This window comes from Colias eurytheme, chromosome 16, assembly GCF_061535395.1.
Source record: "Colias eurytheme isolate Ceu_HAF_F1 chromosome 16, ilColEury1 Martin Lab GWU primary, whole genome shotgun sequence".
Taxonomy (NCBI): Eukaryota; Metazoa; Arthropoda; class Insecta; order Lepidoptera; family Pieridae; genus Colias; species Colias eurytheme.
In genome coordinates this window covers 4,320,387-4,459,330 of record NC_142995.1, presented here as the reverse complement: position 1 = coordinate 4,459,330, position 138,944 = coordinate 4,320,387, and the positions used below count along the sequence as shown (strand labels likewise).

At 33.0% G+C, this 138,944-nt stretch overlaps 9 protein-coding genes and 2 long non-coding RNA genes across 16 annotated transcripts; 6 read left to right on the top strand and 5 right to left on the bottom strand.

The window, feature by feature from the left end:
* Nucleotides 1–2,069: 2,069 nt before the first annotated feature.
* Grip75 (gamma-tubulin complex component 4) lies at nucleotides 2,070–9,716 on the bottom strand. The gene is made up of 12 exons (XM_090110776.1): nucleotides 9,530–9,716; nucleotides 9,307–9,439; nucleotides 8,894–9,188; nucleotides 8,028–8,208; nucleotides 7,064–7,272; nucleotides 6,717–6,843; nucleotides 5,673–5,829; nucleotides 4,777–4,917; nucleotides 4,100–4,274; nucleotides 3,476–3,674; nucleotides 2,867–3,030; nucleotides 2,070–2,389 (listed from the first exon to the last, which is right to left on the bottom strand). Exons 1-12 carry the CDS (start codon nucleotides 9,587–9,589, stop codon nucleotides 2,227–2,229), a joined length of 2,004 nt encoding a protein of 667 aa, XP_089966902.1. The 5' UTR covers nucleotides 9,590–9,716; the 3' UTR covers nucleotides 2,070–2,226.
* Nucleotides 9,717–12,114: 2,398 nt separating this feature from the next.
* On the bottom strand, nucleotides 12,115–14,681 carry Art8 (Arginine methyltransferase 8). Its single transcript, XM_090111114.1, has 6 exons — nucleotides 14,278–14,681; nucleotides 13,883–14,119; nucleotides 13,506–13,699; nucleotides 12,982–13,193; nucleotides 12,580–12,802; nucleotides 12,115–12,327 (listed from the first exon to the last, which is right to left on the bottom strand). The coding sequence occupies exons 1-6, from the start codon at nucleotides 14,332–14,334 to the stop codon at nucleotides 12,138–12,140; spliced, it is 1,113 nt and encodes a 370-aa protein (XP_089967240.1). The 5' UTR covers nucleotides 14,335–14,681; the 3' UTR covers nucleotides 12,115–12,137.
* A 504-nt stretch (nucleotides 14,682–15,185) lies between these two features.
* On the top strand, nucleotides 15,186–18,798 carry LOC149901732 (uncharacterized). Its single transcript, XR_016457602.1, has 4 exons — nucleotides 15,186–15,977; nucleotides 16,249–16,426; nucleotides 18,005–18,109; nucleotides 18,273–18,798. It is a non-coding gene; the product is annotated as an uncharacterized LOC149901732 (long non-coding RNA).
* Nucleotides 18,799–19,735: 937 nt separating this feature from the next.
* LOC149901731 (angiogenic factor with G patch and FHA domains 1) lies at nucleotides 19,736–46,669 on the top strand. 3 transcript variants are annotated; one of them, XM_090110980.1, is made up of 11 exons: nucleotides 19,736–20,118; nucleotides 20,200–20,511; nucleotides 20,922–21,068; nucleotides 21,311–21,358; nucleotides 21,442–21,646; nucleotides 22,214–22,380; nucleotides 22,743–22,871; nucleotides 23,334–23,439; nucleotides 23,956–24,160; nucleotides 25,005–25,104; nucleotides 46,431–46,669. In XM_090110980.1, the coding sequence occupies exons 1-11, from the start codon at nucleotides 19,936–19,938 to the stop codon at nucleotides 46,596–46,598; spliced, it is 1,770 nt and encodes a 589-aa protein (XP_089967106.1). In that variant the 5' UTR covers nucleotides 19,736–19,935; the 3' UTR covers nucleotides 46,599–46,669. The 3 variants fall into 3 exon arrangements, with proteins under 3 accessions (XP_089967106.1, XP_089967107.1, XP_089967108.1); XM_090110981.1 differs by lacking the exon at nucleotides 21,311–21,358; XM_090110982.1 differs by lacking the exon at nucleotides 21,442–21,646 and having other exon boundaries at nucleotides 21,311–21,386.
* A 17,254-nt stretch (nucleotides 46,670–63,923) lies between these two features.
* Nucleotides 63,924–98,384, top strand: Fs (Follistatin). 3 transcript variants are annotated; one of them, XM_090110908.1, is made up of 6 exons: nucleotides 63,924–64,049; nucleotides 86,199–86,390; nucleotides 88,708–88,917; nucleotides 96,914–97,129; nucleotides 97,419–97,646; nucleotides 98,136–98,384. In XM_090110908.1, exons 2-6 carry the CDS (start codon nucleotides 86,219–86,221, stop codon nucleotides 98,210–98,212), a joined length of 903 nt encoding a protein of 300 aa, XP_089967034.1. In that variant the 5' UTR covers nucleotides 63,924–64,049; nucleotides 86,199–86,218; the 3' UTR covers nucleotides 98,213–98,384. The 3 variants fall into 3 exon arrangements, with proteins under 3 accessions (XP_089967034.1, XP_089967035.1, XP_089967033.1); XM_090110909.1 differs by lacking the exon at nucleotides 63,924–64,049 and adding an exon at nucleotides 72,606–72,754; XM_090110907.1 differs by lacking the exon at nucleotides 63,924–64,049 and adding an exon at nucleotides 72,769–72,969.
* Nucleotides 98,385–101,214: 2,830 nt separating this feature from the next.
* On the bottom strand, nucleotides 101,215–112,416 carry Mad1 (Mitotic arrest-deficient 1). Its single transcript, XM_090110816.1, has 14 exons — nucleotides 112,154–112,416; nucleotides 111,910–112,070; nucleotides 111,647–111,835; nucleotides 110,919–111,077; nucleotides 110,155–110,349; nucleotides 109,419–109,601; nucleotides 107,248–107,421; nucleotides 106,833–106,975; nucleotides 106,381–106,544; nucleotides 104,355–104,488; nucleotides 103,666–103,743; nucleotides 103,283–103,383; nucleotides 103,010–103,108; nucleotides 101,215–102,679 (listed from the first exon to the last, which is right to left on the bottom strand). Exons 1-14 carry the CDS (start codon nucleotides 112,296–112,298, stop codon nucleotides 102,475–102,477), a joined length of 2,130 nt encoding a protein of 709 aa, XP_089966942.1. The 5' UTR covers nucleotides 112,299–112,416; the 3' UTR covers nucleotides 101,215–102,474.
* Nucleotides 112,417–112,977: 561 nt separating this feature from the next.
* Nucleotides 112,978–119,119, top strand: LOC149901728 (uncharacterized). Its single transcript, XM_090111030.1, has 7 exons — nucleotides 112,978–113,250; nucleotides 113,348–113,531; nucleotides 113,709–113,896; nucleotides 114,856–115,059; nucleotides 115,458–115,748; nucleotides 115,826–116,027; nucleotides 116,188–119,119. The coding sequence occupies exons 1-7, from the start codon at nucleotides 113,118–113,120 to the stop codon at nucleotides 118,304–118,306; spliced, it is 3,321 nt and encodes a 1,106-aa protein (XP_089967156.1). The 5' UTR covers nucleotides 112,978–113,117; the 3' UTR covers nucleotides 118,307–119,119.
* A 787-nt stretch (nucleotides 119,120–119,906) lies between these two features.
* Nucleotides 119,907–121,895, bottom strand: LOC149901727 (uncharacterized). The gene has a single exon (XM_090110799.1). The coding sequence runs from the start codon at nucleotides 121,723–121,725 to the stop codon at nucleotides 120,307–120,309; it is 1,419 nt and encodes a 472-aa protein (XP_089966925.1). The 5' UTR covers nucleotides 121,726–121,895; the 3' UTR covers nucleotides 119,907–120,306.
* A 12-nt stretch (nucleotides 121,896–121,907) lies between these two features.
* LOC149901726 (uncharacterized) lies at nucleotides 121,908–122,964 on the top strand. The gene is made up of 2 exons (XR_016457596.1): nucleotides 121,908–122,266; nucleotides 122,667–122,964. It is a non-coding gene; the product is annotated as an uncharacterized LOC149901726 (long non-coding RNA).
* Nucleotides 122,965–127,135: 4,171 nt separating this feature from the next.
* Secp43 (tRNA Selenocysteine associated protein) lies at nucleotides 127,136–129,575 on the top strand. 2 transcript variants are annotated; one of them, XM_090110833.1, is made up of 6 exons: nucleotides 127,136–127,311; nucleotides 127,390–127,521; nucleotides 127,759–127,987; nucleotides 128,129–128,346; nucleotides 128,778–128,871; nucleotides 129,405–129,575. In XM_090110833.1, exons 1-6 carry the CDS (start codon nucleotides 127,285–127,287, stop codon nucleotides 129,524–129,526), a joined length of 822 nt encoding a protein of 273 aa, XP_089966959.1. In that variant the 5' UTR covers nucleotides 127,136–127,284; the 3' UTR covers nucleotides 129,527–129,575. The 2 variants fall into 2 exon arrangements, with proteins under 2 accessions (XP_089966959.1, XP_089966958.1); XM_090110832.1 differs by having other exon boundaries at nucleotides 127,137–127,311; nucleotides 128,706–128,871.
* Nucleotides 129,576–130,184: 609 nt separating this feature from the next.
* Bdp1 (transcription factor TFIIIB component B'' homolog Bdp1) lies at nucleotides 130,185–138,511 on the bottom strand. Its single transcript, XM_090110930.1, has 9 exons — nucleotides 137,733–138,511; nucleotides 137,272–137,504; nucleotides 135,211–135,341; nucleotides 134,702–134,800; nucleotides 134,320–134,442; nucleotides 133,882–134,053; nucleotides 133,379–133,594; nucleotides 132,057–132,267; nucleotides 130,185–131,827 (listed from the first exon to the last, which is right to left on the bottom strand). Exons 1-9 carry the CDS (start codon nucleotides 138,289–138,291, stop codon nucleotides 131,208–131,210), a joined length of 2,364 nt encoding a protein of 787 aa, XP_089967056.1. The 5' UTR covers nucleotides 138,292–138,511; the 3' UTR covers nucleotides 130,185–131,207.
* Between the last annotated feature and the right edge of the window lie 433 nt (nucleotides 138,512–138,944).

The following is a 138,944-nucleotide window of genomic DNA, read 5'->3' as shown; positions in this document are numbered from 1 at the left end:
CATTAACATTTTTTTCAATGTTTGTACCTTCATCCATACTTATATTTATTTTTTTAACACAATTTGAATTAACTTTGATTATTTCGAAAAAACTACAATGAAACGAAAGCTTTATTTTTTTCCAACAACTAATAATTACTAACGATAAATCGATTGCACGCATCAATTCACGCGCATTACTTTTTCTAGTGCTCGATTGTGCGAAGCGTTGCTGTAGTTGGAACATTCAACCTTATGCATTATGCCGCACAATGCGCTCTAGTGCTGTAATTGGAAAACGGGGTCAGTTTCTGAGACAGCTATTTGTTTGGTATTTGACAATGTATTTGAGGTTAGGTTAGGTTTAATTAGTCAAATCCCATGATTTTAGGATAATAGGGGAAATCGCTAGTAGACTTTCAAAGTTCCAATTATTGCCTTCCCCCCTCTGTGGGCTGGCACTCGCTACGCTGCGCTTCGTTCGAAACTAATGTGTGAAACTAATGTGTTGGGAGAAGAAGAAATTGATGATGATGATGATTAAATAAAACATTTGTTTTGTTATATTGTTGTTTTATTTGTTACTTGAACATTAAAAAAAAAACATTTTTAACATATACAATTGCAATTTACACTTTTTAATAAAGTTAAAGCCAACGACGTCATAACCTAATTGACACCTATGTCTTATTTTTTACGAAGATACGTTTCAGACAACATCCAGGGTGCGGGGTGCGGGGGAGCGGTAATTAGCGCATGCGGATCAAGAAGATGATATCTAATACACTGGAGATTTCAGTATGAACATTAACTTGTAACAAGAAAATATGACCTTGAATGACGCCTGTATGTTTTTTTATCCCTTTCACACCCACTTGCCAAGTTAGGTTAAGTTATTTTAAGTTGTACTCATTATTCAAAAGTATTGTATAAACGTGTTCGCCTTATATACGATGTCGATTAGGTTATGACGTCGGTGGTTAAAGTATTCATAATAGAAGTATAACATAAATTAACAAAAAAATATTTGCATTTCATATGTTTGCAACAAGGGCTTATTTAATTGATTGTGCAATTATGAGAAGTTCAAATCTGTTTACATGAAAGTATGTTATCGGTCAAAGCTCTACATTTCGAGTTATCAAGTACATTTTGAGAACTGTCTTGCAGAATGCAAAAATTAGTGCTGACTCTCTGATCTCTTCCATTACTTGAACGTACTTTAGTAATAGTAGTCAGTAGTAAAGCAATTAAGACATATTATAGACTCTTTATGCGGTTATTACTTATTATCATCCGGTGATGCGACAGCTCAGTTGTCTCCTCTTATATAAAAAAAAGTCAGCACCGCTCAGCCGCTCGCGCACTGGCGCCAGTAGCTTGCATGTACACAGTGTAACCACGCGCAGTATGTACACGTGTGACGTCACGTCAGTAGCGCAGTATGTACACGTGTGACGTCACGTCAGTAGCGCAGTATGTACACGTGTGACGTCACGTCAGTAGCGCAGTATGTACACGTGTGACGTCACGTCAGTAGCGCAGTATGTACACGTGTGACGTCACGTCAGTAGCGCAGTATGTACACGTGTGACGTCACGTCAGTAGCGCAGCATGTACACGTGTGACGTCACGTCAGTAGCGCAGCATGTACACGTGTGACGTCACGTCAGTAGCGCAGCATGTACACGTGTGACGTCACGTCAGTAGCGCAGCATGTACACGTGTGACGTCACGTCAGTAGCGCAGCATGTACACGTGTGACGTCACGTCAGTAGCGCAGCATGTACACGTGTGACGTCACGTCAGTAGCGCAGCATGTACACGTGTGACGTCACGTCAGTAGCGCAGCATGTACACGTGTGACGTCACGTCAGTAGCGCAGTATGTACACGTGTGACGTCACGTCAGTAGCGCAGCATGTACACGTGTGACGTCACGTCAGTAGCGCAGCATGTACACGTGTGACGTCACGTCAGTAGCGCAGCATGTACACGTGTGACGTCACGTCAGTAGCGCAGCATGTACACGTGTGACGTCACGTCAGTAGCGCAGCATGTACACGTGTGACGTCACGTCAGTAGCGCAGTATGTACACGTGTGACGTCACGTCAGTAGCGCAGCATGTACACGTGTGACGTCACGTCAGTAGCGCAGCATGTACACGTGTGACGTCACGTCAGTAGCGCAGCATGTACACGTGTGACGTCACGTCAGTAGCGCAGCATGTACACGTGTGACGTCACGTCAGTAGCGCAGCATGTCGGTGACGGAGCGCGACAGGTGCGCGTGTGCGCTGAGCCAGCGGTTGTAGTCCAGGCGCATGAGCAGCCGCGCGAGGTGTACTCCACTTGGCCGCTCGCGCACTGACGCCAGCAACTGCATAAGCTGAGTTACTAGCTTGTTGAACCTTTAAAATAAATATGAAAATTCAAATGTGCTAATGATACTAGTTTTGTATATAAAAAATCTATACTAATATTATAAAGCTGAGTTTGTTTGTTTGAACGCGCTAATCTCGGGAGCTACTGGTCCGATTTTAAAAATTCTCTCGGTGTTAGATAGCCCATTTATCGAGGAAGGTTATAGGTTATATTATAACATCACGCTACGACCTACAGGAGTGGAGCCACGGGGGTGAAACCGCGCGGAGCAGCTAGTTACTGATAATTGGGTTTATATTTTTAATATGCAGTAAATGATAGTCATTTATATGTGCGTCAACTACGTTACCAGCCTCTTTAACATGCCAATAAATAAATAATTTAGAAAAATGACTGATAAGAATACAATAAAAATTTTCAGGTTGGGAAAACACTGTAAACTGTTAATTATAAAATTACTCTTAAAAATAAATGTATTTAATTCATACACCGTTCTTTATTACCTTTCAGAATATCCCCGTATGTAATAATCTTCTTTAGTAGGATCGGATGCGAACTCACTGTGACTGCAGAAGGAATGGCACAAACGCAATAACTCCACTATATTACTTAGAACCGGGTTGTTGAGGCAATCCAATGTGTTACTCGATGTGTCACCATCTTCCGACTGAAAAATACATTTTGATTTTTAGATAATAAAGAAAGATTAGATAATTCTAATGACATATCTGTAATGTATAAATATAATTGTACAAATTAAAAAATCAAATGGAGAAATAAAATTGATTGAAAATTTTAAAAAATCCTTTCGAAAGAACCTAAAAAAAATAATTAATGAAATTGAAAATATTATTCATTTCGGTTCACCTAAAAAACCAAGATAACGAAATTTCATGAACACATTTCTTAACTTCACCTTAAGTCAAATTCTACCCAGAATACATTCTGGCCAGAATACAGTCAGCCCAAAATACATTCTGCGCAGAATAAATTCTGCCCAGAATACATTCTGCCCAGAATACATTCCGCCCAGAATACATTCCGCCCAGAATACATTCTGGATAGAATTTGACAATAATAAACAACAAGTACACAAAAATTTTCCCACATACCGTTACAGTCAAAAACGACTGGCTCAGTACATCAGCCAGAAAGTTAGCATGGGCCCTTTTTAATTTTTCAAAGTCATTAGTGCTTTCCACCTCAGCCATAAGACGAGAGAAGTTGGTCTCTAGAACATCCGCTTGTAAATAGTGTTGTAGATTGTCCATTAGGAACATTAGCTTGTTGTGCAGTTGGCATGTACTAAAACTGTGAGTGGAGAAATTATTTAAAGATAATTGTGGTTTAAAAGTGAGCTCTTATCTACACTAACATTATTAAGAAGTAAGATTTGATTGTTTGTTTGAATTGAATAGGCTCCAAAACCACTGGACCGATTTGAAAATGTCTTAAACATTCATTAAGAGAAGAAATAGCTCACAACGCGTCGTGGCCACATTACAAGATCCATATTGTAAATTTTGCTATCTTGAAATATGTATTTACTTTAATCTAATCAAAAAAATAAAGCTGTTTTACATACGGTTTGGTTCTAAAATCAAGTGCTTAACTACACCTTTTCAATTAGGAGTCTTAATTATTTTTAAGGTCCCACTACAAAATGTATGTATGTATATAAATGCTGAACTAGTAAAAAGAAAGAATGTTCGAAAGGCAAATTTAAAATATCTTACCGTGTAGAATGTTTATACGTCTTCCATAGCTTATGCAAGTCATGTTGCGTCTTCTTAATGCGCAAGAGCAGTCGGAACATATCGTTGTATCTCGCCAACACTTCTGGCGCGAAAAGCAAGTGTAGCGGCCATTTGAAGTCGTACTTGAGAATAATTGTTGACCAACCATCTGCCACTAGCGCAAGGAAAAAATCTTATTTTTATAATGAACTGAGACCCGCCCAGGGCTTCGCCCGCGCAGTCAAAAAAAAACCCGCATAGTTCCCGTTCCCGTGGGATTTCCGGGATTGCGTCATTTTCCGGGGATAAAAAGTAGCCTTTCCTTTCTCGGGTATCAAAATATCTCCATACCAAATTTCATGAAAATTGGTTCAGTAGTTTAGGCGTAGGTATAATATTATTATATTATATTATAGTATGGATTCATTATGTGAAGCTGGGTTTTTACCCAAATATTTATTTTGCTCAATATTTTTTATTGTATTTGATTGATACATTAATAAAATGTAATAATATCGTGATGAGATACTAACATCAAAATCTTATTACTCTACTACATCTCCATAGCCTTTATTTTTTAATTACACTTTCTTACGTTGAAAAGGAGACTTTTTTTGTGAAGATCATATTCAATTCATATTTTCACAGTTGAAATTCAAAATAATAGGAATCCATACCTGTACTACTGCTGTCATCAAGAGAAGAATTAGCAGATATATTTGGTTTAACATATGGCAATTCAAAACTGAATTTCTCGATATCAGCACTGCTACCCAATAACACAGCTCGAGCCGCTAGTTGAAATGCTTGATTCATATCTATAACAATAAATATTAAATAAGGTATAGCAAAGTGATTTCCCCTTTTAATGGCATCATGCTTCAGACTACACACTTCAATGTGTATTTTTAATACCATATAAGTTTTCATAATGTACTTGTGAGGCTATGTGCCATTAAATAAACGTTTTCTTTCTTTCAAAGAGGGTATTCTTAGTAATTACAACTGTTGATTGTCATTGAACTTTTCCTAAGGTTTCAAACATTAGTAATATATTATTTAAAGCACTGCTTTGTCTAAGAATTCAGTAGATATAGTAAGTATGTCATGTATTCAGTATTTGTAACAATAATCTATACTAATGTAAAAGCTGAAGAGTTTATTTATTTGATCGCGCTTATCTCAAGAACTACTGGTCCGATTTGAAAAATTCTCTCGGTGTTAGATAGCCCATTTATCGAGGAAGGCTGTAGGCTATATATCATCACGATAAGACCAACAGGAGCGGAGCACAGCTAGTATGCAATATATGAAGAAGCCTTTTACACACAAAGGCCATTCTCCCATTACGATACGCACAGGCGATTCAAGTATCCTGCAAGTCTCGGAGACTAGTCGCCGCGGAGTATCTCACATACATTTGTATGTAGGCTCGCACACTACGCTACCGGTACAATGTATGTGAGATATTCCGCGGCGACTAGTCTCCGAGACTTGCAGGATACTTGAATCCGCGCCTCTGCGTATCGTAATGGGAGAATGGCCTTAATGTTGTAGTTATGTTTATTGTTACCTCTAGTAGAAGTCCGTGTAGTGGGTTTGTCGAGAATATGAGAAGTAAGTCTTAATAGTTCGAGAAACAGCTCTCCTCTACCCAAGAGATAAAAGTCCTTCATTAAACGGAGCTCATGTAAGAGTTGCGCTTCTTCTACTGCTACAGTCCAGAGATGCTGCAATTATATCAATAAAATATAAAAAAAAATATTTTTAAAAATTAAAAAAAAATACATAAGTACTAACTTTCAATATTAAATGAAAATGAAAAATGAGGATTCAAATTTTGTATTCTTAAAAAAAATTCTTCACTGTGCTCTATGTCTTTTCAATAAATACTCAAACATTTATTTATTCAAATAGACTTCTTTTAGAAGCACTTTCGAATCGTCATTACATATTTTTAACATTTACCACCGATTTGGAAAGCAGTAGGTATCCATGGAGAAGAACCGGCTAGAACCATAGTTGCTCATTTAAAATCCATACTAATAATATTATAAATAAATAAATAAAATAAATAAATAAATATTATAGGACATTATTACACAAATCGACCTAGTCCCACAGTAAGCTCAATTAAGGCTTGTGTTGTGGGTACTAGGCGACGATAAATATAATATTTAATAAATACATATATATAGATAATAACACCCAGACCCAAGAACAAATATTTGAGTTCATCACACAAATATTTGCCCTGACCGGGGATCGAACCCGGGACCGTCGGCTCAGTAGGCAGTTACTTTACCACTGCGCCAACCGCGTCGTCGAAAAATGCGAAAGTAACTCTGTCTGTCTGTCTGTTACTCAATCACGCCTAAACTACTGAACCAATTTTCATGAAATTTGGTATGGAGATATTTTGATACCCGAGAAAGGATAGGCTACTTTTTATCCCGGGAAAATGACGCAATCCCGGAAATCCCACGGGAACTATGCGGGATTTTCTTTGACTACGCGGGCGAAGCCGCGGGCGGAAACCTAGTCATGTATATTTTTGTAATATGTAAATCCACCTCAGCCATTCACAAAGAAAATATGTAACAATGTAATCACAAACCTTTGTAACACACTCCTTGATATCTCTAACCACATTTTTCAAGTTACAAACTTCAAACTCATCGGGATTTTTCAGTTTTTGCAACTTTTCATGAAACTCGGCTTCTTTTTCTTCCCAAATTGTAAACCTATTATGTAAATAAGTAAGTATGAATGAATTAGAAAATATGTATTGTCGTTAAATGAGATTATTTTATGAACAGATTAAAAAAATTATGCATCTGACTTTAATAAATGACTAGAACAAATTTTTATGGGAAATGAGATATAAAAAAAATATATACCGGCCGAATTGATAACCTCCTCCTTTTTTGAAGTCGGTTAAAAATCAAGAATTCTCTTGCTTACCTCCTAGATTCAATATTTATTTTCTGCAAAGGCATAACAGCTCTATTCATACTGAAATTATTATTCTTCTTCACTTTCTTAGGATCAAATCCAAACAATATAACAGTTTTTCCAACAAATAGTATTTCTTGTGCCAAAGACAATGGTATAAAGTATGGTATCATAGTGGGATTCAAATTATAGCCACAATCCAGGGGAGTTTGTTGCAACTGAAAATAAACTATTTTATTGATGAAAATGGTTTCAAATATATATTTTTTATTATTTTTATTATTCTAGATAGATTATTCTAGATAGGAAAGTGCTTGACCACAATCTCGCCTGATGTAAAGCTGAGATGTGGTCTAAGATGGTACGCCCTTCCCTAGTTACCTAGGTACCGGTTCATTCTTTGCTTGAAGACCCCCATTAATTATACATATACATTTAAACTACTACTATCAGAGAACTATGTACAAAATGAAATATAATTAGAATTAGAATTTAATAAAAAATATGCCACAGACAAAGACTATCTATGATTTAGGATAACAAAAATGATTTAGTCTATTTCATTGCTTAATCTATATCTTCTTATATATACAAATGAATCGCAAAATGTGTTGGTAAGCGCATAACTCGAGAACGGCTGAACCGATTTCGATAATTCTTTTTTTATTATATTCCTTGAAATACGAGGATGGTTCTTATGTAGAGAAAACGTAAGCATGTACCACGGGCGAAGCCGGGGCAGACCGCTAGTATTATATAAAAATGAAACCAGTTTTCCTTGGTCATGGCATCACGCGTGAACGGGTGGACCGATTTCGATAATCCTTTTTTTATTATATTCCTTGAAGTACGAGGATGGTTCTTATGTAGAGAAAACGTAAACATGTACCACGGGCGAAGCCGGGGCGGACCGCTAGTATAAACTTTAATTATAAAGACATTAAATTAAGTTCAAGATCTTTGAAACACTCACAGTGGATACCAGAGACTTGTCTCCAGTGTTAGTTGTGGATGGGCAGGACAAAAATGTATCGTTTGAATCATCTTTCTTCACACCATATACAAAGAATTCTTCATAGGGATCCTTTAGTTCTCCATACAGCAGCCAAGTGCAGAGTTGGTTTATAAATACTGCATTTATACAAGAAAAAATTCTGAAAAAAAGCTTGAAAATTGTATAATATCTTCTATCATATTTTATCTATATTGCTAAGTGAAATACATAATTTCCACAACCTCTATAATGCAGTAATTTGTGCTCATATGCATGATTATGCAGTTTTAATAGAGTCAAATCAGGCATTGCATAAAAAAGATAACAAAGGATTCAAAATAATTTGGAAAATCCAAAAGTGCACGCCTCATAATTTTTTTTTAATAAATATTTATTAATTATTATTTTTGTTTATTTAATAACAATTAAACCACATCGAATCAGACCCTGAAAAATGAAAGGGTTCTATTCCTGAGCATACTCAAGCATAAGAGAAAAAAAAAGACTCGATTAGTAAAGTATTTCGGTCGCTATCGTGTTAACAAGAAAAAGGATCCGCACATACAGACACACGGACATCCAAGACAGAACTTTTTTAAACTGTTTTTTAACTAATTAGTTAAAATAACAAAAATGACAGCAAAAATATCATGAATGTTAAAAATAGTGTTTTTTCTTAATATGTGTGTGTATGTATTATCTTACAAGTGCAATGTATGATACATAAAGACATTTTAAGTTTGAAAAATCAGATGTTTTGCGCGAAGTGACAGTAGTACCCACCTCAACGCTTCGCTTATGAGACGTGCAATTAGCAGATCTCAATACAATTATTTAATACTTACTTGACAATTGCCTCATGCACCATTTCATTGCCGCTCAAAATATATTGATGCAGGAGGCTTAATATTTGACAACCAACCAATCTTCTTTCTTTGATAGTTGTTATAATTCTATTCAATGTGTTAAACAGGCCCTGAAACTTCTCAACATAGCTATATACAAATGAAAGTGTATAATTTTTGTTGGCTATGACTAATTCTTCAACATCTTTAAGGGTTTTCTTATAAGTTTGTAACACTTCTGTAATTCCTTCACTAAGAGCCTGGCCGTATAAGCCAAAAGTCCTGTGTCCTGATGCTATAAAATAAAAAGTACTTATGGTTATTTTAAAATAATAAATTCGTTCAATTTGACTGTTTAATAAATTTATTATATAATATCAAAAATGTAACATAATAGTTATATTGTAAATTACCTGAATGTTCCCTCCTTGATTGGAAACTAGTTGCAATCACAAAGTTTTGAATCTTGCGGTGACCCTTTGCGATTCCGCAAATTCTTTTAAAAATAGCCGCATCACCCTCATGACCGTAAGTTACTGGCTCTTGCTAGGTAGTAAATACATTAATTATTTAAATAATTCTGAAGTTATTTTTACAAAAAAAAATGTATTAGCCCGCCCGCCTTTAAATACTTGCCTGTAGCCCTTCTGCTACTTGTGAACAATCCCAAAGTATTAATAACGCATCGTGAATCATTTTGCGCCAGTTTACAGTTCGGTATCCAATTATTTCAAGTGTTAAATGTTACATACATTGCTATTAGAATGATATTTTAGATTTTTCAAAATAAACAGCTCGCTGCTCGACCCTTGTTCAAATTTCAAAGTCAATAAAAAAAGTCAACTGTCATATTTTGTCACTTCTGACTTCTGAGCGCTGGCCGCTGTATTGCCCCTAAGGTGCGCTTACACGAGGATAATAATAAATTTGCTATTGCTTTTAAAAATTGTTGCAAAACTTATCAGTAGTCACCACTGTATTTTTAAATTTTGTGAATGTGAGATGCCATGTACGTCTTTAAAATCTTATCACTTTAATATTAAAAATGGCTGCTATTCTATTTCCTAGTGATTGCCCGGGCTAAACTGTACAAAGCAAATGTTATCCCAAAATTTGAAACTTAACGATTTTCTGAGAAAACTTCATATTTGGAGTGTAATTCTACACTCTACAGTTTCAAGTATAGCATATAGGTACCTAGTACCAAACCGTACAAAGTTTCTTAGTTATGAATTATGATTAATCTGAAACGCTTAGTAGACTGGGGTAGAAGCCTTTAAAAATAATGAAAAGATAAAAAAAATCGCAGTCGGATGAAACCCATTAGAAAAGGAGGGGAACATGATGAAAATAAAAGGAAAAATAAATTACGGTCAATCCGAGTTCGGGAAGTGGGAGGGGGGAGCTTTTAAGAGAAAAAAATGGTTTCTCTCAATTTCCAACAAAACTACAAGTCCTACAGAAAAAAGTTCAATGGCAAAGTTGTAGGTAATTAAAAGTTCTACAACTTTTGTATTCACAATTTTTTCACATAACCTCAAAATTTAGGTGAAAAATTCAAAAAACCAAGTTTTTGGTTTTTTATTTTTATCTACTTCAAAATTTATTGTTTTTCTACGAAATTTGGTGAAAACTTACTTTATTATGTTCCAAATACACTGTAGGTAATTTATTTGATTGAAAATATTTATTTTTTCGCCTTATTTTGAATTAATACCAAAAAAACAACCTAATTTTCAATCGAAAAGTCACCCGTCAAAATATCAGCTTTTTTCAAAAACTTGGGGTGCCTTTTATTCATCGAAATCTCTACTTTCATACGTTGGTGAAATGTTCATACTGAAATCTCCAGTTTATTAGTTATAAGCTTCTTGGCTGAAACGTATCTTCGTAAAAAATAAACATTATGATCTAAGATCCGGGATTAGAAAAATATATCTTCATCTGTTATTTAGATGAAACAATTTTTTACAAGCTGATTTCAATATCATGAACATAAAAAAACATTAAACAACCTCTGCTATCAGCCTGCTGCAATCTGGATGCAATATTTTAATTTATTTAATTTTTTTTTATGCTGACATAGGGGATTATGTCTCAACTCTCATCTAAATAACAGAGGATGGTATCCTACTATGTATTATTATAAATGCGAAAGTTTGTGAGGATGTGAACAGTGAATGTGTGTTTGTTACTCTTTCACGCAAATACTACTGAACCGATTATAATGAAATTTAGCACACATATAGAGGGTAACATGGATTAACACATAGGATAGGTTTTATCCCGGAAATCCCACGGGAACGGGAACTATGCGGGCTTTTCTTTGATAAGCTAGTATTTTTCAAATCCCGGATCTACTGACACTATTATGTGTCAACTATGTTATGACGTCGTTGACTTTAACTTTATTATATTAAGGGCCGATTTTTCAATGCCCAGATAAACAGCTAGATAGACTTTATTCTTCAGTTAACAAAATATTCAATTTTTCAACAGACGAATAGGACGTATCTATCGAATAACTACGTTATTTGAGGAATAAATCTATTTGCCGCTCCAACGGCCAGATAGCGCGCTATTCGACGGTTAGTCGTTTGAGTTGACAACTGACGCGTCAAATTTGGGATATTTTCGTATGTCATAACATAGAACGTAGAATTATTAACAATTAAACCTCTTTCTATATAATTATTATCAATTAAAATCATATTGAAATTGATGTTTTTGATAGTTCTGATGACCATGCCATTGAAAATTTGCCGAACGCTGCCTTTAAGTATGTCGTTTCCATCGTAAAATATATAAATTGAAACACAAATTTAACCAAACTCTTTACTCGAATCAAAACAACAATCAACAATCATAGAAGACAAGAGCAATACAAGACGTGAGTCATAATGACGGTTGTTGACAAATTGCAAGAGTTGACTCTATCCCGCTCTAACCTGACTAATTTAATATGTTTGTTTCGCCACTCCGAGAGCAGAGCTGCCAATATGGAAATATTTGGTCAGATAATGGTCAGATAGTTGTTCATCAAATAAATCACGATTGAAAAATAGGCGAGCCGTTATGAGTTAGATAAATAATTGAATAAATCTATTCGAGGGGTAGATATTAGACTGTTTATCTCGGGATTGAAAAATCGGCCCTTAACATTGTAAATTGTGTATATTTAAAAATGTTTTTTTTGGCCAAATAACAAATAAACCAAAACATAACAAAACAAAATATGTTTCATTTAATCATCATCATCATCAATTTCTTCTTCTTCCAACACATTAGTTGTTTCTACATTTCCTTGTTTCAACGCATGCTGTGTTTGCTGTTCCATCACAGCATTAATTAGGATACACTTGGTCATGTGGCAGGAACAGGGCATGGGATGATCTATGTCTTCTGGGTCTAGTAGAGTTAGTTGGAGATTATACCTTGAATAAAAATAATATATGAAAAAAAATTCCAACTAATTGAGAACCTCCTCCTTTTTTTTGAAGTTTGTTAAAAAAGGATAGTAGAAATACTGCTACATCTGGCTTGAACAAGAATTAACAGTATTTTATGTGTTAATTAGTAACCAGTTTGATAACTAATCTTGTGAATAATTTCATTAAAACAAATAAGTACTGTAATTTTACACATTATGTTAATTACTTGTAAATATTAGACACAAAAAATAATACCTTCTTGAGTTCACATCATCTCTTTTCATATCCAACTTAAATGCAATTGGTTCTTTTTCTTCCACTGTCTGTTCATCAGGTAACAGAATAACAGTTTGTTTCCAATGTGTTGGTTCGTGGAATGGTCCTGTGTTGAGCACTATCCTATTTTCACCTGTTAGTTCTGGAAAGTTGCATTCAAACCACACACAAATCCCATGATAGCGACCATTCTTCTTAGCACCTGAAATTATTTTAATAAAAATAAAATTGAGGCCTAATTTCACTTCGCTTTAAGTTCTGTAGTTAGTACGCAATAAACTTATAAATCCATTGGTTTCACTGATTGGTTTTTAAAAGTGATTCTGCTGGAGTAATTATAGCTTTAAACTGCATTTTTACATGCATTAATTGTTTACGTACCTACAACATGTTGCACACTGTAAGAGTCCAAGTCTTGTACAGTATCTTCCCTTAAATTAATCCAATTCAATGCTATTTCTTCACCTAATAAATCTTCAGGTTTAATCTGCATAATCTCAGGTTTTTCACTTTTATCTGATCTCAGGTGTTTTGCAAATGATGATAATGACACTCCATGGAAATTTTCCCATTTTTCATATAATGACGAGACACTAGAATAATAGGACATTAGAAATACAACAATTCAGTTTTTTTAATGTGATATTCACATGCCAAAAAAAAAATGAGTGACATTTTTATTTATTTATTTATAAATGTAACTATTTCCATGTCTATACTTAGCATAAATAAATTTAAAAAAAATGCTTCAAATCATAGCTTGTATAATTTTTATATAGACATTTGTATTATCAATTTTACAGCAAACTACATTATGTACAAATAATATAAGAACAATTAACTTTATTAAACCATCTATATTATATTATCCATTACATGCAACTACTAAATATTATGTATCTCACCTACATGGAGCTACATAAATAACTGCACTCTCTGGAAACATCTCGCCGCCTTCCTTCAGGAACTTGTCTCTGGCCAGTAGCACAGAGTCTAACATGCCTTCATGGAGTAGATAGAAGCCCATCCATTCAGAAACTATGGCATCTACTTTTATATTATCTGGTAAAACAACATCTTCAACTTTACTGTGAATTACCTGTAATTTTCAATATTTAAAATAATGTAAATTATGTTTACAAATTTGAGATAACTCTGAATAAATCTTGAACTTGATAGTTATCACATAATGTATCAGAATAAAAAAAAAAATATGTATTTCAGTATTAGAGTAGTACTGTATCAAACCCAAATACCTATAATTATTTAAAAATGCACTTACTTCTATAACATTTTCAAAGTTATTCTCTTTAACAACTTCTTTAGCTAATCCAGCTATATTACTAGCTTCAACCGCAAACACTTTCTTAGCACCAGCTTGAGCACAAAATATAGATAATATTCCTGTACCGCACCCCACATCCATGACAACTTTATCTTTAAAATATTCTTTATTTTCCAATATTGCTTTTCGGTATGATATTGTTCTTTGGTGATCTTCTAACATTAATTTGTGTACCTGAAATATTGTTATAAGTAGAAGTATTATTTTCAAATTACACAACAAAATTTAAATCAAAACAACTTTCCTATTAGAAAATTATCTCATAGGAATCTTATATTATTTAGCAAGAGGAGAGAATTTGAAGTGTAAGTAAAATATTATGAAAACCTTACCTCTAAATCCTCGTAACTAGAGAAATAGTTACTATTTTGTATGAGGTTGGACTCCATAATTGCATGTAATTGTTAATATACTTAAAAATAAACTAATATTTTTGTGTTAAAATTGGAAAACGTAAAAAAAGAAAACGTTTAGAATAACAATAACTAAAGTTTGTTTTAGGTTTTTGAGGTTATTTCAAAACATGTCAATCTTTGAATTTGAGTGTTGACATCGGTTGACATCGATGGACGTTGACATAAAAGGCAAAAGAATGTGGCTGTTTTCCAATTACAAAGCATAATGCGACTCAGTGCCGCACAATGCCGAATTATGCTGATGCTTAATTGGAACATGAAACGCACCAGCAGGTTGCGCTAAGTTCAGTGTTGAAAAAAAAAATATTCATAGAGTTAGCAATAACCCACAGCAATAACCTCATTAATGTGTAAATAAAGTGGTATACATAATAATTTTGAAAAATATTTACGGTTATTTTAAGTAATTTGGATTTTGATTATTTCATTAACATTTTTTTCAATGTTTGTACCTTCATCCATACTTATATTTATTTTTTTAACACAATTTGAATTAACTTTGATTATTTCGAAAAAACTATAATGAAACGAAAGCTTTAAAATTTTTTCCGACAATTAATAATTACTAACGATAAATCGATTGCACGCATCAATTCACGCGCATTACTTTTTCTAGTGCTCGATTGTGCGAAGCGTTGCTGTAGTTGGAACATTCAACCTTAAGCATTATGCCGCACAATGCGCTCTAGTGCTGTAATTGGAAAACGGGGTGTGTTGCGATAAACTTGAATTATTATTAATTTTCCATTGTACATATTCCAGTTCTTTGCCAAGCCAAATATATTTCATATAATATTAAAGTACGTTTACTATAGTCTGTCCACTATAAGAATTGCTTTTTGACAGCTCGACGGGTGATACCAGAAGTGATGTTCAAAAGATTATCGATTGTGATACCATTTCAATTATAAATTTAAAATATTATCATAAATCGAATCAGGTACGTAAATAATAATTACAACGTAAACGTACTAATAAGATATGTAATAATAAGACCACATATCTATGCATTGTATGTTAAAACTAAACTAAACTAATATTTTATTATTTATTGGTTTCTATCTTACAATTTGGTTGTCTTTACGTTTAAATTATATAACATAATAGAAGAGTTATTCTGCATCGGATATATTTTACAGAGTATTTCTATCGATTATTATAATCTATCGACCCATCATTGAATAATTCTGTGTAGACATCACTAAGTGGGCGGGACCTGTCCATGAAGAACGATAATTATTTGTATGACATTTTCTCAGAACAAAGAATCCTATGGAACTGCCGTAATTGTTCAATTTGACGCGGAAATAATAATGATATACCCATCTCTTTCTCACAACAGTGGTTTTACCTTAGAAAAAGCATCTACACTCTTTTTATTAGCGCTCTCTTCATTGGCATCGATGTACCTTTGCTGCGCGGACGCCATCTTAGTATACGGTTTTGTTTACATGTGAGAAGATGTAATTGTGAAATTTTTATGATTTTCCAGTGTTTTTCGACCATAATCGAGTGTAATAAGTATAATTGAAAATAATAATAGGTACCATGAAGTGTTCTATAGTAGGTTGTGGCCTATGCCAAAGCAAAAACAGGCCGAATCTAACCTTTCAACGGTAAGTGGCTAACATTTTGTTAAATTGTTGCTTATATTAAAGTGTATTTATTATCAAGTGTATAGAAATCTTTTAATCATTTTACATTTAATCGTCTTAGTTATTATGAGCTGTAGAAACCCGCAATATTCTCCTTATTTCATTTGCATCGAAAACATAAACATGAGTGCTAGTGTCGAACATCATCGCATAAACACCTTATCGATAAATTATTAATTTGTTTATTAATTACGTGCGAAGTTATATATTGTTGTATATTTTCTCGTTTTAGTTTACCAAGTAACGAATCCCGGCGAAAGGCATGGTTGGAAAAGATTGGCATAGAAAATATCCGGCCAGGAACTAAAAACATTAATGTGTGCTCATTGCACTTTGAAGAGAGCGCATTTAATAAGACTTTAAACATTGTTTGATTGAGAGATGATGCTATCCCAACAGTATTTGCAAAGGTAAATAATTCATCAATCTTTTTATTAAACAACTAGCTGCTCCGCGCGGTTTCACCCCCGTGGCTCTAATACTGTTGGTCGAAGCGTGGTGATATATATTATATACCCTATAGCCTTCCTCGATGAATGAGCTATCTAACACTGAAAGAATTTTTCAAATCGGACCAGTAGTTCCCTAGACTAGCGCGTTCAAACAAACAAACAAACTCTTCAGCTTTATAATATTATAGTATAGATTTTATTTAGCTCATCCTGTTTGTTTTTTTTAGGTACAAGGTAGTAATTGAAATTGTACCCCCTTACTGTTGACCTTAGATCATTAAGTAATGGATAACACTCGCAGGCGTTTCCCCTTTTGCTGAGGTATACGATTATTCGAATCGAAAAATCTTATGCTTTCATAAAAACTACTTGCGTAATCGATTACAAACACTCTGCGTATTCGTAAAACATCGAAAGGACGTCTGCGAGTGCTCCGCTAAAAATGCCGTTTTGCACTGTCAAGTCTTGCAGAAGCAATTCAAACATGTCGAATATTAAAAAAGATGGAATAACCTTTAATTTGTGTATATTTTTTTATTTTTTAACGTACATTTCTAATTAAATGCAATTTCTAATAATCGTCGATGTATTGTTTAGCGATATGATCAAGACAAATAATCGAGTCATGTTTCGAGAGAGAAAGAGACGAGACTATCATGGAAAGAAAATATACAAATTTAATCTTTATCTACTAAGAGAGAAAGTTGAATTTAAAACGCGATAATGAACCGCATTCCTTACGAGACTATCTTTTAAAGAAATACAAATTTAATCTTTATGATCTAAGTTATAAAGTTGAATTTAGAACGCGATATTGAACCACACTCCCCACGAGACAACTTGGAATGAAATACAAATTTAATCTTTATGAACTTAGGGATAGAGTTGAATTTAAAAACTCATCGCTTAAAAGGTCGTAAATTTTTACGACTTTCGTGACACAAATTATTTTTGTGAATGTGTGATTGTGTTTCAATAGTGTGAGTTACCCTCCCCGCACCAAAATCAGCAGAAAGTTTAGTTAGAACATTTGCCAGCGTACTCCATCCATTATTTAATGATCTAAGCTGTTGACCGATTAATCTAATTGCTATATGCTTCACAATATCTTTTTTGACATAATGCTCTAGAGACCTAGACTGTCATGAGACAAGTGGTGTGATGACTGGTACTTAAAACCTACTGAGTTATTTTTTAGTTTTTAAGATATTACCTACATTATTAAAATCTTTTAAAGTGAAACTTTTATTACATCGTCTCAAACTTTTTCTATACTTAATATTGTAAAAAGGAAAGATTTGATTGTGTATGCACAAAAAGACCTCAAAACTACTGGTCCAATTTTTTTAATTCTTTCGTTGTTGGAAAGCTACACTTTCCATAAGTAAATACACTATGTTTGTTCAATAAATTATTTTAATAAAAAAAAAATACTAAAAGTTTTACAATTTACCAAACATTGAGTCCATGTTTCTGTAGCAATCTATTTATTATTACTTGGGACCATATCTAATGTAACATTTTTATCTCTTTCAGGCAGACCATCCATCTCAATTTGCTTTAATTGACATATCAAATACTACTGATCAACCATCATGCTCAGGTTATTCACATCCACAAGATGCCAAGGATCTTGAATTGGTAAGAGCAGTTCTTGAATAGAAAACCTATATGAAATAATTCTTGTTTAAAAAAAGGGAACTTCAATACGTAACTTTTTCATAGTCTTAGTCATACATGCTGAGATTCATGTGTATAATTATGAGAACTGTTATCAATAATTAAAATTTATTTAATGTTTTAGGCTTCAGCACTCGAAGAATGAAAAAAATAGAAGAAAAAGTGGAGAAACAGAGAAAGAAAATTAAATGTTTAAATGAAGTGGTCCGTCAACAAATTTCCACACTGTATATGGCCAAGCTCATTTGCCGCATCTGTGACTACTGTCGCATGTACCTAAACATATATAGTAACCACTATAACTTAAATAAATTATTTTATGAAAAAATTGTGTTTGTTATTTAACTATACTTGCCCTTGAACATCTGCTTGAGTCACTCACATGTATTTTAGCCAGCGGCTCTGCTCTTTTTTATTTTCGTACATGCGAACGAAGTCGCGGGTAAAGAATGCTCTTATGATCGAATGGGTTGCTTGGAAGAAATTGCTTGGAGCAATAAAGCCGCCTTTTGACTAAATATGTCCTATTAAGTAAAATTTGTATTTTCTGTTTGTGTGCAATAAAGCTTATAAATAAATAAATAAAGTACCCTATGGATGGCTCCGGTCAAATAAAACCCGATGTTAAATTTCATCAAAATTGGCTTGTCCGTTTTAGCGTGAAAACGGAATATACATACATACACACTTTCGCATTTATAATATTATAAAACCTATCTTATGTGTTAATTCAAGTTACCCTCAATATGTGTGCTAAATTTCATTGTGATCGGTTCAGTAGTATTTGCGTGAAAGAGTAACAAACTTACACATCCATCTTCACAAACTTTCGCATTTATAATATTAGTAGGAAGTGATAGGATAGGATTAGTGAGGATACATAGGTATATAAAGAAAACCCTGTCAATCGCGAAAAAAATCAGCTGTTTCATATAAAACTGCAGAACGAAAATATCAAAATGTATTGATTACACACTACAGCCACAGTATTACAATATTATTTCCTATAGGAAATATGGTAATACTGTGCTACAGCTATCCCTAGTAGGTAGGTACAATTGCAAAATGGTTAATACGAATCACGAATTACCGAGTAACGATTGCCCGATAGAAGTAGTTATCTTTTTTATTTTGTTGAAAGAAGTACCTCTTACTAGGTAAGCACCTACTGCATACTTATCATTCAAAAAGACAAAATTCTTATTACCTGAATTACCCATTCTTAACTCTATCATCAATCGATACAATATTATCGACTAGACGAACAAGTGAACGTCCCTAGCCCGCCATGTTTGTACCCCGATTTGTTTACTTAGGTATGCAGGAAAAGTACATGCATATGGCAGTTCCATATGATCGTTGTTCAGAGGACATTTTAACATAGACAATACAATCCTTCATAGGCGTGAAGCTGTCAAAAAGCAAATAATCTAATGGACAGAGTATAACTTGTACAGTTTACGGCTTTTTCTTCATTTTCATTTCTTGTTTTTCTACTTTTTCTTTTCTGGCAATACCTTTACTTGCCACAATGACATATTATAATGTCAATTGTCATTTGTCAAAATAAATGAATTTATTTTGCAGTGATGTCCAATTATTTAAAATTTTAGAATTACCAATTTTTCATTTAATTAAGTGATATAATACAATTTTTAAAAGCTCTTTAAAATTTAATTTTAATTCACACGTGTACTTTATTTATAAAAATATAATTTACTATATTTTTTATTAACTTTATCCGGCAAACAAAATAAAGAAAATTTGAAGAAGTGTAAGTACTGAGAATGGAAATTCAGAAACAAAAGCATGAAAACGCGAAGCCTCAGAGATGTGTATATAGCGAAAGGAAACTTCGGCGCTCATTAAAATACAGGCCCGATATACACAAACTAATTTTAAAACTTAAACTATGCTTGTCAAAGAAAAATATACTCATAAAAAAGCTCAAAAAACAGCTCCTACAAACGGTAAGTTAATACATACATAAATTTAATCTTGAAATTGTTACTTAGTGGCCTTTGAAAAAAATTGTTTGTAAAATATTTCAGACCAATGAGAAACCAAAACACACATTGAAAACCTGTGAAGTATCTACTCAAACAGATAAACATGAAGAAAAAGGACAGCAAAATAATATTTCTACTGACAATACTAAGTCGAATTCCAATGGAGCAATTGTAACTGATAAAGAAAGTCAGACGAAAGATTCAGGTTGGGAGTTAAATGAAGCTGATGGCCAGAAAAGTATAGCAGATCAAGTCAAAGAAGTTGCTCAATCTGCTATGCAAGAATCAGGGATGGTGTATGTAGAATCCGCTGGAATGTACTATGATTATAAGACTGGATATTACTACAATCCAGTAAGTACTAACAAATTACTATTTATAAAATATTATCCTAATGCTTTGATTCCAATGCTAAAGCGCGACTGAATGGTCACCGATCAACTGTTTAGTCGATTATATGCACACTTCAATATGTTGCAATACACAATGCGCGTGCGATCAATACCTGTTCAACTTTTTAATCAAAAGCGAATTGATACAGCTTTTTGCCTTTTTTATCAATCAACTATCGAGTTGACAGTATGAGCGCGTTCATATATTGCTATATTCTTATGAGACTTGATAAAATAGTTGTTCAACTTAAAGTTGTATGTATGCGCTAGCCCTTGTTATATGGCATCATTCAACAACTGTCTTGAATGATAATCATCCTGGTATTTCTGAAAGCATGAGTCATTTCTGATTATGAGTCTATTTTTTTTCAGGAACTTGGACTTTATTATCACACAGACACTAGCTGCTATTATTATTATTCAGAAGAAAAGAAGTCATTTGTATTTCACTCCTATCCAGATAGAAGTGCTGAAGTTCCTGTCCAGAAAGAACACAAGAAATCTAAGAAAAATAAAAGGGTATACTTTATTTTTATATTTGAAATAGGATTACTGTTTACTTATTATAATAGGATTTATTTTTATTTCAAAACTTCACACATGTTGTATAAACTATGTTTACAATTTACCTAGATGAAATAGATAGGTATAATATGAAATGGTTCCAAAGGATCATTTTGATTTGCAATATATTATCTCATTTATATTCTCTTAAGTCAGCAAAATACATTAATTTAAAACATAATTGTTTTTGTTTTCAGGTCAGCAAATCCGATGATATAGAAAACCTGACGAAAAATCTCTCTCAGGTTTCACTCCGAGGCTTCACAGCCTTAGGTAAATAGAATAGTAAAAGTTTCTCCGAAATACCAACATTGCCATTGTATTACAGGATGAGGAACCTAAACCGAAACGGAGGAAAAAAGATCGAAAAAAGGAAGAAATTGTTGAAAATAGTGATTCGAAATCTGATAAAGGTGTTAATGAAAATGATGAAGTTGTTGAAAAAATTGAGTTAGAAGACGGGGAGTGCAGCGAGTCAAGTGAATCGGAGAGTGATGACGATGGCAATAGTACAGCTACAGCGTCTGATGATGGTAAATTAAATTGGGAATGGGTGCTTGTTTTTATATATATAAGTGACAAAATGATTAGACTGTGCAGATTGTGTGAAAGTGTATTGTCGTGTTTAAAAATTGTATCGTTATTACATAGATTAGTGAAAATATCCTCACTTTAGAGGTTGCAGAAACCATATTAAGGGCAGTTATTAGTTAATCCATAGGATGCTCATTATTAATTTCAATTGCTTAGGAAGTAATCTAGCTAAATGTATCAAAAGGGGGGGATATGCATAAATGTTGTAAATATACGAAAATGATTAGTTTACAGTTATTAAAAAAATAAACTTGTGTATTCTTTTTAAATAGATTTAGATAAAAATCTTGTACAGCATGTCAAATCTAAAGCCTTCTCAACCGATAGAAAATGTCCCAAAAACACGCTTCACGTTATTATAGAATCTCTCTATTATATATATTATATGCCTGAATTGAACAATCAAAATTGGAACATGATAAACCCTGATTTGACTAATTTGCCTAAAAAAATCCTGTCACAAACAAAGATAATTGACTTCGATTCACTAATAATTTCGTTCTCAGAATCGGTCGCAAAACATCACCCGCCGTGCATGCGAATCATAGTGCGAGAGACGACGTTACCGAAGCTAAAAGTCGGTAGTTTGTTCCTAATCACTAAAGATGGCGGCACTATAGGCAGGGAGGGCGACCATCATGCTGTTGTGTTGCGGGACCAAAATGTATCGAGGGTAAGTTTTTTTATGATTAATTGATCGATTTTAAGTTAATTTTTGTTTAATTTAGAGACATTTATTTTCAAAGAATTTTTTTGGAGTTTTATACTGGAGAATCAAATATGTTTGTTTAAAAAATAAGCACTTCTAACACGCTTATTCCCATGTATGTTCGTGTGTAAACTCCTTTACAGTCGATTTTTGATCCATTTTAAACAGACAGACCTAATTTAATACTTTGTGCACTTATCAAATTTATGAGCTTTAATTATTATTATTAGAGCGTGATTTTTAGTTCTTTTTAAAGTCTTTTGCATTATTTTATCTTAAACTATAGTTCACTAAAATACAAAATAACACTAAACATTGTATAACAGAATCACTTGGACATCAAATACGACATGAACAAGCAAATATATGCGGCTGTGGACCTCGGATCGAAGAATGGATCAGTTTTGAACGGAGTTAGAATGTCGCAAAGTCAAGAAACCAGTGAACCGATGGAGGTAAATATTATAGAGATTGAATATTGGCGTCATGTTCATTTCTGTTGAAGCACGTTAAATTATAATTTTATTTTGTTTTGCTATTCCGTATTCAGTATTATTATTGCTATTTAAAAAAAAATCACTACCTATTATTTATTCAAAATTAATTATTATTTTAATGTTAAGGTACCTACGATTCTAATGACAATTGAATACTTACCTACTTGATTTGTTAACATCACAAATAATATTCTGTCATTAGAAAGTGAGAAATATATGGTCTTACTACAAAACAATTTAAACACAGTCTAACTTTCGAAACCAGATTAAAGAGAACCCGCGCTTAAAGTTAAACTCTGTCTTGAGTTTTTTGTGGCAAGACAGATAATAATATTTTGCCTCATACTCTTTACGAGAACTAGTCAAATATTTTGTTTTAAGTTTTATAACATTTCTGTAAATAATATCTATTTTTCACAGATAGTACATGGCAGTACACTACAGTTGGGGGAAACCAAACTGCTCTGTCACATACACCCTGGCACAGATACATGTGGTCACTGTGAGCCTGGACTTATTATGGAAAGTGAGTATTTTTATACACTATGAAATACCTATATTTTCAACCAACTTCAAAATAAATAAATTTATAAAATATTCTATTTCTAAAACAATTAAGACTAATAGACTAATCTGAAAAGATTAGTCTATTAGTCTTTTCAGAAATTCATAAAAAATCTATTTTATTGACCTAATTTTACTAGACTAAACTAAAAATAAAATTTCTGAATGTATTTAGTATTTACTAAATAATGTTTCAGATAAAGTAACTAAATATTATCTTCTGTTCTATGTCATACGATATAAAAAAAGATTTAGAAATTCATATAAAAAATCACATTTTCCTAAATTAAAATTTTAAATTAATCTATTTTATTTATTTATTTATTTATTTATAACTCTTTATTGCACAAACTAAAATATGACAAAAATATTTTACAGTATCCCCCAATGTAAATTTAAATCCAAAAAGATGTTCTCAATCATATTTTTTTACTATTAAAATCAATAGAAATTCTTTATAATATTTATCCACCAACAGCCCAAGAGAAAGAGAAAATAGCGTACACACGAACGTGCAGCGTCAAAAAGCAACACGAGCTCGAATTGGCGCGACTCAAGAACAAATACGCGCCAAAATTACTGGAAATTGATGAAATTTCATATAAGGATAGAGCTCAAGCGAGAAGGGATAAAGTGGGATCTTCCCATCACGCTGAGAAGACGCAGAGCAGTGATATTAATACGTGAGTCAATTTTTTAAACAATGGAAAATTTCAATTATAAGTTATTATTAATAATTTAGTTATAAGTGGAGTAACTAACACGACTTTCTTTTATATATATAGATATAGATATTGAGTTATTTTTCTAAAGAATATAAAAATTAGATCAGGCGCTCGCTTTGCCTTTTTAGTTAAATGACGCGGGTTCAATCCCCGTCTCTTAATAGATTTTTTTCTATTAAAAAAAAATATATATATTTTTAAAGCATTCAAATGCTTTTAGCATTCAGATGCTAAATATCCGAATATTGAGTTTCAATTTATTTTTGCCAATTTTATCCAAATTCAACCAGCTGTTAATTAACGAGAAATTTAAAAATAGCAGTCTGAATCTTATTTTTATAGGTTCCATCATCCATTAAAACATCGTTTAGGGTTTATAATGTGTATTAGCATAATGATTTTTTTATAATTATCAGTTTTTCATCCCAAGAATATCATCTCACTTGCACATTGTATGCTGTCTCACTCACACTTATGATACAATCCACGTCAAAAATGTAATCGTCGTCGTTAAAATGTAGAAGCCCTTCTGGCTAACATTGAGAGACACCACACAAAAAAAACACGTGTGGCACTCGGGGACTGCCGCGGTAAAGCTATTGCATGCTATGCCTTCAAGCCACACCTCCGAGTCCGTCGGAGTGGGGAGCGTGAGGTTTTTTCGTTACGGAATTTCTCGATTCGGTCCCCGCGCTCAAGGCCCGCGATAGAAGCTATGCAATAGCTTAAAAACTTATGATATAGCATCCAAATCCTACTTTCACGATTTGTCTTCTATTTATCATGTACACTTTTATAACAGGTTCATAACACCAGAAAACAAGGGTTTCAAGCTATTGGAGAAGATGGGCTGGAATAAAGGCGAAGGTCTAGGAAAGGACAACCAAGGGGAAAGGGAACCGGTATGTTTAGATATAAAATATATAAAAAAAAAAACTGTTTGAAGATATTTCATTGAATAACGTTTAACTGTCATTAGAAAAATTAGTCGCGATAAACTTTCTTATTAATAATTGAAATCCGTCTATGTCGAGTTATCATTTCTTTTCTATATATTGTATTTAATTATACACTCAAGCAAAATTAATGCAGAGGCAAGAGAACTGATGGTCTGCCATATAATTTAGACATTCAAACAACTCTATTGTTACTTAGGTACAATCTCAATTCATTTTCGCTCACTTAATAAAATAAGGGAACCGTATAAAAAGATAATTAATAGAACCTCCGAAAGACGGACACAGATACATACTAAACATACGAAACTACAAAAAACAATGCAATGAAGTCCTCCATCAAAACACGACAGTCGTGTAAAGCCAACGATGTGAATTATTATTTCTCCATTACCGTTTGACGTGACTAATTAGTCCGTCCGAGGGATATATTTAAGGTGCCCGCAAAAAATGGCAACAAAAAGACAAAAGGTAATCTTGATTCGGAGCCGCTTAATTTGGGTGCAATAATTTGCATCTCCTACTGTCTTGAGCGTTAAGGCGACATCGCTTCGTGTCGCACGATGTTAAGGAACAGTGTGCTTCTAGAATGTTCTAGATGTGGGAATGTTCTATTCGTTTTACGAATTATGTTCGTCCGTTTCAGTGTTACTTTCAGAGTTGAGGCGTTTTTTCTTCCGTGATTTAATTAGGTACAAATTGGCGTGCTTTAGCAGAATGTGGTATTTTAATGACTTGATAAATCATATTTATCTTGGTATATTGAATAAAATATCATAGGTTATCTAAATAAACATAAATATTACGATATACCCAAGTTCTAACTTCTTAGCGATACAACCATGATCGAATTTTTTCTCAAGCTCTTTAGCCGTTGCGGGCGCGCTGATGTGACGCCTTAAGCCCATTTAATTACGTCTAATCTCAGTCACTTCGACCACGTATCGGATCGTTTATGCGCGCCATTAAATATTTTACATTCATTAACGCGAAATCATTTTTCAATGATTGTTTTATAAGTACAACGATTATTTTATCTTTAACGGCGAGACCCTAAAAGGGGTTTTTTATTCATTTTCGGTAATAACAGGCAGTCTGTAGGTCAAGCGGGCGTGGGCCTACCTGGTCATTTAAAACAATTTGCTTACTTTTTTTGTCCGCGATTCGTATTAGGCTCGGGCGAATGACGGCTCGCCATTAACTTGCGGCCAGACGGTGACGTTCGGGACTCGCTGACTATATAATTATTGCGAGAGCTATAGAGCTATGCTATAGGTTGTACGGCTGCGGGAATTACAAGCCATCAGGCGAAGCATGACCAAAATACAATACTTCGGCTACCAATGTATAGCCGCTCTTGACGGGTCGGAATTGACAAGCGAACTTTCAAGGTCAAATGAAGAAGTATGGAGGCACGTGAAATGTATTAATGCACTCAAAGTTTGTCTGGAAAATAAATAGATTCACGTATAGCTATCTGGTGGTAGTATTACTGTCGGTCATAGAGACAGGGAACGTTACGCTTTTCTCATTACCGATATTACTACATTAAATAAAAAGTTTCATCAAACTGTTCATAGATTATGATTGTATTGGTTCGTATGCATTGTATATCGATACTTTTCGAAGCAGGAAACATGCCTAATCGCCGAATTATAACATTATGTAACGTTATAAATCAAACTCCAAAATAATAATTTACTCTGTCTCGCCTGTAACATACGCAAACCAGTATTTCATATAAAACAATTATACCTAAAATATACGGCGAAGACAACGATAATAATCAGTCATTTGTCCCAGTATATTAATGTGTTTCAAAAGTAAACTTTGGGTGGGTTCGGCTCGCGCAGAAATACATTTTCTCACCGTGTGTTTGCATTGTCTGTCATCAATCATCCTATAAGGATTTTGGATAATGAAATACTTTGCGTAGAGCACGGCAAGCAATACTGGGCTGGGTATTTATGGATGTGTTTGTTTTGACGAGATCGGAATTGCCTTCGTTTTAACTTGACTGCCCAAATTATGGGCTTGGGAGTTTCTTCAGCCCACTGTTACTTTATAATTAGTGTGGAAATGATTTATATTCTGTGACTATACATAAATTATTGTGTAGATTTGCATAAGGCACTATTCTCTTTGCTGATATACTTTTCGATTTGTATAAAGATTCAAAACTATTAATATGTACAACAATTGTCAGTATAAGTCGCGGCTCACGACATATTTTTTCTTCTATGAAACCGTTGCGAAGCGTAGGCGGTGGTAGGTGGTATAGTTAATGTTCAAAATGGCAACGGCTCATAAAATATGGAACAATTAGTTCTTATTATTCCCATTTCTTATTACGTAAAGTTTTATATACGTTTAAATGTTATAAAAAAGAGTGTTTTATTTTAATATGCGCAGACGCAACCTGATCCTTTGTCATTTATATCGCTCAACATATCATCCCTTAATGTCCTTGACAGCAGATGAATGCAAATTGCTTTTATAATGTTCCCTTAAATTATATTTAATGCTAATTTTTATGTTTGCAACAAAAAATATTAATGTTATGACTCCTATGGTTAATTTCATATACTGTGTTGTGCGAACACAATTAATTCTTTGATTTTATGATTGTTTATGCATTTATTACTTGATTTATGGTGGCCGTTTGTGGTTTTATATTCCGAATTGTGTTCGTTTTTCCTTTTATGTATTAGCATTTAGCATTTTTTGTTTGATTACGACCAGCATATATATTTCTAAAAACACTATCTTGCGCAGCTTTTTTGCGAAATGACGCCTTTCACATTGCTAACCAATTTTGACATACTAAATGTGAAATAGAAAATGATTAAAATTCCCAAATAAACTATCAATAATAGAAATTCCTCAAGAGTCAAGGCATGTAATTAGTAAGAATAAATTGGATAATAATAGCCATAGAGTAAATAAAGCCCCGGCTCCGGACCGTTATATTTACCGAAGCGATTTAGTCATTTGTCGTGTGTCAGGCAACATTGTAGCCGATCACGTTTTGCACTTCATATTTCATCGTCCGACCAGATAATACTACGCTTGTCAAACTTTACAACACCTCACGCACCGATGGAGTATTTGTGAAAAAATGTACGTACAAAAAGCGGTCGGTGTTTGTAAATGCATTCCCCGTTAGTAACGATGTAAACGGCGCTTATTTTTATGGTGAATTTTTTGCTGGCAATTACTCGAAATCGCTGTTTTAGTGGTAGTTTTTAGTCTAGTTTCTAAGGATCGCAGTCATTATAGTCTCGGCTTATGAGTGATATAAGAATGCATCCATGTCTAATTAAGAACGTAAAAAGTATTCTTTTTTATCTATTTCAATTGTATAACATGAGAATATATTTTTCATGTGAATAATTCAGAAAGCGTATTTTCTACAATTATAATAAATATATGTACCTCTATGAAAAACACATAATCATATTTCTTCATTTCATCATGGTTTTATGTATGGTATGTATGGTATGTCCAGCAGTATATTAAACTGGAAATCAATTAAAGCAAATTTTCACTTCCTATAGACCTTCCAGTTCAAGGAATTCCAACTGTTTTCCTGTATACGTTTTCCTTTGAACTCATTCAATACCGAGTAGTTTTTACTTCAATCTTCGCAAGGTTATAAGAAATCGAACTCACATCTATGCATGTTGAGAATCGCCGGACCAGACGTCCGCGATAAAACCATAATATGCATTAAGTTACTTGTGCACAATATAAGTAAATTATTCTAGAGATTAGATGACGGAGGTATAACCCGAGACACGTGTTTTAGCGCTTGCGGTTGCATCAGACATTCTTTGTGAGATCGAATTAAGATAAAAACTCGCATATAGTAATATATTACTTTTATTAGACTTCGGGCCTTATGCGGATCCGTTTATCTAAAAGTATTACACGTCGCCATTTATGCTGTATAGATAAAACATTTAAGTACTTGCATGAAATGAATGTCAAAATAATGGTTAAATGTAACTAACTGCAGTTATTCTTTGCAATGGAAATGCAAATTTCTGCGTTTTAGAAAGGATTCCAGTCATAAATATTCGGTTCCTTTGTTAGAGAATGATTCTACGTAAAAAAAATCTCGAGAAGGTTATCATTAACTTCATATTTCAATTAAAAAAATTAATTTTTCTATCCTCACGTATAAAGTAAGTACGTTAGGGTTTATAATTTTGATGACAGCATTCTCTTTTTTCGTTGTAAAAATTTTCAACACATCTTTTAAAGGACCTATTTCATTACGGTGGTGAATGTGTATAAATGTCGCTTCAAGTTAGGAGATTCAAAAGCCCTTGCCCACTCATAAAAAGTCCAAATTACCTACTTCAAACTATTGAGGCCAAGTCCCATGCACATTTGACGAGTTTCTTTACAAGTGACGACTCGAAATCTCGATATGCGCTGGCCCTTAACCCGTCTGCATGTTACTTGTCATGCACTTTTGCATGTCGCGATGAGTTTGCACACTCGGCGTTATATAATTGACACGATGCGACACCGACACGACAGCTCCGATATTGGATTTTGTAGGAGATAGTTGTGCGATAGATCGGTATATTTTGGTGGATAGGGTTTGGCTATATGTATAGAGATAGGTAATGTGGTAACTGTCTGGATTAGAGTATGACTTGGATTGGAATAAGTATGATGATATTATTGTTTAGTAGATGCATAAATTTTTGTATCGTGTTGTATAGTGCTAAATTGAAATGTCTTAGAATGAAAACCTATCACTAAGTTCTACACATAAAAATTGTATAGAATAGTGACTTCTAAGTGAGTTCTACATATTTTCTAACATCAATAACGTATGCAAATTCAGTGTATTAAGGTACTACAATTATTTATTTTTCTTTTTTTAAAGCAAATACGCAAATGCAATATACCAAGGATGCCATCGTTCGTACATACATTCATACCACATGAAACGATTTATTAAAGACTACATTTATCCTATAACTTGCTTCCATCGCAATTTACGATGATGACGTATTATGTGGCTTTTCTAAAGTCTAAATTATATTATGCATCCGCACGACCGCTCTTATCGTAAACTTTATGTACGAATATATTATATGCGACTGTGTAATGAATCTAAAAGTATCTAGTATCCTTTGATTGCGGCTCTGATAAATAAAGTTTCTTACTTTCTCACTAGAATTTTCCGTCTTTATTGTATCGTTATTTATCATTTTATCCTACTATAAACTGGGCTGGGCATCACAGAATTCTCACAATGTTAAATATCTAGTTACTATCTAACCTAACCTAAACCAGTGCTGGTAAAGCAAATTAGCTTTATATTGTTTTCATTTTTTTGTATTCTTTCGCAAAAGAATTCCCTCACAAGTCGTGTCCTCTTAAGGGTTGTGCAGTCTGTCGCCTCGGTCGCGCAAACAACTGCAAGTGTTGTGTCAACAGCACGGACACTCGCTTGGCGTTAATGTGTTTGGAGTCAGTACTCTGGCTAAATTATATATCACCTGTATGTGAATGGGGGAATGATTTTTATATGGGCTAGCTGTAATTATTATGATGTACCTGCTTTTGAATAATTTAAATGTTTAATTGATGATTTGGAAGCAACTAGGCACACACAGAGTTTCATGCTGTCTCTTCTGTGTGGATCCTTTGATTCAAAAGTGCTTCTTTAAAAATAAATCAAGAGTCAAGTATATGCAATACATATAAATTTTTTATTTAAATGTAGAGCAACTAGACACTATTAATTATTATTTATAAAAACCGTTTATTGAAATTTATAAATTTTATGTTAGGTATGGTAAGGATACGTGGAAAATTTTAATTCATAGCATAGTGAACTATAATTTTCCATATACATAGTATAATTGGCTCGATTAATAACTAATTGACTTATTGACTCGCACAATCGATAAATAACAGGTAGGAACTGTGATGTTATAGGAAGTAATCATAGTTACAATGGAAACGCAATCCAACATTAATTTAGCTTTGTCATAGATGTACAGTATTAAATAATACATATCTGGTAATAACCATCAACGGAATAATTACAAAAATATTTTTAAAGCAGTCCACCATCATCATAACTAGCTTTCCCGCCCACGGTTTCGCCGGCGTTGTCAAACGAAAACCCGCATGACCCGTACCCGTTGGATTTCGGGGATAAAACATATCCAAAGTCCTTTATCAGGTTTTTAACTATATTCGTACCAATATTATATAAGTAGAGATTTATAAATGTTTATCCTTAATAATAAAACTAAATAACTCAAACTTTATTATAACGTGGTATGTGAGTAAGAGTCTTTTCCACGAAATCCTAGAGGAAGTTAGAACAAATACCGACAAACACACGTGTCACCATATTCAGTTCCTTTATTACCTCTTTGATATTATATGTTATATACTAGTTTATATACGTGTTTATTTGATGACTAAAAATTAAACCTTATAACCGTCTCCATCTACATATATTAATTTCATCGAGACAAAGATTGAAAATGAAAAACTCATTGCACGTAGGATTCATTGTTTTCAGTATAAACATTTGCAATCATATTTAGAAAAATAAAATACAGTTTAAAATACACACTGAGTTCATTGTTTATTTAAAACTGTAAAATAATTGTAGATACGTATGTAATTTCTCATATAGGTACTCGTAACACAATGAATTTTGTAAAAACAAAATGCTGAAAGCCACCCACCTCTATGTTCCGTCGTATACTTCGAATACCTATAAATTGTGAATGTTCTCCTGTATCCATACAGTAAAGAATTCCAAACGATATTTTTTACTATGCAATAATTATAGGCACAAAGTACAGGTCGGCGAGTCTCAGATTTTGCATGTCCCATTTAATTACTCACGACACATACTACAGGATATATAATTCCGCCAGGCCGTGTAATGTTTCGCCTGTTATGTTCTATTAGATGTGTACCATTAAGTAATGAGTTCATGATCGTGAGATGAAATTTCATACACGGTGCGTTCGTACGCACCTTGCATGGAGTTTTTTTTTCTCGGCTGACCAACGCAACGGCGTCATGTGGTGTGTTACATTGTAACGTAAATTATTAAAATATTTCGTTATAGAATAATCTAGAGATGAGTGTGAGATGAACTAAGTTGTTTAATGTTCAGATCTAAATGAAACAATTGACAAATTGTAGATCATAATCTTACCTACATTTTGTCTGGTTTTGATAATAATTGAATTTCGATAAAATTTAGTAGAGCTCATTTAATTAAAAAATTAATTAATTTTGTAAAAATTTAAATGAAAGTGGTAAAACAGGGGATACACTTTATTACGGGGACCTCTACAACACCAAGAGCACAAACTCTAGGGCGGAAAATTAATAAGTATTATAAAATCCTCTAATCGACCCGATTTAAATTCATAAAATAGTTTAAATTAAGATAGCAAAATATAAAAATTAAAATTAAAATGTATCCATACTAATATTATAAATGCGAAAGTAACTCTGTCTGTCTATCTGTTACTCAATCACGCCTGAACTACTGAACCAATTTGCATGAAATTTGGTATAGATATATTTTGATACCCGAGAAAGGACATAGGATAGGTTTTATCCCGGAAATCCTACGGGAACGGGTTTTTCTCTGAAAACGCGGGCGAAGCCGCGGGCGGAAAGCTAGTAATATTATAAAATAATGGTTATGAAATCGCTGTCATTTCAGAATCAAGCAAGCATACCTTCATTTTATGGACACATACCTAGATTTTAACAAGCACTTAACCCCTTTACTGTGTGTTGTTCAAACCACGTTTATGATGTGTACTTGCGTAAAAAATCTTTTCACAAAATGTTTAGTTAAATATTAAAATTATACCCATGTATGATAAAATTCTATTTAGATATGGAAAGTTCCAGTGTAGTCCTGACTCTGAATTACCTTAAAAACTTTTTAAAATGTGCTTGAATTTTGTTCACTGTACTGAAAGTACTACTAGGATAAAACATTTATGAATATCACATATTCGTTTATAATATCATCAATACATCCGTCTATCTACTAGTAATTAGTATACTAATAAAACATTATATGAGCCTAATTTTATCTACTATGATCTATCTCAATACGTGACGTGCGAACCCTAACCTACCACCACTATACGATTGCGTATATAATATACATAATATCTACGTGGTAACTTTATACAGGGTGTCCCACTGTTGGTATACTAAGCTCAATTTAGGTTATAGTTTTGCATACGCTGAGTACGTAAAAAATACTTAAAAAATTCCAGACGCATTTTTTTTCAAATAGATGAAATCTTAAAACTCTATGTGTAAACCCATAGCAAGCAACCCGCCCATTTTTGCCACTAGCACGTGAGCTATCGTTTAATATTATGTTTTCATAGACAAAATGCTCACATTAGTAAAGCGGTATATGCCATCTGCGCGAAGCTAGAGAAGAAAACATGGTTTTTCAGAAAATAAAATAACAAAATTTTTTTGATGTAATTTTGTTGTTTAAGTATTTTTTACGTGATCAGTGTATGCAAAACTACAAGTCCCTTCGCGCTTAGTATACCAATAGTGGGACACCCTGTATATTAGTATTCTATATTTCTAATTTCTTCATAAACTTGCATTATGAAGGAAATAGTAGAAGGTAGGTTACTGTTGAAGCCAAAAAACATAATTTTGAGCATTCTTTCACCAGCAGAGTTAAGTTATTTCTGAGTTGAATCTGAATGCTATCTATAGGTACGGATATTTTCGATTATGTTGTAGATAACCTGGGTCAACCTGGTAAAGCCTGGGCAGAAAACATGAGAATTACGTAGTCCCTAATCCAAATTAAACTTACACGCTAGATATATGATATGTTCACAAACAGCACAATGATGCCGACTTGCCGCATCTCGCATACGTCACGTTTCGTCGGTTAGGAATAATAACAATGCTTAGATAAAATCTGGCTCTCGACAATTGTCGACATAAAGTAAGTATTAGTTGAGTGCAGTCGTATGCAAGCTCTTCAGTTAATGAACTTATGTGAATAGTATGGCAAATGTGTTTGTTACATTATAGAGGGTATGTCGCGACTTGAGATCTGTTTAAGTGTACTGTCTAGGACGGTTTGGAATATGTTAAGGTCTGCGAATGCGTTTGTTTGTCTGTTCGGATGGGAGTAAATTTATAATGTAGTGATATTTGTTAACAAAATTGAATGTAGAGACTATTTGAATCATACTTTTAGTTGTCTTAGGGTGCTTTTCTACTAATAATGTGCGAAGATGTGATTGTAAGTAACCAATAGGTAGTATCGCTTCAAACGCTATAAAATACGTTTCAAACGTACTTTAAACTAAATGAAGCGACATGATTGGTTATTTACAAACACATTCCTCTACACATCCTCGCACATTATTGGTGGAAAAAGCACCCTTAAGTTTGTTAAAAATATTGTGTCCTGTTTATCTAAAGTGGATTTTAAAATTCCTTTAGCATTTTTATTCTCGACTCGATAAAACTCCCCCATACATAAAGAAAAAAAAATTAGTTTGATACCAAAGTACGATTTAAAAATCTTCATCATTAGAGTTTTTTAATCATTTACTTATAAGCTTTTTAACATTTTCATCAAAAGGATAAAATTTTATTGCCAACACTTATTTTAAAAAAGGAAAGAATAGCTTGTTTGTAAGTACGTTTTAAGACAACCAGTCAAAATATCAAGGATTTGAAAATAATTTTGCGAAAAAATTAACATTATTCCTGAGAGATGAGCAACGAAGGCTGAGTCTGGCAAACAGTAATTATTTAATATTGATATAACTGATATCATGGCTATCATAAAAAGTTAACAATTTGTTCAAAGTAGGTAACACTTTTCAAATGGTGACATGACCGCAAACATATGTTGTAATATGCTAAATGATGCCTAGCGACGCTAAATAGCCAACGACTGTACCTACGTGGTCTCCGCTGCCCCATACAAATTACACGTGCCAAAATTCACATAAACCCGATACAACATTGTGCTAAAAAATATACAATGTTGCCGAATGGGCAGATAGCTGGACCTTTATATATGAAAAGCGGACGCGCTGTCTTTTATTTTTTTATAATAAAAGCGAGTCCCATCCCACGCCCGCTGACAATAAACTTTATTTTGGGACTTCAAAATGCAAGTCTTAAAATTTTGCGCATTTTTTCCTTTTACTGAAACTGCACAACCGGTTCAGAGAGAATAAAATGAAAAGGTAAATCTTGAACAAATGCTTTCATCAATCCAGCTTTGACTTCATTTCGGTTTGATGTTATTAAGACGTGTATTATAAATGTGGTATACATTAATATTGCTTATATCTGATATTGTGATGTTTTATAAGGCTGCCTTTATATTGCTTTGGGTAATAAATGAAAATATTTTTTATAATTTTGCATATCACCTTGAATTAATTAAGGGATTTAAACGTTCATATTTTTCGGCGAAATGCGGTTTTAAAACATTTTTGTAGTTATTGATAAAAATTCGTATTTCTGTCCATGGATCAACTGCCTTAATGTTAATGGTCAAACATTTTAAAAACACATAAAAAATTGAGAGCAACGATTTAATGGTTTTTAATTATCTTTTATTAATCACCAATGTATTGATTAGTTGCTAATTACGGCGACCTTTTGCGATACATAAATTATAGTATTTTATTATAAGTGCTTCATTCGAATTAAAAGCAGTTATGATGTGCACAAATGTGACCTATCTTAAGATGAGGAATTTACGTAGCAGTAATTATATGTATCTACAAAGTAGCCGATGGATATTTGTAAATATCAAATAAAACGTGATCGTTCGATTAATAATATTCAATAGATAGGTACGGAAATTTATTTTTTTATAGTGTTGTGCAGGTGGAAATCTGCCCAGAGGCAAAGCAATGTACGTAGCCGATACACTTCTCATTGTAATTACATAGCATGCCTACATAATGCTAACCTGCATTTATAAATAACATTTTTATTTCAAGTAATATTTGAGCGCAATTTAGTTCAATTATGCAGACTTTAGCAACATATGTCCACATTTTTAATTCTACTCCAATTAATAAAATGTCAATTTTAATCAATATTAAAAACGTATTTAAAACAAAACGAGTTAACAAACCACTTCAATATAGAACTCGACTATTCGTAACTACCAGATCACGATGTTTAAATTCGTAAAATTTTATTTGCTCGTTCAATAAAAATATTCCTCTGGCAGTTAAATAATAACAAAAGGCTTATAAAAGCGCGAACGCAGACGGACATTTAAAAATTCATGTATTTTCAAGTTCACCTTGGCTCGTATTGCAGATAAAGAGCCCGCTACAGCATTAACGACCTTTTCAGTGTAATCTCATACAGATATTTTCTATAAACCCGCCCGCGCAACTCATTTTACATTTAATTTATGAATGAATAGTATAAAAACATTGTCATATTACACATTTTACATTACATTACATTTCACGTTTTTGTCGTGAACTTTACGTGTTTTAGCGCGTTATCTGCGCTTTAAACGTGCAAAATATTGTCACGATGTACTCGAATTGAATTTTTACGATTGGTTTTTATCGATATTACATTCGTATGGATAAACACGGGACACGATGCGTAACCGATTCAAAAAGAGCGGTCTCGTATCATCGACTTATCTATTCCTTAAACGACTGTTATTTATGCGAATAAAATACCAATTTTATTGCGAATGAGTGGATACAATATCAGTATTATATGAATTTAATAAGGTTGCTCATTTTGTTTTGATTTTAATTTTGAGAAATATGTTTTAGAATAATTGGAGATCAAAGAAACAATACACAGTTTTCATTTGGTCTGTTAGCCATCGTCATCTACCATTTTCAGTCCAAAACGGCTCGGAAGGTTTTGCATTTACAATATAAGTAGGGCAGGTTTTTCCCCTACAATGCTTTTGTATCTTGTAAGATTACAATGACTGCAAGCGTAGATTAAGCTTATTTTTTTTTCAAGTATAAAACGTTAATGACTTTTTAAATTTCTTAAATATTTATATGTCAACCATTCATAGCTTCTCATTATGTCATAATTTATCAACCGTACGCAGCTAAAACGCGTTTATATTTTCACCTAGAACGTTCAAGTAGACTGTAGTCGTTTGTATTCCATATAACGCAATACATTTATAGTATCTAATTATGTGTGCTAGCTATACGTCAAGTCTGGTTACATAAAAAAGGAAAATCAATTTTACTACAAGCGTCGCGTCGGTGCAATCAAGGCGAGCTTTGCATGTCGGTCATACGAATGTTACAGGTATACAGAGAAATCATGAATTTTAGAATTTGGTCCAAGTTATGAAACAGTTTATGGAATATTGAAGTTTTGTAAAAATACTGAACCTTTTTGGATTGTAGGTGGAATCGATAAGTGGAGGAATATATTCTTAATTAATAAAGTTGATTTTTTGATTTGTTAACATGCATTTTGTCTTTTTAGACAGGCATTTCCCGTATAATTTTAGACGTTATTTATTTGACCTCTTCGTTTTTATAACAAAAATAACGTTTATAAAATTTATATCATAAATATCATTATTCCTTATATAAATTAATCATTAAAATGATAAAGTATATTATTGAAGTGAAGATATTATCGAATTTGAAGCAGCGCAGCTACTTTTCCGAAAGCTCCGGGAGGAATATGTTTGCAAACATGTTTGTTTTAGCTTTTTCAAAATTCATTGTTACATTAGTCTTTTATACTTTTTAACATTGTTTAGAATTTTTCGAAAACATCAGTTTTAGCTCATTCACTGCAACTTTACAGTTTGCATTAAATCGTGGCTACCGCTCGTAAGGCGCCGGGCAAAAGATTAACAATTTGTATGCAGATGCATATACGCCACGCGATTCTAACTTTACTGTCACCTTCTTGCTGAATAGATTTGATTTTATTCACAAGTACGGACGTTTTACGCGTAGATCATAAGTATTATAAAAATAACTTACGCATATAAATTAATTTTTCATGTAATGTAATGCGTAGATTTTATGATACTCTCATTAAGGACCGAAAATTATTGCTATAAATATATTGAGTAGCATAATCATGTTTTTTGTATTATTAATAATATGTCCCCGAAGTTGAAAATAGAGTCATAAAAAGGAGAGGTAATCATAATACATATTTATGCATAATACTCTACTATAAGACCGCTAGAGCAAGGCACGCTTGGAAAGATTATTCCGAAAATGAGCTTTTAAATTGGTTTCGAATAGGTACAAATTATTATGAAGATTTTATTTCTATTTTCTAATGTTGCGATTAAATATTGTTTTGAGTTAAAATCATACATGGCAATTCTACTGCTTATTATTTTAATGAATATGCTAATTTAATATAAAATAAACTTAAAAGTTACGTTACCACTTACCACTTTCATAAATAAGTGGTTTTATTGAAATAACTACGTGTACAGTATGGAAAGGAGAGGATAATTTCTTCAAATAAATATGCTAATATGACAAGCAATAACTAGTTATAATGAGTAGTTATCATTTAATACCTGTTTCAATTCTTGTTTGTAATATAAAACTTATAATATTATTTTCACTCATAAAGGACTTAGGGAGTCTTGCCATATTTTACCGAATGTACCACGGGGAGTGCGCCGAGGAACTTTTTGACCTTATTCCGGCAGCTCAATTCCACCATCGCACATCCCGCCACAAAAACCTATTCCATCCTCACCACCTGGATGGTTGGCGCAGCACAACAGTACGTTTCAACCGTAGCTTTCTTCCACGGACATGTAAGCTTTGGAACAATCTATCATCAGCTGTGTTCCCGAGGAACTATGACTTGGGGACTTTTAAGAAAAGAACATATCAGTTTCTCAAAGGCCGAAAGCAAGCCGCCTCTTAATTCACGGACAGCTCCTCCCATCTCTTTGTTCCGTTTTTATCCCATCCCATTCCCCTCTTTGGTAGGCAACACTCACAACTTACGTTGTGGACGTCTATGGGCGACGCACTTCGCTATTAACATCAGGCATTGCGTCTGCTCGTTTGCCCTCCAATAATATAAAAAAAAAAAAAAAATAAAAAAAATAAAGATTTATTTTCAGGTACTAATTTTATGAACAGCATTAAATAATAATATTGATTTGCGAAAGTTATGATAAGTTTTCCAAATACATTTCAAAATTTATCAATATAAATAACCATCGGGTGCGATTGACTTGCTTTGAAAGCTAAGTATATATACGGTATTTCGAATAAAAACCGACATTTAATAAAACTACGTTATAACCCCCATGATGTTTTTTTTTTAATTTTTAATTTAACATTTAACGAAAAGCATCCGCTTTTGTTAATTGTAGAATATTTAAATATGTATATCAAAAATTCAAAAATTTTTGATAATTTATAATATTTAAAATAAAAACTCAGTCATTTATATGTAAATCACGAACAAAAATCGCCGCGGATGTTGTTTAAAATAAATAGTAAACGTTATTCATACTGAGAAACGATTATTTCGAAGGCGATCGTACATGGGACAGGCCATTTTTGAAATCTTATTAGTCATGAATTCCTATGACTCGGTCACGAAACCGCCGCATGGTAATTTGTCGCAATTATATTTGTATTTCTGAGTATTTACGGAAACTGTGTCCAATTCATTAAAAAGATAATTGTTGGAAAGCCTCCGAAGTATTCCACAGTCCACTAAAAGGTAGTTAAATGTCTAGACTTCACCGGTTGAGCGCGGAGGCCTCTTAGCAGACGTTTTAATCGTTCATGAAAGCTATATGAGGGATTGCTTTATTACCATAATAATAAATGTGGATATAATAATAATTAATACATTTAATGAGTACTTGATTTATTATGTTTAAATGAAAGGATTATGGATATGAACGTTTAATATTTTCTCAAATATTAAACGTTCAACAATACAAGCAGTGCTTTAAGTTTGATAATTATTATGACTTACATTTTAATTATGTTTTTCAATGAAAATATTCAGTGGAATAAAGACCCGCCTGCTCTCACATTTTTAGAAGTCGGTTAATAGATAAATGAAATGCTTTTCTTTCTGTTTGAAAAAATCCTACTTGATTATAAAAGCCAGTACCGCTATTCTTTAAAGCTCTTCATAAAATAGTTTTACGCTTATGAAATTGTGTTTCCTTGCGTCCTGCGGTATATAGTATAGTCTATGGACTATAGGTGCATCAGCTTATTATGACGGTTTTTGTCGCAAACGATGCATCAGCTATCTAAACTGCATCGCGCCTTACGTAGCGCCTGCGCAGCCATTCGCACACCACGCAAAAAATACCCATAATGCCAAAACAATAAACGCAGTAAAATGTTTGCTTTATAGTCCCTTTTTGTTGTAATGTGAACGCAAAATGAAGCGATAACTTTAAGCACCATTAAACATTACTTGTACGTAGATAGGTCGATGGTAAGAAATTCACTGTATTTTTAAAGGAGTGTGTTTAAGTTTTTTGCTAACAAATCAATACATATAATAAAATTCTAGAAAAGTGGTGTCTGTACAATGAAAATATGTAAAAAAAAATTAGCAGGGGTTATTACTAAATCGATCCCAAACCCAAAACTGTCGTTAAAAAAATTTTTGTCTGTTTGTCTGTTTGTCTGTTTGTCTGTTTGTCTGTTTGTCTGTATGTTTGAACACGCTAATCTCAGAAACGGCTTATCCGATTTAAATGCGGTTTTCACTAATATATTGTGGTAAGCTTCATTTAACATTTAGTGTTTATTTCATGTCAATCGGTTCATAAATAAAAAAGTTATGACCATTTAAGTAATCACAGCGAACATTTGCTAAGGCATTCTATACATGAATTACTTTATTACGTAAATTATACGCTAAAGTTATTCCTTGACATGTCCAGATGATCATATCGAAAGTTCCCAAGCGTGGGGGGGGTGGTTATGCTGAGGGGGTAGTAGGGGGGGGTCAAAGGAACTTTATTTAGATTTTTGCTCATAAGTCTAAAACCTGCACGAATAGCATTATGGTTACTTCTAGGTAAATTTTCTATATAAAAGGTCTTTGAAATTATGTCGTAGGTATTATATTTTTAACCCCCGACGCAAAAAGAGGGGTGTTATGTCCGCTATGTGTGTATTGCGTGTCTGTCTGTGCCACCGTAGCTCGCTAACGGGTAAGTAATACGAATTAGATGCGTTTTTTTGTTACATTAGTTGTTTATTATATTATTTAGGGGTAAGTGGGAATGAAAAAAACGAATGTTAGTTGTTAATGTAGGTTGTAGGTTATACCCAAGTGATATATCAAATGAAAATAGACGACATGTCAGAAACAATTAGTCAATTTTTATCAAAATCGGTTCATCCATTTATTTGATATAGGGGTAAAAGTGGGAATAAATAAATGAATTTTATCAAATATACTCAAGTGACGTATCTAATAAAAGACATGACGTGTAAAGTACAATAAGACATATTTTATCAAAATTGGTTCATCCATTTATTGGATAAAAGTGGCAATAAAAGTTGTCAAATATACCTAAGTGGCATATCAAATGAAAGGGCATGACCTGACGTGAGAAGTATAATGAGGCATAGGTATTTAATCAAAATCGGTTCATCCATTTATTTGTATAGTAGAGGGGTAGAAGTGGGAATGAAAAAAACGAATGTTGTCTGTTATACCCAAGTGATATATCAAATGAAAAAAGACGACCTGTCAGTAACAACAAGTTAAATTATATCAAAATCGGTTCATCAATTTATTTGATATAGGGGTTATAGTGGGAATAAATAAATAAATTTTATCAAATATACTCAAGTGACGTATCTAATGAAAGACATGACGTGTAAAGTACAATAAGACATAATATTTTATCAAAATTGGTTCATCCATTTATTGGATATAATATGTAGGTATAAAAGTGGGAATAAAAGTTGTCGAATATACCCAAGTGGCATATCAAATGAAAGGGCATGACCTGACGTGAGAAGTATAATGAGGCATATTTAATCAAAATCGGTTCATCCAATAATTATATGTAGGGCAAAAGTGGGAATGAGAAAAACGAATGCTGTCTGTTATACCCAAGTGATATATCAAATGAAAAAGACGACCTGTCAGAAACAATTAAGTAGTCCAATGTTATCAAAATCGGTTCATCCATTTATTTGATATAGGGGTAAAAGTGGTAATAAATAAATAAATATCAAATAAACTCAAGTGACTTAAGTATCTAATGAAAGACATGACGTGTAAAGTACAATAAGACATATTTTATCAAAATTGGTTCATCCATTTATTGGATATAGGTATAAAAGTGGGAATAAAAGTTGTCAAATAATATACCCAAGTGGCATATCAAATGAAAGGGCATGACCTGACGTGAGAAGTATGATGAGGCATATTCAATCAAAATCGGTTCATCCATTTATTGATTTATAGCGGTAAAAGTGGGAATGAATAATCGAATGTGGTCAAAGTAATCAAGCGGCATATCAAATGACGTGTGAATTACAATTAGTCATGTTTTATCAAAATTGGTTAATCTGTTTATTACATATAGGGCACCTTGGGGTGATAGTGGGGATACTGTATAATCCAAATGGAGTACCAAACGAAAGGATATGACATGTACATAATATATAGGTATGATTAGACATGGTTTAGAATTTAGATCAAAATCGGTTCTGCCATTTACTAGGGGTGAAAGGGAAAAGTTGAAAGTCTGTGAAAGTAGAAGGAATATGGGAGCGGGAGAATAACCACATCCTGGAAATTTTGAACTCTTCTGTACCTAAGTTTTATAGCTCAGTTTAGTAATAAATTTTACTAACAGTTCTTTTGTGTTATTATTTATTTTATTTCTTAACTTTATAATAATGTGTAAGTTCAACGCGGACGAAGTCGCGGGCACAGCTAGTATTTAATAAGCCTTTATTGCTATGCTCGTGGCATTTTCCTTTTGAAATTTAACGAAAGGAATAATTTATTTAATTAAACTGTTGACAAACTATACAGGAACTACACGCTTGTATGTATCCTTATAAATAAATTGGTAAATTGCTGAGCATTTCAAAACATCTCTAGCCGACTGATAAACAACGTACGATATGCTTCTATAGTTTAATAGCTGCTTATTTTCTTCGTGCATTTTATTATTAAATATAATAGTGTAATTTGTATGTATGGCAGTCTTGTATGCACATGCTGCATCTACGGCGAAATCGCTTCGAACGAGCTCCATCAGCGACCGTATTCGTAATTTGTATAGGAATGAACATCGTGTCGCGGTAATTTATCTTTACTGACCGAGCCAAGATCTCAATCATGTTACAATACACTCATATTGAGTTAATAACTGTGTACAGTCTGGTACGAGAGGGTTCTTAGGTTTTTTGTTTGGTGGATATGCTCGTAGAAGCAATTCGTCTCGAAAATATTCAGTAAAAGCAGATGATGTGGTGGGTTTATAGATTTTTATTATTGCAAAGGCCGATTACTAGGGGCCTTAGACAAAGTAACAATTAAAAAACGATAACGAAGTTAGAAAAGGCAAAAATGTATGGGATTGACATACGCCGCGTTAGATCACGTGGTCTATCTAATGTCAATCCCATACATTTTTCCTTTTCTAACTTTGTTATCGTTTTTTAATTGTTACTTTGTTTAAGGCCCATTTCACAGAAAGTTCTGCTGCCTCTGTTGTACGCTTTCCTCGAATTTATAAATTCATATAATTTCTGGGTGGAAAATGGAAAAAAGGAAGCTTTTTAATTGTCTTAAGTCTTAATGTCCAACGTCGGCATTCGTATAAACAAAATGTAGGTATAATTTTAAGGACTATCAAAATAAAGAGCACGGATGGTTCTCATTTATCCACCGTTCATGGTAATTTATTAAAAGTTGCAATTAAAAACATTTTTTATGACGTGTAGGTATGACGGTGCCACTGCTTTAGGGTGCCAATTTTGGAGATTTTTATTGCATTATTTTACGTATAAATTCAAGAAACTGGGTGTCGGGTTACAGAATATTATACATAGGTACTCATTTTAAGATTAATACCTGTAAATATGTACGTATATAGTCATTAGTGGTATTCAGAATGATACATGTTGTGTAGTTTTAAGTAGAGTCGGGTCAAAGATTTATTATATCGATAAAAATGTGTAAAAATGTATATTCAAGTTCAAAAATAAATATTTAACAAATTAATTTTTAAATATTTTTACAGAATTAGTACCTAGATAAGTAGCAAGTTGAGTTAGGAAGGCGTATGAACGAGACACCTGGTTTAGATATTCTTATTAAATATTTCAAGCAAGTTCGCAATAAATTAGAATTAAGTCATATACAAAATCTTCAAATTTTCAAATGTGCCACACATTAAACAAACTTATTATTCACATCAGCAAAATAAGCTATAAATTAGGATTAAATACTTCTAAAGTACTACACGTGTTGACGACGCGACGGAATGACTCGTGAGGCTAGGTGGCATTGGATGCGCCATACATGGTGTTGTTTTTATCTACTACATTGACCCCATGGATCACCATGCCGCGACGCGATTGGGACAGGAAATCTGGACTTCCGTCCGTCTAGAACGTTCGTAAAACCGACTAGACAATGAACTCCTAATAACAATGCGGCTGTCCGTCTGTCGTTGTATATAATTGATGCGTACGTACCGCTTATGGTCTAGTGCTTTCTGCAGTTTTTACTCGAGACATGATATGGCGAACATTTATAATGTGCTCGTCCCGTTTCGTGATTCATGCCTAGACACGTCTCGGGCATTAGGTGCCATTTTAAACACCCCGTATAATACAACTATGGTAACTTTTATATTGTGCGTTTATTGCCAAAGTCCAAAATTATGTATGCTAAAGTTCTTGAGATGACAACATTCACTCACAACAATGTATGTACTGAAATTGATTAATTAAATGTCAAGTAAGAATTTATTTCGTCACGTGGCGTAACGAACTTTAAATGTGAAACTTTTTTAATTAAAATTCCGTAATAAGCGTATTTAAATTAATATCTTTTGAGCTATTTTTGTAGCCTCTTTATGTTTTTATAACATAAGGTTTTAATAATTCAATGTTATTTTCATAATTGAAAATTAAAATCATAAAGTTCTGTATAATATTACTTATTAATAAACTAGTTGAGAAAAAGTTTGAATAACAATGTCTAAGCATCTTTTTCATTTGTTATTGGTTATTAGTTATTACCCTAACAACCTTATTTGGAATACTAGAAACTTTCTAATAAAAAACTGTCTAGCCATTCCTCAGTTTACCAAAACAAATATATCATTTTATAGTAATATTGATAGCATTGGAATATTTATACATTAAGTTGAACGCTCGTCTGTATATTAAACCAAATTAATGTTGGGTAGCACAAGCGACATGCTTTTAAAATAGGTTAATGATTTTTGATACTAAAGAATGACATTACAGGTTCAGCTAAAAGCCACTAGTCACGGCCCAACGAGCGTTATCCTTACATGAATGGTTTTTGCTCAAAATGGATAATTATTATACTGTTACTTTCTAGAGTTTGTGTTTGTAGAACAGGTTCAGTAGTCGTTAATTTTTCTGTTCGACTGTTGATGCGTGAAGTTCGATAATTTTATGCTAACGACGTATAAATTAAGTGAAATAATTATCCCATGAACTGTGTGGATCGAATTATAGGTAAGCTGCAGTTTATCCAGCTAGGATATGCGATATAAATTGTATACAATGGCTGTAGTGTCGGTTTTTACACGCTGTTTTGAACTTATAGTTTCGATGTAGGACTATGTATTTGCGAAGACCGTTCAACTATTTTTTGTGACCTTTTAGTAATGTACGTTTTTGTTGGTGATTTGTGAGTGAGTGGTATTTCGTAAATAATGTATTGTATTGTTAATATTCTGAAACCATTATAAAAAATCTCATAGCAGTACAAAAATACGTATAGGTACAATGTTGATATTAGTTTTTTTTTAATAATATTTTTTTAATAAAACAATACAGCTAAGTAAAGACATTGAAAAATTTTCCTTATGCATCAATGATAGAGCAAAACGTGTGGTATATATTTTTTATTCACAGAGGATGAATCAGTCGATTTCTTGTTTGTACCGCATCATACCCACTGACATAAATTTTAATACATTACACATTTAAATAAAATACTTTCTTCCACAGATACCGCTCGTGAGCAACGAAGGCAAGGCTGGTCTCGGTACGGTACCAGTGCCCGAAGCACCCATAGGCAACCTCGGATCAGCAACATTACGACTTGCAGCAAGAACCAAAATGTTGCAACCACCGGCTAAAGCGTTTCAAAACGAACCTGATGAAGATTCTGAATAATTATTATATAAATGTAAATAAATGTAAAATAGATTGCCGGTTTTGTTCAAAATTGATGTACCTACAGGTTGTTTTTGGGTCAATCAATTTTTAAAGGTCCCGATCATAATTTTCTCGTATTTTTTTTTTTAACTTAATTTTCAGCATTTTACTATTTCATTTAGAAGATAATTCTTCGTAGATTAAGATTATATAGGCAGCAGTGCTGTTGATTACATACATTTGTGGATTTAGCTTCACGAACTGATCTATTCACGGGAAATAATGTCCTTTGGACAACTTATACAATAGTACTTTTTTAAATGTTAAATTCCCTTCAGAATTAAAATAAATTCTTCTAATATTAAATAATAAATAATATATTGATATTTGTTCTATTTACACCCAAAATACGAAATATTTTTATTAAAATTGAAACGAATGATGTCTTTTGAACAACCAAACAATGTTTCATATATAAAAAAGTTTCAGTAAAGCGGAAATAGTGATATTTTTTACAAAAAAACTATTAAGGCGAGCTTGTTACGTATCGTATTATTGATTTTACTTAATTAAAATGAACTGAATCTCGATATAACTGAATGAATGAAGTATAATGTGATTTTCATATGGGGACATCTTAGTCGTCTTGATTTTTGAAATGTTAAAATTACAATTAAACTAGACATAAAATTGCGTAATAAAAATGTGTTCCCGAAACAGCCGAGTAATAAACAAAACATGAACTATTTAACTGTTAAAGTATAAGTTTTATATAATTATTGTCCTAGGGACAACCAAATTGTCCATGGTACAACCACTTTGGCTGGCCAAGTGACTGGTTGTCCGCGGGACATTTTTAAAATTTTGACCCGCCAAGCAAATACTATTGTTATTTTATATATTAATCTCAGCTCACACTAAATTATAGACGAAAGCGCATCTCGTGTAGTATAATTGATAACAATGCATCAAGTACTTATGTTTTAATCACAGTTGTCTGACGGACTGACAATAAAGCCACCCCACACTCACCAACGTTGCTCGGACGACTGTTGCCGTGATTTTATACAAATCAAAATGGCGTTTGAGCCCGACAGTTAATTATTGTGTTTAGCTTGTTGTTTAGGAATCTACCGCGCCATCTGTGTTTTGTTTTCATAACTAAATTACGGTTGTCTGTGAGACCTGTGCCATGTAGATGATTTATGGGGACAAAAGTAAAATGCCTGAAAATCGTATTATATCCAATAAAAAAAAAATTATTTGTATGTTTTTATGTCAATAATCATTAACTGAAACAAGAAGTGTATTTGGTATTTATGGTTGTGATAGTATGTGTTCGTGATGCGAAGTTTGTTAATGCATTGTAGCTTGGGGACAAATGTGACAGTACTGGAAAATTGCATTTAGTCTCTGGACAACCATGAAACTACGCACAAATTAAATAAAACAATTAAAATTTTGTTTACAATAATGTTAGAAAATATTTAAAAGAATATAATTAAAACCAATTTAACTCTTTATGATTTCATGTTTATTAATTATCGTTCAGGGACATGATGCGTGTACCGTCGGACCATTAAAAGTTGATCGACCCTTTTGTTAAATTTCTTTTTAGTTGATAGGAACTGCTCGGGAAATGGATAACGTCAAATAAATTCCTACTCTTAAATTATTTAGAGTACAATGCACTACTATCATTATAATTTTAAAAATTATCATTATTTTTTTTACATTGTTTTAAGAACAAATGTTTTTTTGCAAGAAACTGAACTGTTGATTTTAAATGTAGAAGTAGATAATTAAATAAGACTAATTTTCTTGCGATAAATTATAAATGTACGTAATATTATATTTTAACTCATAAGATATGTATCTTTATCGGCTATTTAGTTAAAATAAAATTGTATATAGAACTATTTTTTGTTTTATTATTTCCTTTTTATACATATTTCCGAAGTTTAAATACATATTTAATTCGCTATTTGGCCAGAGACATAACATGTAAGTATACACCATTATCGCCATATTAAAAAAAATCACGCAATTTTCCAAAAGATAAAGGTTGTTCAAATTTTTGTCCCTTGAATGAAATTTCGATTTTAAAAACTCCAAGAGCGCAAACCTGAAATTTTTATAACACAAATTAATTATGGTACACAGTACACACATAGGGGAAAGTCAACAATCTCGCATAACCTGTATCCGAACTATCATTTTCCATTTTGACACACAAGAAACTTTACTAAGAAATTCATTACAATCTTACTTTCCACGTGTTCTAGGAACGGAGGATGTGACGAGTCTATTGCGTATAAAATTCCTTTTAAATGAATACAGTGGGAATATGAATATTTTTGCATTGATTCTCCTGGAATTATTATATTGGAAAGAGCTTCGTACAATATTCAAATTATAGGTACCTATCTATGATACTCAGAAGTTGTCTTACAGTCTGAGACTGTTATGTTTAAACCAATTATTAAATATCTGAATTAAATTTTGTTTAATTACGGCGTAAAGTTCATACACTACCACCCATGTGTACCTACTACCTATATCGAAGACTAAAATTTTGCAGGTGAAACTGTTGAATCCATATAATTGTTTTTCGTTAGCATTGTAAATGTCAAACTTGAATAATCACCGTTTATATTTACTACTAGCGGTCCGCCCCGGCTTCGCCCGTGGTACATATTTCGCAATAAAAGGTAGCCTATGTTCTTTCTCAGGATCTAAAGATTGTCTGTGCCAAATTTCATCAAAATCCGTTAAGAGGTTTATGCGTGAAGACAATACATACATACATAATTACATAATTACAAACTTTTCCTCTTTATAATATTAGTATAGATTAAATACTAAAATACTGGCTATTAATGGCGAGTACATCTCTCATCTTCGATTTGCCGACGATATCGTAGTCATGGCAGAATCCCTGGAAGACCTTAATACAATGCTCGATGACCTCTACAGAGTTTCACAACAAGTGGGCCTTAGCATGAACATGGACAAGACGAAAATCATGTCAAATGTCCATGTTGTGCGCACTCCGGTCTCTGTTGGAAACTCTATTCTCGAAGTTGTTGACGAATATGTCTACCTAGGACAAACCGTCCAATTAGGCAGGTCCAACTTCGGGAAAGAGGTCAATCGTCGAATCCGATTCGGGTGGGCAGCGTTCGGGAAGTTACATAACATCTTTTCGTCCAAAATCCCTCAGTGCCTGAAGACAAAAGTCTTCGAGCAATGTGTGTTGCCGGTGATGACGTACGGTACAGAAACGTGGTCTCTAACCCTGGGCCTTGTGCACAAACTCAGCGTCGCTCAACGTGCTATGGAAATGGCTATTCTCGGAGTTTCCCTACGAGATCGAATCAGAAATGAGGAGATCCGTAGGAGAACCGGTGTCACGCTGAAGTGGCAATGGGCTGGGCACATAGCCCGCAGAACCGATGGCCGTTGGGGCAGAAAGGTTCTCGAATGGACTCTCTCGAGACCACGTACTGGACGACGAAGTGTGGGACGACCTCCCACAAGATGGACAGACGACCTGGTCCGAGTGGCAGGGAGCCGCTGGATGCAGGCCGCCGGTGACCGGTCGTGGTGGAAAACCCTGAGGGAGGCCTTTGTCCAGCAGTGGACGTCCCACGGCTGAAACGACGACTAAAATACTTACCTATTTATTATTATCGGCCCTTATATAAAATTATAATCTACATAAATTGTTAACACTTAACAGCTCTATATCTCTAACTTATATGCACATTGCACATATCTACCTATATATGTATATTATTGTACCTCTACATGCTTTAAAACTGCACACAAGTATTCGAATATTTATATTGTTTACAGATAAACCCTGAAAGTACCTGATGGCCGTTTTGCGTGTACTATGCATCAGTGATAGTGGCCCGTGTACTGGGTGATTAGTCGAACATAAAGTACCTTGATTGCAACCGGACACGCATTCAATTCATGCAATGCATTTCCACTCAGACAGAAAATTATTGACATACATGTTTCATAGGATTTAGAGTAGCGATCGGAGTAATTAATCCGTAATTAGGCTCAACAGAGTAAAAACGTTACAATTTTAAATTGTAATATCGCTTAATTACACATATCTTGCCTTATCAAAACTATAGCATAAAAATAATACATATGTGTAATATTAAATATAGATTTGTTATATTTTCCAGTTAAATTGTTACAGATTTAATATACAAATATGGCTTATGTACCTACTTAACTCCTACTATTTATTACATATTACCAAACGGCAAACACAATGGTTTTAATTGTTAATACCATCATTTTTAATCTGTTTAATATCTAAATTTATTGTCCCGTGTCGCTCTCCATTAGTTTGTGATCACCAATATATTGAGTAGAACGAGCAATGGGATCTTAAAAAGTATAAAGCATTCCTAAATGGTAATAGAATAACATCGTATAACACAAAGTTAAAAGCACGTACTTATATCTTTTTAACCATTAACACATTAAAAAAATGTATCGCAAAAAGCTCCAGACCTTAAATAAAGTTTTAATTCATCGTCGCGAGGATAAATTGAACAATTTATAATCCAATAAATGCTATCTCGAATGTTATCTATTTAATTGAACAGCAAAACAAACACGAAACATTGTATCGCAGAATTTCATTTAAAATTGAAACGTGCGTTTTCGAAATTTTTTTCAGTGGAGAAAGTTCAGGGTGACCTGCGGCAGGTGGCGCCGCGGTCATTAGTTATGCGTCGACTACTACGCTGTCTGAACCGTTTCCTGTGCACCCCGCGCCCCCTCGCCACCCCTTACACCTGTAATTAACTCGACCTCTGGTATTAAATTCACCCAGAGAGCTCTAATTGTATAGACTACTTGCTAGATGTAACAATTTAATGTTTAACGAGTTGCCCGGTTAGGTTCAAACAAATGTTAAATCTGCTTGCATTTTTTATTTGTGAAAGCCGTTTGAAATTATTACTGTGTACCGTAAAATAATAAAAGATGAAAATATTCCCAAGCTTATTCATAGAAAACATTACGTAAACAATGATAATACACACCATTAGATAAACACGAGCTAAAGTTCGTCAAAAACACAGACATTGCACTGAAACTAAATGCCAATAAAAACATCCGCATGCAAACATGTTTATCGTCTAGTTACGCGATGTCTATCGAGGCTCATTCATAAGTGTTTATTTCGCAGAAAAGTTTGTAGAGAATGAACTAAACATTTCAGATCGAAAATAGCTTTCCCCGACTAAACAAAACTAAATTTAGATGATAAAAACATTAACCAGTCTATGACGTGGCCTTAGTTCGAACTATTGTGTATGTTTAGTATTACAGAATTTGTATAACCTACAAAAGGAAAACTAGCTATTTCATAATAGATTTACTAATTTTCATGGGATTGAAAAAAAAATAGTTGGATTTAAAACGGGAAGTGTCATTTGATTGGCGCCAAAAAATTTTATACTTATTATTTTTTAATAATCTGTGGCTAAGTTCTAAAGACTCGTACTGTCTATGGTTCTCTGAATTCGCTGTTCGTTAAACGCAACAGATGCCTTCAGCCTTGAAGGGCGTATCGCCGACAACGTTACATATCCTTTGGGCTTACCTGATTTGTTAACATGTCTATCATTAATTCAACTGCAACATTGTAACGACTGCAGACGTACATGATGCGAAATTCTGCGCTGTAGAGTTAAATAATAGGGATTAAATGGTACAGTTAATACTGCAGTAAAGCCTCTTTCAGATTTATACTTAATTTGTTAAAGTTGCCGTTCAAAAATGTATGATCCCTTAAAATATTCTTATCCTATAGATATTAATTATTAAGCTTTTCCTTCATTTAAGCGATACTCTGAATTGGTAGAAAGAAAATTTCTATTCCTAAACATCACTCTAGTTACATGAATAAAAAAGTTTCAAGTGTGAGTTTCATAAAACTTATGATTAAAATGCAATAAATTGAGAAGGTTTTTACGTTACAATTTTAATTGTGTAAGCATTTGATACCTGTAAGTGTAAGTAAAGTGAAGTAAAAAGTAATACGTTCATCATTTTACTCGTACAGTATAATGGTTCTACTACATTTCTAGACGTTGCATCAAACTTTCGCCAAATAAATATTTATCAAATTCATAAAAACACTGGATAGGGTTGATTAAAAATACTTTAAAAAAGATAGAGGTAAAAAGTGGAGGTGTAGAGCCACCAAAAAGTCTTTCATACTTATATTACTTATTCTAATAATTTGCATCAAACATAAAGCCATAGGTTTGTGCAAGCTTGTGTCAAGCACGTCTGTCTGTTTGGACGGACCACAACAGGTGCACGTCAAGGTCGCAGTTGGCAGACGCCGTAACCGCCTCGCGGTGACCTTCGAATTGATACCCTGCACTTTTTCAACCGCTATTGCACGCCGGTGAAAGTTTATAATGGGAACTTTACTTGATATTTTTATACTTTTTTGCGAGGAAAGCCGATGCCTGACGCGCCGACCTTCGAATTTGATACATCCGCGAAAATTTTAAAGAATTTTGCACGAAATTAAGCAGAAATTCGTTTTTTGTCGCGTCGTATTAGATTACGTTACGTAAGCGAAGATATTAATATTTTTCTGTTTTAAACGCATCATGAATGAGTGTACCTTTTAGAAATATTATACTATATTTTCTTATTCGAAAAACGCATCGTCTTATAATAAGATTTATTTATTTCTGCCAATACAATAATTATTTATCTATTTATTTTACGTAATAAAATAATATCAGGTTTTTAAGTACAATGAAACCAATGTATTTTATTTAATTTAATAAAAATATCTAATAGATATTTTTTTACATGTTTTCGATTTAGCTTTTGCATATAAGTATCCACTTAGAAATTAATATAGAAACTAGTGATAAACTAAAAAAAAAATAATTAAAACAGCACAATAAAATTTAAAAATATACCTTGTTTGTATCAAGCCCATTAACAATCAGCTCGTTTATTCATATTTACGTGGCTTATCTCAAGAGTCAAGACAGGCATATTTTACATAGAGCTAAGGAAAAAAATAGTAACAATATGTTAATTTTTAGATACTAATGTAAAACACGCTAAGTGCGTGTTTCGGTTATGCGTGAAGCCAGTGAAGTTAAACAACGAACTGACGCATTTTTTTTTTTAATTTTGATGCGAAAAAATAGTTCTAGACGTCACGTTTTAAATATTTAATTAACTTGTGTGTTGATGTGTGCTGTATGTTCTAGGGTAATTAGTGTTTTATTTTTTTTTAATTTTTGAGTTTAAATTTATTCAGCTAGTTTATCTAGCTTAGATACATATCATTACTGTGTGCGTTATAGAGCCTTAAAAATTACTCCATCCGGCCATTAAAGCGTACCCAATACATTAGGTACATGACAGATCCATTAGATAAATCAATTTACTATTGTCTTCGTCGGAGGTGCGCATTTACGCAATCAAACATTCGCCGGCCTACGTACAAAGCTATCCATCCTTACCCTGGATGTCAGAAAATTCTCACGCACTTGTAGATACGGCATTGCATTTTCGTCCTTGGGCAGAGACGTCTCGAGCACGGCCGTTGACCGATTCGGTCGTGTGCTATGATTACGAATCAGTACACTATGTAAGTGGCCAAATTGAAAAGTCGTAAATCATTCAATTTCGTTGTCTAACATAACAATTACCGTGTGTCGCGATGACGCATTTTGATGGGCCAGTGGTTTGGTGTTAGGACGTTGATTTGTAAGATGTCTTTAAATAAATTTTATATTAAATCATATTGACTTTTACCTATTTCCTGAAATTTTTATAAATCATTGTTTTAGTTTAATAATATAATATAATAGTCTGAAAGCAGATGTACAAAAGTATATGTTCCGGTATAATTTATCAGTTTAGCCGTACTCAAAATATATCTAAAGAATCGCACATTATGCACTAAGAATTATAATTGGCCTCTTATACCTTACTTAAAAAGTACCTATACAAGTTAAAACGGTTGTTTTATTCTGTACACAACAATGTAACGATGCTGGAGCACGCGGCGTGCTGCAGTTGCGTGATCGGCAATCAAACTGTCACATCCCGCACGTTTCATGGATCCGCGGTCCACGTATGATCCTATGCGGCCAGACATGCACTTAGCATGTTCGTCCGGCCGAAACGTGATCTCGCAAATCGCAGTGGACCGTCTAGCGTCTAGACACCGGAGGCCGTCTGTCTGGCCTAGCCATACTCCGATGGCCCATACAAAGCCACCAATTATCAAGCCAGTAGCACACGAGAACAATTGCGCGATGAATGCGGCGCGTCTGCACGCAGCGCGTCCCACGTCGCGCGTAAACGTGCGCTATAACTAATTCCTCTCGAGAATAATTATAGCAAAAAAGCTCTTTTCACGACATCAATGACCCTAACGAGGAAATTTACAATTCTAATTGCGGAATAAATTCTATATACGGAATAAGTAAATAAAGCGATCACTCGTTCGCCGGTACGGTAGCACTTTTTTATCTAATAAAAATTCCACGACTGGTTTCTAAACGGCTACCGCGCTACGCTCCGCTATTTAATATTGTTGAAATTAGACGTTCGCCGTGTAAACAAACGGGCAGACGTGGTGTAATCAATCGAGATGTTCAGAAAAACATGCAGACGGAGAGGCGGCATAAAAACTAGTACAGACGCGGATGTTGCTTCTATATGAAAAAAAGTAATCGCAACCTCTCCCGTGGCCTGCCTATGAACGGTCCTGCGTCGATGCATCACTAGACAATTCAATGAGATATCTATCGCGCTATTTGTAGCGACCGAAGGAAATGACTGGTGATATAAACAAGTGTAAAAATAAAGCACGATCTTGTATGAATTATTTATTTATACCTTAACAATGTTACTTCTGAGATATCGTCAACCTTACGTTTTTAAGTGCTTATTCCTTGAGATTTTATTTATTTACTGTATCATATTTAAGCTAATTCATAAAAACTGGCTAACATGTAAAGTTTTAACAGTTTGATTTAAAATAAAATAGATTTTATTATGAAAAGTCGAATGTGACCACAGCTTTCAATTCGACCCATTCTTTTTTCACCGTTTTGAGGAATGTTCACAAAACAGCGTGGAATTGCACCTCGACATTTATGATGTGTTCGATTCCGCGCTACTCTAAACGATTTAACAAAGCATGCCAATTTGCGTGAAATTTTTAACAATTTTAAGAAAGATTACTGAAAAGTGCGATTCAAAATAAAAGGAAAATTTAATTTATTATAATATACATTACTTTGTCGAATAGAACGACAGTTGCTCAGCAAATTAGAAGAGTAAAAAATATAATGCGACATAAAGTTAGTAAGTACCTATTGTATGACCGACCGGGCTAGTTGAAATAATGAATACATTGTATTTGAGTTGTTTGAAAGCCTCATTAAGTGTAATGTAATATTTCCAGTAAGTTATTATAAGTACTAAAATTACGCTAGTACTCTAGGGTAGACGATGGGTGCTCTGAATTTTTGTTTATAAAACTCTTATACAATAATTTATAGGTATTATCAAAATCGTTGATAATTTGTTGTATAAAGTTAATTATCTCTCCGAAGGCTATTATAATATATGAGTATAAGTTTACTAAGGAGTTTACAGAGTATGCATATTCCTCAAATTACCTAAACATTACAAATTACAATTTAAAGAATTAATAATATACCTAGTACTAGCGGTCCGCCCCGGCTTCGCCCGTGGTACATATGAAAAATAGATGTTGGCCGATTCTCAGACTTACCCGATATGCACAGAAAATTTCATGAGAATCGGTCCACCCGTTTCGGAGGAGTATGCAGACTAACATTGTGACACGAGAATTTTATATATAAGATGTAGTACCTAAGCTATAGGCAATGTCTTTCATTGTCCTTACAAATCAACAATAACACGTGTATCATACTTAGCTATTTTTAGCAATTCAATTATATTCTTATTAGTGTTTGTTTTGAGACAGGACGTGACTAATAGTTTACATAGATTACATCTCATTACATGTACCAGTTTTTGCGGCAGACTCAGGTGTAGTGTGCACATATAATTATTTATTTCTTGTCACATACAGCGAATTAGTTTTCAATACTACCCAGAATTATGGGTAACTAGGTATTATAGTTTCATAAAGTTAAATAGCGGGTCTTTTTATTAAAAATAGTAATATGTAAGATAATTCACATACGTTTTTAAAAACAAAAATGTGAAGAAACATAATATGTATTACATATAATAATAATTCATAGTCTATTAATTATATTTCATATAGTCTATTTCATTTCATAAGGCTAGTTCTTTGAACTGAGCCTAAAACGGGTGCCACTTATACTTTTTTTTGTCAACAAACCTATAATGTATATGTCTATGTCTATGAAAAGAATCCATACTAATATTATAAATGCGAAAGTAACTCTGTCTGTCTGTCTGTTACTCAATTGCATGAAATTTGGTAAAGAGATATTTTGATACCCGAGAAAGGATATCTATATAAGGATAGGTTTTATCCCGGAAATCCTACGGGAACGGGTTTTTCTTTGAAAACGCGGGTGAAGCCGCGGGCGGAAAGCTAGTAAGAAATAAACGTTATTACTTTTATTTATTTTTTAGGCACTGGATAACCCACTCAAATCTTTCTTAATTCCAGTTACCTATTCAATTACTCATTCATATATGTATCTATATATTTCTTCTCTTTATTAACTCTCTATTTACCATTTCTAAGATATCCTGTTTGCATAATATGATCTATAATTAAAACAAATCCGACCATTTCACTCGTTTTCAAATAAAAGTATACGAATAAAAGTACTTAACAACTAGCCAGCCATTATGCACATAAACTAAAAAGAAATATAAAACAACGGATTCCCATAGTCTGGACTTCTTTCTTTAATTATACGACTCGTTTTAGTAAATGCCTCATGTAAACTAGCTTGTAATGTTTAATTACATGTAGTTATGTCAAGAACGGATGTACAGCCATTTGAAAGTATTTGCAAGAAAGAAAGTTCTACCACAAACATAAATAATTCATTGGCCTTGGTGTGTAATGTTAAGGTTATTATATATAGTTAAGAATATTTTTTTCATTGTTTCTAACAATTAATGGAAGATACAAAAATACTTTAAAGGTAGGTACATATTATATGGAAAATAAATAGATTGTTTTTATGTTTGTGACGATAAAATTATATCTAATGCATTATATTTTTCATTAAAATATTAAATGCTATTCTATAGGTACTCCATTCGTTATAATCTTTAAAAGATTTGCCTCTACTATGGATTGTTAACAACCTGTTTATTTCCTAAGAGGCAGCAGCAACTAATTATAATCAAACAGACATAGTCAAATACACATATTTGGACGATTTTTTTAAAATTACAATTTAGTAACCTCTACAGTAATATTTTATACAACATACTTTAACTATTGTTTTTGTGGTATTTTTTATTGTAATACGAAATAAATACCAAATGGATGACATCAATAAAGCTCTCTAAAAATAATGTTACAAAATATAAGATGAGTGATGACAGCTCTACACAATACTAAAATCTTATTGCCAATCGTAAAATGCATTTTACGGCGAATAATTAAACATATTTTTTCATTAAACAATGAATAACACTTGAGTGCTAGAATTACCGGGAGATCTATAAAACGATTTTTTTAAACAATTTCCGGCGGTCGTTGATGGCTTTTTATTGGATTGTAAATACATCTCTGACCGGAAATAGCGTTTTAATAGTTTCTTTAGCGCGTCACGTCGCTCCAACAACATTGCATTTAGCGATAATTTATTTCTATACGACTGATAACACATCCGACTCACTGCACTCAGTGCATCACGATTGTTGCTTTATTAACCGAGCAAGATACCCTTTTTATGCGTTTGATTGATTTGATTTTGATAAGCGATAATGAGGCAATCATCGATTCTGAATGTTGCTATCAACTTCCAGGAATTGAGTAAAAAGAACTAAAGATAGTGTCAATACTTATTGGCTGGATATTTTTTAATGATTACCTATATTTAAATTAAATTAAAAGTGTGGTTACAAAGCAGAATACCTACGTAGTAGGTACCTACCTATATGAAGGAACGGATTAATTTCCCTACATATTCACAGAACTCTACATTTTACAGTTTCACAGAACTGTACTTCTTCCTTAGTTCACAAAAAAACATACATATCCAAATATAAATATTTATCACAACCATATAAGTAAATACAAATGAGAACACTAGGTCAACAAGGACGCGTGTAAAAGACGCCAGTCAAAGTCACAAAACTAAATGCATCATCACGGCTATTATATTAAATGCACAATAAACCGAAATGACTATTGAAATCGTTTGTTGCTAGCCTTCAGCTGTAGATCATGTTTGGGTCTGTCATGATACATACATGTTATTATGCTATATGTATACAACTGCTCGTCACGGCTCCGCTCGGCACTCCAATAGACATTTTTTGACATTTTGTCAAAATTACAATACATTTCCCTAATCCAGATGGAAATCCAACAAAACAAAATGTCACTAAAAACTTTTCAGCAGTTCTTATATGTAAGTGGTGTCACTAACACGACTTTATTTTATATAAATATACTTAGATACCTATAGAAAAAAGGACAGGAGCAGGAAGTGTCACTTCCTTCGCCTCTAGGAGAACTTAAACCGGTCTCGTTTCTCTACAGTAGATGTCACATTATTGGAATATGTAAGGGAATAGAGAATTTGCTTTTATATTTTACAAAATCCGGAGCCACTGTACTATACGTATATAATGCATGATATTATAATTATATTGTAATGATTAAAATTTAAAATATATACTTACCTAATTACATCATCATATTATATAATGTTATCGTTTTCACTCATATACAAAAGATTTATTTATTATTCAGTGGTAAAATATTATAAAAACACTGATCAATTTAAAGACAACTGCTGAATAGATGATTCATAAGGACCAAAAAATTTGAAATGAATCGAAATGATCAAAATTCTCTCACCACATCCCTTTCCAATAACAGTAATAAAAAGAACCTAACGACTTCATAGAACTTCAAAATGACAACGTTTAAAAAATATATTTTCGAGAAATCAAAACAAGCGTCCGTTCAAGGAACGAGATGGACAAAGGGGAAATTTTGTAAATAAGATCAATTGGTAGCTTGCAGACGGCGCGTTTCCACGACCCTTGTGTTCGCGGAAACTGGGACAATACATCGTGTATTGGCGATCATTTCATTCATTGTGCGCTGAGAGCTGCTGAACAATTCGTTGGGAATAATTAATTGAAAGACTAAGGAAATCGATAATCTTATGAAACTTATTAACTAAACTGAAAATAATCAATTGAATATAATACATGAGAAGTGTGAATGTACATCTATTCTAATTTTTTTATATATTATAATAATAAAATATGTAAGTACATAATTATAAATGTATAGTGTAATAAAATATTGTTCAGTTCTTGTTTTAGAAATTTATTAATGTAGTGTATTTATTAGTAGAAGAATTTTATAACACTGAACACTTATTAAAGAGTATTTACGTGAAGCAGTTTTTTGATATAGGTACATAATAGAAATTTGAGTCATATTCTTAAATATAACGCTATGATTATCTAAAATTTGGTATATAAAGTGACGAATTCGAATTATTATTCAAAATACATATCGTATAGGTACGGTTTACACTGATAGATATTAATATTAAGTATAAATTATATACGAGTAATTATTCATAACATAAAAATTCTCCGACATCTCTTATACAAAAGCGTACACGTGTAAAGTGTAAGCTTTCATAGACATAAAATTTTATGTCCTTATTAAAGGCGTTTGAAAAGCTCTTTCCCAGTCTGTAATCTAATACAGTTTTGTCTAGCCGGTGTGTTTAGGGAAAGCCTTGATAAAAGGCTGAGTATTGAGAATTTTGTATATAAACGTAATACGAGACGTAATAATGTTTAGAAGTTTTTTTACGTAGAAATTATAAGATGATGTTTATGAAATTTGAAATGCTTAGAGAAGAGGTCTTTATTGGATCTTCTGTCTTTAATAATGTCGTTCAAACATTTTTTATCTATACAAATATTATAAAGAGGAAAGGTTTGATTTTTTGTTTGTTTGTTTGTTTGTATGAATTGAATAGGCTCCGAAACTACTTGGCAGATTTGAAAAATTCTTTCACTGTTGGAAAGCTACATCATTTCTGAGTGACATAGGCTAGGTTTTATCCCGGAAATCCCACGGGAACGGGAACTATGCGGGTTTTTTTTTTGAAAACGCGGGCGAAGCCGCAGGCGGAAAGCTAGTCGTAAAATATAAACATTGAAAATAGAACATATTATTAAGTGATAAGTACCCGTCATCTGGAACTACGAGAACAAGATAATTTAAGGGCCCATTTTGAGACATGCAACAACTGCGTCACTGCTACAGTAGGTACCATAATAAAATGTCAATATATTAGAGAAATTTCGTAGTCTAAAAATTACACAATAAAGTTTTGAATTTTTATCTATATCTTTATCCTTACATAACACCAATATTTTTGAAAGTATTTCTTTGAGCGAGATAACATCTATAAGAACAGGTCAATCACCAGATAAAATTTTATGACAAGTATTAAGTAAGACAAATATGTAAAATTAATTATCTTACTCTAGATCAGGCTATGTACCTACAGATTAACTATTAATAAACTCAAAATATTGTTCTTCCAATCAATTAGAAAAAAGTGTATTGTCTTCATCTTCATCCATGATAGGTTCATATGCCTTCATTTTTTTAATGCAACAATAGCCTTAATTATGTCTAAAATAAGCAAACTTTACTTATATGAAGTAATAAATAAACACTCAACGACGTCGCCAGTCAAAGGGAATTTCATTCACAGTACTTTCAACTACATATTATTTGAAGATTTGCTGACTTATAGCAGTTATATCGTTTTAAGATATAATTACATGTGTGTATACAGAGTGAAATTTTGCAATGCCACCACAATCAATTAAACATTACATTATTTAAATTACAAATTAAGTAAATAAGTATGCAAGTATAAATCTTTGGTTGATCTCCATTACAAAATTCCACTCTGTATAATGTGTATTGTGTAGATATAAAATATATAAAATATACTTTCAGAAACGGTTGTCACGATTGCGTTTTGAATGATTGTTTAAAAAGAATTTTGAAGGTCAATAATTTTTGACAATTTTTTTTCCATTCACATGTAAAAAAACCTCATGTGTCATAGTGACAATGTCTTTGAAATCCCCGCGAAAGAACACGTTTGACAAGTTTTCCACTAGAACAACACAAGTTCGCTTACCCTATAATTTCCTCCGCAAACAACTCTCATTAAAACGCGGTAGCCTCACAAGCAAGCAATAAAAAACATTAAATTATAAATTAGGGCAGAGATTTTTATCAACATTTTAAGCCGGCCATAACTCTTATTTTTGAATATTTTGTGTCGAAATAACATATTATACCGTACAATTATTCGGCTCATAAATTACAAGAACAACGTTTTTATTTCACTTGTTGTCCAACACCTTATTTGTCGATGTGTATCTAAAATATATTGTAGATATAATGTCGGGTCCGTGAATATATTATCCATATAAATTATTTATACATTTAGTGTATTCAATCGTGTGAGGTATTGTAAATTTTCATCTTAAATACTTAAAAAAAGAAAATAACGAAAACAGTTGCATTTAAAATAATAACCTATACGTAGACAAATAAAAATCGATGTGCATTTCATTTCAATTTTAGTACATTAGGTAAATAATTTATAATTATATATAAAGAACAGGATCTTGACGGAATCACAAGAATTTTACGTACTTTTTATTTGCAATTTATAGCAAAAAAAATTAATCCGGCCATCGTAAGTACCGACAGGAATCTCACCTTCCAAACACCGAACAAAAAGTTATAAAAATACAAAATCCGCAGGTACCATTTATTGTGCAGCCAATTCGACAAACGAAGTCTTAATTCGTCTAACAAGCAAGAGGTGTTGAAATTTAATAATACCTACCCTGCTGCTACGTGAGTCAACATTACATTGGCGGGTGACAAAAAAATTCTAAGAACGGTAACGTAAAAACCTCGTTTGTCAAATTATCAACGAAATTGCGCTTCTAAATTTGCCGCCCGTACAAGATTATGGGAAAACAGCCGGTGTTTGTCAACTGCTCTGTGTCTAGACATGATGACATAATGATTGTCTGCGCTGCAACTGCATGCCGCCCGTATACTTGCGCGCGCCCGCGGCTTTGATCGCCGTATTTATTTTTGAACGCTTTATTGTAATTTTGATTGATATTATAAAGAGGAAAGCTTTGGTTTTTCAGTACCTACCTAGTAGTCTGTCATGGACAAACTCATTAAAAATTCGGCAAAACACATTTTCCCTGCATCACAGTCGTTTAATACGGCGAACATTCTTAAAAGTACTCTTAATAAATATAAAAATCTTATCATACTTTGACACTTTTATTAGGAGAATCAAGATCTGTTATGATAACAAAAAAATGAAGGCGTTATATTTGACATTTATTTAAAAAATATTGAACGTAGGACGACTCTACTTCAAGTTTTTATTTATTGTATCGTCGCATACACGCATATAATACAATGACGTAATAAATAAGTGTGATACTTATCAAAGACTACAAATTAATTCCGCTTTGATGGGTGGTGACTTAATCAGTACCATCTTATCTATATGTAAATGTTGAAGATTTATTTGTTTTGAAGAGAAACCGGGAGAAATCGATCAATGCAATCTCTTTTTTGAGCTTTTATTATCTAGATAAAATGGAAAGTATGTTACCTATATTCAATAGAAAACATGTAAAAACCTTTTATTTGCGTATGAGTGAACGAACACGAAATTATAAAAGTTATCTATCTAATAGACATTTCACATAATATTATCGTTTAGAAAGAAGATATTTTTTTAGACATGGAAAAAAAAGTTACAGCCTGAAATAAAAAAATTACTACAAATTCGTTGATAATGCAGGCAGTGTGCTGCTAAAATGTGCATTATAGCCCATAGGTACATAGAATACTGATGAATAGTGAACTATGATTCACTGCTGTATATTATGCAGATTCACAGCGAATTTAGCGCTCTCTAAAACCGTCCAACCGCAGCCGATTGTTATTCTATTGCATCGTCATGATAATTTGTTGGAATTAGTATTTGCGAACGGAAATCACAGGCAGACTGATTAATAGATGCACTGTGGCCGACTACTAAATCAATTTGTGATATCTATCTGCCCATTTATTTAGCCCGGTGTTTAATTCGGTGACGCATTTGGAAAATGGATTGGGTAAGGACGTATTGTGTATAGTATGTGTTATAAAATGGTTGAAGTAAGACGCAATTCAAAGGTGAATATTTAACTGGCCAAGACTTCCATTTTGACATACTCAAACTCAAACATTTATTTATTCAATTAGACTTCTTCTAGGAGCACTTTTGAATCGTCATACTATAAACGTTCGTATCGTAGTTGAAACATTTGTCTATGTTGAAACTCAATTCGTATCGTAGTTGAGTTTATGAATGCCGCTTTAGCAGAAACTATTTTTTTCCGAAAATTAAAAGGTTTTGAAAATTGAAATAGTGTAATGTTATGAAAAGTTTGTACATAAAGTATTTCTTTGTAGGAAAGCACTGTGTCTGATCTTATTGACACAGTGCATATAAATGCAGATACTACTACTACCTACTTTTTACAAACACCTCGGAAAATGCGGTCTGAATATTTTTTTTCGTGTCTTTAAATTTTACAATTTTCAGTTTTACAGTTGTAGTGATAACTAACTGCTCAGGAATAAATATATTATTTCATCGTTCTTCTTCTTCTTCTTCTTTCTCAGCCCGGTTTAACCCAAAGTTGAGTATAGGCCTCTTCATGGGCACGCCATTCTTTTCTGTTCTTCGCCACCCGCATCCATTTTCTTCCAAATACCTTCACTATATCGTCAGCCCACCTAGCAGGATATTATTAGGATAGATATTTCATCGTTACAATATATGAATTTACCTTGATCGTTAACTATTTTGCTCAGATCCGAAAAATTAGCACCTTTGCTCTTTGGTCTCTTTAAGCAATTTATTACACAACTAACAAACGAAATTGCCTTGAAATTAAATTGTGTTCCAAGATCGTAATGTCTAGAATAATTAAGATATTATATGCCAATTAATATTTTGTTTTATTATTGGTTTCAATAAAACGCCTCCGGTTAGTAATCTTAAAACGTATCTAATTAATTACCCTGATATTTCGCTACTGTATACTCCAACTAATAAATACGCAATTTATGTTCTTTAGTTCATTTAAATACCTTAATACTTAAGGTTATATTGTTTTAACGGTTATTTCTGTACTATTATGAAAGATTTTACTATTTACAGTCATCCTTGAAGGCCCTAACATGTCTAACAATCTTAGCGTTATCTCTTAAATTATATGCTCTGATCAAACGGATCATCAGACGTAGGTATTTCGTATTTGATTCTTATATAATAAATTATAATAAGCTTCGAAAAGTAACAATTTATTTAATGTTTTAAGTCCACTCTCTATGATGTCCCCAATTTTATTTTATGTACCTATTATTTTACCCGAAGATATCAATGATTTTTTTTTGCTCTGATAGTAAGACCAGTTGCACCTTAAAATTACAATATTATAAACAATATCATCATTTGAAATACTTTGATTATCATACATCGTGCGTTACTTATCAAGGAACGGTACTGATATTGTATATTCAGAAATAGCCACACTGTGGAGTAAACAAGAGCTATGTAAAGTTGTCGGTTCGACCAAATTCTTGGCATCGCTGGCCGACCCGCATATTTGTCCGGTTTAAGTCTTGTTTCGGAATTCGTTAATGGCTAATATTTTGCCGTAGGAAATGGAACACACGTCGTAGTATTTTCGGCGTTTGTGTCGCTTTTTTCTATTTAAGGCGTAGGATTTATGTAAATGTAAAAAATCCTGTTGGTGTATTTAAGACGCTTTTGTTTTTATTTAATAGGGTTACTAACAACGTTGCAATAACAAATTCATGAGATATTGTTATTCTAAACCATAGAAATCTAAATAACAAGACACATAGAAGTGCTATAATGTCATAATTCGTATGAAAACCGCTGTCGCCAAAATCAACACATTTAAACCGATAGCTAAACAGTACACACAAGTAAACTATGCCTTTTATTCGACAGCTTGATTTTAGTAAAAACTAACTTAAATATTAAATTAAGCTTTTTAATACCTATGTATCCTAACGCACGAATTTACATTTATTTTAGAATAACATCCCTAAGCATATGAGACGTTTTGTTTATTTTTGCTCCAATACGCAAAAATTCGGCTTTTCTACAACAGAGATTGTCAATTTTCAATAGATATAACTTTGAACATAAACTCATAGAAATAAGGTTGAAATTTTTGTTAAACGTGATAATAAAAATAATCATGGTCATGTGGCATGGAAACCACCTGAGTGGCGACAATGTCACGCGCGCTTACCACTTCTATTGCCTTGTTATTTAGATTTCTATGTTCTAAACAGATTCTTTTTTAACAAATTCCTAGGTAAAATATTGTAGAGTTGTGTGACATTCTCAAATTCTCTAAAATATTATATTCATTATTCAAGTTCAAGACAAAAAAGCTTTACACAGATTAAGCTTATATTTATTGCACGGTATAAACTTATTTAATTTATATTTGTAATATGACAGGACCTTAATTAACCTTTAGATATATGTAAAAGCAGCGTCAATTCTTTATATTTGTATTAACAGAGCTTTTCACGAACAATTTGTCTTTAAGAAAAATGCTGTACCAATTGTCAGCAAATTACACGAAGAAGCTAATTCTAGAAATAACCTTAATGAAATATATAAGCTTATGATGTTTAAATATTACGTAGACAGCTTAAAACGTTTAACAGCGAGCGGAAACGCGCGTAATAATATGTCGTGTGTTAACGGACTAGTAAATGATAAACAGTGTACACTCAACCGGTGTCCGTACCTTAGGGGAAGTTCATTTTAATACTTTCAATCCACTTTAGTGTATAAATATGATAATCTGGATATGAATTTTAAATGACTGCTTTTGCGGCGAATGGAAATCGTATTTTGTGAGTATATAGGAATAAGATTTTTAATGAAAATCTGTTTTTTAATGTGTAGTTAACTAGTAGTAGAAATCTCTACTTAAAATTTATTTTAAGACTGTGAATCTATTACAACCAAATATGTTATTAATCTGCCCATCTGGATTAATTTCGCTATTTAAATAAATCAATATTTGAATATGAGAAAAAAGGACAACCGTGGTGGTGATAGATAGTGGACCATAAGGATACCCCTTAGATCTAAGTTCTTACTTTCATCAAACTTTACAGAGCTGAGTGATCGAAAAAAAAGAGCGGCATAAATTTTTCCTATATTTCCTTATAAACAGTTAGATTTGCCTGAATAAATAATACTGTTTCCAACTCGTAAGTCCATGACTTTTTAAATGTAAAACGAACCGCAAGTGGGTCAAGAAATAAGCAGTACTTAAAATTCCATAAATATTGCAATTCCACTTTTTATACAAACCTTGTACGTTGCAGACATTGTAAATTTGACACTGTAACGTTATTTTTTTATTAAGAAAAATACAAAAAGGCACAAAACAAAAAACTATAATTTTATCGCGTGCCGTCGAATACATATGCAATTAAATTTTAACCTACATTTTTTGCGGCACCATACTTTGAAAGGAAAATAACCAGATTTTCTCAATTTATGTGCATAATCAAAAATATTTGCAATATATTTTTGCGGAAAGGATAAAATGTTGACGTCATTGCTTGCCCCAAAATTAACGTGCTCTTCATTTTTGAAATATTCTTATTATTGATGTAGATATTATATGGATTTAATTCAATAAATATGTACTATAAAAATGAATATACTGGAAGATGCAATTCTTCTTCTTCTGGCTTGTTAACAGATAATATTTATATTTGAAATGGAAAATATTATATCTAAATATTGAAACACCTGTATACATTCTTAATTATGAATTACATCATCCATTTCATCATATATGATGTAGATACTTACATTTTCAAGAAAATCCATCATTATAAACGTATTCAGATTCAATCTGTTCTTTATCAATCAACTTATAAAAATAAGTTTTTATGACTGCCCTTTTGAATATTTTAATTTGAACACTATAAGAGAAACAAAATTGTGTAAAATTAATAGCATTGTTTGTTAACAGAATATTTTGCATCGCAGACAGAAATAAACGAAATAGAAATAAAGAGCTTGTGCGAGTTAATAAAATGCAGTTTATCTACAAGATGTGCTATATTACGTACGATTGAAGATAATGATGGACCCATGGAAATGTTTTTAAACAAATCTCTTTGTATTTTACTACATATATAAATTCAACTTTTTGTAAAAGCTTTTTATTTTTATATCACTGGTCTTCATACACTTTGGTATTGAAAATTATTTTACTTGTAATTTCTGTGAATGTGTGTGAATTCAATATTTTTATGATTATGCGGCATTTGGCAGAAATCCATTGATTTACTATCGTAGTAAATCAATTCAGAAATCGAGTGACTTGGTTGTAAAATTTATAGGTTTGCTTTATGTATCATAACCTAGTATGTAGTAGTTCTTTCTTGTTTATGTATGTATGTGTTTAGGCATTGTGTACCCAAAACAGTTTTTTTTAAGGGAACCTAAAAACTTTAAAGGGAACAATAGGGAATACATATTTTGTCACAGTTATATGCAATCACATCATATACCTTTTTCCTTGTTACGAGTAAAACCCTAGAGTAAAACAGAAAATTTCGTAAATAAATGTTATATCAAAGTTTTCCTGCATAGATACGAGTATTAGCTTACATAGTTAAGCTTGTTTGATTGTGTGTCTAATAATGTTTGCTTAATTATGTCTGTATAATCTTCTAATAATAGTGCTTCATATAATTTGCTAGCAATGACGAATAATTCTAGTCTCAAGTGTTCTTTTATTATTTACGGTTTTAATGCGCAATCAAATCTCTCGCTCAAGTGAAAAAATAATCTTAAAATAATCATCAAAAGCGAGACATCTTACCGTAGAAATTCAAACATTTTCGCGCTAAGAGTTAAGACGCGTCGAATTTTACGGCAAATTGTATCGGCTCCTTGATGAATCGTGATAAATTGAGATGTTGATAGTCATGCTCCATACCGTCGGGCCACGTCTCCGAATCTGTGGTTTGCTTGCATTTTGTGATAGATAAAAAATGACATTTGCGTGAATGAGGACGCGTCGATCACGAATGCTTTTTGTGCACATTTAATTTGACAATAATAAATGATACGGTGATCGACGCGACGATTTGTTTTAACATGCCTCGGGCCCTGATTGTTAGACAATGCTGTTCGACAACTTTATCCAAGGGCGAAAATTGCGCAGGTATTCATGTTTCTTTAATTGCTAGGCAACGATTGTCTCGCATGTTCGCTTGGAATTTTAATGAAAAAATTGTTTATTAGCGTACAAGAAATAGATTTAATTACGAGAATTGTGGCGAGCTTGCATGGACTTCGTAACTCGGTGTGGAGTAGGTACGCGCAGTTATACTTATATCGCTATACTTTTTAACCGCTGAAAAAAGACAAAGACTCTCAATAAAGTAGTTTAGTTTTGAATAATTTCTAACATCCTACAAATGTTGGTGGTACATTTTAACGTCATTTGCTTTAATAAACGTGTAACATACACAATCGCTTAAAATAATTGTAGATTTCATCGTGTAGTCATACCTACTTCCTTTTTCCTCAGCTATAAATAATAGTGTAGTCAATAAAATTTGGTAAACAACTTTTTGTAAAAGCTTTTTATTTTTATATCACTGGTCTACATCTATTGTACAAATGTATTATGTCAGCTCTGTAATAAGTTTCATAATAAACATTAAACCGACAAAAGCGCATTTTGCAGCAGTAGGCGTACCTATTCCATGACATAGTTAACAAATTTCTAATATTAGACGATTCTCAGAACCAATTCGGCTCACATTTTGGCATCTACTTCACGGTGTGTGACGTCATCACTAGAGGTATAGTTTTCATTGTAATGGGGACGGTGGGATATCCGGAGTCCCGATTATCCGGTGATGCTACTAGGCAAAGCAATGCCTTAGAGTTAAACTGTCTGAAATCGAACTTCATGGGCTTGAATTTCTTTTCACGATATTTAACTTCGTGAAATTGTTAACATAGAGTCTTGTACAAGAGCGAATTGTTGTTTACTTATAAAAAGTTTGCGAAGCCCGAATGCATTTTATAATACTTATATTCATAAAATAAATTCTCAAATTATAATTTAAAGAAATTGAATATATTTTACCAGACACAGCACTGATTTTTCATATTGTAATTACAGCGCAAACGTAAAATCTACGCTTTCCCAAACATATTAACTTTTTCCATGGTAAGATTTTAATCTGAGAAACACCCACAAGACAAGGAAATTCAACATAGAATGTCAAACAACATGAGTAGCCTGTATTATGGATTATCAAATATTGTAAGAATTTAATACAGGAATGTAAACCAGATATTTTCATGAATTTTGATTGTCGATAATAATTTAGTACGGACTGGATTACTCTATCGCCTAGGAATGTACCACACCCCTAAGGATGATCTGTGTCTGGTACTTTACCTAAAGAACATGACACGTCACACGATAGAACATAAAAAGTAGGTTTGTTATTTTATAAGGTGTCTAAGGCATTTGAAATAATCAAATTAATAATGAAAATGAGAAAGGACTGACAGAGGTACCTTTTATCATCTATCTTTACATATATTTTTGCATAAACTTTTATCGAGTATCATGTATTATTTGCATGCATTTAATTATATTCCAAGTACCTAATACGGTTAACAATGGATACTTAATTTTCAAAGTTAACATAGAAAGATCTTCTACTAATCATATGAAAATGATTTTCCTTCGCGACGCATTCTTAAATAATTTTTGGCAACACAAACACCTCAACATGAATCGCGGTGACATTTTAACAGATGTTCAGTTAATCATGGTCTAGTTAAACACTTCAATCGATGTTTATGTCAAGATGTCAGGTTCATTAATATTTATAGCTGAAAGTTCTACTCACTTTATTAGAGACTATAGGTATATTATATTGAAACTTATATAAGAAGAAATGAGATTGATCTCCGCAATTAGAAAAATATGAGGCAGGAGGCTGGTTATAGATAGTATGTTAGGCTAGTATCTAGGGCTTAGATATAAAATATTTTTCACCCCTGTGTACGTTCCGTAGAATAACGTATTAAGAATATGGCTAAAAACTGATACACTTTTAATATTATGCCCTATTTAGTAGATATTTCAGATATTTCTACTTCTGAATTTACGTACTCCAAAATCTATATACAATAAACCGACGAGCATATTTTTGTATCAGACGTTTTATAACAATATACCACTCCTCGTTTTGTGGGTTATAGGTATTGTAAATCAAAATAACGTCACAGAAAATTATATTTACTTATCCTATTAAAATTCTTACAAAATAATTCCGTTCACATTTTATTTAAACACTATAAAGATAAATTGCATTATTATGTTAAATGAACTGCTCGACGAAATTGTACTTCTGGTACTTGTATATATTATCTATGCTTCTGGTAAGCAAATCGTTTAACAATCATAAATCATATAAAATCTAGGTCAGATTTTAATATTAAACATCTATTCTGCAATGGAATAAACTATGTTTCTGACTATTAACTTGCAAATACTGTTACTACTTAGCAAAATATTCAAATAAATTGATGTGTAAATGGTAGAAAATTGTGTAGTTGATAATCATTTTAAATAAGAATTTTAACATAAAAAAAGTCTTACAATTTCTCTTACAATTTAGTCTACAAAAATAGAGTCAATGATGATTTGATGAAAATTAGTAACACAATTTAAATTGTTAAATGGGTAAGGTCTTCATTTGTATAATGTACTCTAATACAGGTAGATTATACAAATATTAATTACTATACTGGTAGGTACTACGTCTATAAATTATAATATGTAATTTGTAATTTATTTATTTTGCTTTAATACACTTTTCACGCTCTAGCTTATGTATGAACGAAGAAAGAGTCGTAAGATTATTTTGTTAATACATACCTATGTTTATATTAGTAACGGAAAATTTATGAAATTAATATTAGGTATACCTATTTCTATAATGTTTATTTTAACCGAAGTAGTCATATCTTTACCAATTACATACTTATCAATTAAAAGTTTTTCGCAAGAATCGCTAAGACATTCCTAACTAAAAAATGTTAATTAAATGTAAACAAGAATTATAATAAGATTTGATTTATTTAAATACGATTTAAACTTTAGTAATGTTATTTTGGTGCTTATGAAAGTTACTACATGAAATATTAAATGTATTTTATATAAAGTAGGGTTAGTTCGCAATGAGGTCCAAAGCGAGGTGAGGCGAGCACATGGCTGGTAGCGAGCACATACTCGTTACATAACGTGGTGTTCACACATGGCTGACATGGCTCACTCTCATATTGGAAGTGCGAACATACCAGGAGAAATACCTGTTCCGCTTATACTTATTATTACTTATGAAAATTCTTGTTGCCAACCGCTTTTTTATGAGTGATAACCGAGTTTTTGCAGTTTAATAAGCGCCCTTGAAAAGACTTCAACGCTTAAGTAACGTTAAGTTCATTGATCTGCTACGATTCGGCTTACGTAACGAAATTGACACATTTAACGTCGCTCTAGTAGTTTGGCGCTAAATTTTTATTTATCGGGGAGTATCGAGCATGAATGGGGAGCACGTGCCGAGGGAGAGTTGCATAGACGCGTTTACGGTCGTCGACTCCGGTGCACTTGCAGTCAGTCGGCGGCGACTCCCCGATAGGGCAACACCGATGGTAAGCGCGAATGCGGGTGTCGTTTGAGGCGGGCACGCGTTCGCGGCGACGGTGCGCGCACGTGCGGCGCCGGCGAGCGCGTCGCGGCCGCAGTGCCGCGGCGGCGGGCGACGAGGCCAGAGCGCCGCACGCGCCGGCATGTGACTCGATCCCCATGCGGCTGCCGCTGCTGCCGTTGCTCGTGCTGCCGCTCGTGCTCGCGCGCCCGGCAGCAGGTGAGAATACCTTCATAAAAGTGTTTGCGACCATTTGCATTTAGCCCGTGCACGCCGGCACAGCGCTAATTTTTATTTGAAACTTTTTTCCAAATGTCAAACTTTCCGCACAATATTTTGTATGTAATTTCAGGGTTTCGTTTGTAAATTTCCGATAGTGATTTGTGATTAGTTGACCGCGCTCCTCAACAAGTAGTGGCGTTCCCGCTTAAATTGTTATTTTGAAATTATTTATACGAAGTGCACTGGTGTGGTGATCCCCGGTAACGTAAAATAATAATTGTTTTTGGCAAGTATGTTGTGGCTTTTTGCACTTTTCAAGGTGACATTCTTGTTGAAAATTACTTTAAAATCTGTTTTTGTTTTTAATTTAAATGCATTTAGTCGATATAAATAAGTTTCTTAAAAGTGAAAATATTATTTTCCTTAAAAAAAAACTCTACTTGATTATCTAAATAAGTTTGTAAACTTTTAATATAAGAAATTCAAATGATTTTAATTTTCTTTTACAAATCGATTACAAACTTCAAAAACTGAATAACAAATTTAGTATATTATGTAATTGTTAAATCATAGAGTTAAACTAAATAAAGAGTTGTATTTTATTAAATTTTATATGAGATATATAATAATTTTAAAGAAAATGCAACAAATTAAAAATTGAATGTCCGTCAAATAGAGCTTTCCCGTACAAAATTCGTAAACAATACAATTATAAAACTACAATATTACGACCTTCCTCAAGAGCCAAATAAAAAAAAAATAGCCCTTACAAAATTATACAATCGATATTACTCTTTCATATTAATAAAAAACTTAATACATTTTTTCATATACTTATTTCTATTAAAACCGTAATAAAGAGCTTTCAAATACATTTTCAAATCTATCTAAAAATGATAATTTTAACTCTATATCTACCAATTGTTCTTAAAATATCAACTTCACGCATGTTATCATGGTATTCCTGAGATTTATTAAAACTCGTTCTTAAATAAATTTCTCATGAGCATCATAAATCATAATAAAATTTAATATAAAGTAGAGAATATGATATTTTTATTGCACTTTTATTTAAATAATAGAGTTATTAATTTACGTTTTAATATTAATTATTACTAGTGACAAGTATAAATTAGGATAAATCTTAAAATAAAAATATAATTATTATATTATCCTTGTCTATATATATAGATACACGTATAATAACGTAGTATATTTATTATACATATTATGATATCAAGACAAAAGCGAATTCTTTATTATAAACTTTTTAACGGAGCTTATTACAATAATTAGTTACCCACTTTAAAAAAGTTCGGTTATTTTTAATATGTATTTAAGTTTTCGTCTAAAATCCAGTGCCTGAAATTATAAAGAATTTTCCATTTGAAATATTAAAAATGTGTCGATCTTTAATCAACAAATCGGTATTTATTATAGACTAGCGGTCCGCCCCGGTTTAGCCCGTGGTAGGTATATATTTCGCAATAAAAGGTAGCCTATGTTCTTTCTCAGGGTCTAAAGATTATCTGTGCCAAATTTCATCCAAACCGGTCCAGTAGTTTATGCGTGAAAACCATACATACATACATACAAACCTTTCCTCTTTATAATATTAGTATAGATATTAGATAGGTTTGCTTACAATGTTGTAATCTCAAAAATAAATACTACCGTCTGTTGATGTTAGTCTGACGGTACGCTGATTCATTTCGCAGTAATTACACTCAATTACCTGAATCCAGTATAAACGCATAAGTATATACTACATATATTGTATTCGCGTTAACCGTGTACAGGAATTGACCAAATAATATTTCGTATATACTTAACAGTTCAAGAAAAATCTTATCTTACTATCTTATATATTGTTAAAGAGTAATGGATAATATCCATCAGCTTTTGCTTTAAAAAGAAAAACATTTATGTTTGTCACAAAAGCTCTTTCCTAGAAATTTCATCGAATAAAAACGTTATCGGATTAATATCATCAATAAAGTAATTAGTATCGATTTATCTGTATGTGTACTGTAAAGTGTAAGTGAAAATAATGTGTAACCATAGAAATATAAAATTGTTGATATTTTTATTAAAATTACCCTCTGAAATTTCAGACTTTAACAAAATATTTATTGAAATAGCAATATAAAATAAATCGTTCAGATATAAATCTTCTTTTACAAAATCTTAAACGTGAAGCCAGACTAGACTAAAACTCAAAGAATATTTATATTGTTTATTTTTACAATAGCTTAAATATACAATCAAAGTAGCGTATTCCCAGTAGCCTAAACAAGTTTTCTCACTAATCAGACTACAGAGAATCATAAACGCTGATTTAATGAATATACAATGAACATTGCATATTTAAATTATAATTGGTCAAATTAAGTCTACAAAAATCGATTGTTTATTCCTATGAAGCTTATACTAAAAGAATGTGGTCATTTAAAAGCATAGTGCATTACATTCCACTCATAACCACGTCTATATAATTCACAAAAATCAAAACACTTGACCAAAATTTATTTCGCCGTCATCAATACTTCGAACCGCGAGCGAACGAGATCGATTAAAAGTGCTTCTTGTCCCAATTACAATCTCGATTTTTTAAATATTTTTACCATAAACGTAGCTGTTAAAGGTAGGCGCGGATGCTTTGGTGAAATTAGTGGTAGTTAGAGCCTATATGTGCGTGTTTCATACGCTTAGGTAAACAGCTTTAGAGGCCGTCTACAAAACATCCGTTAAGCTGGGCTCGAGAACTATTTAATATACAATACGTGGAATATTTTGAATTACATATATCGCTGTAAATCTAGACTTTAAAGTATGTTGTATTGTTATAATTGGCCCTTGTTGTTGTTCTTTATGTAACTGATAAAACTTAATGTACGTATGTACTTATTATTTATGTGATTACTGTGGTAATAATATTATAAAAAAAGCATCGACTGTTTTGATATAACAATAGACTTCGTTTATGTAGAAATTTAACAAGAGGAGAAATTTAGTATTATGTAGAGACGTCAAATGAATAGAAAGGCACATCCTCATCATTAAGCTATGGAAATGACAAAAACTAAACTGATACTCGAAGTATAATGCATGGCCATTACATACTTAAAATAATCACTACTATTGTAAGTGTTGGTACGATGCACGAGTTTATACGCATACTACGTTTACCCCATTCGCTTTTTCCCTGAAGCAGTACTCGAAACTAATTTTCAATTCAAGATGGCCTATTGTCATTTCGATGCAAGATCGTTGTGTTGTTTTGGTCGATCGCACGTATTTGCATGTGTAAATAAATATTAAAATGCTGGGTCGTCCGGTCGTCGCAGCGGTTCGACGCCGCCACGATGTTTCGAGAGGAACTGCATATAAGACACCTGCGGGCTGGTGACGCGCCCGATCGGCAACTATCGATATCGATATTTCGATAAACTAAACTGTCATCACTAGACGTAACGTATATGCAGTAAGATGGAAGCGAAACGCATTACCTAACCAGTTTATTGCATTCTGTGCCCACCAAGTCGTAAGGAATTCCAACGCATCCTATTCGAATGACGCCGCTGCGAATATAGAACAGCGTTGCACTCGCGTATGTATGTCTTAAACAAATTTTATGTTCCACTACAATACGTTGTTTAATGTTCTACAATATGCATATTACGTCGTCGCTAACGGGTTTATTGCTTTGGAATGAACGCGACCGTCTGCATGCCAAACGGCGATTCCTGGTGATCGCCCCTTTGAATTATGCGCATGGGCACGCTTATGGCCTCACAAGATTTATGTGCGGCCAACCAGAATAACATATGCAAATATTTCCTCGAAATTTGATCTCTACATCTAGTCTTTACACCATAACAATGTGTTTATATAAAAATTATGGTTATGAATCAATATTTCTGAACGAAGCTCTATATATTAATAAAAAAAGACGTGTGGCACTCGGGGACTGCCGCGGTAAAGCTATTGCATGCTATGCCTTCAAGCCACACCTCCGCGCCCGTCGAATTGAGGATCGTGAGGTTTTTTCGTTACGGAATTTCTGGATTCAAGGCCCGCGATAGAAGCTATGCAATAGCTTAAAATAGTCAACCAGAATAGACATTATATTTTTCCGCCAATTACAAGTAAAGTAAAACGATGTAAACGAAGTAAACGACGATACTTTAACTTTTTATTTTGAAAGTCAATGAGAACTTAGTGTTGTGTTATCAATATGTGTTAATCGATAATGTCGATCATCGTCGCGTCACTAGAGTGAACGCACTACGTTGCAACAGTGACCGAACGCTGACGTTCTTTTATATCATTTACAACTTATGAATATTTATTGCGACGAAATAATACGCTAATCCACTTAGCAATCATTAATTATATTAATTTGGGTATGTTATAATAAAACTATATAGAGACCAGGAATTGCCAAAATTTGTTGATTGGGTGTTTAAATTAATTGTCTGTCGTTTATTTATTTTGATCGTTTATGTAAAAATGGTTTAACCTTAGGTGATCTACACAATATAAATGCATAAAGTTGAAGAGTCATTTTGAGTTCAATTCCGTTTAAAAAAAATACATATAAACACAGGCTAATAATAATATACTACGTATACAAATATAAATTACCCCTCATAAATAAATAAATAAATAAATAAATAAATAAATAAATCATTTATTTGCAAGTAAACATGGTATACATAGGTGTTAAGAATAAGATACATTATTTCAGCATGTTTAGCCGTCTCTCTATGTTTTTGCTCTAGCGTATCTTCAAATTAGACTGATAATAATTCTAATTTAGGTCTATTAAAGTATAATGTGTACAATAACTTTTTCTCTTGTTAAAAATAATATTTTATAAAATATTAAATTCACTCGAAATTAAAAAATTGTCTATCGTTATTATTTAATTACGTTCCATATAGAGTGAATAAAAACAATGATGACTGCAAAAAATTAACCTTGCTCTACAATATGTCATCAGAGATATCTCTACATAATTTTTCACCAATTTCTTATTTTCTTCTTTCTTTAATAGTTCATACATTGATAATATCCTTCTAATTTTTGCGACTTTTGCTAATAGAGTCAATGTAATTAAAATGTGTTAGCGATGTATAATGTCTTACCACTTCTTAAGAAATCTTTAAAAATACCAGATTTTTTGCCGTCCTTGCAGGAAGGCCTAAGTCATTGGCCAACCGGAGCCTTTACAGTATAACTAATTGAAAGATAGATACTGAGACGTCGATATCTTGTCTGATAAGATAGAACAGTTGAATCGATGTCAATTATCATGCCACCAAGTAGATATAGCGTACGTAGGTTAGTAAATAGAACCTTAAATAAGTATATAATTCGTTGTGAGTTTAGTTTGACACTTTGGAAAGAGCGGATTGTTTTTATAAAGGAATATTTATTATTGAGTAATCGTAAGAATAATTCTTCAAAGTTGTCTGGTCTCTGCATTCGTTAAGTTTAGTATTTTGGCTATTTCCTAGCTAGGCTCATAATTTGATAAAATATTCTCGCATTTTTTTAGCTTCATTTTCACACTTCTGTCGTAAAGCTGGCCCCTCCATCAGGTTTAAATAAATTTACTATTGTTTTAAATTTGTCAAAAAAAATCTTCAAAGAAAATATATATTTTTAACACAATTTAATTTACACATATAATTTTTCACATACTTTTTTAGTGGGATAAATTTATTCAAAGGCTTGAAATTTAAATAAAACAAAAAAATATTCTCACGTAAAATTTTGTATAACGTATACTTTTAGACGTGTTAAATACATTTTGAATATACCTTTATTTACTCAATAATAGTAATTTGACATAAATCTCACTAAGATCTGCACAGTATCACCTCCTTTAATTTTAAATTCATTTGAAACATTCATTTAAAAAGCATTTAAAATTATTTGTTGGCTTTGTGCCTATAAGCTATCCGGGGTCACTAAACTGCAAAAAAAATCTAGGAATGCTGCGCTTCCGGTTATATTTTTGTTAATGTAAGTATAAATTTTAAATACCCGTGACGTTTCACTTCTTTTTTTAATAAGAATACATTTTTCTTAAATATCTTACATAATATTTCATTTCAATTGCTTCCATGAAGTATTTCGTTAAAAAACGTTTCGTTAGACGTTTCGTTTACATAAATTGTGTGAAATAGCGAACACCGGTAATCACTATAAATAAAATACATTATTACTACACATTCATTGAAGCAGAACAATTGTTATAATAATTAGATTTATGTAACGACGGTTATAAAATCATCTCGTCAAACCCACATAGATATTACACATTGTGATTCACGAACATAAATTTTGGCAATTTTTCAGGAATTCACATGCATGTTAATATTGTCTTCATCTTAAAAACGTCGTAACCGCCAACGGTTGACATTGAATGACAGTGTTCATTATTTACACATAGGGATTAATTACACTTTTTTCTTAGGTAATATTTTGAAAAATTTTGTGATAATAAATAGAAATTTAAGCGTATATTATATACCTTAAATTAGGATTTTGGAAGTGATTTTTGGAAAATGTAGATGACGACCCAGTAAATCCTTATAAAAAGTACAATAAAATTTTACATTTTCCACAAATCTACGACCAATGAATATAATCAAATTAGAAAATTATATCGATACACATAAATCTGATTAAAACATATAAACGAATTCATGTATTTTACCAGAATTGGAAATTGCTAGAATCCACCTCAAACAGCGGTCAAGCAAAGATTATCATGTGACGGCGGATGACAAATATTATCCAACAAACATCGATAACGTACTGAAAGAGGATCCAATACAGCGTCAGGTTATTCACTGAAAATTCCCTGCACATTACATCAGTAATTAAATTTAATAAATAGTTTCCAAGACACCACGTCACGGACCAAAAAAGCAAATCCGTGATTTTTTGCCTGCAATCCTTACGTCATGCATTCGACTTGTGATCTCACGGCAAATTGATGAAAATTAATTTAGTATATAACAAATTAGATTTCACAGGGTGAAATAACGTGCTTAATCGTAACACCTTTTTAATTACCTTTTAATCTAAATTGGATATAGAATGACGCTTGTTTCTAACCTGCTATCATTTATGAATTTTACTTTAACCATGACCACGAACGATTATAATCTGTTTTATTACAATGTAGAGGTACTTTTACGTCAGCATTGCTTTCATAAAATAATGCTAGGTGTATTTAAAAAGACATAACCAAAACGAACAACGATAAATTATGTATGAGGTGTTGGGGTAGACGTAATTACTCATATTACATCACAATCAAGCGGCTAGACGGGGGTTTATCGTATTATACGATCACTTCTGCTCCAGACACCTGCTTAAATACGTCCTTCATTGTCCCAGAAACGAAAACTAGGTCGACTGAAGGCTACCAGACAATCACAATTTTAAATTAAGCCTCCCTAACTTTTCGTCCAGACGGATCATGCATTTTATTTAGTCCCTTGGTAACAGTTCACGCACATTTTAATAGCTCTATAAAACCCTAATGGATTGACAAATTTTGTTATAATTTTTATTGCTCCGTTAATTCAGACATTAAAGTTTTATCGGCGAGACGACATTGATTGTTGGTCAGTAGGATATTATTTATTACGGAGTTTGTCGTCGAAGTACAGTTTTAATATTACGGATGTCAATTTAATCCATACTAATATTATAAATGCGAAAGTAACTCTGACTGTCTGTCTGATACTCAATCACTCCTAAACTATTGAACCAATTTGCATGAAATTTGGTATGGAGATATTTTGATACCCGAGAAAGGACATAGGCTACCTTTTATTGCGAAATAATAATATGTACCACGGGCGAAGCTGGGGTGGACCTCTAGTTTGATATACGTTACCAATTTATAAGTACAGTGAAACCTGGTTAAGTGAGACATCAAGGGACCTGCAATGTCGTTTCACTTATAGAGGTATTCCACTTACCCAGTGTCTCAGATATACAGGTATTAATAAATATCTGTCTCATATACAGAGGGTTCCATTAATAGAGGTGAGAATACAGGTTATTTCAGTTATACAGGTGCGATCATTAAATAAAATAATAAATAAAAGGGTAGAATAAGAATGAGTAAACAAACAATGTTATCTCAGTTACAGAGGTTTATGCATATAAAATTTACTCGCTGTCTCAGTTATAGAGGTAACTATGATGATAAATCGAAAGAACGAATCCCAGATATAGAGGTTTACCTCGTCCCACTAACAGAGGTAATTCAGTGCCAAAGTGTTGGGACCTCAGCATGAGTTCCAGTTATGGAGGTTTCTCACTTATCCAGGTCCCACTTAACCAAGTTTCACTGTATTATTAAAAGTGCATTTACATATATGTATAAATAAATGATCTTTAGCTTGACATTTTATTATTATACATTAAATTAATTTTATCCTATATTACTTGATGAGTGATAAACAAAAGTCAATAGAAACCCTCAGCCTGTATTTATTAGTCAATGTGGGCATATAGATAACGTCTAAACACTTAAAGTGGTAATGCGGGATCTAACTATCACTATCAGTTCTACCTATAACTAAATAAGTATTTATTCTTTCAGCTTAAGTAATTATTTCTTATTTGTATTAAGTTTTTGCGTATGTGTACTTGTTTTAAAAGTTATAGTTTAATATAAGAAAAATCTTCTCGTTTATTTCGACAACGTCGATTCTGCTTAGTTTATCGAATATGTAGGTAGTTCAAAACAATCCGGCTAACGGCATATAAATAAAAATGACTTGACATCGTTCCATTTACCCAAAATATGGACCCACTAACAATATATTACTGCGAACCAAATTATATTTTGACGTGATCAGTCGCCGTGGAAAATTAAATAATCCGTCCATGCCTCAGAATGAAAACAAGCGGCGCGTATTATTAACTGCACCGTTTTAGGAGTCTATTATTGGACCATTCATGTGGCCACAAATAACGAGTGGTTGACACTACCTCCGTCCTCCGTCTATTTACGCGCTTGCGGGATTTCTGACGCAAACTGTTTATTTCTCTCAGATCTCTCTCAATTTGTTGGCTAATCTGTAATGGTCTTACGACGCGGACGCTCGGAATTGTAAACGCCGCCAATAAACTTGGAGTTTTATTGCCAAAAATTGAGTTCTATTAAATGCTTCGTCTGTTATCAAATTAGGGGAATGGTACACATCTGTTTTGATTTCGTTAAGAATTAATTATTTTATATATTTTAATGATCTTCTTTTTTTTTTAATAAGTTGATCGTTTATTTTGGCCTATCATGATTCGTGAATAAGGTTTAAAAGCATATCGATATCTTAAGGCAATATTTATCCGTCTACGCTCTACTGAGTTCAGTTACTAATGATGGATTTTATCAAACAACTTGACAATGTCGGAATATTATTCAATCATGACTTTATAAATAGTAACGACACTACAATGAACTGCATTTCGTAACGGTCTGCGAATTTTAATTGTAACTCTGTATGCACTGGCTGATTGCTGAAATGTATATAATTTCAATTAAGTGAGTGTTCATTAAAATTCCATTGGGTTTTTGTGTCTATAATTATTAAAAATGCGGCGAAAAAATGCGGGCGTGCATAGTTCGTAATTTTAAAATCGTCGAGCAAAAAACGATAGGCATGTGTTCTATAGCAAGATCCGCATTCGGCCCCGAAATGTGGCGCCACATCTGACGGAACTTGACTCAATATCATTATTTATACGACTAGCGGCCCGGCGATACTTCACAAATATAATAAAACTTTTTAATCGAGTGAGATCGGATGTTATTAATATGAGGAGGTGATTCAGAAGTTCTTTGCCAGAAATTACGATTATGGTATTGCGATTTATAATGCTCTTCTTTTCATATTTAATAGCCTAAACTCTGGAAAAGTGTAGAAGTTATTTCGCTTAAATTTTAAACTTTTATAAATTACAATGTTTCTAGTTTAATTTCAAATGAGTCACGTCTTTCTATACCTATAAGCAACCTAACGCTGTTAATATTTGCAGTTACATTTGCCGTCCATATAATAAAATTATTAACATTTTTTTTTAGTATTCAGCACTATACTATAGGTACACGTTAACCTGATCAAATGAGAACTTTTTATCAGTTCTTACGAACAAATGAGTGTAACAGTAGTAAGTATACTTGATATAGATAGGGTACAAGGCGTTCGGCTCGCGAGTCAACGGCCGCAGCGCGCCGGCATTAAAATCATTATTCAGTTTCATTTGCATTTTTACCGCTGATCACAAATACAACAGGTATACAGAGAAATAAATGCCCATTCAGGACGTTGCATTGCATGATCTGAATTTAAAAAAATTGCGCTCCGAAGCGGACACTGCGTGGATGCTGTCTGATTTCAAAATTTATAAAAAAGCGTTCTTTTTTCTCTAATGTATTTGTATCCGGTTTTAAAACAAAATCACTTTTAAACTTTACGACCTATAGAAAATTATTTTTATTTCAAGATATACCTACCTACGAGTATTCCCACGCGTAATTTTATTTTTACATAGAACTTAAATATTTTATTTGTAAATTTTTATGGCATTCGAGACTACTTTAATTTAAATGCAACATTTGTTTTATTGTATTTAAAATATGTTTACCGTATCAAACTAATAAAACAAGCAAAAAACGTGAAATATGTTAAATTCAAAAGTTTAAAACCTAAACTACAAAGTTAAGCTCAAAATTTCTATAAATCGACATCTCAGACAGTCAAATTCCATAACTCAAGAATTTGAGGTACCGCCGGCACGCATACAAAATACAAATACTTCAAAATTAACACGTTTAAAAGGACAAGGAAAATAAGTGGACTGACGCGGCGCGACGGGTGCCTAACGGCTGGCCATGTACGGCACAGGCCGCTATGAAAAATAGTGTCTGGTGAGCGTCTAGCGCCCGCAAGTGACTCATGGAGGAATTTAAGTGCGGTCCTACACATCTGCTTGCTCGGCCTGTATCGATGGACCATTTGATGTGAAGGATCCGACTTGCGTATGCGCTGGTTTCTCTTTATTCGCTTTTGAGGTTTGCGTGCGCGTTTTGGCCGCGTTACTTTGTAAGGCTTAGGTAGGTCGGTTTTTGGTGTACATTTTTAATATTATTGGTGTTGGTAATAATTTCTAAGCACGTTTTGCATATAATTAAAACGTTTGCTATCTAACGATTTACTTTGTCATTTGTCACGTTTATGTGAACATTTAATTTAATTCATTTCAATAGAATATAAATCGTGACTTAAAACAAAAAAACTTATAAAATTTTCAATATTTGTTTATTATTAGGTCTGTTTTGATCTTTCTGTCATATATCTACATTAGCTTATCACCGCTAATAAATATTATTAACACATTTTTAGTTCATACGCACTGTCTAATTTTATTTAAAACAAACAACAACTAAAGTAAACAGAATCAACGAAAAACAGGATCTATAAATAAAATACAAATGTTTAAAAAACAAATTACAAAACTAGAAGTACCTAACACAAAAATTTCATAATCTGAACAATTGTGTTCAGTAGATTTACATTAAAATCGTATTACAGGGTATACTAATACTAGTTTAAGAAATAGTGAAATCTCGTTAATAACGAGGTCTGGTTAAAAACAATCATAGCACACATGGTGGGGCCCTCCAGTGCTCTCGTAACTCTTTATAAATTATTAGTTTATTGACGTTATTCTGTTCCCCTTTTACATTTCCTATTTCATTGTTCGATTTATCGAAAGCGTTTATTATTCTTTTGTTAGCGTCTAGCTTTCATACTATTTTATTTAACGTAGTTGGTCATATGTTGTACTATTTTTTGTCGTGAATGACGCAAAGATAATTATACTTTGATTATAATTTAAATTAGGGAAAATATATAAAATTGTATTAAATTTTTCTGTGGTTTATACGTGAAATCTAACTATGTATTCATCGTTATAAAAAATCTCTTCTAAAATAAAGAAACAGCATTAAATGTAGCAAGTCGGAGGCGGTTAGGTGTTAGGTATAATTATTATTTTTAAGTAATAAATTGACAAGTGGGTAATCAACGTAATTTCCCAAAATTTAAAAAGTACTGAAACTGTTTAATTCCGGTAGTCTTGACCTATATGGTAAGTATGTACAAGCAAAGAAACAGGTTTCTGAAAATCCACGTTTTATTTGCATTTAAACGTCTAGAATTAAATTACATTTGCATGCAAGTGCGGGCAAACGTCACGTTGCCGTGATTACGGTAACTAATTATACTATAGAGGCTGAAACAACCCAGAATTTAAATAAAAATAAATTATTTCTCATACTTATTTTACGCTCGATTCTTTTGGTTGGGCTAGAATTGTTGTTTGATTTTACATACATGCGCACATAAAATACGGACGAAAAACAACTTACCTATATTTTTTTCGAGAATAATGATTGATTTTTTCAGGACATAATATTTTCCCATAGTAGATTCAGCATTGCACTGTTATTAGATACCTATATTGAAACACCACCGGATTTATTGATTTTAGAATAGGACATTAATAATTAATGTCCTATTCTAAAATCAATAAGTCAAATAATTATTATTTTTATCTTTTATCAATTCTTTGATAAAATTAAAAAAAAATGGCTGCACCTGTTAGAACAACGTGCGAGTCTCGAATTCGCATAAATAACTCCACACTTTAATTAATATATTATAGGTTAATTAGACATCTTCGAGTAATTATTGGATACTAATACGTACATCACTTATATAGTTACTTGTTCTTTTACCTTCTTATAAATGTTGCTTACAAAGTCAAACGATTGTTTGGAGGTTGAGATATTCTGAGGTCATAAAGTGCACAAATCATCAATAAATATGTCCTTTTAAAATATTCCTCAAACTCTACAAATTATTTATTCAACTTCACGTTAACATTAGGTATAAAATATTTAACGAATCTTTAATTTAATCTTAACACCACGGTTTAGCACAGTTTCTAAGGTTTCTACAGAAAAGTGTCAGCAAAAACTCTTCTTGTCGTCCCTATAATAGTTGTCATTTCCAACATTTTACTTTGACCGTAAGAGGGGCAGTATGTCCATTGTCCACACAAATAATATCAAGCCAAAAAACCGTATAGCTATTAGTTACTAAATCTCCTTACACCTGCAGCCGGAATCTGCTGGTCAGGCATGGAGCGTGGCGGGCGCTGCAGCTCGGTAGCTGCACTGCGCGTGGGCCGCGCGGAGTGCTGCGCGGGCGGAGCGAGAGCCCCCGCGGCTTGGAGCCCCCGGGACCTGGATAGTGGCGAGATATTCTTCTATAAGGCGCTCTCTGGAGGCGTGCCGTGTACTGCTTGCGCTGGTGAGTTGCTATACTTGTAGAAGCCCAGATTAATTGCCAGATTAATAGAAGAATATTTCTACTGTATACTCTTCTCGGAATTACTGGGAGTAGTCGATTAAGAAATATGCTTGCGATGGAAGAATAATGAATATCCTAATAAAGTTGACATCCACGACGAAGTTTGTAATGTCGCATGAATTTCGAGAGATTTCTGATGGTTTTGACCACAGGTTTTGACATTTGATACCGAGTTTGTTCATATAGAGATGAAAACAAATCGGGCCGTCTTAGCAAAGTATATAGAAATATGGTTTGTTACACTGAGGTATAAATGGACTTAGATTTTGTATGATGTCTAGCCTTTTAGTATTTTTTTTTTTACTACTCTACCTACTCAACTTAATAAAACTGTTTAATTTTCATTTTGTCGAAGACTGTTAATATGTATTACATATATACCTAGTGTGTAATAATTAATTATCTATTACAATTTATACATACACATTACATATGTACAATTCAATATTTGTAATTTAAACACTTGTCTTTATATAATTCTAAGTTATAGATGTTAAACAATTCGACCTTTCCGACCTTTAGTCGACAAAGTTGAATCTCAATTTGATAAGTTACCCTTATAACTAATAGCATAGTATAAAGTTAATAGGGAAAAAACCCATGTATTAATTCATTTGACTTTGAATATTTATAGGTAAACTTTGAACCTTATTATTAACGAATGAAATTATTTGATGAGTTACGTAAATGTATTGTTTAAACATTTAGAGCAAGTAGTTCATTGCACTCGAAACAGAAACCTATATAATAAATAGTAAATACGGTTATGTGTTAATAATTATTAAACACGATTAAATTAAACTTACTTTAGAACATCTAGTTCTATTCTAAATACCTAATTATGCATTGACAATTGACATATTATGTTCCTACATACGAAAACCAATCTATTTTCTAAATATTAAAATTTTGTACGAGTAAGAAAATATTTTAATACATATAAAATTTAGTTTTCAAATTCTATGTTTATAACACATAACTAAGATTATATCTGTGTTACAGATAATTAAAGGTATTATTTACGTATAGGTAGGTACTAACTAGTGATCTGCGGTATAAAAAAATTCGTGCAAATGAATCTCATTAATATTGGAATCTAGCTCTCCTCTGTTGAAAACCAAATATTGAAGGATTACTTGATAATGTTTCATATTACGTAACTATCTACCTGAGTAATGAGAGAATTTATTTTACCAATAAAGATTTCATTTTATTGGCAATTATCTTAAACAATACCTAAGTCATGATTAGAATATATTATCCTTATCTTTTGACAAAGTATAATAAATCTGTTAATATATTTCTCAACACCTCTACATCAAATAATTTCAATACAATGGACAGCGTCGGGACAGCTTAACGTATAGTCAATACGATTTAAAAACTAGTGTGACCGGATCGCGTAATAGCTTCTCTTAGTCACACGTGTTCTACTGAAACTGTACTAAACAAAAGTGAAGCGTATATTGTACTTACGATTCATTTAACTGTGGAGAATTTTATTTCAAGCGCTTCACAATAGCTTATTAAGACCCATTGGCGGGGAAAGCTCTATTCAAGTAATGAGAGAGTACAGAGAATAATCCGCAAACTGCTCCATTTTGCGGTCATTCAGCTATAACTCTAGGTATTTTCAAGCTGGTTCTATTTTAATTACTATTATAAAGCGCGGGGAAACTACTTTAGGGTTGCGAGACTTTCAAGTGAACAGTTGCTTTGAGGAATCATAATGCATGCAGTTTGCTATGAAAGGCAATTGATACAATTGATGCAATATTATCTACTGTAGTTATGTGTAATGATAATTTATTTCAAAGATTTAACATAACTTGATATTTTGAAGATATTTGAAAGTTAAAGAGTTAAATTCAAGTATAAAATTTCACGCAGCATAACTTTTAATTTTTTGTCAATATTAACTAACGGGAAAAGGCTTATTTTATTAATTTAATTAATGAAGCTCTTAGACATTTAGTATCATACATATTATCTCTGGCATAGGGGGTTTAAATAGTTTACAAATAAATGATATTAGGGTCGTTCATACCTCAGACCTAACGAAGTATTTTTGGAAATAAAAAAAAAGTTCTATCCATTTCATCAGACAATTAGTGGATATATTTTCTGGTGCTAGCTACAAGATGGACGTGATCGAAGTGGCTGCGTTAGCTACTTATGCCATGTCTTATGGTTAAGCCAACATACTATCTAGAAGTACCGATATGTTTTGCGACTACTAACTACCAGTATATTATAGAATCGTGCGCCGGCGTGTCATGCGGCGCAGGCCGGCGGTGCGTGGTGCGCGGCGGCCGCGCGCGGTGCGTGTGCGCCGCGACGTGCCGCCGCGCGGGCTCCGTGTGCGGCAGCGACGGCAAGACCTACCGCTCGCTGTGCCGCCTGCGACGGAGGGCCTGCAGGCGGCCCGCGAAGCACCTCACGCTGGACTACCCTGGACCGTGTAGAGGTAGGTAACTTCTAGATTGGAAGCTAAAGCAGTATTTACGTATTTGTTGCTATGTATAATAAGTAATAACATAACAGCAGCAAGCTATGCAAATTCATCAATGCTTATAATTTAGAAAACATAAAAAAATACCACGGTGTCCCTCGCAGATCGAAAGACATAATGCAGACCGTCTCTGTGTACCTTTAAAAACTACTCTGGATATACCAGAGATATTTTAAAAGATTTACCTATATAGCCATACCATAGTCAATCACTGGATAATTCGTGAATTATCCAGTTTTACAGTAAACTTATAACTAAGACTTGGAACAAAATCTGCAGAGATGTTTCAGGTGCACTCATGTAGACGTTGTTATGTGTACTCAATAGATTTAGATTTCATCTTTATGTGACATAATTAATCGATCATGATTGAGTCATGGCAAACTAATTATGTTATCCTCATTTAACTTATGCTATCGCTAAATCAAGATAGAAGAAGAACTAGTAAGATAAACATAGCGCATTTCAAGATGACACTTGTTGCATGCGTAGCAACTTATCTTCATTTAAGGCCGCTCTGAAATAGAGCGATAATTGAAATATTAAATATATGTACATATATGCATATAATTTAAAGCTAGAATTGAAGCAGATTTTGATATGTATATTAATGAAGTTTAACTCAAGTCGAATAGGAGATTTCAATATAATTATTAATTAGTAAACTAAAAGTTCCGAAATCAATACAGTATCTAGTGTGACAGTAGGTAACAATAAAAATTTAAGTAATATTATTTTCCATGTATGATTTTCAATGTGGTTTTATATTAGGTACCTACACAACTTCTAATCACACGCACACATTTTCATTTTCTATCCTTTTAGAGACACTACATAAATACCTGGGTACGTTAATCTATCAAAGAAACAGACCATAATATAAGACTTAAACTTTATCTAATAGTAGCAAAATAACAAATTACCAACTTTTTGTCTAACTAGCACAGTCCGTTTCTTGGGAACATTCCAAGTAATTAGTCTAAGCTTATTTAAACAGTCTGATTATTTAATAGCAGATAAATGTCCAGAACTGCAGACACGATCATAAATTGCACCACATTTACCAGATATATTAAATAATAAAAGCAATGCATTTGGCACACTTCAAGCTCGATTTGATTATCATAATTAAATGAATTAATCAAATATTACTTGGGAGCAGCATTGCTTATAGAACATAATTGTAGGTACATAATGTTGTACCCAAATTAATGCAAGGATTTGTGTCTTCTAAACTAATAAAAAATGAATAAAAATCTACATATAAAATATAATATCAAAACAAGATGATAATTGAAGCGTTAATGACATTGAATTGGCTTTTTATTATTTTTAAGTAGGTTATTAAATATTTTATGGCCTTTAAATTAATATCATGTCTGCTGCTGATCTGGAATTTATGTTAATAATATGATATTTTATGCGTCGGTATATTAAAGACAGACTCGTATTAATGAATTACAGTACTAAAATCCATCGTGAGTTCAAAAGCCTAATTCGCAGTAATTATAGATTTGTTAACTAAGCTGGTTTGTTTTACCAGCATACATTTAAAGCTCGTTGAGGCTGACCTCCATTATCTGTGTACGCAAAGTTTATGCGCATTTCCTTTTACCTGCTATCTTAATGTCCAATAAATTCAACAGAACGCAATAAACGTGATAATCATAATCAAGCAGTTGAGCTATATTAGAGTATCATTGGCTCGATCGTAAATCATTATCGCACGTAGACACTAGTTACTGCCACGCGACGTATTAATTATTCGAATTATTCATAGGACCAGACGGTAACTCATTGGCCGTCCGCCTAGTAACAACATCTATCATTCTAAACGTTAAGCCACCTAGCAACCGTTTCCCGAGAACTATATTACAATTCTACAAAGTGTTGTTTACTACCTCATCAAACTTTACTGGCTCATTATTGGCGCGCTCAAGCTTGACAGGCGAGCTGACCCGACATGCTTCTCGCTTTTAAACGATTCGAACGCTCTCTGCGAGAGACACTCGTCGAGTTCTCATTTACCTCTTTCTGCCAGTCATATGGAACCTTTTAAAATATCCCGTAAGCCTCGATATGCACATTCGCATCGGAATAAATTTAATGACTGCAGATTATTATTCGACAAAAAGGTGATCGGAGCTGTCTGGGCGAGTTCTTTTATTTTTCGAGACGTGATAGCATAAAGATCTGCGAGATGACTGTCGCTGTCAAACTTAAATATTAATGGCGAATGGATTTCATTCGCGCGAATCATTGTGAAGGTTACAAAACTCAGTGTTTGCGCACAATAGCGTCGTTTACTCCGTAATGTTGCACATGCGAGCCGGGAGGAGCGGAGTGCATCAAGATCGCGCCGATTTCAATAATTTTTTTACGTCGTGCTCGACAGCGTACTCGCCTTTCCTCTCGTATTCTATAAAACTTTTCTATAAGGTGTTTTTAATGGTAGCCATTAATCAAACATGGGTTGAAGCGTTCTATCAATGGAGCACAACTATAATTACCGTCTGGTTTCTGCGGAGGGAAGCGCGGGTTTTGTTTTATTCACTCCCGCGGTCCCGCCTCAGAGCATTAATCCCTGTCCCGTAGTGACCGGACACTCCCTTGCTATCGCACTAGTAAATTGCCCGTTCCAAGAAGGTTGACTACATCTCTATTGGCATCGAACCCAATAATAGTTCATTGCGATGCGCGATGCATGCTGGAGCATCGCCTGAGGTATATGAATGGATGGTCCGACCACGATTATGGATCCAGTTTGTGTACTTTTAGTTTTGTGAACGCATAAGATACATGCGTGTGTATCATTGTAAGTGTATGTGGTGAGACACAATGGTTACGCTACGAAGTACGAAAGCAATGACTGTCCCGGCTTGGGCAACTTGTTTTTATCGATGGGTACGCCTTCAGTAAATGATGGCTAGCAAACGTAAAATGCACTCAAACACGCACGCAATACGACGCTAATTGTGTTACCGATAAGGCGGTCATTCATTGGAACTTCGCTGAATAAAATTTCTGGTTTTTGTTCAATTAAAGAAATTTAATACACTTAAAATTCCATAACCTTTCTTGATATGAATTCCGACATTATCGAGTCACAGTCCCAGATAGGTACAATTAATTTGTATACGTTTTAAAATACAGGAATTTTGTTATCTATTTGAACTGTATCGTGTTTTCCTTGACAAAATAAAGTATGCACTCATTTAATATTCGCTTGGAGGGCTGATGAAATTATTCGTAACCATATATTTCCAATAAATTATGCTACCTTTTCAATAATAAGCCTTAATAACACTTGTCCATATTTACATATTCTCTTTTTCGTTGCGTTTAATTCGCGCATTAAAATTTAAATTTATTCAGGTCATTAATGCCTATCAGTTATCACGTTAATATCTTTTAATAAATAAAACAAGCAGACTGGTATAATGGTTTCCTTCTTATAATAAGATATTATTTTTGTTTCACAAATGGAGATAATCTAAAAATATAAAATCTGATGATAAGAAAAAACTTGATTTAATACTTTTAATGACAACCTTTTTGATTTTTCGTGTAGGTAATTGGTTGAAAGAGATTTTTCATATAGGTATATTTTTAAACAAAAAGACCGTAGATATGGCTACGCCTTTGAGCATTATTAATTATTATTATAAAAACACTATACTGTATAATTCAAATTCCTACAATAAATATACCTAAACAGACTTAAACAAATTGTGCGCTGTTGAACATGTGACATTCAAACATTATATACAGAAAGAGCAACATTGTAACAACACAGCTCTCGGTTACTCGTCTTCTGCAAAGATCTTGCGTATGTGCTAATAACTTAAAACGACAAGCTAAGAATAGAATTATAATATTCCTAAACCTTCTACGCATATGTCTTTGCATTTATTTTGGGAAATATTTACGAGTTTGGAGATGAGTTGCGAAAGTAGAGCGAAAGTAGAGACAGTACGTAGTAGAGAATTGAGAGTAGACCGTCTTACTTTCTTCCTAAAGAGTTAAAAGTTGTGTTAATTTAATCCATACTAATATTATAAATGCGAAAGTAACTCCGTCTGTCTGTCTGTTACTCAATCACGCCTTAACTACTGAACCAATTTGCATGAAATCCTACGGGAACAGGTTTTTCTTTGAGTATGCGAAGCTGCGGGTGGAAAGCTAGTCTTGCATATTTGCGAAAATTCGAACGGAATTTTAATAATTTTAACAGATAGTTACTAACAATACTGAATAGAAGAAAAAAAAACGATTAATACAATAGTTGCTTTTACCAATAATAACTGTTTGGACTACGGACTACCTTATTATTAAGATAATAGAAAATTATAAATACCCTAATCGCCATAGAAACTAGTTTCAGAAAGAAAATAAAGACCTTCTGAATGGCACTAGAATTAATATTCTAGTTACGTAATCGCTAGGTTCAAAAGTGCTAATTATGAGCACACATAATTACAACGAGGAAATGCGTATGCACATGTAGCTTTGAATAATGGTATGTATAGCGGATGACATCCGCGAGCAAATCAGTGTAATTACGGAAACTGGCCACGCCAGCTACGCAACAGCCACGGGACTGTTAACAGATTTACAGTTCACACATTTCATTCCTATTTTGTTGAGACGTTTTGGCCTCAAATGTCGAGCTGTGGACGTGCCGAATATTCAAAAAATCGTATGGATTTAATTGCATTACTTACAACATTAAAAAGACTTGGTAGAGCAAATTTAGAGAATAGTCTAGTAATGAAAACAAGATGCATTTTGCAGATTTATGACTCTGAATCTTTCGTTGCATTTATTTTTCAATTATCTATCTATCTAATTTTTTATCAGACTCTCGGTTAATCCGAACATAATATCTAAAATCAATTACTTGTAAAATATTTTTAACGTTAAAAAACTAGGCAGTGCGAGTGTAGAGATGACTAGAGATTACTCTATTATCATTAGATAACAAGATGCATTTAGCAAAATTTATGAAATCGGAACTCCTCTATCTCTATCTATCATTGTATTTTCCAACTTTCCGTAAATCCGAAAATAACCAGTTCATAAAATTCAAATAGTAATAAATTCATGTAAAACAACATCGTATTAAACATTAACGAATATTAAAGTCTTTCACCGCGGGATATAATACGTAATAAAGTACGACTATTTATTTAAAACGTTGTTTAAAGTTGAATATATAGGAATACGTTACTATTCACGAGTGTACGGTAAAATATGACATGTCAAATATACATTTACCGAGTGCGTGGGTGGGTGTTTTGACAAATGCCGGTACGTACGGCTATCCGCTCGCAAAGCGTTTCGGTTTCGTAACAAGTCCTTTGAACAATTGTGCACGCATTGTGTAATGCGAACTAGGAAATGCAAGTAGAACGTATTAGTATATTTTGCAAGTACCCACGTACAGATGACAACGGTTTGAAAGTTCAGCCGGGGCGGTTACGAGTCGCAATCGTGTGGACTGCGGTTTACGATCAATTTAAAGCGTGTGAACTTTGTCGCTTTAGTGTTACAATATGTGCGGATTATTTTACAAGAATAGATATGAATATCTGGTAAAATTCCGATGTTAGTTGTAGTATAATATCACATATTATGTAATATGTAGATATGGACAATAAATGTACTTGGTTTGATTTCAATGAGTGCGAAAAGAGACATGAATTTATTATTGAATGGGACTTTACAAAATGAGCTTACGATTGATTTATGTTGGGATTTTAAGGTAGCCTTAAAAGAGCATAAAATAATAATAAGCAAAGTAACGAATATGTTAGCAACAATACCTTGGTTATCGATTTAACCATCGTGAAAAACTAATACTAAGTATATAAATCAATTTTTTTTTTGTCTATCCATAGTTAAATCCATACTTAGTAGTTCCGATTTCCAACTGGTAAATCATAATTGTCACAGTCGATTTTAGCCCTAGACCGGAACGGACAGGCCTCTTTTCAGCACAATAAATTATGAATATCACGGAACGATAACGTCACTATAATGGTTCTTCGCAGGATCCAGTTGCGAACAATCGGATGACTGATAGCAATCGCATCTGAATTTGAATGCATAGTGCAAGTTGGAACTGCTAATCCTAAGTTTGGTTCATAAGTTATAATTGACGATTAACCTATAAATATGAGCTCTGTGATTTAACTATTTGGTTTCCAGCTCTCTTTTCTCTGTATTTATTCTCTCCGTATTAAGTATATTTAAATTTTTTAAATATTAAATATTCTTTATTTTTGCCCTTTTTTCTTTTCGATGCAATATTGTTTACCTACAGAGCTACGGTAAATAATAAATATATTGCGACACAGTAAAAGTCTCAATTAAAATAACTAACACAAAAAAAAATTAATTGTCCTCCACGAAAATGACTGACAGAAACATCACGCAGTTAAGTACTACTTAGTAAATATGGAAAAATAATTTTAAACTTTTGTATCATCGAATGTTATTTAAAGGTTGATAAAGTATGTTCATTAAAAAGCAAAACCAATACATAAAACCGGTTTAAATAAAATATATTTACTGCTAAATCACCATACTACAATGACGTTATACCAACGGCACGGTACAAACAAAATTCCTAGACATCAAAATATTTGCGGCACCTACCGCATTTAGATGTACGAAATAAACATGTTTTATGATAATTGCAGTTCATTCACATGATCTATAAAATGATTCATGTGGTAACAAATATTCTATTATTGTGGCGCTAAAAGATAAAAAGTATTTCTTCACTATGTTTTACGACTAGGTACTTACCGTAAGATCTCTAAAAAGCTATGTGATTTCTTTCAGTAATTATTTCGGGATCTGTCTTTTGTTCTATATATAGGTGCACTCAATTTGTGTTTGTTATCAAGCGCCTACGCAACTTTGTACAAATACGTAGAATATAAATGCAACAAGCTTTTAATTATCACAAATACAACTGTTTGTTCAGAAGCGTTATCTCTTGTCAATTGATTAGCGTAGCGCGTAAGCTTTAAGTTTCTATAATGTGGACCCGACTCAATAAATCTACAGTTTTAAAGTAGATTTAATGTAAAGCGTACCTAGAAATCAATAAAGGAACCAAGTATGAGTTATATCCTTTTTATATCTGTACTCATTATTTATTTTTTTTTTTCGGGTATCTAGATTATTATAGGTATGCATGCTTTTAACTATCTATCAGGACAGAGCCTACAATTATAACACGGTCTTTCTCTATAACACGGTCACGGTCAAGTAGTTAAGTGACAAATATTTGATCAATTCGTTTTATATTCATAATTGAAAAACCAAAGCCCTTCTAAAAAGCGCACTTTTGTAAAGAGCTTTGAATATTTTACCACACTTCTCTTTAGTGTAATTGTGATAAAGCTGTATACAGCTTACATTTGTCTTTCTAGTAATATATTGATACAATATGAATATTTCCAACAATGCCCCAGTTACTGGATATTGTTAACTGATTGTGGCTCTGATTTAAGCACCACGAAGAAATGCAGGTATTCCGTATTTACATAAAATCTAAATTAAATTTGACGAATTATCATATTCTATTTCCCGGCAGCTCATGTTATCGCAACAGCCAGATATGAAGCAAATATACGCAGCCGCCGGCCCGATTCGTACCGTGATAAATTTGCTGTAATCTAAGCTCTAAAGTGGCCGCACTTGATCGCCGTCTAGACTAGACTAACTATCGCTCTATAAACCGCAATACGATACAATCAACTGGGAAAGGCGTCAGATATTTACAGAACTCGCTCGTTTGTCCGATTTCTACTCCGTTATTATGTTACATTAGGCGTCGTATTTCCCGCGTAACTGTCGGTATGATTTTTATCTGGTGTGAATTATTCGTTCGGAGGGCGTGCGATCGCGGCAGTTGAAAGTTTTTGTTTGTTTTCAGTGGGCAGCTGTGAGGGAGTGCGGTGCGGCGGCGACAAGCGTTGCGTGTTGGACGCGGAACTGGGAGCGCACTGCGTGCGTTGCGGCGCGTGCAGCGTGGCGGGCGCGCCCGTGTGCGCGGTGGACGGGCGGACGTACGCGGGCGCTTGTGCCTTGCGGAAAGCGGCGTGCGAGCGGGGACGAGCGCTACCACTTGCCTATAAGGGAGCGTGCATTGGTAAAAACAAATTATTATTTAACAATGAAAACTTTAGACCTCATTCATATCAGATTTAATTGATAATTTTTACAAGAATCTTAAAATGGATTGATCTAAATTAATTACCTAGTTACGTATTCAATACTGTATCTAACGTCCAGCCAATAACATCTGCTAAGTGATAAGGCCATCTAACAAACAATACTGTGTTTTGATGTAAATTGTAACAGAATTTGCTTTATATATAGTTCTAATGAAGAGTTAAATAACCGTGTATCCCTATTTCCTAACATAAACCGTAAACCAGCGAACGCGACATGCTCGTCCATCTGGTGCGGCGCGGGGCAGCGCTGCGTGCAGGGCGGCGCGAGCGGCGCGCGCTGCGTGTCGTGCGGCGCGTGCGGCGGCGGCGGCGGCGCGCGGCGCACGCTGTGCGGCTCGGACGCGCGCACGTACGGCTCGTGGTGCCGGCTGCAGCGCGCCGCCTGCCACGCCGGCACGGTCGTGGACCCGCTGCACCCGGGGCCGTGTAAAGGTAAATCCTAGTTACTATTATACCTTTTTTTTTTCATATAGTGGGGAAATCTTCCAAAGATTATAAAGATATAGAAGAAAGAGCCGTGGGTTATGTCGGATTCTTACCGACTAAAACCCCACTGTGTTCCGTCGAGCCGCTTTAATGATGGGGCCGCGGGTATTAGTTAGAATTCTTCCGCGACCAGTTACTATTATACCTAGTACATTTGAGCTTGTAATACTTGCTATTCGCGGGTAGAAAGCGATGTTTGTTTGAAATGAGATGGATACATTTTTTGGAGATTTTTTTATTTGAGATTTTTACTATAGCCCAAGTAGGTATTAAATTTAATGGTATTGATAAGATTCGGAAATCTATGCAGAAAATACAGTGTTATGTTAATTTATACTTATTAGAATCTGAAATTGTAGATAATTATTTATTATTTGGTTATTAACTCAAGCAATGTTGTAATTAATTAATAAATCACGTTCGCTTCACTTGCAGGCACTAAAAATATAACGGACAATATTGTGACTGATGAGAAACATAGGAAACATGTGGATACAACGAGGGTTCTTTAAATGTTGAGTGCTGTTGATAGCTTCGGATGAATAGTGTCGGTGGCGAGTGAAAGATGCGAGTACAAGACTGAGGTGGGCCGCGATAGCCCACGAGCTTGTCCAATGTTTGCGTGATTGTTAGAGCAAAATTGTCGCCAAAGCTACAAGAATTTACACATTGTCTACACGTGTATGATCAATTGATCACATACCTTCAATTTTACTCTCGAATTATAGAAATAGACAGTGTAGATTTTTTCTGTGGTAGCGGTATTTAAAAAAAAATTGTTCGAATTTAGAATTGTCTCGAAGTTGAAAAAACTTCAGACGAATTGTAAACTTTCAAACTCACTTCTAGAAACGACGAGTTTTTATCTCGATCGAATGTATTTAGATGAAATTTTAACCTGATACACTGTTTGTAGATAAATAATATTTCTATAATTTTTAACTATTAACACTTTTACATTATAAAAATTTGAGCACCAAATCGTACTTAATATTTAGTCAAAATGTTATAATTTAGAAGTGTAGTTAGCACAATATGGTACTTCTATGATGTAGGTATTTCGTATTCTAGAAAATTCTATTTTCCGTCTTGACGACGTCACCACTGTGAACGAAGCTTGTAGGATGAACTTTCATCGAACTGACATTTTTAATTTTATTAACTTTTAGTACATATTTTAAGACTTTGATTATTTTCACGACATATGGCGCTTATGCAATATTTATTATTAAGTTATGAATTATAATGATCTAGTGCAATAATGTTATTGAAAATTGTGTGAAATTTATGTTAACGTGTTTTGTTTTGTGTTTTTTTTAATATAAAATTTGATTTTGTATCGCAAAGGTCATTAAAATTTAATTCGAAAATATTTAAAATATGTTGTAGAATACTTTTTTCAGTATTATGTCTATGTAAGATTTTAGAATATTTTTTTAATTATTAATTTCGGAACATATTACATTGAAAAAATTAAATGTGTTATAGAATGTAGTTAAAAGTAATTTATTGTTACTTTTATTTATATCCAAAATATTTCAGGACGCGTGGATGTAGTGTGTAATATGTTTAATTGATCTTTTGAAGTGGTTCGGCTCTCGTACACGAGTCTTGCTTAGCTTTAAATAGTTGAGTTAAATTATAAGTTTATGAGTCCACATTAGTCTATGCCAATTTAATTTTAAATCAAGCTTAATCGCGTATTAATTTCGCTCACACTGTTTTGTAACCAACATTATCCAAAGATGTTTAAAATTCACTCGACGTAAAACAAATGGTCTCCGAGCGGTTACACTTTGCCTGTTCTTAAAATTTATTTGTGTATAAAATAATAAGTATTTATAATTAATATTGTATACTTTATAAGTTAAGATTATTTAACACTATGTGGACACTTGTGCAAAAACACTATTGTCAATTATTTTCCTAGTAGGCGTAAATGTTATAAAAATTTAGGTAGACTTGTAAATTATTTATCAAAAGTATATTATGTAGTTCTTCACGCATTACGGTTGTTGCTTGCCGTTGACTGTAGTCTATTTAAATTTAAAAGACGATTCATATTTTCTTATGTTTAATTCTACCATTTAATAACGCTAACAATGTCTAATAGTTATGCCTTAAGTTTATCTTTAAAGCGAATTGTTTATGTATTTCTCGAATTTAAATAAACTTTAATGGTGCATTCAAATTGGAACGTTTATAAAATTAAACCTTACACGAGCCGGCTGCACGAACGAAAAAACATTTCAAGTTCAACTTTCATCAGTAAGCCGACTTTACAGACAACCAATTTTTTAAACATAAACAAAATACTCATTGTAGTATTGAAACTGGCCTAAAATAAATTCAAATTTTTTTTTTTTTATAAAAAAAAAAGTTCTAAATTTGAATGCACCCAATGTTCCCATAGATATAGTCCACAAAGACCAGTCAGTTGTAAAAATCCACAAGCTTACGTAAAATATTTCAAAGTCGATAATCTGAACTACTTATAATATTAGCCAGTGTACGCGTACTACTTGAATTGTTATCTTGTTTCAACTTTGTTGTGAACTACTTGATTGTTGTAGTTAACGCAATGAACTTAGAGATGATGTATAATATATTTTTCTTGTTTCTTCATAAATATTTTACACGACTTTCGTTTTTATTTACCTGTACCTCCCCAATGTATTCCATTAAAAGAAAAAAATCGAGTAAAATCAAGTAAAACAAGAAAAATACTTAGTTACATACAAAAATCTGGACACTCCAAAACAAAAATACATTGAAAGTATGAATTTAAATGTTTATTAAATATTCACATAACATATTATATTTTCTCATATATACATACTACATATAATAAAAAAAATACGTCAGAATGCACATGGATACAAAAAACACGTTTAAAAAATTTAATTTAGTCATATCACTCATTTAAGTCATTTATGTAGAAATATATTTATAGTGAGACATGCATTTTAACAATTAATGTATAATAAACAACTAGACTCACTATCACGCTAAAAAATTGTCCGAAACAAAACTATGCCTACGCGTCTATTAGGCAGAGTTTTAATGAGCGTATACAATAATAGACTTTGAACATTGCTGCTTCGAAATAAGGTGTGAATTTGAAAGAATGTTTTATACAACGCCGCTCGGGTATTTTTTGATGGCCTTACAGTAGGCTATTGTGAGTCTAGTTTTGTATAATATGTCAACGATTTTAAGGCAAACACTTGAGATTGTAACTCTGATGCACTATTTGGAAATTTATAAAATGAGAGAATATAAGAAAAAAACTTATTTAGAACTCTTATAACATAAAGTCTGAATATACAAAAATCCTTGACCTCTTAGAAGCTATTTTTATCAAGTTACTTAATATCTAAAAAGAATACCAAAGATAACTCAACTGCATTAGGAACATCTTAACAGACATCATATCTAATTATAAAATACAGCACATTCAATTTTAGTGAGATTTATTACTTATCAAATGACATTATAAACTGATACTAAAAGAGCGTGTGTGCCGAACACACGTGTCAGAAGTGAAACTTCTTTGTCAAGATTCAAAGATACCAAAATCGTCGCCTTACTCCGTGACGGTATTGTCATCACGCGACCTTGAAATTTTACCCTCAACGCGCCAAAAGAAGTTTCACTTCCAAAAAAATCTTCTTAGCCATTGCAGACAAAACCAGGGGCAAAACAACGATTTTTATTTATTGCTTACATATTTCATCCAAATTGTAACACACAGACAGCCAGCTATCACTTTTACAATATTAGGATGGATACTACAATGTCAAGAATAAAAAAGCAAATATATATTTTATCAAAAAAAGGCAGAAAGCAAAAAGGCGTACGTAAATTGAAAATCAAATATGTATTTCTTTATTCCTTACTCTCAACCTTACACTATTTTCATAATATCAATGCGAAAATGTTAGCATTCTAACACTACATAAAAACATGAAAGATCTTATAATTAATAATAGACTCATTTGGATAACAAAAATTGTTGTATGTAATATTATGTTCCCCTAAAGCATATAATTATGTAAGGCCAATAATTGTCAGTATTCAAAAATATCCACTGCTGAATTAAATCTAGAATGAAATGAACTTAGAGAAGTAAGACTATTTCTATTATTCTATCTATGTCCTATTCTGTCTATTTCTATTATTCTATCTATGAAAACATAAATCCGAATCTAAAATTTGCCTATTGCTTGACCTAATATTGGCAGATGATGTGTATGGTCCGAATCAATTATCATTTAAAAAATTACCTACTAATCATAACGACTTATAAATTCTATGTAAGTAAAAATTTTGTTCTTAATTTATTGCTTTTTGTTCCTTAAACACTAGCTCGTAATTTAAACACACTTCAAAAAGCCAAACACTTCCATCTTGCTATATATCTTTCACTCGAAACTTGCTTAAGTAGCTAATAAAAGTTATTCTATATAACAACAAAATGCGCACACACAATCTATATATTGCTCAGAATCTATTTACTATAAGTCCCCACTACACAACACAACACTATCACCTAACTAGCTTGGAACACTATCCCTAACCACTATTACGCGCCTTGCATGATGCGTTTGAACAGCTCCATATTGAATTTAAGAAACATCGGTATCGAATAATTATAGCGTAAATACAGTTGCACTATCTCACCCAGTGAAGATTAGTCCTTGTGCATACGCTAGCGGGCTACTTGCACTAACACATTCACTATCCCCAAACCCATCACTATCCGCAAACACTATCACGCCACTTGCATGGTGGTACGCGTAAATAGGTCCATAGTAAGTGCACTAAGAAACACTGGTATCGAGTGGTTTTGGTGCAAGTGCAGTTCTACCAACTCTTCAAGTGTAGAGGAATAATCTGTGTGCACCATCTCTATACCGTCCTCGCAAAGTGTGAATGTGAGGTATTCGTCTGGTGTTTCCGCGTACATGTTGGATATTCTGAAAATTAGTATTTTGAAATTAAATATCTATATGTATATAATAAAGTATTAGTTACACTATTTATAACTCAAGGACGGTTATACTGATTTTAATGATATATGGTGTGTTGGATTCGACTCTGCATAAAAAAAAATAACTATCTGGGCGGAGTTGCGACGAACAGACGGAGCTAGTAATGTATAAGTATAATTAATGCATGTATTATTAATAAGAAAAACTACGAGTTTCACAATGAGCTACTTACTCAAAATTTTCTCACAATATGAAATTGACTTTTAAATATGAGTTAATAATGTAGTAATGTATATGAATTGATAAATTTGTTACCTGTAATTTTTATGGCCAGTCCTGTCTATTTTGTATCCAAGCAGCATGTAGCAAACATCTCTGTACTCCTGAGCGGATGCGGTGAATTCTTCTTTCATCCTAAATGTGTCGGAAAAAAATGCAATTATCATATTGTATGCATACAGTATAGCTGTAAATAAAGATCGTTTACTTTATTTTTTTTTACAGAGAAATAAACAAAGATCATTATTTTAAATAACGCTCACTTTACGGAATTGATATAAAAGAAAAAGTTGTTATGAAAAAACTTACCGTTGCAATTTAATCCTGCTATTTTCGAGTTGTTGCTTCAACTGCTGCATGTCTTCAGGGCACGAGCCGCCTTCGCGAAGAGCTGCTTTCAACTTCTTTATCTGTTAAAACAAATAAAATAAAACAAATAAAATGAAACAAATTTTACACAATGATACGTATTGGCATACGTCTTGGCATATTTCCATAATGATTGCTTTTTTAAATTAGTTTTTTATAACTATGAATACAAATTTCGTCTTATATTTTCTCAATTTTGAAGTTAAATAAATACAATTTTTTTTAATTGCTTTAATGATCCTCGAACTTTGAAGCAGAGCTAGAGTTGTGTTGATAGAAAGATGACTATTAAAAATTATAAATATTTTATCGACATCACCCACCTCTTCCTGAGCGGTTTCCAAGTCCATTTGCATTTGTTTGTGTGCTACAGCCGCTGGGTTGTCCGCTAGATGTAATATCTAAACAAAGAAACATACAGTTAATAAAACGTAATAAGCAGAGTTATTTTATAGTTTTTAATTTCAAACCATTTTCAGTATAGGTCGCGTCATGTAAAAAGAACGCTGACGATTAAGCTGCGCATTGGCGATTTATTGGTCTATTTGGTGTTATGAGGTGGTATAAGAATAACAAATATGTAGTTGCGAAACCACGACTCGAGAGCCTACTTCAACAATAAAATAAGCAGCAAATAACTTTCGTGCTAAACTCGATACATGCCAAAACATACCCCATCACTTTCATCCAGCGTTCTTTTTACATGATTCGCGTTATATATTAAGACACATTTATGACCGACTACAAAAAAAAGAGGAGGTTATCAATTTGTCGGAATCTTTTTTAACATATAGTTAAGTATTATACTACTTCTTATAGTTAATAATTATGATACTACTATGTATTTTTTTCTTTAATATGGTTTGAAATACAAAATCGTTCATGGCTAAAATATCATGATTACATGCAAATTTTCGATGAGAAACTGACGTAATCGATAAACATATTGTAGAAAAAGAACCTTATTTTTAATGGGTTTAAAAGTTACTCTCAGTGAAAAAGTATTTCTCACCTTAGTAGGCGCGGCAAGTTTTTCCAAATGCGCGTGCATCTGATCTCTCTGCGCGCGCAGTTTGCTCACTTCGCGTTTAGCCGCCTCCGCCTCTTCGCGGTATTTGCTTACTTCAGCTCGAGCTGCTTCTAAAGCTGTTAGAAGAAATATAAAACATAAGATATATTGCACATTGCCCCGAATAATGCAGCGTAACGCGTGAATGCATGTACGTTACTTATTTTTGCCAGTATGTAAATGGACCACTTTTTAGCGTGGACCTCTCCCACTTTGCACTTTTTGTCTAAGAAGTTTGCCGGGCGCTATATCCTAAACTTACTGGAAACGCATTCACGCGCGAGTAATTTCATTAGATCAAGTATTCGGGCGCTACGCTGCGTGTTCGGGACAGTATGCAAGTCACCTTATAATAAAGTTATGTGATAAGTAGGTAAAGAGGATTATAAGCATGTGTGCCTGCGGTATTTGCTTCTGCACCAGTTGCTTCTAAGGCTGTGAAAATCAAGTAGGTTATATACTTATAGCGAGGATAAGAAGAATATGGAAACTGCTCTTCACAGCTTTACTTGCTTCGGCTCGAGATTATTCTAAGGCTATAGAAATATAAAGTTACATATAGTTAGTAATATAATGAGGATAAGAAGAATATGTAGCCTCCTCTTCGCAGTATTTGCTCGATTCGACTCGAGCTGCTTGTTAAGCTGTTGAAATTAAATCTTATATATAAAAATGAATCGCAAAATGTGTTGGTAAGCGCATAACTCGAGAACGGCTGAACCGATTTCGATAATTCTTTTTTTATTATATTCCTTGAAGTACGAGGATGGTTTTTATGTAGAGAAAACGTAAATATGTACCACGGGCGAAGCCGGGGCGGACCGCTAGTATCAAATATAATAATACAGCTACATGCTAAGTAATAAGTATATAAGTATATAAAGTATATAAAATATAATATGTCCGCCTTTTCGATGTATCTGCTCGCTTCCGCACGACCTGATTCAATAGCTGTTGAAATCAAATATCAAATTTACAATAAGTTATTTGCTAAAGTAATATATGTCAGCGAAATAGAAGAAAAAGTGTCTGCCTCTTCGCGGTGTTTGTTTAGCCCGAGAAAATTCTAGTGCTGTTGAAATCAAATATTAAATATTATAGTAGAGTTATACAATAAGTAATACATATTAAATCAGATAAGAAGAATTCACATTTGTTCACACATTTGTTCGCTTCATCACGAGTTGATTCTAAAGCTGTTGTAATCGAATATAAAAAAAGTATCCACATTTTCGCGGTATTTGCTCGTAGGCTCGCCTCTGCTCTAGCTGATTCTAAAGCTATTAAACCAAATATAATAATAAAAATATAAAAAATGTAATAACATGAAAATAAGAAAAAAATATGTGTATAACACAGTCGAAGTGGATAGCCTCTTCACGATGTTCACTCGCAACGGCTCGAGCTGATTCTAACTCTGTTGAAATAAAATATTATGAGAAAGTTATGTACAATTTTGAATAAGCGAAAATGTGTCTCTCTCTGTGTATGTTTCTTTGATTAACTTAGTCATATAATCGGTCTATGATCCTGTCCTATGATATTACATCGTTATCAGCCAATATTATTAATTTTATTAAAAAATTAACAATTCCAATAAAATGGTCATTACTTGGCAATAAATGTTAAAACAACATTTAAGTTTGTAAACTGTATCGCATTGTAATAACTAATAATGATTGTACACATTTTGTTGGGTTGCATTGCACGGGGCAGACGCGCCAAGGATATGAGCACTGCTCACATCATCATCATGCGTATGATTCGTTCCATTTTAAATCGCGTGATCGCGCGGCGCTATGATTGGCTAGATTTGAAATTGCAAATATGTGCGTAAGCGGACTTCCGTGGACTTGGCCACACCCACAGGCGACACCGGTTCTTATAGGAACGGCGAATTATTGCCATTCTAACCTCTTTTATATGTTCTGTGACCACGACCAAGACGACGATCTCTCTGAAATCTCACCCTTCGAATGGCCCTCCTGGTCATGTGTAGACAGCAGGTCTCTATATCCTTGCAGAGCTTTTTCTAGCTGTTCGACCCTCGCTGACAATAAAGCTGCCCCTCCAGCACCGACATCCCCACTTAGAGTAATTGTGAGTTCCTTTTCGTAGCTGTCTAGTTGTTGCCTGAAAAAATACATAAAAAATAAATCGTATTTCTGTTTTCGGGAATGCGTAATGGTATTAAAATAGTTGTTTCTGATTAATTATAATGTAGCTTTTCGTATTGTTATTAGATCTGTTGATTGACATGCCTTTTAGTTACCTTACCTCTTACGTTCTCATCTTTTGCTAGTTAAAAGCAGTGCAAACAGAAAAAACTATATGCATCAAAATATATAAGAACAGTTTTAATGGAATTTATTTTGCACATAAATATGCCATCAATTTAATCTCTCTTCAAGAAGTTCTTACCTATAGCTATCCCTTTCTCTAGTTACAATAAGGAGTCGCTTTTGCAGTCTGTGTATTAGACTCTCTTGATTTTTCCGCACTGTTTGCAAATCGTTCAATTTTGCTGTTGCCTTATCTCGCTCAAACTTCAGTGTTGCCACTTCCTGAGTAATAGAATATTTAGAAGTTATAATATGAATAGAGGTGAAATATTATGATTTTGAAAATGTGTATGAAATAAAATCTAGCAACACTAATATTGACAAGCTATAAGGTCTTAAAACATATTTATCTATACTAATATTATAAAGCTTGTTTTGAAGAGTTTGTTTGTTTGTTTGTTTGAACGCGCTAATCTCGGGAACTGCCGATTTGAAAAATTCTTTCGGTGTTAGATAACCAGTCTTCTATTTCTCTTAACTAAGTAAAAATTCACCTCAGTAAGTTGAGCAAGTTGCGACTGTGCCTGCGAAGCGCCAGCCACAGCGGTAAGTTGTCCGCTCAACGCATTCTCTAGAGCTGAAGATAGCGCTCGGGCTGTTTCTACCCCGTGCCCTCTGGCTGCACTACACCATTCTTGTAGTGACGACTCTAGTGATGCTATTTTCACCTGTATTACAGTCATAAATCATTTATTCAGCATCATAGGTACAGTTAATAGGCATGACGAAAGATTTTGAAAACCTCTTCCATAATGTGTGTATATGTTTATTAAACAAGAAAAACCCTATATTTCGCTAATATACTTAAATTTAACAAAGAAGAAAGCCATTTTTCAAAAGATATTTATTAACTGTGCCAAAACAGCTCACAGGTGTCATGGCGTAGGCGTGACGTCACTCTTACGTAAATACGTAATTATCTGTATGCATAGCGATATTTAAATTAACAAATATTTAATTATTAAGTGTTATAGAATCTAATTTCAAAGTTTATAAGTGGTGTGCAGTATTGCAATGTCTATCTACTTAAAAATAATACCCAAAAAAGTGTCAGTGATTGTTTAAAGCGAGAAAATAATATGAAATGATTGTATAAATTTGACGCAGAGAAACCCGAACCACATATTCGTGAATTCGAAATTATATTTCTGTTCTGAGTCGATAAAGCATACGTGAAAAAATAGAAACTAAATAAAAATGCGTATTCTCAACATATTCATAACAACAAAATACACCTGTCGCGAAGTTGTTTACATAGACGTGACGTCACACGTGTTTCAGTCAAAATGGCCGACTGCAGAATTTCAATGTTTTATTTTATTGATAATCTCGTTAATCTTAATGTTTTTAATATTTCTAAGTCACTATTTTTAATTTATTTATTATACGTTTTCCCTTAAAAACACTAATTCGATCATTTATGGATACTGTCGTCATGCCTATTGCTACACTCAAAGCATTTAATTGCTGTTTTATAAGCTTACTAGCGACCCGCCCCGGCTTCGCACGGGTGCAATGCTGATACTAAATACACTACAGAAAAACTTTTAACGTTGTATATAAAAACATAGCGGCCCGGCCGGCCGGTACCGCTGCAAACGGTACGTCCCGCAATTTTTAAATCTGTAATATCTTCGAAAATATTCACTTAAAACATACGGTGTAAAGGGCCATATAGATCTATATTAAATGAACAATGTATTCAAGGTATTTAATTGGTTAAGGATTAATGCTGTATTGGTTAAAATCGCTTCGAAAATTAGCCATTATTTGTCGTAAAAAGTAAATGACAAAAAAAAGTTATTGTGGGTTATCCATAATAGATAGACATATGCCATCGCGGACTTTTCTGTAGACCTTTTCAATGTGTACAATACTTAGTACATTATTTTGATAAAACTCGCAGGGTTCAGCCTGCGTTTGCAATGTAAGCGGAAAAAATGTAATTTTTTACGACATCACATTAGAAACCTCAAAAATAAAAGTACTTCTCCACTATTTAATGGATGTTATTATACATATAAACCTTCCTCTTGAATCACTCTATCTATTAAAAAAAACCGCATCAAAATCCGTTGCGTAGTTTCAAAGATTTAAGCGTACAAAGGGACATAGGGAAATAGGGACAGAGAATGCGACTTTGTTTTATACTATGTAGTGATTTAACATGCATGGATATAATAACAATCTCTATCTGAAATATTGACCGCCTCCTTGGTACAGTGGACGCGTGTGCGTAGCACCGAGGGGTCCTGGGTTCGATTCCCGGTGGAGACGAAGAAAAATGTCTCGGTCTGGTAGGACACAGAAGGCTGATCACCTACTTGTCCCTAAAGAAAATCGATCAGTGAAACAGATGTATAATGCATCTGCCCCTTACCCCACTTGGGGACATGGGACTTCACTTTTATCTGAATTCAGTTTAAATTAATATTGTTCTTCTTGACATGTGATTTTTTAAAAATTAATAATAAAAAAAGACTAAAATACTAAGATCTGTTTTTATAAAATGAAAGTAATGCTTATTGAAAAAAAATACAAACTCAAACTCAAACATTAATTTATTCAATTAGACTACTATTTAGTAGCACTTTCGAATTGTCATTACATAAGTATTTTTAACATTTACCATACAATAATAAAAAATCTGATATTTCCAACTTACCTTAGCCTCATGTAGCTCTTGTTGCACTGGCTGTAAAGCCTCCACCTTTGTAGACAGGATATGTACTTGTTCCTCCAATATCAATTTATTGCAAACCGCGTCTCGTAAGGATCGTTCCGTGGCCCGTAACCTGGCCACTTCCTTCTCTAAATCTGCCATGTTTGATAGCCGTTTTTGCGCTGTCTAAAAATCCGATTGAAATAAAAAGAAAATTTACAATTATTCCATAGAATACAGATTATTCAAAATTTTCAAATAACATTTACACACTATTTTACAAATTTTTTCAGTAGTGATAATTCATGTAAATATGACAATAATAATAGTTTAAAAAAACTAAAAAACACGCTTTTTATAGAAAACCGAACTAAAAAATAGAAAATTTTATTAAATTAGTGTATTGTCATCGGTCCTCAATAAATCTACAAAGTTTGAACGAAATCTGGCCGTTTAAAGTGGGTCAAAATCGCGCCCAAAGAAGTCGGTTACAAACATACAAACATACAGGTGAAGCTAATATAAAGCGTGTAATAAAAACAGTAACTATCTAGCAAGATTTGTGTGGCAAATGGAAAACAATACATTATCTTTAATTAACTACTATTAACAGATTGATTGATCATCCTTCTGTGCTCAGCCTAACAGCAATTTTTTTTTATTACGAAGAACCTTGAATTTTGAATAAAAAGTCAGTCTAGTTCTAAAGAGACTACTTACAAAATAAACAATACCATACCTTTGCCTGTTGCTGCCAGTCTTTATAAGAATCCCTCTCATATTCAATTTCCTTTAATTTACTAGTGGCTTGCTGCATTTCAAATGCTTGTTTCTCTAGTTGCGCTTTTAAACTAGTACATTGGTCAGATTTTTCCTTAAGCTTTTCAACCTCTCCTTTCAGAAATTCACTTTCTTCTTGTGCACCTTCTAAAGCCTAAAACCCATGGAACTAGATTTTAAGTATAGATAGAATAATACAGAAAATCTCCATCATGCCTTAAAACCTCAATTCAATACTCTTTAATACACATATACAAAGTACAAATTTTTTTTTGCCTTTGAACATTACTCTCAAATTTTTATTTACGTTTAATTAAATAAGTCATGAAGTGTAATGTAGAACAGAAATTATATATATCTTAGATATATCAGAAAAATTAAATAAGAACTCCATTTCAACTTTGACAGGTTGTGCACCTGTCAAAGTTGAAATGGAGAGAGAGGACATAACACCATTAATTACAATTTTCATAGATACAAATTCCAACAAAGACCGGCTACTCACGTACCTGCAGCAGGGGCAGTATTGGAATTGGACCCTTAATAGTGATGTGGATAGGCAAGCAGGGGCAATTTAGAGGACAACTGAAATTGCACTGACCGCTGACCAACCCAGATTGTACCAATATTTCTCCTGTGGCAGGTACGTGAGTAGCCGGGTATTACTTTAAAAGCTAGATAAAATCATATTAAAATAATATTAATAACAGCCTTACTACTTACAGCTAACAATTCATTCATATCCTTCTCCATTTCAGACAGCTGGTCCTTATTACTAACATTGGCTTCAAGTAACTGGTCCTTTAATTCTGCCACTTGTTTCTGCAATTCTAACCTTTCACTCTCCCATTTTGCTTTGCTATCTTTAAATTCTTTTACGGACTGTAATAAAAACAATAAGATTGTTCAATAAAGTAATAAAAAAGTTGTGTCGCACTCGGGGACTGCCGCGGTAAAGCTATTGCATGCTATGCCTTCAAGCCACACCTCCGAGCCCATCGGAGTGGGGAGCGTGAGGTTTTTTCGTTACGGAATTTCTCAATTCGGTCCCCGCGCTCAAGGCCCGCGATAGAAGCTATGCAATAACTTAATAATATTTATACATAGTTTAATATGACCGGGCTCAGTGGGGTGACATGACTGAGGCCTATGTCCAGCAGTGGACAAATGTAGGCTGATAGTGATGATGATGATGATAGTCTAATATACAATTAAGTCTGAAGTTCTGTTTGCTGGGCAATATATTAGGAAAATATAATAAATGTAAATTTGATACAAACATTCTCAAGCTATATTAGTATGCTTAAATACACAACAATTATAACCGATTTAAATAAATAATTATTGCATTTGTCTGTTCATAATAATAGCGCCAGTGACTGTTTATATTATATTCTGAAGGGTTTTTGAATAACAGAAAACATAATATTATGAGATCTTAAAATATCTACCTGAGTGAACTCATCTCTCAAATCTTGTTCCCTCTTCCTCACTAATTGTAGTCTGTCTTCTAAATCAGACATTAGTCGCTCATCTCTCTTATGTTGATCCACTAAAGAAGCCTTTTCTTCGTCAAACAATATTTGCATCTCCTTCCGAATTGCATGCTGATGATTTATACGAGCTTCTAACTTTGTTATCTGTAAAATAAAATATAAATAATAAAAAAGCTTAATTTAAAGTGAAGTTATATTTTCAATAAATAGTATCATACTTGTGCTTTCATAGCGATCATGTCTGTTTTCAGTTTTCTAGCTTCCCATGGTGATGGAGGAATACTTGTTGAATCTATGCGCGAACGTTTTCCCGGGGTTTCTGCGTCCGCACAAGTAAAGCTCGACTTGCGTTTTCCTGAATTTAGTAGGTTAGATATGCCTAAACAACACACGAATATTTAATTAAACACATAAATATTGTTCTCCATCAAGCAAATTATATTAAAAAACATTCTCTATTACCTTCTTTTATAGACTGATTACTACTGTCTGAAAAATTTAGCTTCGCCGAAGAGGATAACTTATCTTTTGGAGGGTCGGTGTTTATAACACGCCGAAAGGGCTCGAGAACATCATTAAATAGCGACATATCGCTTTCTTTAGCCATGACTATTTGTAATACTTTACCATCTACTTCTGAATGAAAATAGTTTTTTGTGTAGACGTAAATTAATTCCGAAAAAGTAAATAAAGCGTTTGTAATTTGTATTATTCCCAAACTCTGTTCCCAACTTCCCAATCCGCAAATGCAAACGCATATGTCAACAGTCAACTGTCGTCTGTCAACGTAAAAATGACAATGATGCGCCATAGACCATAGACACTGGCGACAAGTCTGCTGAAAATCTGCGTGTGAATGGGTTGTTAAAATGTTTAATTTAAATTAATAAACTGCGAGGCTCCCGGAGTCCCGGCTACAAAGTTGAGCTAATTTAGCCTTATGCATAATTTAGTATACGAAATGCATAATGGACCTTCACCTCGGCAATGTCCCAAGAACCAGTCATATCAATATTATTTTTTTTATCTATAAACCGGGAATTTTTATGTAAACTGTGTACATTTTTTAATCTTAACTTTTCTTCTAAGTTTATTTTAATATTGCAGAATTTGAACAGTATTGTTTATTGTTAATTTATTTGGATTTATTTTTTTCTGAATGGAAATTGATTAGGTGTTTTATCTATGAGCATAGATGAGCATAAGTATTATTTATGCTTCAAGTTCTATCTACCTCTCTATATATTACGATGTCTATGGTTACTTTGTCTTGTTTGTATGTGCGTTTGCGGTGCGTCTGCGCAGCTTTGATTAAAGTTTTTAAAAGTTGTAGATATGAATTAAATTGTGTAAAACAACAGGCTTTAATGTAAAAAATACTTTAAATACTAAAATCTACATTACAATATGAACATATTTATATAGAATGGCTGATGCCTGTAAAATAAGAAGTTCCAGAGAGGAAAAAAATATTAATAATCAAGATGAAAATTGTTGTGTTTTTAATGTTATAAGTGTATTTATATCCCTTGTTACAATACTTGCCGATTTAGCGACAGGTTTGTTGCAACTATATTCATACTTTGTTTAATATTCATATTATTAGAAAAAAAAATTATTTATTTCTATTATGTACTTACCTATTTATATTTTCAGATATATTGGTGTTTGTAGAATATTGCAGAGATGGATACTTAGATTGGGCCCTTATAACCCTTACATTTATTGTAACTCCAAATATATTAATAAATATATTTTCATTAAGATGGTTTGTTATAGATAAAAAAATTAATATTCACCATTGGGTAACCCATGGGTTTCTTGTTGGACTATTGGAAAGGTATTTATTATACCATACATGTTAACAAATTAAATGTATTTCATATACTTATAGAAGGAGCGAACCATTATAATTAATAACATACTTACATATTTAATTTATCAAACACTAACACATTGTATAATAACTAATAATTTATACTGCATGATCTCAATTTATTTTTAATTTATATTGCAGGTATTTACTATTTTTATATGAAGTGTTTTCATGTAAAAACTTAGAATTGATTAAAACACAAAAACTTTTAACACAGAGGAATGATTTGAGTTTATTGCATTTTTTATATGCATTTACGGGGACAATTCCTCAGATAATTCTACAGACTTATGCGATTGTGATGTTGAATGAAAACTACCAAACAAGGGGTAAGACTACATTTATTATTTTGAAATAATTCATTATTTTTATTATTGGATTGTACCTACATAATAAATATATGGAATTGAAACAAAATTTTATATTAACAATAATTTCTGTAATAATTAATTATTAAAGATACTCAACTACAGCCATGGGAATAGAATATTGGCACAGTATTACCATCCTACAGTAAGGAATCGCCTTTGATGTCGCGCGATGCCGCCGCCAGCGTAGGTACTTACGCTGCCACACGAAAATACGCTAGGGTTGCAACAAATGGGAAATAAAACAATTTTGATTATTAATATTATGATGAAATCATTTATTCATATGTACCTACATTCAAAATAATTGCGATTATTAAATCTGATGTAATTATTTGTTCATAAATATATAATTACAGATATTGCACTGCTAAATATTATTTACGTGGACACTTTATTTTTGGATGTTCTTAATTGTATATTATACCATTTAACTAAGTAATGCATTCGCATTGGGATGTACAATCTGATTAGAAAATAATGAGGACAACATATACATAGCTTTGATTTTAATTCAACAGATACAATTAATACAATCTTTCTGAAATATTGTTTCCTTCTGGGATTTCAATGTAGATTTACATCCGTAAACGGAACAGTTTTTGCACGTCATAATAGAATATGTAAGTACCTATGTATAATAAAATTATTACACAAAAAATACGACTGCGTCGTCCTTTCGCGATAGTTAATGCAAACTCAGCGTGATTGCATTAAGCGGCCCGCGTCGCCCGACCCCCCGCCAGTTCCCCTCCGTTTCTCTGCACAAGTACATTCGTCGCCATACTGTAGGATGGTAATACTGTGATATTGGTATATTACTTATAATTGTTTTTTGTACTTAGTAAAAAATGGTTAGCAGATGTAATACATACTGTACTTATAAGCAACTATTGTAACAAATCTATTTTTCTTTTCAGTATTTTCATTAACTGCCTCTATAGCATCTGTGATATGGGGTTGTGTTACATACATATATAGCACTACCACTTTCTCGTCTGATAGCATTAATTGGACATCTTTATTATTAAAACTAACATGGCATTTTGGAACTCTCATTGGAAGGATAACTGGAATATTTATGTTCAGCATTATTTTTGGTGTATGGACTCTCATACCACTAGGTATGTTTAATCAAAACTATTTTTTAACATAACATGTACCTATTCAATTTTTTTTAAACTTGGTACCTATAAGTTCACTATTGCTATATCCATAGAAATCTAAATAGCTATATCAGACTTAGAGTATTACCAGGTAAATTTTAGCCTGTGTGTCTGCCTGTGATTAAAACATATTTCAACATCAATAATTATGATCAAGATTTCTTACAAATTTAATTGTGAATTGTGAAATTTAAGAAGTCCAGTCTACCCTGTGAAACACTCATGAAACATAAGATTAAATAATTTCATGAATAAATCGCATTTAACTATTTTAATTTGTAAAATTCTTATTAGTATCTACTTATTCTAAAACAACAAGCATAATTTGTTATTAATTAAATTTAAAATATTTTTAGGGTTGCACTGGTCTGCTATGACATTCTGGATAATCACACAGAAAACAACTTTCTGCCCCAACAAATTTGAAGAAACACTGTACAATGCTGTAATGGGATTTGTATATTGTTTCTGTTTTATAAATGTTAAGGAAGGCCACACTCGTTATAGACTAATGATGTTCTATACATTGATAGTTACCCAGAATTTTGGTAGTATGCTCCTGTACATGCTAATAACGGATATTGAAAGGCAGAAGAAACCTTGGTCAATTGCTGCCACAGTTTGTGTGATTTTTGGCACTTTAATTGGTAAGTTATCTGAAGATTGTTACTTGTACTTATTTGTGTACCATATTTCTATTCATAAAACTATAATATTGTTTTAGGCATTGCAGCTATGATTGTATATTATAGATATTTCCATTCCAAAGGACCAATTCCTTGGAGATATGTGCATGAGGATGTGGAATTGAACAATAAAGTTGTATGTGATAATACCAAAACAGAGACTGAAAAAAGTGGTAGCTTAAATAACTTAAGATTATTTAAAAATTCCAACTTGTCTCAAGTAACCAACTACGAAAAAAGGTAATTTACTTTTTATTTAGAAAAAAACTATTAAAAATACTATTTACTCTTACAAAATATACTTATCTCATAGCACATATTTTCGGTGTTTCCAACAAAACAGTTCTTACTATCTTAGGAGCCTGGGTCACTTTAATTTGTAATTTAATTTGTTTCACAGAAAAGATTCCAATGCTTCCCAAACTGTTCAACCAAATGAAAGCGAAAACGCGGATAAAAAATTTCTCCTGGACCATTGGATCGCAAGATCTGGAACACCTACATTCACTTCAGCACCTATTGGTAATATTAGTATGGATACCTCTAGCATTGAATTGTATACTATTGAAAACACGCCTCAAACTGTAATCAATAGACATGATAGTTTAGTCATAAAACCCAAAAAGAAAATATGTTCCCCCACTGAACTGACCCTTAAGCTATCATCTATAGAGAATCTAGAAAGCTCTATCGATGAAATTACTTCGAATGTCCTTAATGTGCAAAAACGTAGAGGTATTTGTTCCTCTGATGAATTAAGAGATGATTTTAATAATCTGAACTTAGGTGCGTCTAATATAATCAATCAAGAATTCTCAAAAGTAAAGACTGATCGAAGTTCTGAATTAAGCCACGATACAGATGGATCAAATAAGAAAACATCATCTGATTCAATCGATATGGATCTAGACTTAAGTTTTAGTGATATAAACAGTTCTGATATTAACACATTTAATGAGAATATTGTACAGAAATTATGCTTAAGCGCTTTGAAAAATATAAAAGTCGGCAATCAAGATGCTGATATAGAAAATATTCAGAGAATAGCATTAGATATTCTTAAGGAAATGTACACAAAGAAAGATAGGAAGAAGAATGGTGTAAGTACGGGCCTCTTTCACGTTAAACGTGATTTAGATACTCCAACTGAAATACTATCTGTACATGATTATGAAAATATTTGTGCCGTTAATATTGCGCGAGAAGCTTGGGGTCTCCGATCTTGGAATGGATATTGTGATATTGAAAATTGGCTGCACGACGGCAGTGTCGTAAGGGATAGGAGTCGGGATACATTTACGTCAGAAAGTTCAGAAATAAGTAGTTGTTTGTCACAAGAACTAAAGAACGCAATACTATCTGCTCCACCATTTCCTAAAAAACCCCATACTTATTCAAATGTTTATGTAAAAGTCGAAAGAAATCCTGATGATTACGCTAATACAGTGATGTGCCAAACCAGTGATGATGCTCTCTTAACTAAATCTTATATATTAGAAAATAATAAGGATCCAAATCATTTAGAACCCATAATAGAGGAGTTGGATGACTTAGGTGATATAGATCCTTCAAATAAAAAGCATTTGAATTCTGAAAGTTCACTGGTGGCAACTATAGATGAAATAAGGAAAGCTACAGTTACAAATTCACCAAGGAATCTATATCATAGAAGAGAACACACTTGGGAATCTCCCCAGTTTAAAACTTTTAATCAAAGTGAAAATAATTTAAAAAAAGCTCTTTGGAAAGAACCATCCAAGTTTGATTCTAGTAACACGATGGATACCTTGACCGAAAAACAAATTGCTTTAGATTCATCACATGCAGCTAAGTTAGATACACAAATGAAAGAAATGAATAATATAACCAATGGCGATAATTCGTATTCTAATAATATTACGAACTATACCCAAAATTCTCCAAGAAGACAAAAAACTAATAACAGTTTAAAAACTGACTATAAAAAGATAAATAATCAACCTAATCGCCTACACGATATTTCAAATAAAGATATTGATCTTCTTTGGCAATTAGTTTCTGAAAATTCATCATTACCTTATAACTCCACTGAAAATTTATCGTTAAGTCGTAAAACACCATCATTACAATCCCTTATTCAGAAGGATTCTAGTGCTAACACAGTATCTAAATCTTCTAATATTAAAAAGAGTTCAAGGAATAGACCTCGGCGAAAATTTTCCATACTACGGGAAAAATTTGAACCAAAGTTGAATTCTGATGAAGAAATACTTTACAACCATTCTGATAATAATTTATCAAAGTTATGCAATTCAAATAACATCAATAAAGACCGAAAAGAAACGACGGTAGAGGGTGGTAATGAAAATGATGGAATGTTTTTAAATGCCGAGAGTTTTAATATTTCCGACCAAATAACTTCTACATCTGTAGATGAACTTAGTTCAGCGACGAAACATATAAAAGAAAAACGATCTATCTTTATGAAACAAGTATTGAGTCCGCCAAAATTTAACACAAAGTTAAGACATAAAATATAATACATACCTACATAAATTTTGATTAAACAATCAAATAGAATATATGTAATATGTACCTAGTTACTATTCATTAAAATAAGAATGCTATACTTACAACATTATTATAATTAAGTGATATTTCTGATTTCTTTTTGTAAGTATTGATAACCAACAACTAACAAGTTTCCTTCAAATTAATGTGGTTCCTATTTCATAAAATGTATACCTACATTTTTAGACTTTTTAACGATAAGTCATTTCGAACACAGATCTCAACGTAAATTTAGTCAATGCAATGTTTATAAACATTTTAATTTTAGGCGCCGTTACCTCGAATGTAACTAATGTAAGCGGTACTTTTAAGTGCCATTAAACATATAAGTGTAAACTTTTATTTAGAAGCTAGATGACTTGCCTTTTAACTATAAATTTCTCAAATACCTTCAAAATATTGTGATGAATTTTAATTGACTATCAATTTTATTCCATCAGGCCCCGGTATCACAGACACAATAGAAAATCTATTGTGTCGCGGCCGGATCTGGCCGTTCGGGGCTCAATGGGTTATTGCTGCTGTTTGAGTGACATAATATTTGATGTTGGTTTTAATGCTCTAAGAATTTCATATATTAAATTGTGTGTAATCGTTGGTGTGATCATTAATACCTGCACAATGGCTAGGAGACTACGAGGAAAGAGTTGTATGTATATTTAGTTAATAATGTTAATTATATTGTCTTCTATACATTTAAAAAACTGTGATTTAAGTGCCTTTTTATGTATTTTTCCGCCAGTATTGTAAATTTATGGATATTGTATTAAATTTTTTCAACAATAAAATACCTACGTTTCTTTGCAGTTTTTATGAATAATTACTTTACGTATGGCCTGTGCCATAGGTAAATTGTAATCGATAGGCCATATGAGGTAGGTACACTCCATAAATTGACCTACATTTTACGTGTGAAATTATCAATTTATAATGTAGGTAGATAAATGTTAATTAATACTAGTTTCAGCGTTTGCGGTTAAACATAAAAATAAATTATTGTATTCTCTAAGCCTTGGTATAATATGATTATTAAGTGTCATGTAATCATTAATGCACCGTAAACTATAAGTTAGTATTATCTGAGATTGAAAATAACACTGTTGGAACGAAGTTACTTATCGCGCGTTGCGAAAGGGGGCTAGACGGAAAAGATTAAGACGAAAAGTAACGAAAAAATTAACTAACTTACTTGTGGTAGGTACCTACTATAATAATTATTCAAATAAAGGTGTTAATTATTAACGGATCTCAATGAATTAATTGACCGCGTCGTTGGTACAATGGTTGATGCGAGAGGGTAGAACCAAGGGGTCCTGGGTTCGGTTCCCGGTGGAAACGTGGAAAAAAAGTCTCGGTCTAGCAGGACACAGAAGGCTGATCACCTCCTTGTCAAAGAAAATCGATCAGTGAACAGATTACGCCACTTGGGTACACGGGATTTCACTTTTTTTTAAGAAATAATTATTATTTTACATTTCTCATCAAACAATAATCTAGGTCAAGGTGAATAAAAGACACATAAGTTTTATATTATTTTATTAATAATTAATATAAACCAACTTAAAGTGTATAGAGTCACAAAATATGCCTATAACTATAATTTAAAAATTTGTATAAAATAGAATAAGCATTTAAATGCAATTATAAAATTTTGGCATTCATACAGATATATCACGCTCTTCAATTTTGATTCAACCTATAAATATCAACAGCCTTTCGTTCATAATACAATGTCATCTAAATAATTAATAATTTAATATATTTTAGATATTTATTTTAATAAATAAGTCACATGACTTTGAACAACCTTAGCTGCCATCATAAAAGGACTGGCATTACAATATATAAATAATGACTTTTTAATGTAAATACTTATCTATATCTCAATCCACTTATAGCTATAAATATATAATAAGTAGAAATGTTTTAAAAAATATTAAAATAAGTATATAAAATTTTAAACAGTTAACTACAGATCAGTAGTCATGACATTTGTCAAAAGACGGATGCGATGTGCATTGCATGCTTTACATAGAATATGACCATCTAGAGGGTAGCAGCCTCTGCCTTCAGCTTCAGATGATAACAGGAGACCACAATCCTCACATCTATAGCAGCGTACATGGAAATTGCGATCTAAGGCCACAACCCGAACTGTCTCCTCCTCCCCTCCTTCAGGCATGATAGGCAGCTCACACACACAACAACGGGGCGCAAATTTCTTATGAAAATCTTCAATACAATGAATCTGGTTCATTGCATCCACAGTGAATGGAATGCCATCAAGACTTTTGCCACATACAACACAAGTAAAGCAAGTGGGATGGTACGGCTTGCCAGTTGCTCTTAGAATTCTGTCCAATATTGGCTTATTGCAAACTGAGCATTTCTCCAATGTTTCATAATAATCAGCTTCACAATATGGTTGGCCATCAACATCATAGAATGGATTACCCTGTAAATTTGTATTGCAGTGTTCACAGCGGAAACACTGAACATGGTACATATTTCCCATCGCTGTGCATCCAGAACTCTCACCAACAACTTTCTCATTACATTTAACACATGTCCCAAACACATCCAAATCTTGGCTATCAGATATAGATTGGACAAGAAGGTCTGTTAAGGCATCCACTTCCTGTTCCTTTGGTAGAGGTGATTTTCCCTTTTTCATTAAATTATTTTTAAAAGTAGGAGTGGTACTTGCAGAAGCTGACTTATTGTTTGGATGAGGACTGATAGGCTCATAAAGTGATTCATAGGTTGAAGCTTGGGACACTCCATACTCTGGATATTCATTCTGATAAATAGGAGGATATGTAGGTCTCTCTTGATTGTAATTTATGTTAGCTGTGGCTCTAGCAAGCTCACTATAATTGGAACTGACAGGTGAAGGAGGAGGCAAGTATTCTTCATGATTATGATTGGGATCATAACTTTTTAATTGACTCATATTGATGGGTGGTGGTGGTGGTGGTGGATTTGAAGTTTGATATGGCGGTATGTTACTGTAGGTAGGGTTATAAACTTTAGATGGCAATGGAACATTATTTTTGAATGAAACATTAGGAAGGGAGAGTTGAGTAACATTCGCATAATCTTTATGGCTGTGGATATGATTGGCATGTCGCAATACATTATTGTAAGTTGGAGGTGGCGGCGGTGGTGGAGGCGGAGCCTCGTTGGTTAATGTAGATATTTTTAAAGAATATGATGGTTCACATACTTTATGCACCACAGCACTATGTGGAACTTGTGGTTGAGCCTTCTTTTTTGGCGGCACAGCTGGTGGTATCTTTTTGATTCTTCCTGGAGAATTTAGATCTTTATTCACCTGCAATTCTGCTAATTGTTGTTCTAGGGCTTCTATATTATCAAGTCGCGACATATTGAAACTTCAGTTTGCAGACGTGTAAACTTGTTGAGCCATTGACTATTAAGATAAGAATCACTAAAAACTTTTAAATGCCTTTATAAGCCTTTGTTGGAAACTGGACACTTCACAGTTCACACTTCTTGACATTGACAACTGCTAGGTAGGTACCGTATAGGTATTTCAAAGATAATGACATGAGCGTAGAGTGAGAATGAACCATAGAGGAGGCACTAAAATGACAAGGAATGCGTGAGAGAAATACACTTATGACTATAAAGCTAAGAGCAAGAGAGACAGAAACATTGTTTTTTGTTTCTCTCATGTTATGCGATTTCTTTTGTTGGGGACAAAGGCAGTTTGTCCCAAACAAGCGGCTACAGTCCATTGTTTTGCTAGTTTTCTGTTTTTTCTCGCTGTTAAGTGACTTCAAAGTTTAATAAACGTTGACAGTGATCTGTTTTAATCCGACTTTAAGTGAAAATATGGTGCGTTGTAGTGTGATTGGTTGTAAAAATCGGCCGGAACGAAGATTACCAAATATTACCTTTCACACGTAAGTAAACTTATTTGAAGTATATTGTTTTATAGAACTGGATATAGTTGATACATTTTCATTAACTCTAATGTGAAATTATCTACAAATATATAATATTTTCATCGAAATAGACGTAAACATTTTTTTGTGTTATCCGACTAAATTACGAAGTGTTCTTGTTGTTCAGGACGCCATTTGTTTTTACGTAGTTTCAAATTTATGGTATAATCATGTGATTAACATAAGGGATACCAGTACAGGGTAAAATTTTCCCCAAAATCGTGAAATGTTTTTTTAATATTAAATGTTAATGTTTGTGTAAAGTTTGTTACACGGTTCGGTTTTCCGGTTCAGCTTTCCTCATTTGCATTGGTTTAAGTATTTTTTTTTTCAATGTCGGTTTTTTTGTATATTCCAGGTTACGATGCACATCATAACGCTGAAGACTGCGAAGCTGGCCCTTCCACACGAGCTGCAGCTGCCACTGAAGGCAGCGAGGACCCTGCCCCGTCAGGAGAGGCGGTGTTGGAGTAAAATCCGGAAGGCCACCCCCCGCGCCTTCCTCACCGAGGTGCGGCGCGCCTTTATAAGAACGAACGAGCGGCGGAGTCGTCCATTTTCGTCTGCTACTCGCGCGCACATTATCGCGGACCCTCTGCCCATTTATTTCTACCGTCATTTTGCTGTTCATTTTCAAATAAATGTATTTCGTTTAATTTACTTTTAATTTGAACTATTTCCAGTACGTTTTTATTAGACTACATTTACGGCTGTATCTTCTAATTGCGTTGACATAGAAATTTGATTTTATTACTGCTTAAAGGTATAATAGACCTAAGTTTTTGATGTGAATATCAATTATTGAATACCTACATTACATTTGCGTTCATGAGTAAAGGGGTTATAAGATTAATTTTTTTTTTTATATAATGTAATAAAAAATTCATGTTTTTCGTAATTATTCCCGTATCTGTTTTATAAGATATTATTCTGTCTTCTGATTCAAATTCAATTTGAATCTGAATCAGAAGAAATAGCAATTAAAACCGCATATTCTGAAACTAGCAACTACTTGCAAGGGAATCACAACCTACAAGGTACTCCCCACGTCCTATAGCACAGACAAAGAAAAAATTGCTACAAGCAACATTTAAAGATACAACATAATAAAACAATTAGGTTTGTTCGAAGCCCTCGGTGCGCGAGTCCGACTCGCACTTGACCTTTTTTGTCCTAATTTTACTGTATTTTCTATTATTATTTACTATTGATTGAAATGATATCTAAACTTTAGCCTTGTTTTTTTATAAAAAATATATGAACTGGGATATTTCGATATTTGTGGTTAATTGCGAGAAGTGTAAAAGCAAAAGTTGTAATAAATATTTTAAATACCTACAACTTTACCATTAAACTTTATTCCGCAGTTATAGTTTTTTTAATCCCGATCTCAGATCGATCGTAAATAACTTTTCCTCTAATTTTTGTTACCTATATTCTCTTCCGTTTGAAATTGATTTCATTGTTCTATAATATTACTTTTATGTTTCAAAAGTTAATAAAAAATCATGTTGAACAATATTACTTTGTTAATTTCAAAAGTTAATATTAAATTAGTGGTCCACTTAGGTCGTGCACATGGCCCAGGGGGGGGCATGGCCCATGACCCCCATGACCCCCCCCCCTGGATCCGCGCTTGTACCGGCCGGCCGCCCGGCTATATATTTTATACCCGTGCGAAGCCGGAGCGGGCCGCTATGTTTTTATATACAACGTTCACAGTTTTTCTGTAGTGTATTTACTATTTAGTATCAGCATTGCACCCGTGCGAAGCCGGGGCGGGTCGCTAGTTAAGTTAATAAATAACAAAATCTTTTCAAATCTGTCTTTTTCTTCATAAACCTATCTTACAAAAAAATACCCAAACATTTATAGATATTTTGCCAGTTTTTCGGATAAAAAGTTTTTGTAATAGTTGGCAACATTGACGTAAGGATTCGCCATCTCGTTCGGGTATACGCCGATGTCGTCTCTAGTACATTCTCCCTCTACGGACATGAGTCATGAGTCATGACCTAACTCGCCTAAGAGCGTTTTCACATTATCCGATCCGATATCGGATATCGGACGCCGATAGCCGATATCCGATATCGGATACAATTTTCCCTTTCACATTGTCCGATAAAATCCTTCCGATATCATCATGAGTGTTGCCAGAAATTTTTAGAGAAAACTAAACTAAATTGCCAGTTGATAAAAAAAGGTATAATTAAAAAAAAATCAAATGATAGATCATAGTTGTACATACATTAAAAATAACTACGTAAAAAAAACAACTTCAAAAAAAGAAAATTAAAATGTAAAACAGATTTGATATCATTAATTACTGCATATTATTTAGATGTGCTATTTATAGGTAAACCAGAATCTGATGGCAATTAGGGAAATCAAAATTTTGAGTGTGCAACCCTAGGGAAAATGGACTGAACGATCTTGATACTTCGTATTTTTTATTTTGTCCTCAATATCATTAGTTATATTACACAAGTGGATAATACTGTATTTAATAATGAGATATCCACGTAATATTATGTAGGTACTTATTACATGTATAATATACATATTACTTTTCTAAAGGTAATACATAATATTATGTATTACACACCTATCTTTGAATATAATATATCATTATGGCATGTGAAAATATGGATGTAATGATAATGCAGATCAAAACTTATTTACTATATTTAACGATTGTTTATAATTTTTTATAAAATAAAACAATAATAAAATAAAATCTTGTTTATTTTCGTAAGATTTAACACATTATAAAATTGACTTGTACACCTTGGACTTGACAAATAGCCGAATTGGAAACTCCTGTTATAAGTTTTCATAAAATTATATTTTAATCAACAAACAATATTATATACCTATTTATAACATTTTTAATTTAAAGTATCAAAACGGGTAAGTCCAACTTAGCAATAAAATCTTTCACGCGCTTTAAAATTGAAAATTGTGATGAGTTTGACCCTTCTTCATCGAATATTTTTCTATACACATTGTAAACAACACCTCTTGCTTGTGATCGCAGCGGTTTTATCGACATTTAGAAGATTTTGAAGACAAAACCCTAAAAATTTATCATCAAAACAAATAATTTGACAACCAATTTGATAGTTGTCAAATTAAGTTGCCACATGAAAATCTTTAATTTTTTAAATATAAATATGCCATCAGATTCTGGTAGACCTATACTAAATAGTTTTGATATCGGTCATTTGTATAGTTTAAGTTAACACATTATAAATTAAATAAATTTATATCAATACCTAACTACTACAACCTAGTATTAGTTAATAGTTTCAGTAATACATATTATGTATCAGTAAATACCTTTCAAAATCTATTAAATGTATTTTTAACAAGAAGTACCTAGTCATTTAGTAATTTTTTCACTATATACATTTATAAAAGTTCATGTAGTACCTATGATAAATTTATTAAGTGATACAATCTTTGTTCACATTTTCTATTCTTTTTCTTATTACACTGTAAATAATATTGTCACCCGTTCAAATATATATTTTATAATATGATTGTTGTAATTTCCTGTAAGTAAAGATACATAAATTATTTTACTGTCATAAGCAATTATTTTAGAATTAAGAGTTTTTAAATATTCTTTGTTGTTAATTCAAAATAAAAATGAAATCGGTGTGAAATCTCCTCCTTTTTTTGAAGTCGGTTAAAAACAAAGCACTCAATGACAACAATACAATAAACAGCACAACCACAGAGCACAACCAACATCCAAGTAGGAGGAGGAGCGAGGCAGAATGAGTTAAAATAAAGATGATAGACACATATTTTCGAAGATAGATATTTGAATTTAAGAACGCAATATATTTTTGTTTACTTCAGTTCAGCCAATTGCCGTATATTTTAATACGGTAATTAAAATAGCTGCCGTATAAATCGTATTTTTAATGCCTATAAATACTTAAATGTGTGATTTCTTAATAAAAAAGCTTTCTTTTAATAGAAAGGATTTTAGGTTAAAGCAAAGAATTTTTTTAAAGATTTAGCGCCCTATAAGACTGAAAATACACAAACTAGTGCTTTTTTGCTGTTGGTATACTGCCTTTTCGAAAATTGAGTTGGCAACACTGAACATTATCGTCCGATAGCTCACGGGCATATCGGTGTCGGCTCCGATATCCGATATCGGATCGGACAATGTGAAAGACAGGTACATATTTCATACATTTTACTTCCCTCCGATATCGGATATCGGCTATCGGCTTCCGATATCCGATATCGGATCGGATAATGTGAAAACGCTCTAAGGCCGCGTGTCCATCTCCAAGAAAACTTCCGCAAGAAATGTCCGACAGTCTGTCCGACAGCAGCTTGCAAGTTTAAACCAGCACTTGGTACATGGTTTAGACTTGCAGGTAGAAACGAGGAATTTGACTTGCAAGCTACTGTCAGACAGACTGTCGGACATTTCTCGCGGAAGTTTTCTTGCAGATGATAAGGCGGCCTAAAGTCATGATGCTTAAAGGCATAGTGGCATAGACTCCATAGACCAAATCACAAAGATACTCCACAATCAGGTCATGCGGCTTGACTCAAATAGTGTAATTAATAATTATTTCAATCACAGAGTTAGTGACGAGTCAGCATCGTGAACAGATGCTAAGACGAAATTATACAATTTCAGAACAGATTACTGAACAATAATTTGGGTATTTTCCATTTTATTTTTATAACAAAAAAGTCGGTAGACGAATAGTGTGCTTTATTTAGTGAAAATTGTCAATGTTTCTTTGTTTTCAAATTGACAAAAAGTGAAAAAAATTATCTATGAATGTCGAATGTCATTGTCAATGATTAATGAATATAAACCACAAATTAGCAAACAAATTATATTCTTCATCTCGTGTATTTACGATATATTCAATACTTACCTAATAGAAAACATTTTATTTAAATTCAACAGATTGGAAAAGAAAACTAAATAAATCACCATGCAGTGTCAATTGTGGATGGGCAGTGTAAGTAGTAAAAAATTCATTGAAATAAAATGAACTTTATGCCGATAATATTTATCTGAATTGGATTTTCCTTTTCAGTTGGAGCCGAACATGACTGAGAGCTTTATATTGGCCGCATTTCATAGAATGGGTTCAAGACCATTAAATGTAAAAGTTATGAGAAATAAGTTCACAGGTGAACCGGCTGGTTATGCATTCGTTCACTTTCAGGTATTTTTTATTATTTTGTATAGTTAATATGTGGCAGATTCTTTAAAATTATTAACTTGAAAATACTTTTCAATACAGCTTAAATAAGCTCCACTACCAAAAATATGTTAATATTATCCAGTTACTAACTTTATATCCAAAACTGTCAATGAACTGAATCAACCACATATTAATTAAGCATACAAAATGCAGAGTATTAAGATAATGAAATAGATAATAAATATTTCATATTTACAGACTGATGAAGAAGCTATTGACACAATGCACAAATTGAACGGCAAACCAATACCGGGAACATTTCCAGTTGTTAGGTTCAGACTTAACACAGCTTCAAGGGAAGCCAGAGCTAATATGCAAACAGAAAGAGAATTTTCTGTCTGGGTCGGGGACCTCAGTCCAGATGTTGACGACTATTCACTGTATAGGGTATTTGCATCAAAGTACTCGTCAATTAAGACAGCAAAAGGTAAGATTCTTATTTCTCAGATTATACATATACGTATAGATCATCCCATGCTATGTTATTACTAAATATTATATTAAATCTTTTGTTATTAAATGAAATTTAAGATACAGCAATGTCATTAACATTTTACATAATTTTTAGTAATATTAGACAATTCTGGGTATACAAAAGGGTATGGCTTTGTACGATTTGGTAATGAGGAAGAACAACGAAATGCGTTATATGCAATGAATGGGTACACTGGCCTTGGAACCAAACCCCTGAAAATATGCACAGCAGTACCAAAACCTAAAAGTGCTATCACAACACCCAGTACTACTACTAGTACTTCTACGAATGCCACATATACTACTGGAGCGGTATGGTTTTTTCTATTTTATAGCAAATCTCTCATTAAATATTTCTATGAATCAGCATAAACTAATAGACAATGTGTGCCTGAAATTTCAATTTGAAACGCTTATTAATTGGCTCTTCCAAAGCAATATAATTTTCGTTTTCGTGCATCACTTCAACGCATATGCAAACTTATAATGAATGTTGTATCAAGCTAAATTGCTCAGATTGGCTCGTTGTACAGATGACAGCATAACGCAGGCTTCTTGTATTAAATGGATTGCTGCATACCTTGCTTACCGTAAGGTACCAGGAAAGTATGAGCTTATAGTCGGTGTAGTTTGAGTGTAGGTGTAGTACTGATGAGGAGTTGTGATTATAGGAGTACAACCAATATTATGATCCGTCAGCCTATTGGCAAAATTATTCAGCGTGGTCTGGCTACTATGGGCAGGGGGACGCGAGTGCGACGGTGCAGGCGGCGCCGGTCATTGACCCCGCGCAGGCCGTGGCTGCTAAAGCTCAGAGCGATGAATTAGCGCTCGTTGGTGAGTTTCTGTTTAATGTTTTAATGTGTTTGTCTTACTTTACCTTTTACTATACTTTTTGTTTATTTAGTATTAATAGTTATTGTTTGTTTGAAATATATTTGTAATAGTGCCAGTGACTTGTGAGGCAATGCAATTTAAGTATGTTTTTCTAGTAGACAACTTATTATTTCTGATTCTCTCTACATTTCGTTCATACATTCTGCTAGTTCTCTGTAAGCAACAAGCAAGATTTTTTAAACGAGTAGGTATTAGTAAAAAAAAATTGGGTTTCTAATTTTTATTTCTTTAATTCTTTAAAATTATTTACTTGAAAATAATAACATGTATAATTAAAAAACTATTATTAAATATTACAAATGTACAACTGAAAAACATGGGTTTTAGCCTCTAGGCCCTAGATTACATTATATTTAAGAATGCCCTAGACATTCTTTCAAGGGCATTCTTAAATATAATGTAAAAATACAGGTTTGAACGTTACAATTAATATTTTCTAAATAAAATAAATAAACGTTTGTATGCACACACAGAACACAAACGACCGATCGACATTGATGAGATGAATCAAGAATTCCTGAACCCAGAGTTATCGCTGTGGGATGGACTGGAGTCGTCGCAGTGGTTCCCGCACGAGGTTATAGAGGCGCATTAAGATATGACTCAAATAATTAGGTTTTAAAATTAAATAATAATTGAATAAATCTTCTTTTATTTCCCCGCAAGCAAATGTTGTCATTCTAAAAAGATGGTGTTTCTCTTAGTTGGTAGGTTTTATCATTTTTCATATAATTTCATGGATAAATTAGTAAAGCACAGAATCGCAACTGCGTGCAACAACAAATGGAAATAGTAACTCATGTTAGTGAGCATGTAAAGCTGCAAAAAAACTATCGGACGCGGCCTATGGGTATCTTGCTAATAATTGTGCATTGAGGTGTGCAAATTATAAGACGATAGGTACTATAATTAATATAAGTATAATATTGTCTCTGCATTAATTCTAAATAATGTACAAAACGCGCAGATCAATATAAATACGGTTCAAATGGATAAAATGGTTTTAGACCTAGAACTTTAATCAGATATCGAAATCATTATGGTATCTCAATAAGTGAAAAATCTAAATAATAAAATAATTTTGTAGTTAACTATTACAATGGTGCCAAGTGAATTTGCGGGCAGCTGTAAGTACGGAGGAGTCGTCATGTTAGTACCTAGTCGGATTTCTTTGCTTTTTATGTTATCGTTTAGCAATAGATGAATCAACTATATATACTAACAATGCAGTAAGGAGATTAAAAGAAACACAGTTTAACTGAAAACGTTTATTGGATACAAGCATAAATATTTATTTACAATCGGGATAAACACATTGTATATTGTTAACAATAAAATAACAAGTTATACCTACTAAAAAATTTCCAATCGATGATAACATCTGTCCATTCTATTTATATATCCAATATATATCACATGTTTGGAAATAATATCTTAAATTAAACAAAGTATTATGCATTCATACGAAAAGTATTTTGGCCTATTAGATTTTCATCATCAACATAGTAGTGGGGCCTATTTGTTGTTTACTTAAAGATAACCATTGATATAGAATTTCATATTTTACACAATTATACTTTTTAAATAATAGTCAGTTTTGACCTATATTGTACACAAAAATACAAACAAGTACAATACTTATATAATAAACACGATAATGAAGTTGTTTTCAAAGCCCTACTTAATAAGCTAGAGATTTACAAACTTACAATTGGCACATTATGTATATGAGAATTATTATAGTAATCGCACACAAGTCGTAATAGCTGTTATTATTTGTATAATTTCATTTCATTTAATTTCTGTTATGATGACGAATTTTCGTCCATGTAAATATATATTATCTTTTGGGGCCGTATTATGACCTCTTGTTTCCAGACAGTTTACGCCGTAAATTGAACTGACTGGAAAAATTATAAATAAACATGGCCGGTTATTATGATCATAATATGTTTTGCCAGTCAGTTCAATTCACGACGTAAACTGTCTGGAAATAAGAGGCTCCTGATCACCTGATAGTTACATTATAAGTTGCATCTATATTGAATTTTGAATGTAAATTGGATGACTATTCATGTGCGATTATTTTAAAGCTTAAAGACTTAACGTATAAAAATTGAATTAGAAACAAATGGATGGTTAAGAAAACTTATGCTTGGTATAATTAAGTTTACATTGCCTATTTTATATGTACTAAATTTTTAAAGTCACTCCACTATTTTATACATAAAACATCCATTTGTTTCCAAGTCTAAAATTTGCAGCAAAATTAAACATTAAAGCTGTGTGATGGAAAAGGAACTATTTCGCGACCGTTTCGAAGTATCTGAACACTTGGCACTTGGTGTACTAGTCCGACTATCACCACTATTCGGAGACATTAGAGGCGAAGAACTATTCGACACTGTACTTTTTGGAGTTCCTTTCTTCATATACCCAACTACGGAATTCAACAACACTGTAGGTAAAGCCACTTGAGTTAATTTCCCCGGTTCGTGAGCTATGTACGTTTGCAGCATCTTTTTTCCGGGGGATTTTGGATTGTTCACTGTCAGAACTATGAGCGATCCCGTTTCGATGTTTGCCGGAATGTTGTTTAGAGAAGTAACTACTTCAGGTGTTTTGTTGATATTTGGAGTCTTAGAAGTTGTTGCGTTCGCAGGACTTGGAGTGTCTTTAGTTTTCTGTCTCTTATTTATCATTGCTAGAGTGGTGAGGGTAGGTGTGGGTGGCGTTGGAGTATTTGGTGGTATTGGTACTGGAGATTTTGGTATTGTCCGCTTCAATGGTTGTGTTTGTTTCGCTCGTTCTAGCAAATCATCTGCTGTTGCAATCTCTGCTTTGTGCCGGCTGCCTTTGGATTTTACAGATACTTCTAGTGCTTTTAAACCTCGACCTGGAATAGAGACAAAAATAAATTATTAAATGTTAAATAAATGCTTAGCATTATAATTTATGCAAATAAATTCAAAATTTGTATAAAGTAATGTTGTATTCGTAAAAGTCATGTTATGCTATGATAATGAAATGAAAACATTATAAAATAGTTATTTCCTTTTACCAAAAGAAGCCTAATCAAACATGAAATCTTCATAAAATTTAATTAATTATTAAAATGAACTCACTGCTTCTATGTCCAATCTCTCTAGCCGCTCGTAACCGATCCTTTTCCTCTTTCTTCTGTCGCATAAACTTGTCCTTCTCTTCTTGCGCTTTACGCTTTTCTGCTTCCCTTTCGTCTGTGAATTCTTCTTTGAGTGAAATGGCGTCCCACTCTATTCTTGATCGTAGCGCTTTATCAACTTGTGCACCATTTAACTTCTCTTCTTTTTTGAACTGAAATAAAACATTTAATTGGTTTTAGAAGTTGATCATGTTGCAAAAATTCAATTATTTCATTGTATTAAAATTTCTTCGATGTCGAAATGTAATGTGATACAGCACCATAATATGGCAAGAGAGCGTGCTAGCGGGTATACGCCTTATTTGCGTAGGGAACGGCAACGCAGTGCACTTCGCATTACTTATCCTCAGCTAGAGTTCGCGCCTCGTGAGATCCGCCAACAAAGCATGCACTCGCTTTATTTGAGTAAAGTCTTCGTAGTCGAGGCGAGCGGTCCGGCAACACAGCACACTAGTACTATTGTCGAGCCAATTTAATAGGCAACATTTGACGTCTATCAATTTTATCTTCGAAGAGAGGTAACCTGCTTAAAAACATCGATTAAAGTGAATTAATCGATACGGATTTGAAACATTTGTCAATCGAATTTATTGATTTATGATAATTTTTATTCACAAGTAATCAATGCATTCGATTCTAGATGTCAGATTTCGATTTTTAGAGTAACGTCTCTGGTATTTAAAAAGAAAAAAGGTTTATTGACACAAAATTGTAGTGACGTCAGTTCTTCAATTCAGAAATTGTTTATTATGTTTAAAATGGTTTATCAGTAAAATGAAATCTTAAAATTACTTGTATCGGTCATTGTTATTATAAATATGTAGTCGTTATTGAAAAAAGTCAAGCAAATGTGCAGTTCTAACAAAACAAAATATCATGTTATTCTATGTCGTCGTTACTAGGTTACGTTCTTGAATTTTGTTGAACTGTCAAATGTTGCCTATTAAAATGGCTCTACTATACCTACAGACATCAACCATTCGGCAACGCAGCACCACACACTCACCTTCAGCTAGACCCAAGAAGCTTATATTTAATACACTGGAGATTGCACTATGACCATCAACTTGTAACAAGAAAATATGACGTTGAATGACGCCCGTATATGTTTTTTTATCCCTTTCACACCTAACCAAGCCAAGTTAGGTTAGGTTAGATATAAGCTTCTTGGCTAGACCTCGCGCCTCGTTCGATCCGGCAACGCAGCACACTCAACTACAACCTTAGCTTGCGCCGCGTGCGGTCCGGCAACACAGCACTCACCTTCACTTTCAGCTCGCGTCTAGTCCGATCCGGGAACAGAGGAGCCATCAGCGTGAAGTCAGTACCAATAGCCGCAAGTGCTCTATAGAACCGCACAGTCTCTGGGGCACTCCAGTCTGCAGAGCGAGCGCTACGTTTGTATTGTCCACGACCAGCTAGCCACGCACCCTCGCGTACTATGGAAGACACTTTCTGGGTTCGCGTTTGTTTTATCACCTGGGAATATAAAAAGGTCAATTTATTTTTCATCATTTATTTTCATCAATGTATTTCATAAAACATTCTACATTGCAATGCGTACGGTTTTTTAACATCTAAATGTTGCAATATGTATATCAATGAAAGTGTGTCTATGAGAAATGTTACTTTGTTACAAGTCCATTACTAATTTAATTTAAATTTCATTTTTTTTTATGTGACTAATTAGCCACGTTTCGATTCCCGGAGTGCTAATAATCTAACTACGCCTTTATGAAATATAATATCGTCGTCGTATTACTGACCAAACTAGACTCATCAAGAACGATTTCTCCATTTGGCCCCAGTTTAATTTGTGGAACAGGCGCCGCATCGCTTTCTGGCGGATCATCTGCGTCTTCTTCTTTCATCTCTTTTTTCTGCTTCTCCAAGTCTTTTACACTCTCTTCTTTAGCTTTTAGTTCATCTTGATCAGGCCTAGAAATTCATATTAAAATTAATAACTAGGGCTCCTCAATATAATCGTTACAAAGACAAAATTTAATTTTAAATTAATAACTAAACTACTCTTTCTTTCACCACTCTACTCACTTTCTTTCACCAGTGTTTTAAAGGCTAGTTCTTTATTCGCTATTTAGTCAAACTGAACAAGGCACAATTATAGACCATTTATTAAGTAGGGTTTGTATTGGAAAGCAAATAATATACAAGGAACAACAAAAAAATAGAAGAAGTATACTTACACAATAGGATTTGTCGTAGGATTGTAGAATATGAGATCATACATAGTCAGGGCTTCACGTTTTACGGCCTCCCGTCGTCGTCTCATCGCCATTAAACGCCTGCTAGCTTCCATTCGTCGAGTCCTTAGTGAAACAATAAAAAAAATGTGCAATTTCTGTATTAAAATGATTTTGTTTAAGTTTGCATGGCATATATGTCGTAGAAAATAGACTTGGGGAATATTTCAGAGAAAAATAAAAAAGGATAACTTGGTATTGAATTTGAAGTTCAGGATAATATTATTCATAAGCATCATAATAAAAAAGTAAGTTATTTGCAGTTTACGCTTGCCATAGTTTTTTAATTATTTTTTAATGATAATATGCAATAATTATATCATACTTCTGTATTTTTTCTTTGAGAGGTGATGCTGGGGTTGGTTGTGTTGTGGCTTGACTTATATTTGAACACACTGAATCATTCCTTATCCGACTCACTTCCCTGAAAATATAACATTTATACATTTACAATTAAATTTAATCAAGCAATATATTTATTTATACTTTAGTAATTTTTCTTATCTTTCTTGAGAGCTTTAACAACATATGAGTACAGAAAATAATGGAAATCATGTTAAGTGGTAGATAAAGGAAAGATATGTACACAAATTAAAGTTTATATATTGATAGTGTGAAAATATATAATTATTTTATACAAAAAGCAAAATACATATAAAATTTTCATGCATTAATTTGAAAATTTCTAGTTATTTTTATGTATTTCATGCTATTTCAAAATCACTACATAGTATAAAACAAAGTATGAGAGATAGGTAACTAAATTTTTGGTCTGCATCTACTAATTATTTTTAAATATTTGATATCAATATTTAAATTTGGGGCATATCTAACCTATTCAACAGTCCCTGTAGCGTAAGGTGTTGTGTATGAGAGTCATGTCTCTGTCTTGCAGGGGCTGGTGTGGTAGTACCACTGCTTAGTAGACTGCGGCGACTTTCATCTTCCGATTCACTTGCACTACCCTAATGATATAGAAAAGTTTTAGCAATTTAGAATATTATGTTTTGAATAGAGCAACTAAAAAGTTGTTAAACTGTTCTCTGTACAAACTGCTATCAGAACTTAAAACTATAAATAATAATTTATAACGTAATGGCACCGAATTCCGACCACTGATTGATACGGCTAAATGAATCCTATAAAAGATAAATTAAATACTCTAGAGGTCATAAGAAAAAATGATATTATGAAAGATTACGAACTTATATTTTAAAATATGCACATAATTGTATTTCATAATGGCTTTTTATTACCTAAATTTGGATTTTAACTATCACGACTGGAAATTAACTGAAAGCACCATTTTCCGACCGACTGAGTACAAATACACGTGTTTCCGACCACTGAGTAGCTAGATTCCGACCAGCCAAATATTTTCTACTAAAATCAACTTTATGACAATAGAAATACAATGGAAATTCGTAAAAACCCGTTTCGTCTTTTCACTGCATCACGCGTGGACCGATTTCGATAATTCTTTTTTTATTATAGTACTTCAAGTACGAGGATGGTTCTTATGGAGAGAAATTTTAAATATGTACCACGGGCGAAGCCGGGGCGCGGACCGCTAGTTTTAAATAATATTTGAGCATTTATTATAATAACAAAAACTAACTCTATGTTAGACTGTAGTAGTTTAAAATTACATTTACTCAAACTCAAACTCATAAAATGCCTCACTGGTCATCCACACTAAATTAGAATGTCCCATTGACTACCTTGCCCAATTCTAAAATCCATTTCACCAAAAGAATTATTTCAGCTAATGAGAATACTTCAGCCTCTTTTTTATCACTCATGGTGATGACCTGAAATAAACGTATGCAATTTCACTCAAGCACAGCGCAAGCAAAAGCAACCCAGTTGGACGGAAACAGGGAAATAAATGGCACCTAGATTCCGACCAAACCTACATTTGCGTAATAAAGCCTCTAAACCGAAATTGATATTCATTTTTAGTTCATTTCTATTTCATATGTACACTTATAAAGATCTCACAATTTCGTAGTTATGCAATTATGTGTCATAAACGTAAAATATAGGGTTTTTAAACCAGACCGGTCTTTGTAAATGAATAACAAAAAAATCAAAAAAGAGTGTCAGTTAAAACGAATATTACAAATAATCCATTAAAGTTAGCATTGGTCGCATACAGGTGTTGTATATAAGCATAGCGTTTAGAATAAATAATTTAATACGAAACCTCCATAAAACAACATGCATAATAGAAAATTACCTTCTTTTAAAAAGCGCGAAATTCCTATTACCGACCGATTCGGTCGGATTTCGGAATGTTGTTATTTTGACAAGCTCCTCATTCCGTCCATAATTATTTGTCCAAAAAAACGTATAAAAACACGCTATCTTTGCATTTATATTTTAAAATTAATAATTTGAAACACCAATAAAACGTTTAAAGTAAATTAACCACAAACTTATCAGAGTATTTAGCGTAAAAATCCACATGTTTATTTTCACCGTTTTATGTTTTTTTCGCATTCAATCCAATACAAACTACACCCTCGCCTAGCTTTTGTTGGATTGACGAAATGTCGGTTAAAATTTTAAACCCAATTTTTTACAAATGACGTACGATAAGTGATTGGATCGAAAGCCTTCCGTTTCATGAGTGTCGCGCGTATTTTAAACGTTTTATTAAATAAAAATCAAAATGGTCGGATAGAGGAGGCTAGTCGGAAACCGGTGCCGTTACGTTACTTGAATAAACAAAAGTTAAGGTTTTCAGACAGAAATACATTTGAATGGTTAGTGCTTAAAATTCTTTGGTTATTTTTTTGCATTATTTATAGCTGAAATAAATTCACTTTATTTAATAATTTGTTTAATACTATTTATTTATTAAAATTTTTATTCACTTTATTTAATGATTACCTGTATACTATTTCTTCTCGGTCCCAAGCGTGGTACAGGACGGAGTTTCGGCCGCACTTTACTGGGAGATGGTAATGGGACAATGGGATCAAACAAGACTTCTGCATTTTCTGAGATAATTTCACTTTTTAATTTTTCTAGCGGTTTTGGTGCACTGCGAGCAGGCTGTAATGGTACAATCCCATCCATTGCATCTTCGGTAATACTTTCTGGTACACTTGGTACATTATAATCTGTAATTTTATATCATTAGGTATAAAAATTGTTGAAATTCGTAAATAAGAACAGAAAGAGTTAATATTAATCGCATAATTTTTTAATATTCATAAAAAAGAGAATTTAAATCATCAAGCATTGCATTTTATAACTAAAACTTCTGTTTCTTCAATAATTACTATTGAAACAATTGAAATTCATATCTATTCAGTTGTCTGCAGATCATTATTTAAATAGGAACTTACCATCTGTGTTTACTTTGCTTCTAACATTGTTTTGTTCTATTTTACTTATAGAATTACTTGCAACTCTCAATTCTGTATTTTCTGTAAGTTCATGACGTGTAGGAGTGGCTTGATGAAGAGGAGTTTTGGCTTTTGAAGTATCTATGCCTTTTGGAGGATTCTGAAGAGTTAATCTATTTGGTGAAGTGAAGGGTCTCTTTGGACTGTTGCGAATTATAGGTGAAGCAAAAGCCCTTTTCGGACTATTCCTTATGATTGGAGAGGCAAAAACATTACGTGTAGTGGATGGTGATGGAGTAACTGGTCGCGTCTCTTTCTCTTTTGTAGCTACGTTTTCCGAAGGTACGGTTTTTGGACTTGAGTTATTATCATTGCCCGAGGTAGATTCGACACTTTCAGAGAGCGGAATATTTTTATTTACTTCACGATCACTAGTAAGAGGAGCGGATTCTTTTGGACTCTCAGTTTTAGTAGATTTATTACTTTCGGCTGTGGCTGCGTTTTTTCTTCTTGGTGGTAATGCTGTAACAGCTTTAATTCTTGCTCTTCTTGTTGACATTTTAATTCAAATACTATCAATAATATATCAAACCCTATTTTAACAATAACTGTTCACACAACTTACTGGCCTATATTTAATTGTAAGCTCGTAGCTTGAATAATAATAATGAATTCTGCCGAATAGTTATTCACATTTTCAACGACTTTACACTGAATTATAATATTTTAATTTTTTATTTACAACAGTACAATAATTAAATGACACGCACCATGCTTCACGCAATAAAGTAAAATCAGTGCTGCCGTTTTATTCTTTTAAAACTTCCCGATGAATAAATTATAAAACAAGCATGGATGGTCTATCCATCGTATCGTCTGTTACAATAAATTATTTTCAATTTATATAATTACACTTTCTTGAATGGGCTTTATTTCTAAATACTTAAAAAGTTCAAAACTTGGAATATTTAATTCTAATATAACTTCGCCAGAGTTTACTCCCCACAACTTGCAAGGAAAAGGCTAGCGGCAACACTGATTAAGTCTGTCAATGTCATTGCAATGTCACCATTCGTGTCGTTTTTGCACAGATTATATTTAATATTAAACGTTTACCTGTAGCTGTGATATCATTTGCTGAACAGTAAAAACAAAAATATCTAAATCTAACAGTAAAAATATCTAGTCAACATGAACCTTATTTCATAAGAA

Bases quoted from the DNA above. Each gene is read 5' to 3' on its own strand.
- Grip75 (XM_090110776.1), bottom strand. From the start codon at position 9,589: ATGATTCACGATGCGTTATTAATACTTTGGGATTGTTCACAAGTAGCA. The intron at 3,031-3,475 runs GTATGTGGGAAA...TGTATTTTTCAG, and splicing joins AGTCGTTTTTGACTGTAACG to TCGGAAGATGGTGACACATC. The intron at 2,390-2,866 runs GTAATAAAGAAC...TTTATTTTAAAG, and splicing joins ATACGGGGATATTCTGAAAG to GTTCAACAAGCTAGTAACTC.
- Art8 (XM_090111114.1), bottom strand. From the start codon at position 14,334: ATGGAGTCCAACCTCATACAAAATAGTAACTATTTCTCTAGTTACGAG. The intron at 14,120-14,277 runs GTAAGGTTTTCA...ACAATATTTCAG, and splicing joins CTAGTTACGAGGATTTAGAG to GTACACAAATTAATGTTAGA. The intron at 13,194-13,505 runs GTGAGATACATA...CTATTATTCTAG, and splicing joins ATTTATGTAGCTCCATGTAG to TGTCTCGTCATTATATGAAA.
- LOC149901731 (XM_090110980.1), top strand. From the start codon at position 19,936: ATGGAAATTCAGAAACAAAAGCATGAAAACGCGAAGCCTCAGAGATGT. The intron at 22,381-22,742 runs GTAAGTTTTTTT...ATTGTATAACAG, and splicing joins GGGACCAAAATGTATCGAGG to AATCACTTGGACATCAAATA. The intron at 23,440-23,955 runs GTGAGTATTTTT...ATCCACCAACAG, and splicing joins GCCTGGACTTATTATGGAAA to CCCAAGAGAAAGAGAAAATA.
- Fs (XM_090110907.1), top strand. From the start codon at position 72,909: ATGCGGCTGCCGCTGCTGCCGTTGCTCGTGCTGCCGCTCGTGCTCGCG. The intron at 86,391-88,707 runs GTGAGTTGCTAT...AGTATATTATAG, and splicing joins GCCGTGTACTGCTTGCGCTG to AATCGTGCGCCGGCGTGTCA. The intron at 97,130-97,418 runs GTAAAAACAAAT...ACCGTAAACCAG, and splicing joins CTATAAGGGAGCGTGCATTG to CGAACGCGACATGCTCGTCC.
- Mad1 (XM_090110816.1), bottom strand. From the start codon at position 112,298: ATGGCTAAAGAAAGCGATATGTCGCTATTTAATGATGTTCTCGAGCCC. The intron at 110,350-110,918 runs GTAAGTAGTAAG...CATGGGTTTTAG, and splicing joins ATATGAATGAATTGTTAGCT to GCTTTAGAAGGTGCACAAGA. The intron at 104,489-106,380 runs GTGAGATTTCAG...TTCTTCTAACAG, and splicing joins CCAGGAGGGCCATTCGAAGG to CTTTAGAAGCAGCTCGAGCT.
- LOC149901728 (XM_090111030.1), top strand. From the start codon at position 113,118: ATGGCTGATGCCTGTAAAATAAGAAGTTCCAGAGAGGAAAAAAATATT. The intron at 115,060-115,457 runs GTATGTTTAATC...AAATATTTTTAG, and splicing joins ATGGACTCTCATACCACTAG to GGTTGCACTGGTCTGCTATG. The intron at 115,749-115,825 runs GTAAGTTATCTG...ATATTGTTTTAG, and splicing joins GATTTTTGGCACTTTAATTG to GCATTGCAGCTATGATTGTA.
- LOC149901727 (XM_090110799.1), bottom strand. From the start codon at position 121,725: ATGTCGCGACTTGATAATATAGAAGCCCTAGAACAACAATTAGCAGAA.
- Secp43 (XM_090110832.1), top strand. From the start codon at position 127,285: ATGCAGTGTCAATTGTGGATGGGCAGT. The intron at 127,312-127,389 runs GTAAGTAGTAAA...TTTCCTTTTCAG, and splicing joins GTCAATTGTGGATGGGCAGT to TTGGAGCCGAACATGACTGA. The intron at 127,522-127,758 runs GTATTTTTTATT...TCATATTTACAG, and splicing joins ATGCATTCGTTCACTTTCAG to ACTGATGAAGAAGCTATTGA.
- Bdp1 (XM_090110930.1), bottom strand. From the start codon at position 138,291: ATGTCAACAAGAAGAGCAAGAATTAAAGCTGTTACAGCATTACCACCA. The intron at 134,801-135,210 runs GTTAGATATGCC...TTATATTTTCAG, and splicing joins CTACAGGGACTGTTGAATAG to GGAAGTGAGTCGGATAAGGA. The intron at 132,268-133,378 runs GTGAGTGCTGTG...GTTTTATTTCAG, and splicing joins GACGCGAGCTGAAAGTGAAG to TTCAAAAAAGAAGAGAAGTT.